Source organism: Piliocolobus tephrosceles, chromosome 6 (genome assembly GCF_002776525.5).
Source record: "Piliocolobus tephrosceles isolate RC106 chromosome 6, ASM277652v3, whole genome shotgun sequence".
In the NCBI taxonomy this organism is placed as follows: domain Eukaryota; kingdom Metazoa; phylum Chordata; class Mammalia; order Primates; family Cercopithecidae; genus Piliocolobus; species Piliocolobus tephrosceles.
Window position 1 is genome coordinate 5,544,987 of NC_045439.1, and position 144,179 is coordinate 5,689,165.

The 144,179-nt window shown below is 39.8% G+C and overlaps 1 protein-coding gene, 1 long non-coding RNA gene, 36 other non-coding genes and 7 pseudogenes across 38 annotated transcripts; 1 reads left to right on the forward strand and 44 right to left on the reverse strand.

Moving 5' to 3' along the window:
• Positions 1-25,255: 25,255 nt before the first annotated feature.
• Positions 25,256-25,328, reverse strand: LOC111538382. The gene has a single exon (XR_002730310.1). It is a non-coding gene; the product is annotated as a small nucleolar RNA SNORD113/SNORD114 family (small nucleolar RNA).
• A 4,154-nt stretch (positions 25,329-29,482) lies between these two features.
• On the reverse strand, positions 29,483-29,556 carry LOC111538381. The gene has a single exon (XR_002730309.1). It is a non-coding gene; the product is annotated as a small nucleolar RNA SNORD113/SNORD114 family (small nucleolar RNA).
• Positions 29,557-30,505: 949 nt separating this feature from the next.
• On the reverse strand, positions 30,506-30,580 carry LOC111538422. Its single transcript, XR_002730344.1, has one exon. It is a non-coding gene; the product is annotated as a small nucleolar RNA SNORD113/SNORD114 family (small nucleolar RNA).
• A 1,221-nt stretch (positions 30,581-31,801) lies between these two features.
• On the reverse strand, positions 31,802-31,873 carry LOC111538373. The gene has a single exon (XR_002730304.1). It is a non-coding gene; the product is annotated as a small nucleolar RNA SNORD113/SNORD114 family (small nucleolar RNA).
• Positions 31,874-33,407: 1,534 nt separating this feature from the next.
• LOC111538427 lies at positions 33,408-33,479 on the reverse strand. Its single transcript, XR_002730347.1, has one exon. It is a non-coding gene; the product is annotated as a small nucleolar RNA SNORD113/SNORD114 family (small nucleolar RNA).
• Positions 33,480-34,368: 889 nt separating this feature from the next.
• On the reverse strand, positions 34,369-34,440 carry LOC111538413. The gene has a single exon (XR_002730335.1). It is a non-coding gene; the product is annotated as a small nucleolar RNA SNORD113/SNORD114 family (small nucleolar RNA).
• A 903-nt stretch (positions 34,441-35,343) lies between these two features.
• Positions 35,344-35,414, reverse strand: LOC111538439 (annotated as a pseudogene).
• Positions 35,415-36,484: 1,070 nt separating this feature from the next.
• On the reverse strand, positions 36,485-36,556 carry LOC111538417. Its single transcript, XR_002730339.1, has one exon. It is a non-coding gene; the product is annotated as a small nucleolar RNA SNORD113/SNORD114 family (small nucleolar RNA).
• A 900-nt stretch (positions 36,557-37,456) lies between these two features.
• LOC111538420 lies at positions 37,457-37,528 on the reverse strand. Its single transcript, XR_002730342.1, has one exon. It is a non-coding gene; the product is annotated as a small nucleolar RNA SNORD113/SNORD114 family (small nucleolar RNA).
• A 1,509-nt stretch (positions 37,529-39,037) lies between these two features.
• On the reverse strand, positions 39,038-39,109 carry LOC111538415. Its single transcript, XR_002730337.1, has one exon. It is a non-coding gene; the product is annotated as a small nucleolar RNA SNORD113/SNORD114 family (small nucleolar RNA).
• Positions 39,110-39,989: 880 nt separating this feature from the next.
• Positions 39,990-40,061, reverse strand: LOC111538411. Its single transcript, XR_002730333.1, has one exon. It is a non-coding gene; the product is annotated as a small nucleolar RNA SNORD113/SNORD114 family (small nucleolar RNA).
• A 916-nt stretch (positions 40,062-40,977) lies between these two features.
• On the reverse strand, positions 40,978-41,049 carry LOC111538430. The gene has a single exon (XR_002730350.1). It is a non-coding gene; the product is annotated as a small nucleolar RNA SNORD113/SNORD114 family (small nucleolar RNA).
• Positions 41,050-41,983: 934 nt separating this feature from the next.
• LOC111538375 lies at positions 41,984-42,058 on the reverse strand. Its single transcript, XR_002730305.1, has one exon. It is a non-coding gene; the product is annotated as a small nucleolar RNA SNORD113/SNORD114 family (small nucleolar RNA).
• A 1,213-nt stretch (positions 42,059-43,271) lies between these two features.
• On the reverse strand, positions 43,272-43,360 carry LOC111538435 (annotated as a pseudogene).
• A 2,213-nt stretch (positions 43,361-45,573) lies between these two features.
• LOC111538428 lies at positions 45,574-45,648 on the reverse strand. Its single transcript, XR_002730348.1, has one exon. It is a non-coding gene; the product is annotated as a small nucleolar RNA SNORD113/SNORD114 family (small nucleolar RNA).
• Positions 45,649-46,219: 571 nt separating this feature from the next.
• On the reverse strand, positions 46,220-46,291 carry LOC111538412. The gene has a single exon (XR_002730334.1). It is a non-coding gene; the product is annotated as a small nucleolar RNA SNORD113/SNORD114 family (small nucleolar RNA).
• A 939-nt stretch (positions 46,292-47,230) lies between these two features.
• LOC111538418 lies at positions 47,231-47,305 on the reverse strand. Its single transcript, XR_002730340.1, has one exon. It is a non-coding gene; the product is annotated as a small nucleolar RNA SNORD113/SNORD114 family (small nucleolar RNA).
• Positions 47,306-48,452: 1,147 nt separating this feature from the next.
• LOC111538423 lies at positions 48,453-48,522 on the reverse strand (annotated as a pseudogene).
• An 852-nt stretch (positions 48,523-49,374) lies between these two features.
• On the reverse strand, positions 49,375-49,447 carry LOC111538416. The gene has a single exon (XR_002730338.1). It is a non-coding gene; the product is annotated as a small nucleolar RNA SNORD113/SNORD114 family (small nucleolar RNA).
• A 494-nt stretch (positions 49,448-49,941) lies between these two features.
• Positions 49,942-50,016, reverse strand: LOC111538429. Its single transcript, XR_002730349.1, has one exon. It is a non-coding gene; the product is annotated as a small nucleolar RNA SNORD113/SNORD114 family (small nucleolar RNA).
• Positions 50,017-52,197: 2,181 nt separating this feature from the next.
• On the reverse strand, positions 52,198-52,271 carry LOC111538421. The gene has a single exon (XR_002730343.1). It is a non-coding gene; the product is annotated as a small nucleolar RNA SNORD113/SNORD114 family (small nucleolar RNA).
• An 849-nt stretch (positions 52,272-53,120) lies between these two features.
• LOC111538419 lies at positions 53,121-53,195 on the reverse strand. The gene has a single exon (XR_002730341.1). It is a non-coding gene; the product is annotated as a small nucleolar RNA SNORD113/SNORD114 family (small nucleolar RNA).
• Positions 53,196-53,951: 756 nt separating this feature from the next.
• On the reverse strand, positions 53,952-54,032 carry LOC111538372 (annotated as a pseudogene).
• A 988-nt stretch (positions 54,033-55,020) lies between these two features.
• LOC111538424 lies at positions 55,021-55,092 on the reverse strand. The gene has a single exon (XR_002730345.1). It is a non-coding gene; the product is annotated as a small nucleolar RNA SNORD113/SNORD114 family (small nucleolar RNA).
• Positions 55,093-56,060: 968 nt separating this feature from the next.
• On the reverse strand, positions 56,061-56,132 carry LOC111538409. Its single transcript, XR_002730331.1, has one exon. It is a non-coding gene; the product is annotated as a small nucleolar RNA SNORD113/SNORD114 family (small nucleolar RNA).
• A 1,162-nt stretch (positions 56,133-57,294) lies between these two features.
• LOC111538374 lies at positions 57,295-57,389 on the reverse strand (annotated as a pseudogene).
• A 1,638-nt stretch (positions 57,390-59,027) lies between these two features.
• LOC111538437 lies at positions 59,028-59,104 on the reverse strand. The gene has a single exon (XR_002730356.1). It is a non-coding gene; the product is annotated as a small nucleolar RNA SNORD113/SNORD114 family (small nucleolar RNA).
• Positions 59,105-65,224: 6,120 nt separating this feature from the next.
• On the reverse strand, positions 65,225-65,298 carry LOC111538378. Its single transcript, XR_002730307.1, has one exon. It is a non-coding gene; the product is annotated as a small nucleolar RNA SNORD113/SNORD114 family (small nucleolar RNA).
• A 1,549-nt stretch (positions 65,299-66,847) lies between these two features.
• On the reverse strand, positions 66,848-66,914 carry LOC111538379 (annotated as a pseudogene).
• Positions 66,915-66,949: 35 nt separating this feature from the next.
• LOC113225001 lies at positions 66,950-69,205 on the reverse strand. Its single transcript, XR_003309612.1, has 3 exons — positions 69,123-69,205; positions 68,158-68,242; positions 66,950-67,269 (listed from the first exon to the last, which is right to left on the reverse strand). It is a non-coding gene; the product is annotated as an uncharacterized LOC113225001 (long non-coding RNA).
• LOC111538426 lies at positions 67,724-67,793 on the reverse strand (annotated as a pseudogene).
• On the reverse strand, positions 68,718-68,792 carry LOC111538433. Its single transcript, XR_002730353.1, has one exon. It is a non-coding gene; the product is annotated as a small nucleolar RNA SNORD113/SNORD114 family (small nucleolar RNA).
• A 446-nt stretch (positions 69,206-69,651) lies between the features above and the next one.
• On the reverse strand, positions 69,652-69,726 carry LOC111538408. Its single transcript, XR_002730330.1, has one exon. It is a non-coding gene; the product is annotated as a small nucleolar RNA SNORD113/SNORD114 family (small nucleolar RNA).
• Positions 69,727-70,577: 851 nt separating this feature from the next.
• Positions 70,578-70,652, reverse strand: LOC111538377. Its single transcript, XR_002730306.1, has one exon. It is a non-coding gene; the product is annotated as a small nucleolar RNA SNORD113/SNORD114 family (small nucleolar RNA).
• A 326-nt stretch (positions 70,653-70,978) lies between these two features.
• Positions 70,979-71,050, reverse strand: LOC111538410. Its single transcript, XR_002730332.1, has one exon. It is a non-coding gene; the product is annotated as a small nucleolar RNA SNORD113/SNORD114 family (small nucleolar RNA).
• Positions 71,051-75,147: 4,097 nt separating this feature from the next.
• Positions 75,148-75,219, reverse strand: LOC111538434. The gene has a single exon (XR_002730354.1). It is a non-coding gene; the product is annotated as a small nucleolar RNA SNORD113/SNORD114 family (small nucleolar RNA).
• Positions 75,220-77,619: 2,400 nt separating this feature from the next.
• On the reverse strand, positions 77,620-77,693 carry LOC111538432. The gene has a single exon (XR_002730352.1). It is a non-coding gene; the product is annotated as a small nucleolar RNA SNORD113/SNORD114 family (small nucleolar RNA).
• Positions 77,694-79,948: 2,255 nt separating this feature from the next.
• On the reverse strand, positions 79,949-80,024 carry LOC111538431. Its single transcript, XR_002730351.1, has one exon. It is a non-coding gene; the product is annotated as a small nucleolar RNA SNORD113/SNORD114 family (small nucleolar RNA).
• Positions 80,025-81,525: 1,501 nt separating this feature from the next.
• On the reverse strand, positions 81,526-81,600 carry LOC111538441. Its single transcript, XR_002730359.1, has one exon. It is a non-coding gene; the product is annotated as a small nucleolar RNA SNORD113/SNORD114 family (small nucleolar RNA).
• A 1,284-nt stretch (positions 81,601-82,884) lies between these two features.
• Positions 82,885-82,962, reverse strand: LOC111538440. Its single transcript, XR_002730358.1, has one exon. It is a non-coding gene; the product is annotated as a small nucleolar RNA SNORD113/SNORD114 family (small nucleolar RNA).
• A 1,619-nt stretch (positions 82,963-84,581) lies between these two features.
• On the reverse strand, positions 84,582-84,656 carry LOC111538438. Its single transcript, XR_002730357.1, has one exon. It is a non-coding gene; the product is annotated as a small nucleolar RNA SNORD113/SNORD114 family (small nucleolar RNA).
• A 6,764-nt stretch (positions 84,657-91,420) lies between these two features.
• On the reverse strand, positions 91,421-91,492 carry LOC111538371. Its single transcript, XR_002730303.1, has one exon. It is a non-coding gene; the product is annotated as a small nucleolar RNA SNORD113/SNORD114 family (small nucleolar RNA).
• Positions 91,493-100,767: 9,275 nt separating this feature from the next.
• On the reverse strand, positions 100,768-100,839 carry LOC111538380. Its single transcript, XR_002730308.1, has one exon. It is a non-coding gene; the product is annotated as a small nucleolar RNA SNORD113/SNORD114 family (small nucleolar RNA).
• A 25,991-nt stretch (positions 100,840-126,830) lies between these two features.
• Positions 126,831-126,907, reverse strand: LOC111538388. The gene has a single exon (XR_002730314.1). It is a non-coding gene; the product is annotated as a small nucleolar RNA SNORD112 (small nucleolar RNA).
• A 13,015-nt stretch (positions 126,908-139,922) lies between these two features.
• On the forward strand, positions 139,923-144,102 carry RTL1 (retrotransposon Gag like 1). The gene has a single exon (XM_023205364.1). The coding sequence runs from the start codon at positions 139,976-139,978 to the stop codon at positions 144,050-144,052; it is 4,077 nt and encodes a 1,358-aa protein (XP_023061132.1). The 5' UTR covers positions 139,923-139,975; the 3' UTR covers positions 144,053-144,102.
• Positions 144,103-144,179: the final 77 nt, after the last annotated feature.

Genomic DNA, 144,179 nt, shown 5'->3' on the forward strand with positions numbered 1-144,179 from the left:
GGCTGGGCTGGATACCAAGAAGCGGTTTACCGTCCCACATACATATTGAAAATGTATGTGGGACGGTAAACCATTTCTTCAAGTACCGCACGATGGTGGTTGTGGCTGGAAGAAGGCTCAAGTCCACGAAGTTGCCCGAGGGTGCCTCTTCTAGGCTGCATTGGAAGCTGAGAAGAAGCAGGTCGCGGAGTCTACCGAATAAGTGTTGCGTAGTCAACCACGTCATTGAACACCATGGAATGGCACTGATTCCGGAAAGAATCAAGGTCTCCTCCCCAGGGATGGAGCGATTTCCCGAGGCAGAACTTGATTTAAGAGGAGCGAGATTATGCCATTTTGCATCATGCAGAAAAACACATGCCATACAGAAAACCATCTCTTCAGGTATCATGGAGAAGTGGTGGTGGGTCCAATGGTTCCTCCCCGAAGACAGCGTTGTTTCCAGGAGCCTCGGGATGGATTTGATACTGAGGGTTAGTGGACCGTGTTACATACGTCACAGATAAAGCGTACGCTATACGGTCTACTATCTCTCCAAGTACCACACAGAGATGCCGAGGACAAAGGCTCAGGACACATCCAGAAACCCCTCCAAGGCCTTGAGCTGGGTGGAACCAGAAGGGAGGTTGAGCACAGCACATGCATCATGCGACAAGCACACACAGGCCAGGAGTCTCATCTTCATGGTCAGGGGTTGACATGGATGCTCGAAGCAGTGGCTCATCCCCGAAACTGACAACTCCTCCAGGAAGCCCTCCAAGGCTGAAAGTTCCACTGAGAAGAAGTGGATGATGATATGGATTTCATCACTCCATAAATACTGATTAAGTGCCCGCTATGTGCCAGACACACTGTGCTGGGTCTGAAGGAGTGGGTAGGTGGGAGGGAGGACATGCCACATGGCTAACAGAGCTGGCTGGGGGAGTGGGGAGAAAATCAGAAATACAAAATGGCCCATGTGCAACCAAAGAACATCCGTCTAGTTACACTGACCAGGCCAAGATAACAGTACTGGGCACCTGAGGCCCAGATCTTACCTATTAGTGAGCTCTAGTCTCGGGCATTTAAAAAAAAAAAAAAAAAAAAAAACAGTGCTGTAAGGCCATATCTGCCTCAATACCAAAGGCATTTCCAGGAGGTCCTCTTAGGTTGGATTAGATTCTGAGCACCAGGCCATCTTCATGAACAAAGCAGGAGTTGTTCTGGTCAACCACCTCCCTAAGGACAGAACCACTGTCTCATTCCCAGACTTGGCACTGCCTCCGGAAAACCCTCTGAGACTGAATGTAAGATTGATCAGAGGTGGACATTAGTATAAACAGAAAACTTCAACAACTCTTCAATGCCACACAGCGGAATGAAGGATGAACTGGTGGGTCCCCCTGAAGGTAGTACTGGCTCCACGAAGCCCTCCAAAGCTGGCAGGCTACTGGGAAGTGGCAGCCCATGTCACACAAATCCCTCCTTTCGCATAGGCCACATGGCAAACCATCTCTTCCAGAACCACGGCTGAGGCTGGAACCGGTGTCTTGGACCCAAGTTGCATCACTTCCAGAAAACTCCCCAGAGAGTGTATTTAGTGCCCAGAAGAGCCAGGCCTTGTTGCACAAGTCAGACATCAACCATGAACCACAGAAATTGCCGTGGAGCAGTGCTGAAGCTAAACCCAGTGTTCTCTTCCCTGAAGTTGGCAACACCTCCAGGAAGCCCTCCGAGGATGGATTGGATACTGAGAGTTAGTGGACCATGTTACATAGGTCAAAAATCATAACGCCTACGTTCCATAGTCTACCATCTCTTCAGGAACCACAGAATGGTGCTGACCCCAGAACCAGGGCCTTGCCCCTGAAGTTGGCGTCACTTCCAGAAAGCTTTCTGAGGCCTGATTTGGCATTGGAAGCAGGTACATGGTGAACATAAACAACCCCTCCTCCAATGTGGGGCAGTGGCATTGATGGGGAAAGGGATGCCTCTACCCTAAGTGGTAATTCCTCCAGGAAGGCCATGTCAACTCGGAAAGATTGCGACAAGGCAAAGTGTACAATATTGACCATGCTTTGGCCATCATGTGGTCAACTATCTCTTCATCAAGATAAAGGGCAGTGTTTTGTTCTGCACGGCAAACGGGACACTCTAAGGGCACAGTTCATCATATGAAAGGGGGTCCCTCAACCTCTAGGTAAGAACTTCCCAAGCTCACCCAAGTTCTGATGGTCCTCACCATGCTCTAGACCACCTTTGGAGACTCACAGCCCAGAGCTGAGTGGGCAGTGTGTTCCTCCACCTCCTCATCAACCTCTCCACCTCCTTCAGGAGGGTCTTCCTTAATTTTCTCCATCCCCTTTCATGGTACAACTATCCCATGTGAATGGGATGCAAAGCAATGCTTGGTGAGCCTCCAGGGAAAGGACAGGGCAGACCCCTCAGCAGCCCTGCAGGAGGGCACAGTTGTCCTCAAAAGTCCCGATCCCCAGTGTAGCCTGTGCCCTGCAACCCAGTTGTTGGAAGTCCTAACTCCTTAGGAAGTCATTCAAGGCACCATCCTCCCCTGTTCCCTCCATGCATGAGCTAGTCCAGTTTAAGAGATTACCCTCCACACCCCATGCATTGTCCACATGCCTTTGCTGGCACTACTCCTCCACCCACAGCCAATGTCTGCTTACATCTCTCTCAAGCCCAAGCAAATGGCAGTTCCTCCATGAGCCCCGACCCTGCCTCAGCCAACTCAGGCCTCTGCATCCCTGACCCTCCACAGCAACCTGCCTGCACCTATACTGCAGCCCACTCACATTTTCCATGTGGTCACTCATAGAAATAAACTTGTATTTACTGAACATCTGTGAGGTGCTGGAGCTAGACCAGTAAATAAGACACAGTCTCTGCCTTCCTGTAGCTTCCAGCATTGTGGGGGAAACTAACGTTAAAATAGTGATTGCAGAGAATTGGTTTCAAAATTTGAGGAGGCTAAAGTGTTGTGAAGGAGCTGATAGCATTTGACAAGAGGTTCTCACCCATCAGGGAAAACTTCTCAGAAGTTTAGATTCGAAGACGAAGGATGAGGAGACTAAGCTAATATGAGAGAGGACAAGAGTGGACACTGTAGGGTAAAAGCAGAGGACCAGATGGAGTATGGACCGGATGGAGCATGGGTCAGATGAACATGGTCAGGGTGGAGAGGGGACTGGATGGAGTATGAAGTGGATGGGGTAGTGGTCGAGATGGGACGTGGATTGGATGGAGCATGGTCTGTGTGGGGCATGGACCGGATGGAGCATGGACTGGCTGGGGTGTTGACTTGGGGCAGTGTGAACTACATGGGGTGTGGACTGGATGCAGTGCAGTCTGGATGGAGTAGTGGTCTGGATGGGATATGGACTTGATGGAGTAGTGGACTGGATGGGGTGTGGTCTGGATGGGGTGTGGCCTGGACTGAGCACAGATTGGATGGAGTAGTGGTCTGGATGGGTTGTGGACTGGATGAAGTACGTACTGGATGGAGGAGTGGTCTGGATGCAACATGGACTGGATGGAGGGGGTACTGGATGGAATAGTGGTCTGCATAGGGGGTGGACTGGCTGCAGTGAGGTCTGGATGCAGTGTGGACTGGATGGGATGTGGACTGGATGGGGTGTGGACCAGATGGGGTGTGTACTAGACAGGGTGTGGACTGGATGGGGTGTAGACAGGATGGATTGTGGACTGGATGAAGTAGTGGTCTGGATGGGGTGTCTACTGGATGGGGTGTGGACTGGATGGAGTGTGGTCTAGGTGGGATGTGGACTGGATGGAGCATGGACTGGATGGAGTAGGGGTCTGGATGGGTTGTATACTGGATGGGATGTGGACTGGATGAAGTGTGGTCTGGGTGGGATGGGGACTGGATGGAGTGAGGTCCGGATGGAGTAGTGGTCTGGATGAGTTGTGTACTGGATGGGGTGTGGTCTGGATGAGTTGTGTACTGGATGGGGTGTGGACTGGATGGGGTGTGGACTGGATGAAGTGTGGTCTGGGTGGGATGTGGACCGCATGGAGTGAGGTCTGGATGCAGTGTGGTCTAGATGGGGTGTGATCTGGATAGGATGGGTACTGGATGGGGTGTGGTCTAAATGGGGTGTGGTCTAGATGGGGTGTGGTCTGGATGAGGTGTGTACTGGATGAGGCGTGAACTGGATGGGGCATGGTCTGGATGGGACGTGGTCTGGATGGGGCGTGGTCTGGATGGGGCGCGGACTGGATGGGGCGTCGTCTGGATGAGTATCCATGTGAATTGAGCCCGGGGAGCCAGAAACGTGCCAGAAATGAGTCTGAGGAGCTGGGTGGGGCCAGATCACTCAGGACCTTAAAACAAAGGTAAAATTCCCAACTTCTCCTCAGGCTAAGGGGAAGCCATTATTAGCTGATAAAGGACATAGTGAGCTTCCTATTTTTACAAGATTTCCCTGGCTGATATGAAATCTCTGACTGGTGTTGCTGGGAGTAGGAGCAGGAAGAAAGGGTACAGGACCCCAAAGAGAGGAAGGTAGGAGTCATGGAGACAGGAAAGGGGCCATGTTTCCAAATATTTAGGAAGAAGAGCACAAGAGACTTGGCAACAGCCCAGATGTGGACAAGGCATGGTGGGCCATGAGAAAACATCAGATGTCCTTGCGGGTGTCTGGCCCGGGAGCTGGCTGAGAGTGGGACCACTCTCAGGGCTGGGGATCACTAGATGTGGACCAAGTGCTGGTGGGGCACACTTAGTTTTAAGTGTGCTGAGGTTGAAGTGCTACCAAGAAATCCTAGTGGAGATTCTGAGTTCGCAGTTGGTGGAGGCCCCTGATGATCTGTACCTAGCTCTCTGGGTGGAGTGGTAGGGCTGGGAGCCACAAAGAAGTGAGATACAGAGAACCCACCAAGCAGATGGCAGCTAGGTGAGGGGAGCTAAGGTGGATTCTTGAGGTCTGTAAACATAAAGGGACTAGAACACGAGAAGAGTCAAGCGGGGGCTCCAGTGTGGGGGGAACTCACTCAGGTCCTCCCTTGGTATGGGAACTCCTCTGGGGCAGGAAAGGGCTCAGCTTTCTGGCCTCAGCTTTGTACCCCTAGCTCCCAGCACAGGCCGTGCATGCCACAGCATGGTGAGGAAGGAAGGAGTACAAGAGAGAGACCCGAAAAGCATCCATGTCCTCCTGGAGAAAGTGGCCTGGGTCCCCACTAGCCTCTTGGGTATCTAGAGAAGTGAGTGGACCCACCTTCTCACCCAGCCTCCCAACACACCAAACTTGGGCCTGGAAGCTCCTGCTGACCACAGATGGCTGGCAACCCTTCTCATTCCCCAGACCCCAGTCATTGTTCCACTCCCTCACCCATCCATTCTTGCAAAGGTGCACAGACTCATCCACTCCTGCACACACTCTTCTCCCTGAAGAACCCACTCCTTCACAGAGTCATCCACTCCTCAGCTACGCATCCTCTCACTGGCTCCCCCAGGTACTCTCTTGGATACTCAACCACTGATGCATTTTCTAGCATTTGCCCTGTGCAGAGGCTGAGGCTGACTCAGTGCTCCTGCCTTCCAGGGGCTCACAGGCTGGATAAGGGAAAAACAGATACTCAACCCACACAACGCTGATCAGTGAATTCAGAAGTGCGTGAAGTAGTAGGATTTGAGGTCTACACGATCTCTGGTCCCGAAACAGTAAGCAGCCCCACCTGCTGCAGGGGAGAGGGCAGACCACAGAGGCAGAGAGAGGCCATTTGTGCCCCCCAAACCACAAGGCACAGGACCAGGGAGACGGTTAGTAGAGGAGGCAGGGATAAAACTCACCGACACCTTCCTTAGCGTTTGGGAGGGCATAACGGAAAGGAAAGGAAGCAGATGAACACGAAACTTAATTATTCCACACAGGGCAAAGTCAGAGAACACTATTTCATTTGTTACCATAGAGAAATAATAGATGTAAGTGTAGTTTTTCAAAAACTGAAATGTAAGCACCAACAGACATAGAAACTGGTTATGTACTTTCCAAATCACAGAGAAAATTAAAATTTAAAAAAAAAATGTAGTCTCTGTGATATAACAGAAGATAGCAGGGAAGAAAGGATGAAAAAAATAAAACAAGCATTAAGTACAATTTTTTTTTTAAAGCGAAAACATGACAATTAAGGGACCACACGTAAATGGATTACACGTTCTTTCCAAACAGAATGCTCAGTTTGGGTCAAAAGACTCTCTAACAGAAACTATATATTGTCTATTTGGGACACAATTTAAATAAATTAACTCAAGAAAATCCAAAGCCGAGGGATGGCAGAGATAAACAGGATGGCCTCAATTTCCATGCACTGGAATCCCAGGTAGCCCACACAATCATGCACTGACATCCCCCAAACCACGGAATGCAGTCAGCAGCTGACTGCCAGCAAGCAGTCAATGGCACCCCCAGTTTTGCACACATAGCCATTTTTTTTCAGTTTGCTTGTGCAATTATTTAAATATTTCTTTGCAGAGGCTTTCAAAGGGTATTCTCAGGGGCATTTGGGGTCCCCCATAGCATTTTAAGGAGGGTGCCCAGCACCAACAGCTTGGGGTCACTGCACAGCCACAAACAAGGCAGACCTGACTTGATCTATTTTACTTACTGGCCTTCTGGGTAATATTTGGTCTGAATAAAGGGTTTGGCTGCCTTTGAAAACCAGTATTTAATTACATTTTGCTCCATTGTTTTATAAATAAGTGGAAAATGGACAAAGTTGCTGATACCTGTGGTAAGAGTACAGGTCTTCTATATACTTAAGAAATTAGTATAAACATAGGCATTATTAGGCGGACCCAACATGGCCCATCTTTGGCCTCAATAATTGAATTTAAGGCAGTCGCCTGCGTGTTTGAAAAGAACAAAACTAAAGAATGTCCATGGAATGTTAGAGATTGCCTGGAAGATTGAGCTCTCGAGGAGCAAAATTCTTTGGAACATGCAAGTCTCCAGCTCAACTTTCAAACAACACTTTGCCTTCATTACAGGCTTCCAGAAACAATTACATGAGCAAGTGAGGCTACCTAGCTTAGGAACACAAATGAAAAGAAGACAGATGTGCTTCTGTGATTTCAGGTCATTAAACACCTCTCAGAGAGGGAAGGTATAATCCACAACAGTGACACAGCACTCATGAACATTTGCATTAGAAGTAAAATAGCACCCAAACAAGGAAAAAGAATAGAAACATCGTTTCCAAAACTCTTCCAGTCCTAAAAATGTCAAATAGGTAGGAAGTCAATGAATGATAAGCATACCCCAAATCTAGAAGCAACAACAAACTTAACAGAACATGAGAAAAACGGGAAAGAAGCCCGCCTCATCAACATTAGGTCACCATCCAAAAAGTTCCACCCAATGTAATGAAACAAACAAAAGCCAGATAAGGCCAGTAAACTCTTAGATTGAGATTCAAAATACGGTTGCTTATACATTACGTAATTCTTTGCTAAGAAAATCCAAATAAAGACTAAAAAGCTAATAAAACTAAATGTCTTTACATCAAAATCCATACCTTATAAACAAGGAGTACATCTTACTTTTAAATGCCCACAAAAAACATTTACAAAATCAATTATATTATGCAGAAAAAAGACATCAATAAATTCCCCCAAAGTAGAATTTGTGTCCACATTCTCAAGCCACAATAAAAGGTAACCACAATTGAATTAAAAGTATAAACAACTTACAACTTTAAAAAATTAGAAATTAATTTTTTAAAATCAGCTCTACTTTTGCACATTTAATTCAGGTAATTATTTCTTCTAATAACAAGAAGAAATAAGAAGGCTTATAACAAATATTTTAAGGTATTGAAGACTACATATTAAGCCATATGAAAATGTAGTCAAAATTGCAAACAGAAGCAAGTTCATACCATGAAATTTTTCATTATTAAAGAAGAATAACAATAGGGCATATATGGACAAACCCATAAAACAAAGAAAGCAGAAGAAAGAAATCAATAAAGACAGATATTATTTAATTTGAACACAGGCACACAAAAACAGTTGAACTGACAAGTTATCCCAAGAACAATTTCTTTGAAAAACCTCTAAAATAGATATTCTTCCAGGTCATCTAATAAAAAAGTGATAAAGTATGCATATACAAAATTAAGAATGACAGAAGTGATGTAATCATAGAAATACATTAAAATTCTAGTATAAAAATACTATAATCCTACATGAATAAATGTTTAAATCTCAGAAAAATCTATTATTTTCTAGGATAAATAATATCTAAAAACATTATTGAGCACTCATTATGTGCCAGAACCAGTGCAAGGTAACTACATCTCTTAATCCTCACACCGGTCCTATTAGGGCCCTTGGAGGCTTTCGTTTTAACCATTTAACAAATGAGGAAACTAAGAACTAGGGAGGTGACACAGTGTCCCCATCACATGGAAAATGAGAGAGCCAAAATCTTAAACTCAATTTGTCTGATTCCAGTGCCTGCACATTTAAACACTGAGCTATATTAGAAAAAGAAGCAAAAATTCTAAAGATGTAGAAAACCTGAAGAATCCAATAAATACAGAAGAAATAAGAGACGTTGACAAAGACTTATCCTAGGATAGTCACATAGGTGAGTTCTTTCAAGCTTTCCTGGACTAAATCATTCAAATAATGCATATATGGTACAGAACATAGAAAAAGATGGAATGTTCCCTAATTTATTTTACAAAGTCAGCATAACTTTGACACCCAAATTCAACAAAAAAATAGATTTGGAAAATTCTAAATGAAATATTAGCCTAGCAAATCTTGTAGTATATTAAAACAACAATACACCATAATCAAGTAGAATTCAATCCAAAAATGTTTCAAAGTTACGAAACAGTTTATTGTATCAACAGATCAACAGAGAAACACAACATGTTATCTACAGATATCAAAAAAACATTTCATAAAATTCTAACTCCAATCCTGATTTTAAAGTCTTATGTAAACTAGGTATAAATACTTCATTTATTTAAAAAAATCTCAACTAAAAAATGATTTGCAACCATACTTAAAAGTAAACCAGAAACAAGACAAGATTTCTGTTATCAATAATACAATGTTTTAGAAGATCTAGCCAAAGGAAAAGAAATAGATGAGATAAAATGACAGACAAAAATTGCATTATATATAGATATGAATCACTCTTTTTTTTTTTTTTTTTTTTTTTTTTTTGAGATGGAGTTTTGCTCTTGTCACCCAGACTGGAGTCCAGTGGCACGATCTCGGCTCACTGCAACCTCCGCCTCCCGAGTTCAAGCGATTCTCCTGCCTCAGCCTCCAGAGTAGCTGGGATTACAGGCACCTGCCACCACGCCCAGCTAATTTTTTTGTATTTTTGGTAGAGACGGGGTTTCGCCATGTTGGGCAGGCTGGTCTCAAACCCCTGACCTCAGGTGATCCACCTACCTCGGCCTCCCAAAGTGCTGGGATTACAGGCATGAGCCACCGTGCCCAGCCATGAATGACTCTTTACCTAGAAATTCCAAAACACTCAACTAGAAACTTGTAGAACAAATTAGAGAATTCAGTGAGATGAACAGTAACAATAAATATACAGACACTTCCCTACATACCAATAACAACCAGTTACAAAATATAAAGAAAGTGGATCAAATTCACAATAGAAGCCACACTTAATTCCCTGAAATAAAAGTAACAGATTGTGAATCTATCAAATTTGACAACTTATGAATATATATGTATACATAAAGCTGCAAAATATCATGCAAAGCCTGTTTCAAAAAATATTAACTCTCTTTAAATTAATTGACAGCTTTATAAAGTTCCACACAATATCCATAAAGAATGTTTTTAACTTTACAGTATCACTACAGTTCATCTGAAAGAATATACAAATAAGACTAACGGAGAAAATCTTGAAAAATAAGAATTAAGGAAGACTATTGCTACTGAGTAATAACACATTTTAATAATACAATAAAGTAAAATAAAGCAATGACAAACCAATGGATAATAGAAAACCAGAACAAGAACCCAAACTATAAAAGTATCTAGCATGTAGTAAATGTGGAAGTGGAACAATTAGTTATTTCTCACAATAATTAAGTTGATAAGTAAAGATTCAAATATAAAAGATGAAATCATGAAAGAACTAAAAAAAAAACTCAGTTCAGTTTGGGAAAGGACTTTCTGAGCCAAAAGAAAAATGCAAGTGAAGAAACTGTAAGGAAAAATTAATGATACATTTTTTGAACATAGTAATTTTTAAAATAAAAAATAATTTATGAACAAACTGGAATGGCAAATGAAAAAGTGGGGGATCCAGGTAATATGACAGAAAAAGAGTTACTATTCTTGTTAAAAAAAGGTCTTACAAAATCAAAATAAAAAATGAACATACCTATAGAGCAAAAAGGGTAAACGATTTCCAGGTCAAAGTGGTATAAACTGAATGAAGCTTGCCTACTCTGCGGGGAGAAAAAAGTTTCAAAAGACCTATTATTAATATTATCAGAGATATTAAAGAAGCAATTGCACTCATAAAACAAAAAATGCTATATAATATTCAGAATATAATTTAAAAACTAAAAATTAGAAATATGAAAGCAGAAATGAAAATAAGTTAAAACATGAAGATAGGGAAATCCTTCTTAGAAACAGAACATGAATAATAAAAGTTAAAAATCAAAGGAAAAATATGGAAATATTAGAAAACTAGTCAGGAGTTCCAACATACAAACAATAGTAATGCTAGGAAGAGAGGCTGGGCGTGGTGGCTCACGCCTGTAATCCCAGCACTTTGGGAGGCCAAGGCGAGTGGATCACTTGAGGTCAGGAGTTCAAGACCAGCCTGACCAACATGATGAAACCCCATCTCTACCATAAATACACATATTAGCCAGGCGTGGTGGCACACGCCTATAATCCTAGCTACTTGGGAGGCTGAGGCAGGAGAATTGCTTGAGCCTAGGAGGCAGAGGTTGCAGTGGACCAAGATCGTACCACTACACTCCTGGCTGGGCAAGAGAGTGAAACTCCATCAAAATAAATAAATAAATAAATAAATAAATAAATAAATAAATAAATAAATAAGGGGAGAAAAGAAAAGAAAGAAAAAAAAGAAGGAAATGCTAGGAAGAGAAAACAAATGTGAGGAAATGATCCAACCAGTTGTTCAAGACAAGTTTCTAGAACTGAAGGACAAGTGCCTTCGGGCTGAAAGAACCTGGAAAAATGGATAAACACAGATGTACATCAATACACAAACACATGACATTTTAAAACACTGGAAGACAACAAGAAAGTTCTACAAGTTCCAGAAAGGAAGAAAAAAAAAATCACATAGAAGGGATGAGGAATCACAAAGACATCTCACCAATAACACTGAAAGCCACAAGATAATGATTTGTTCTTTCAAAATCTGAGCCAAAATTAAAAAAAAAGGTTTCCAACTTTGAATTCTATACTCAGCCAATCTTTCAATGACAGTGTGGGCTAGACATTTTCCTTTTTAGATGTGAAAGAGCTCTAAAAATTTACCTTCCATTAAGCATTTCTACAGAAACTGCTAGAGGATGCACTCTAGCAAAACAAAGGAGTAAACCAAAAAGGATAATAACATGGAATCTACAAAAGTAGGCAATCTACAAAATCCAGGTAAGGAGAGAGGATCAAAGGAATCCTCAGAAGGAGAATGTGAAAGATATTCCAAAATGGTATCCAGAACCCTAAAGATCACCCGGTTCATAACAAAACTGGCCAGAAGGTTCTAGGAAGACATTTCTAGATAGGATAAAACACATTTTTTAAAAAATTAAAAATTATGTGTTTGAATATATTGAGAGGCTAGGGATAAATCAGCTAGGCTCACAAAAAAACTAACCAATCAAAGAGAAAAAAAATACAAGATAATTACTAACTCCAAGAGAAAAAACAGTCGTGAAGGAAAGGTAAATTGTAGTGCTAACGTTGCTCAGATTTCAGGAGTGCTTACACTCTCATAAAAAGGTGAACTCTGAATTTGGATCAAGCTCGAACTATGTACTAAATATATTGAGGATGGTGCACAGAAAGAAGGGAAGAGGGGGCGGTGAGGCCAAGGAGTCAAATCCTCATCTTCTACGGTTGTAAAGTCACGATAATGCCTAACCCTCAAAAAAGAAAAAGAAAATCAAGAAGTAGAAGAGAAAAACAACGTTACTTAGATATTCGGATGTAAATGTCAAGAGAATCAGTTAAAGGAGTTAAAAACTATTGCTTCTGTTAAGCAGAAAATTAGGGTGGAATTGGGAGAGTTGGAAGCCTGCTGCTCTACAACCATCCTGTAGAACTATCTGACTCTTAAAACGATGCATATGCATGACTATGACAAAAGTAAAAACTACATGAAAAATGAAAAAAAAAAAAACCTGAACTGGCAATTCAGATACAGATAACCAAAAGAGATAGGTGGAAATGTTTTTTATCACAGGTAATAAAAGAACTGCCAATGAAAAGAACGAAATACTGTGTTTTGACAAATTGGCAAAGGTGAACAACCTTGATAATTCCCAGAGAAACAGGTACTTTTCAAACTAATTCTGAGAATGTAAGTTGATACAAGCTTTAAGAGGGCAATTTGGCCATAAAACGCTCACACCTTTTGACACAGAATGATCTGCAGAAAGTGACAGTGAATAAACAAAGATGTCCTTCCCGATTTACGCAATTCAACTTCTAAATGGATCTAAATATTCAATAAAAGCAAACCAATTAATTACAATATAGCCATTTGCTAGAACCCTATGTAACCATTAAAAAGCACAAGATAAGAAATTGCTTAATGGCATGGGAAATGTTCAGGATATATAATTAGTGGAAATAAAAGACAGGATGGCAATGATAAACTCAATTAAGCACACACAGACACGTACACACCTAATTTATAGAAAAAAACAAAAGGCCGAGGCTGGCCACCAAAATGTTGGCAACGGTGATCTGTGAGTGGGGGAACCAGGGAGAGTCTTGCTCTTACACTTGTTCTTTTCAATATTTTTCAAGCTCTGTATAATAAACATGTATTTCTTTTTTAATGGGAAAAATATTTTTAAAAGTTATGTGCAATAAATGTCAACCATTAGCTTAGGTTATTTTATGGGGAAAATGTACATGACCCCTGCTTATTGCACTCTCCATTACGGTAATGAGTTAATAGAATGCAATTAGCTACATAATTTTTAAAAGAGCCTTCGGGCAGGGATGTGAAGGTTACCCTGAGCCCCATCTCAAGCTGGCATCTGGTCAGCTGCACAGTAACATGACTCCCACCTCTTAGATGGGACCAGAGATGAGGGATTTTCCTAGCCAGCCCTTCCCTCCACTCAGAGAAGCAGCTGTTAGAAATGACCCAGCCTCTGCTTGCTAACATTCTTGGTGAGAAACACATGCATTCCAGCCCCTCTCTGAGGCCATCGCAGGCACTCCAGCCTGTCACAAAGCCCATCTTTGATCGCCTATCATCTAGTCTGAGTTTGGCCCTTAGTCACAGGTACACAAGTATTTCCGAGTGTAACCAGGAAAAGCAGAGCTCACCCAGCAACGCACACGCTGAGCCCATCACGGTTGTCCTCTTCGAAGCCTGGCTCAGGCCACTGCACCTTCACAGGCTCTGGGCAGGACGACCTTCCGAGACAAGAGGGACAAGTCACACAACCTGCCCAATCACATGACTTATTAACAAGGCAGGGGGGCCTGCCCACATTCACTGAGAGGGTATTAACAAAGCAGGCGGACCTGCCCATATTCACTGAGAGGGTATTAACAAGGCAGGGGGACCTGCCACATTCACTGAGAGGGTACTTTGGGAATGGCAAGTTAGGTGAGAGCCGGCTCCTGCCTCCAGATACTGGGAAGTCAATGTGAAATGGACAACTACGGAACTGCACACGGGGAATGATGAATGGGGCACTTGAACAGGTCTGGAGAAGGGCTGGGGGTTTCAAGGAGATCTTGAGACTGACAGACATGATGGAGGTGTGAACTGAGGAATTACAAGTAAGGCTGGAGCAAGAGAGGAAAAGGAAAGGACACGGGGCCAATGGGATGGCGTGGCTTGATGCACCCTGGAGCCCACCGGGGGGTTTAAGTGGCGCCGGTTATGCATGCATGTCACCCACAGGATACAGCCAGAGATGAGGCAAGCAAGCAGAGGGCATCCAATGGAGCCAGACAGGGAGGATGAGGCCTGACCAGGCAGGGGCAACTGGAAGGAAGTGAGGAGGAGAGACATTCAGGGTGTCACATTGATGGGACTTGGTGATGGATTGCTCCTGGAGGGTGCAGGGGAGGAAGAAGATGCAGCAGACCTTGGTTTCAGCATTACTGAGGCCATTCACCGAGATAAAGGAACTTGGGGGAAGTGGGGTATAAAGGTTTGGCCAAGTAGAGCAATGCATTGAGGTTTAGACCAGTCAAGTTATTGCTATTGTTGTTATTACTATCATTGTCCTCAAACTCAGATATACACAGAATTGGACTGATTATAGTCTTTATTCTGACACCAGTCAACATGAGTCCATAAGTGGCTCTATTTTAGTATCTTCATTTAACTTTTTAAGGATTCAGTACCCATGGATAAGCCCAGCCTCCAACCCAGAATGAGAACAGTAACTATAACTTACACCCACCTGGGTCTTGTCCCTGTGCTGGGTCAATGTCCCGTACAGCCAGGTGGGTCTGGGGCTTCCCGCTGGCCCTTCCATCTGAGGCTCTGAGAGCCACTGGCTATGACCTGATCCTGGATTCAGGAGCTGTGCTTTGCACATTCACTGCCTTGCTCATATCAGTAGAGTTCCTTCCATACCAATCTTGGCCCAGGGACTGACTCAGCCAGGCTCTCCTTGCTGGGAAAGAAATGGGCTGGTATTAATAGCAGATGAGTACCCAACGGGGGCTGTCCCTGAGGTCTTGGACGCAGGAATTTGGAGGCAAGCGAGCGGGTACCAAAGGCAAGGCTCTAAGGTTGGGGGCAAGGCAGCTGAGAGTGGCCCCTGCACCCATGCCAAGGAAAGAAGATGGCATTCTGTTGGCTGGGCCAGGAGCAAGGCTCTCAGCTCTACAGCCCATATGTTCTGTGGATTTGGAAACATGCTGCTCGGAGTGACTGTCAGGAGCAGGAAAGGAGCTTTCCAGATGCTTTGCTGCGGGGCTTTATGAAAAATCACCAAATTGGTCAACTCGGCCAGGAAAGTTTGGTGAGCTCTTTCATCCTGCTGAGCAAACCGTGAACATGTGCCGCAGTGCTCTCGGGACGGAGGCCTTCTCGTGAAAGAGGCCCTGACCCAAGCGCACAGATGGGAGACAAGGCAACCAGCCTCTGCAGACAGAGCCGCTGCCAGCTTCTGCTTCAATCCCCTACCTGTGTGTCCCGGGTGCAGTGAGCAGTACTGGAGGCAGGTGTGGGGACGTGAGATGCACCCCAGACTTGGCGCAGGCCTAGGCTGTCTGCATTCATCTGGGCCTCAGTTTCCTTCTCTGTAAGGAAGGCCAGTGACACCCCCCTGCAGCACTGGCAGGCTTCAGCAAGGTGGCCAGTGTGGCAGCACAGACTCCACCCATGTCAGGAAAGCAGGGAGGGAGGGACAGCTCCCAGGGGGTCCTGCAGGGTTGGGCTGGGGAACTCAAAGGACCTCTGTCTCCCTTGTTTCCAGCTCACAAGGTTCGTTTTTTTTTTTTTCTTTCTTCTTTTTTTAGAGATAGGACTTTGCTCTATCACCCAGGCTGGAGTACAGTGGCACAAAGCCATACTAGAAGTCAGGCTAGAGGGGCATCCCGAGGGCCTCCTGAGTAGCTGGGACCACAGGCGTGCACCAACACACCCAGCTCATCTTATTTTTTTGTAGAGACGGGGTCTTGCTATGTTACCCAGGTTGGTCTCTTGGCCTCAAGCTATCCTCTCATATGGGTCTCCCAAAGCACTGGGATTACAGGCATGAGCCACCACACCTGGCCCTCACAAATCTCATTTCTTAAGGCTCAATTCCACTCCAGAAAACCAACTAGCAAGGCTTGAATTCCTGCTTACCTCAGCCTTTGTCACACACCCCACTCTGTGTCTTCTTCCTCACAATACAAATCCAAACCCAGGCCACACAGCCACAGTCTCCGAGAAAGGATGGCAAGGAGGAAGCCTGGGAGGAGAAGCCAGGAGACCTTTATTGCAGCAGCATGGGACCACAGGGCCCCGGGTGGCCCTTGGCACCCAACTCCATGGCTTTAGAGGGGTTGCTGCTACCTTTGGGACCCCTCCCCTCCAATATGGCTTCTCCAACTCTGATGAGCACCCACCAGCTGAGTAAACAGCTGGGCCAAGGAACGTGGCCCACAGTTCACTGGGGTATTAAATCTCTGGATTTGTGGCCTGCAGAGCAGTGGGGTTTTGCAGGGAGCAGGGGGTGAGGGGTGATGCAAAGGGAATGTATAGCACAGCTGCGTGCAAATGAGGGGGCCAGGGACCAGGGTCGCAGAGGAGGACAGGGGAACCCCGGGACACAGGGAGTCAGTTAAGCAGCCCTTTAGGAAGTCTGAACTCTGGCTTGGGTTCCCCAGAGAACCCCACAGGAGAGTCCATCAATAAATGAAGCCAGGAGCCCAGCAGCAATGGGGCGGGGGTGGGGGCGGGCAGCTGAAGGAAGGGAGGCCACAGAAGGGACACATGTACCCAGGATGGCCTTTGTCCCCTCTGGGTGGCTGCCAGCAGCCCCGGCTGGCAGGGGGCTGGCCGGGGTCACCAGCTGCTGCTGATACCAGAAACATCTGTCAGGGATGGGTTCAGACCCTGCTGCAGGAGCAGGGCTGTCTTATTTTTTTTAATACCCCGGGGCGGAGTCTCACTCTTGTTGCCCGGGCTGGAGTGCAATGGCGTGATCTCAGCTCACTGCAACCTCCAGCTACCGGGTTCAAATGATTCTCCTGCCTCAGCCTCCTGAGTAGCTGGGATTACAGGCACGTGCCACCATGCCCAGCTAATTTTATGTATTTTTAGTAGAGATGGGGTTTCACGATGTTGGTCAGGCTGGTCTCGAACTCCTGACTTCGTCATCCACCTGCCTCGGCCTCCCAAACTGCTGGGATTACAGGCATGAGCCACCCCGCCTGGCCCAGGGCTTTTGTTTTGTCATGTTGAAAAAAACACGTGCTGGTAGGAGAAGCCTCAGATCCAAGGACAAAGAAAATATCACCAAATAGCCCCAAAATTACAATGAGGATCAGGAGCCTGGAAGGACGGGGTAGAGGTGTGTGGGGATCAGAAGGGAAACATCTTTCCTCTCTCTAGCGGACAACGGGTGAGGGCAAGGGATTGGCACCCTCCTCCCTCTTCCCATTTCACAGATGGGAAACAACCTGAGTTGGGCTGTCACCGGCTCCGTCTAAAGGCTCCAGTGAAGGCAGGGAGGAAATGTCCCTCTTCCAGAAGGTCATCAGAGGACACTGAGGTCGCCTTCAGGCTGGAGAAGCAGGTGGAGAGAACATGTGAATGCCACAAGGCCAGCGTAGCTCACCCCACATGGAGGAGAGTGACTCCTTCCACGTGCAGGGGCTGCGGGGCCTTTGGGGTTTCACGGAATGCCTTCCTGTATGCAGAGGCAGATGCTCACCTCTGACCGGGAGTGAACCCCTGAGTTCTCCCAGCGCGGTCTCCAGCTGAAGGACCATGTACGTGCTCCATGGGGGCAGGGCCGCACACATGTGCTCGTCATCAGTGCATAGCCATGGCACACACCAAGAGTTTTACAGAATAAACAAATGCAATGCACTTCCCTTTTACAGCTGAGGGGCACGAAACTTAGATGGTTCCGGGAACTTAACCAAGAACAGAGACCAGTATCTTCCTGGCAGAGAAAAGACAAAAGAAATCAAAAGAAAATAAGACATCTCGAATCCTCCTGTCCCAGGGGTCAGTCCAGGTCTAGTGTCCACCCACTGAGGACAGCAGGGGCATAGGGACAGCCAGCTGTGAGGACACCAGCACTGAGAACCTGGCATCTGGGCACCCTAACCCTTTGTTTTCTGCCATCCCCCCAGCCCACTGCATCTGTGATCCTCGGTCACTGCTCTGCGTGGCAAGTGCCCAGACGCCGGCAGAGAGCACTGAACATTCAGTCAGAGCTGCCTGGGCCCTGATCATGGATGGGATGGGCCCCGGGTCTCAGTTTCCTTGTTTGCACAATGAGGAACTGACATCACCCACCCGGGACATTCCCCGGATGAAAGGGGAACTGCTGCCTCTGCCTGGCACACAATAGGCATGATATAATTTTCCTTTCATTCTCCCCAGTGTCAGGGTCCACCCAGTGCCTGCTCCCTGGGAGAAGGGTCAGCCCCCAGTCACGCCACCCTCTGAGCAGGACTGCACGATCGCTGGCCCTGGCCCTGAGTTCCCTCTCCTCCCAACCTGGGCCAAAGCTCCCATCCCACCTAGTGCCTGCACACTTGTCCCGTCCATTTCAGGATCAAATCAATCTCCCTTCTGGCTTTGGGAGGGTTGGAGCCTTCGGCCAAAGGCTCGAAAGAAGAGCTCAAGAGGATGGCCAAGCTCACTCAAGTTTCGTCAGAGAAGCAAAACCAGACCTCAGAATTCTGTCTCACAAACCATCAGCCTAGGTTTATTTTCAATCTTCCCTTCCCTTCTTTGAGAGGAGGCCCCCGCGACCCCCACAAGCCAGACTCAGCTCTGGCCAGTGGCCACAGGGTTTCAAATTTCGAAAGGGGCCTTTTGCAAAACATTCAGTTTCAAGCCCTAGTTCGATTGCCCACATCCTGTCCAAGCTTCCTAGGGGAGTGAGATTTATTTAAGAAAGGAATAAAATCCCCATGTCCATGCCATTGAGTGAAAACATGCTCCATCCCAGGCAATTTCAGGGATTAAGGTTACATATCTCTTAATGAGTCACAGGTGGAAGGCAAAGTGGAGTTGGCTGGAGAAGGAGGTGATATTCCGCCATGCCAGGGAACCCAGTTCTCCGCCAGGGATATAATTTGTGCCCCAGTATGACAGTACAACTATCCTTTTGTGCATCCACTCATTCCTTCTTTCAACTAACATTCTGAATGATCAGCCCCTCTGCCCTGGGTTCTGTACTGGACAGTGGGGGAGTCTGAGATGACCAGGACAGAGCACCTATACTCAGGGAGCTGAAGGTCTGGTTGTGGAAGCAGACACCTAAACAAATCATGACCAAGCAACAAATGTTATGAATGAAGGTCAAGTTCATGACCATGTAACAGTTCAGAGCGTGGGGCAACATAGCCCTCCGTGGGGAGGAAAGCAAAAGCAGTCTTGCATCTATGGAGCAGTGGGAGGGTAGCCACAGAGAGGGGTTCAGGGGCAAAGGCATAAAGACGCACACGCCTGGAGACCTGGGCAGGCTCTGCCAGGCAGCACACAAGGACAGGGGGCAAGTAGTGGCAGGCATGGCAGGAGGCCAAGGAGCTGGGGCTCCATCCTGGGGTCTATGGGTGTCATGAGCAGGCTTTCAGGAGCAGGGACTCTGGGGCATGCATTCTAGAAAGACTGCTCTAACTCCACCTCCTGGGAAGAGAACAGAGTGGAGGTGGGAGCAGAAAGACCAGACCAAGATGAGGGAAGCCTGGGTGGCATGGTGGTGCAGATGAGAAGAGGGACCTGTGGGCTCACTGGGGGTTCTACAGAGGAGGGATGGGTGCCTGGGTGGAGACTGAACAACAAAGGCAGAAGGAGGAGGCAGCAGGGATGATGCTTGGAACAGCGCATGCCCAGTGGCCCAGCTGCCTGCAGGATATCACTGTTTCTCAGGCAACCACTTTAAGAAACTCAGAACTGCAGTGGAGGAAAAAGAAAAGGTCAACCCATATTCCAGTCTACCTTTAGTTTGTCATTTGGTAAAATATCTGAGAGAAATACTTGGAAGTTGACAGGGAAGACTAAACCCTGACACTCAGCAGAGACTTTAACAGGTGAGGTGCTTGTGCAAAGGGCAGGGTTTGACGGCTCACAATCGCCCAGGTCATTATCAAGCAGAACTCAAGTTTAACAGCCAAGCATAAACCCCCAGGTCCAGTCATTCCTCTTTCCTCCTAGATGTCCAAACACCCCACAGACCTGAGCCCAGGGAGCCAAAGCCCCTGGCCATCTCTGACCATGGCTGGAGTCCTGTCCTTCTCTCAGGCTCTCCTCAAAGCCAAGGAGAGAAGCAAGGGGAACATCAGGACCAACCCAGCTGGCCGAGCAAATGACGGTCCCCAGAGCCATGGCTTCATAGCACTTAATCACGAGTGTAATTAAATTCTTTTGCCAGAAACATTTGCTTAAAATCTCTCACCCAAGACTTGGAGCTCTATAAGGGCAGAGGTGGTATCTGTCTTACTTCTTGTAAGATAGATTACTTACTTCTACCAACCAGCCTGTGGCACACAGAAAGAGCCCAATACCTTTTGTATAAATGAATGACTGGATGAACACCTAATTCACCTAACATTTCCTGATGTCTAGACCTTCTGTGGATTATAATGACATAAAAAGAACACCTGCCTCAAGAAGCTCATAGCCCTTTGGGATAAATTGGCAGCTCACAGCAGACCATGTGATGTGGGTTCTGGCGTGGGTATGGAGGAGTGAGGAAGAGCAGATGTGAACAGAGGACTGTGGGAAGGAAGCTAGGGGAGAGGGCGGGGGGCTGTGAAGATAGGAGAGGGGGTGACATGTGTGTCAGGCCCAGCACAGGCTGAGTAACCAGTGGGAGGGATGGGAAAACTAAATTAATTGCAAGTTGCTGAATGTTGAAAAGTTGTTTTGCCTCATTATTCAAGGAATTCAGTGGACAAGGGGGCAGTGACAACCTAACTCCTCTCTCCTAGACCAGCTTTCAGGCACCAAGCGAATCTCAGAGTCTAGCCCGAAGCCTTCCGTGCTGACGCTGCCACCCAACCCCAGCATTCAGATGTCACCCTGCCACCAACACAGCCTAAGCTCCTCTTTTAAGGGGCTGAAGCTTGCCCAGATGGAAAACGGCTGACCTAGAAGAGTCAGAATAGGGGTCCCCAATGCCCCGAATTAAGAAGGGGGAGTCTACCTGATGTGCTCTGAAGTAGGAAGCCCAAATCAAGTCCTCACGAAGGAGAGGGCAGTATTCACACCAGATGACCAAGAACCAATCGCCAAGTTCAAAGGAAGGACGTGAGAACAGCAGTGAGAGACGAAATCCAGGGTCAGGAGCCAGCCAAGATAAGAGAAGACAAGAAATGGTCAGTGTGAGGCATATAATGGGCCCTGAAAACCTATGTGTTGAATGAAGGAAGGGAGGGAAGGGTAGAGAGATGAAGGGTGGGTCTTGTGTATGTGTCCTACATAGAGCATGGATATTGCCAACTCATTTTTCTGGTTGACTGTTCCCTAGTAGAAGGGCATGCCATGCCATCTTGAAGGTCTGGACTGACCCAGAATACCATCCAGACTGGTATTCTTCCTAGAACTCAGTTGAACTCTCCAATCTTCTGGAAGAGGGGAATTTGAGTATCACATCCATCTGAGAGCTTTTAAATTAATGCATTTGAAATCATCAAAAATAGCTACGTTGGGTGGAGATGAAGAAAATTGGCATGTAACATTTCTGAAACATCTGTTTCCTCCCAGGTACCATGCTATGTATGTAACATGTATTAAATAATCTCCTGTAAAGCAGCACATCCACCCAGGCAGGAGACTGTTATTCTCATCTACCAGATAAAGGTCAAGGGGTACTTCAACCCAATGTCCCACAACTACAGCAAGGAGGAATGTGGTTTGCTTGGAAAGGCATGGAGTGGGCCCACTTGCTGAAGGCATAAAAACAAGACCGGGTTATTTCTGATCTCCTGTCTTGGCAGAGGCAAGGGCAGCTTTCGGGAAGACCTAGGGCTTCCATTCCACCATGCCAAGCCAGCATTGCCCAAGGATGGGCCAACGTCCAGGGCAGTTCGAACTGCCAGTATCCTGTCTCACTGTCTGGCACTGCACACAGGAAGCTGGACTCAAGGCAGACTCTGGACTTGCGTAGGAGGATGCCACAAACCATCTGACACACAGCACACTTCCCCAAAGAACAGCTCCCAGGCCATTCTCAGACGGCCCATCCTGGTTCCAAAAAAGCACGTGTATTTTTAGCTATCGTTCATTCATTCAGCAACAATTTACTGTGCTCTTCCGAGGCTCAGAGCTGGGCAGGCACCAGGGATAGAGAGAATAATTTGACCCAGTTCCTGGCTCCTGCGGCACATCAGTTTAGTGATCACATGTAAACAAACGCCCACGATAGTGTAGGGTGGGTGCTCTGATTATTTATGCTGTGGTGTGAAGCTGGGGCATGACTATTCTCTGTGGAACAGTCAGGGAAAGAGTCCCAGTGTGAGTTCATTCACTCACTGCCTTACGCTTCAATAAATGACTAATTCACTAATTTATTGACTCATTCACTTATTCACTTACTCATTCCCAGAGCTAATTTATTCCTTGATTACATACTCATTCACTGACTCATTTGCTCACTCACTAATTCACTGTTCTATTCATTAGCTGTAATATATCCATCATTTATCCATCCCTTTGTCTATCTATTCACTCATAATTTGTTTCATTCACTGACTTATCTACCCAGTTAATTTATTCAATTGTTTCCTCTTTCTTTGATTTATTCATTTGTAAACTCACTCATTCATAGATTAATTCATTCATTTGGTTCTTCATTGAGTCATTAACTCATTGATTGAGTCATACATTGACTCATCTATTCACTTATTTCCTTATTACTAATTAACTTTCATTTATCCGTTAATTCATAAATTCATTTAGGAATTCATGGACCCACTGATTTACTCATCCATTTACATGTTTGTCTTTCATTTCTTGACTCCTTGACCTATTAGTCTTCCATTCATTTGCTCATTGACTTAGTCTTTCATCATCCACTCATTCACTTTGTGACATTTCTACTTACACATGAACTCACCCACTCATTAACTCACCATGCATTTATCCACTTATCACTGACTCAGTCACTCATGGACCTATCATTGATCCATTCACTCATTCATGTACTCCTTCTCATTTTTATTACTTCATTTATTCATTCCTGTGTTTACTCGAAGACTCATTTGTTCATGTACTGTTTCACTCTTCCATTCTTTTATTCACCTTGTATTCACCTACTCATTCAACAGATGCTTATTGTGCGTGCTCTCCATGTAAGGCACAAGGGGCAGAGCAGTGAAGGAGAGGAGTGTGGTCCCCAGCTTTGCGGAGCTACAGACTAGTGAGTCTGTCACTGGCTCAGGAGTCATCTCTTCCACAACTCACCTGACACTAAGATTGAGCTGAAGGCATACCTTCTGTGCTTCTGGAAAGCCCATCTACCTGTCCTATCTTATCAAATTGTGGCATTTATAAGTGGGTCTCCCTCTAACCTCACAGAGAGCCCATCTACCTTCCCTATTCTATTGAATTGCTGCATTTATAAGTGGGTCTCTATCCAATCTCACAGAGCTACTTAATGAGTGGAACTAAATTCATATATAAATGCCACTCCTGACATGGGGTCTGACAAGAATTAGCATCAATACTTGTTCAGCTGAAATTAATACCTTAATATTAGTTATTTTAGTACTCTCTCCAATATCACCTGCCAGAAAATTTTAGAATATGGGGTACAGGGATTTCCTACTACCACCTCCAAATAAATCAATTCACTAGAATTTATAACTGAGATAGTGAAAAAAACTCAATATAAGTAGCATGCAAAAATGTCTAAAATATATCCGTAGTATATGCAGAATGGTACTATGTACTATTAAAATAAAGATATAAAAGATGAAGGTTTCGTTTCATAAAAGTCCATGGTGCAGAACTGAAATATTTATAATCTTTGTTTCAAAACACATTTTAACCACTGGTTCATGATTCGCCCTCTTCTAATTTACTTTTTTATATACTTATTTCCTTAATCATAATAATCAACTCCATGAACCCACCAAAATACAAAACAAGAACACTGAATGTTTTAACACCTGTTTCTGACCTCATTATACGCAGAGAAAACAGACTGACTCTTTTCTATTAAATGGATTTCAGAGAAGCAGAATTGTGTTGATCATAATTCTTGCTTCATGAAATGTTACCATTTGAATATTCTTCTATTTTCTATCATTGAACATTCTAGTGTTTTTGTTGTTCATTAATTTAGTCAGTTACTCATTTTCAAAAACAAAGTCAACAACAAAGAATCTATTTCCAAGAAAGAGGGGAGAAATTGACTATCATTTAAATCTTTCCATGACCTCCTCAAACAGTGGTAAAACAGTTAACCCAAGTTAAACAAATCCTTGTTTCATGATATAATCTCCCAACTGGTCATGAGTGGCCATTGTGATTTTACTAGCATAAACGCTTTGTACTTGTTTAACTATTTATTATTTTTAATAAAATAATAAAACTCAAGAGAACACAACTAACCCAAGAACAAGATCTTTGACTAAGGCTCGAATCTGCCTATAATCTCCTTAACCTAAGAGGTAGCAAACCAAACCTCTTTTTAAATGGATCTCGTTTTGCAAAATGACACTTGGCAGGATTCATTCTTATCATTGGTTCAGCCATGGTCTTCTTGGATTTTATGATTGCATAAAGTCATTTCTTCTTTTTAAATAATAAATAATCATCATCTCTAACAAAAGGCTAAACCAAGAATAAAAACTTAATCTGACTCGCCCTGTTCTACACTCTCCTTGGCCACATAGGTAACAGTCAAGATCTTCATCCTTTAAATAATTATTAAAACAGCCAAGTTACCTCTGTTCTGTGGGCTTACAAAGCAGATGTAGAAAATAATGAAATACCCTTATCATTGGTTCATACTTGGCACCCATTTATTTAGCTATACACATATTTGTTTGTTTAATTTTAACTTCTTTTGTCTTAATGAATCAAACATCTGGGAACCCACAACAAACTAGGAGCAGAACATTGACTATTAAATACTTCTATCTAGATGCTTCTTACCCAAAGTGGTGACAAATTTAATGGTTTTTTTTCTTGATGGACCAAGGTATTTCAGAACTGAATTAATTATATTCTTCATGAATATACTTGTGTGTTGATCCACACAAGTGGATCTGCTAATTGTGTAAAATCAGTATCTGTGAACCCTCTCAAGCTCCGGAACTAGATTCTCAAACTTGCCTGACATTATTCCCACAAAGGTTTACATATTAGTTCTTCTTTTTGCATTGGACCTCAGTTGTTCAAAAATGATTGATCATAATTTTTATTCAGATGCATTCCATTCACATCATTGGTCCAGACATGGCCCCTCTACATTTAATTTGAAACATTTTTAGATATCAAATGAACAATCTTGAACCACCATCCTACTCAACAACTAGAATACTGACTCCATAAATGAGTAACAGCCTTTATCAAGAGAAGATTATCAATAATCAGTGAGACAAACATACAATGTGACATTTAACTATTGAAAATGAATGGAAAAGCTAAGTTTTTTTTTCTTATACTTCACTTGTGCTAAATTGGATTAATTTCGGTCCATAACATATTCTCATCATAGGCCTATGCATGACCTTTTAAATTTTAATTATCTTTTTAAATGAGAGTAGAAATCATGAACTAACAACCCAACCCCAAGAACTTTATTACTTACATTGCATGACATTCTCCTTACTCCAAGGGATAAGGTAAAGTTCCTCATCATGGAAGAATAATTTAATCAGCTCTGGTCTATCCATCCTGTAGATGATATTACCAAATGAAAGAGGATATTACCAAATGAAAATACCTAGATTTAGGTTTCAATTTAGTGAACATGAAGTAACCATCGTAGAAATTGATCACAAACAATGATTTATGCCACATTCTTATCACTGGTTTGTGAATGGAGCGCCATCTTATTAATTAACATATTATCCATTTTAACAATATCAGGAATACCCTTAAATGAACCACCCAACATAAAAACGATGAGAGTTACATACATCTGACTCCATATTCCATACCTACAGAGCTAAAAATGTAGAGCTCCTCTTTTAAAAAAGACTTCTGTTGTGTAAAACAGTAGTCATTGTGAAACTCGATTTATAATACAATCTTACCATTGGTCCTTATGTAGCCTTCACTGATTATATTATGTGTTATTATTATCATACACTAAATACCCTAAATGAACCATCCAACAATGACAAGAACTTGGATCATTACTCACACTGACCCATGAAGGTCTTCATCATTACAGAATCATTGTAATGATCAGTGTGTTCATTCTATGGAATTGAAAGCAGATGGTGAAAAAAAGGAAAAATAAATATGTATTACTTTATACCTTTAAAAATTTATGCACAAAATACGCAGGAATATCCCTTACAAAAAGGGAGTGAAAATATCAAAAACTGATGCATGTTTCCCTCCTTGATTTGCTTAGCTATTTGTAATTAGGTATTGGTAAATTTGTGAAATTATTTATTTGCTTCTCTTAACAAAACAAACTTGAACTCACCATTCTCCCAGAGCAAGAACGTTGACTATTACTATTCTTTGTGTATATGATCCTTACCAAAAGAAGGAACATTCCTGATTTACTAATTTATTCATAAAATTCAGTGTTTCAGGATATTAAAAATATATAATTTCACAGATGTTCTGATTGGACTCATTCTAATTTTTGGTATGTAACACACTCTCATCCCTGTTCTTTTTTAATTCTGTATATAGATGTAGTCATTTATGCATTATTTTATAATACAATGAATACCTCTGAGTAAACACCCCACCCAAGGACAAGAACTTTGCACATTATTTGTATGGGCCTATAGTCTTCTTTCCCAGAGACTTACCAGCCAAGGTCTTCACCAACGATAATCCATTCTGGAGGGCTGAAAGCAAATGGTAAAAAGAATGAAACATCCTAAATTTTGACTGTGCTGTAGTATTCTAATAAATGAAAGGTAAGCAAGTTTAGATTAATTTTTATAATTGGGTCATGCTCTTTTTACAATTGGCCAGAAAGTCCCTCTTTTTTGTCACACTAATTCAATTATTAATTTTGCATTTGAAATAGATGCCTTTGCAATTGCAACAAAAGCAAAAATTGACATGTGGAATCTAATTAAACTAATGAGTTTCTGCACAGCAAAAGAAACTATCATCAGAGTGAACAGACAACCTACAGAATGGGAGAAAAAATTTGCAATCTATCCATCTGACAAAGGTCTAATATCCAGAATCTGCAAGGAACTTAAGCAAATTTACAAGAAAAAAACAAACGACCCCATTAAAAAGTGGGCGAAGAACATGAACAGTCACTTCGCAAAAGAAGACATACATGTAGCCAACAAACAAGAGAAAAAGCTCAACATCACTGATCATCAGAGAAATACACATCAAAACCACAGTGAGATACCACCTCATACCAGTCAGAATGGCTATTATTAAAAAGTCAAGAAAAAACAGACGCCGACGAAGTTAAAGAGAAATAAGAAAGCTTTTACACTGTTTGTGGGAATGTAAATTAGTTCAACCATTGTGGAAGACAGTGTGGTGATTCCTTAAAGATTTAGAAGCAGAAATACCATTTGACCCAGCAATTCCATTACTGGGTATATACCCAAAGGAATAGAAATCATTCCATTATAAAGATACATGCACATGTATGTTCACTGCAGCACTATTTGCAACAGCAAAGACATGAAATCAACCCAAATGGCCATCAATGATAGACTGGATAAGGAAAATGTGATACATATACACTATGGAATACTATGCAGCCATTAAAGGGATGAGAGCATGTGCTTTGCAGGGACATGGATGAAGCTGGAAGCCATTATCCTCAGCAAACTAATGCAGGAACAGAAAACCAAACACTGCACATTCTCACTTATAAGTGGGAGCTGAACAATGAGAACACATGGACACAAGAGGGGAACAACACACCCTAGCGCCTGTCAGGGGAGGGTGGGGAGAGCATCAGGAAAAATTGCTAATGCATGCCAGGCTTAATACCTAGGTGATGGGTTGATAGGTGCAGCAAACCACCGTGACACACGTTTACCCAAGTAACAAACATCCACATCCTGCACTTAAATAAATTAAATGGATGCCTTTAAATCCAACACCTGAATCAAGAATGAGAGTTCTCTACAAAACATGTCAGCTTCAATGCCTCCACCCATGCACTCAACAACCTAAATCTTTGGACCTCCCATATGCACAATTAGATTCATCTAAATACTTGTTTCAGAGCAATTTCATACCAATGAACAGTGCTTGATACCACTTCATTCATTCATTCACAAACCAATTTGGCCAATTATTCATTCTTTATAAAGAAACACAACAATATGTAAACTCTCAGAAACCCAGAACATGTCTGATAATGTGCATCTACGTATAGCCTCCTTATGCAAACACTTGTAAGAGCCAAAATATTTGCCTTAAGAAGAACACAATCTCTGGACCCAGTTACATCACAACCATTATTTCCAGATGTGTTTGCTACTGGCCCTTGCTTTATCCTTTTTAGCTAATTGATTATTATTAACATGCATTTGTTCATTATTAAGATAAAATCAGTATCCTTACATATGATCTAGATTATAGCATGGATCATCGTAGCACATGCATAGTTGATCATGACCAAAGTAATAACAGAAGATGTCACTTTGTAATGGAATTTAGTGAGCACAATAGCTCTTGTTGTGGAACAAATTCTTGTCACTGGCCCTCTTTAAAATTAGTTTTTTATTTATATAAACAACATCCCTATTTAGGGATAAGACAAACAACCAGGAAACCAAAGACAACTCAATATAAACATAGACAACTCATATATTTGTCTACATGTTTCTCATTGTGAGAGATTAAAAATCTGACACGATTCCCACTTCCTGCGCAATAGATCAGTACTGTGACATGCTTTATTACACATGTTTTATTTGGTCCAGATGTGGCCATGTTTGTGTTCACTTATTTCTTTTACTTGAGTTCTTCATGCATTAATTTACATGTAATAATATAATCATTATCCATGAGTTACAAAAGCATAAGAATAGGGTATAGGATAATTGATTTGGGGTTTTTTGTTTTTTGTTTTTTTGAGACAGGGTCTGACTCTGTTACCCAGGCTGGAGTTCAGTGGTGAAATCTCGGCTCACTGCAACCTCCACCTCTTGGGTTTAAGTGATTTTCCTGCCTCAGCCTCCCAGGTAGGTAGGATTACAGGCACTCACCACCACACCCAACTAATTTTTATATTTTTAGTAGAGATGGGGTTTCACCATGTTGATCCGGCTGGTCTCGAACTCCTAACCTTGTGCTCTGCCCACCTCGGCCTCCCAAAATGCTGGGATTACAGGTGTGAGCCACCTCACCCAGCCAATAACTGAATATTTCTAACTACTGTCTACAGGATCATTTCCAACTGAGCAATAGGCTAGATTTCTTTTATACTGGAGCTTAAACTTCCTGACTCCTGTTACTCATCATCCTTGACTCATACCCACGAGTCATCATCTCTGGACCAGGCCACAGACCATCAATCTTTTTCTTCATTTAGACTTTGTCTATTTCATTTATTTATTAATTTACTACTTTATAATAAAGAAATAGACATGAATCAGAAAAAAATACAACAAGAGCTGTGATAACCCTGTTGTCTATCTGAAGATCAGTTCCTACAGAAATTAGACCTGTTTCTTGAACTGACCTCATTGTTTCAAACATGCATTACTCAACATAATGTTTCGTATCAACCCCATGTTCATTTTGGGGCCATGGTTAGTCTTTTTTAATTATGTTTTCTACTTATTAATAATGCATTGACCACTCTTAAATGGCCCAAACTAAGACAAGAACTTTAACGATTACTAACCTTTGTCTGCAGGTTCCTTAAAACAGCCACAGAGCAAGTGCTCATGGCAGAATCAGTACAGGGAGTGACTGTTCTGAGGATTACAAGGAAGAGCAGAAGACAAAATGTGAGACTTTCTATCCATTCGTTTTTTTCATTCTACCTTCCATTTACTCTGTCAGATGGTATTTATTGATTTATGTTAATATTTGCTTATTGTCCCCTTAATAAAATAAATATTGAACTTACAATTGACCCAGTTGACCTGAGAATTGACCTAAAAAATCACATAGCCATTGATAACTAATAATCAGTGTTATTGCTCTATCAATGGCTCTATGATTGTTAGCCAGAGAGTTAAAACTGATGGCCCATTTATTATCCATTCCAAATTAATTAATAGTATTTCTTTCCTTGCCACATATGTTAACAATTAGAATATGCCTCTCTCTCTCTTCATGTTTAATCATTTAAATCTTTGTTTGATTCTTTCATTAATTCATTTATATTAATACAATCATAATCAATGAACTGTAAAATTAGAAGCAAATAGCCCTCGATATCACTAACATCTATCTAAAGGAATTTTTTCAACAGAGGAATAGATTAGATTTCTATTACATTGAACCTCAGAGTTCCAGGCACTTAGTATTCACCATCCATGACTCACACGCCACCAGCTGTCATCACCGGCTCAAGCTTGGACCTCATTTTCTTAATTCGTGTCTACGTGTTTTTATTGATTAATTTATCAGTTCACTAACAATAAAATAATTACCTTAGAGCCACAAAAACTTGAGAGTAAAATCCTTAAAGAGCTCTAATATCTGTCTCTGTCAATATTACTCACAGCAATACATCTCTTTCATTAATTAAATTCAATGTTTCATATATATGCATTAATCAACATAATGCTTTATATTAATCCTATTTTTACAAATGGGCCAAAGCTTACCTTCAATGATTATATTTAACACTTTTTAATAATACTACGAATATCTTTTTTAAAAAACACTGAAACCAAGAACGTTGACTATCGCTCACATTGTCTCCATACAGCATATAACACATAGATGCAATGATGGATCTTCCCATTAAGAAGAATGATAAAATCAGCCAGAGTGTGTTTATTTTGAGGAGTACAGAGCACAAGAGATGATCAGAAAAGATTAAGACATTATCTGCGTTACTCTTTGCATTCTATCTTCCACTGATTCAGTCATATAGATTATTTGGAATAACATCTATTTTATTTACTCTACACAGCCAGACAGTATCAGTCACGCCACTGACACAAAACATAAACATTCATTATTATTTATCACTGTCTATAACATCCCTAACTAAAGAAATAACAACCTCATACCACTTATTTCCTAATGGCATTGGTGTTTTCAATATATATCATAGGTTTTCTTCTCACTCTATTGCCCAGGTTGAAGTGCAGTGGTGTGATCTCAGCTCACCACCACCTCTGTCTTCTGGGTTCATGTGATTCTCCTGCCTCAGCCTCTCAAGTAGCTGGGATCACAGGCATATGCCACCACGCCCAGCTAATTTTGTATTTTTAGTAGAGATGGGGTTTTACCATGTTGCCCAGGCTGGTCTCAAACTCCCAACCTCAGGTGATCCACCCACTTTGGCCTCCCAAAGTGCTGGGATTACGGGTGTGAGCCACCGCGCCTGGCCGTATCGTAGCTTTTCTTGCCTCACAAATTGTTTTTATAGTTGGACAATGCTTAGTACCATCCAACATAATTTATTTGTATATTTGTTTAGTGGTTCCTTCATTGATCGAATTATAATAATAGATTGAAAACTCGTGCTCACAAACAGCAAAAACAAGACCCTTGCATATTCCTGACATCTGTCTATACGATCACTTCCAAAAGAGGGAAAAAACTATATTTCTTTTCTGATGGACCTCAGAGTTCCAGATAGGTATTCACTGACTGAGACCCACCCAATACCGGTAGTCACGATTGATCCAGGATTAGCTCTGATGCTCTTCATTCTTTGTTACTTTATTTATTACTTCATTAATTCACCACTAATAACTTTTAAACACTATCACTCACAAAACCCCAAGAGGAGCCTTGATATCTCTAATTTGTATATACAGTCAGCCTCACAGTAGCATATCTCCTCATTACTACCTTTCATAATAACACAGGACATGCTTTTCATACAAGCATCCCTTAGTGTAACATTCCATATCCATCCCATATTTATCCCTGAGCTACTCATGGCCTTATTGGATTATATTTCATATTTTTTGTTTATGCACTATAAACCTTTAAACAAAACACCCAAGATGGGATAAGAACTTTGACTATTACTCACCTTGGTCTCCAGCTGCTAGCACAGAGATAGCTCTTAACCAGTGAAAACCAGCTTCTGTGCTTCCATTCTGAGTACAGAGCAGAAGAGATGACAACAAAAATGAGACCTTCTCTCCATTAATCCTTGCTTTTCAAATATACCTCAAATTAATGAATGTGTAAACATTTATACTCATTTGCATGTTCATTAATTTGAGGTATATTTCATTTTTTTTTATGAATAACTGGCTGGATGTGGTGGCTCATGCCTGTAATCCCAGCATGTTGGGAGGCAAAGGCAGGTGGATCACTTGAGGTCAGATGTTCAAGACCAGCCTGAGCAACGTGGTGAAACCCCATCTCTACTAAAAATACGAAAACTAGCCAGGCGTGGTGGCGCATGCCTCCAATCCCAGCTATTAGGGAGGCTGAGGCACAAGAATTGCTTGAACCCATGAGGTGGAGGTTGCAGTGAGCTGAGATTGTGCCATTGCACTCTACCTAGGTGACAGAGACTCCATCTCAAAAAAATAAAAATAAATAAAATAAATAAATAACTTTGGACTTGTCCCTGACCCAGAACTTGAATATGGTCAATAACTTATACTGTCTATCTCATTCAAAGAGGTAACAGGTATGCAAGACTTATCTTTAGTTGTTACCAATTTCAGTACATATTAATAGTGTTTGTTGTCTTTCCACATATTTTTATAATTGGACAATGCTTAACCTTATTCATCTTTTTTTTGACACAGTATCTTGCTCTATTGCCCAAGCTGCAGTGACGTGATCTTGGCTCACTGCAACCTCCCAGGTTCAAATAGATTTTTGAATCCCGGGTTCAAGAGATCCATGTGTCTCAGCCACCCTAGTAGCTCAGATTAGAGGCACATGCCTGGCTAATTTTTGTATTTTTAGTAGAGATGGAGTTTCATCATGTTGGTCAGGCTGGTCTCGAACTCCTGTCCTCAAGAGATCTACCTGCGTTGGCCTCCCAAAGTGTTGAGATTACAGGTGTAAGCCACCACACCCAGCCCTTATTCATCTTTATTTATATATTTATTAATTGATTCTCTCATTGATCCAATTATAAATATAAAATAAAAATTCATAAACATGAAAACCAAACGCATGTACATTCTGTTTTTTGCCATCTGTCTGTAGGATCACTTGAAACAGGGAATAGACTAGGTATCTTTTGAGACGGACCTCAGAGTTCCAGACACATATTCATTGTATATGACTCATACGCCACCAGCAGTCTTCATCGATCCAGGACTGGCCCTTCTTTTCTCTGTTATTTTCTACATTGTCTGTTGATTAATTCATTACTTTACTAATAATAACTTTAAACCTTATGACTCACAGAACCCCAAAAAGATATCCCTAATCATTCTGACTTTAATATATGTTTCATGAATTATCCTGTTTTTTGTATGTGAATTATCAATATAATACTTCTTTGGACTCCAATATCCCTCACTAGATAAAATTCACCATCTTTGGCTATATTACATATTTATTTACAGTACATTGAGTCCTCTTACATAAACTACCCAAAGAAATACAAGAAATCTGGCTGTCACTCACATTTGTACACATGCTCCTTCCTAAGCATGGCGCACATAGAACACGTGACCATGAAGAAGTCCTCAAATCAGAATAAGTACGTCCATTCTAAGTACAGAGCAAAGAAGATAATAACAAAAGAGAGGCATTTTAACTATCAATCCTGGTTTTTCACCTATCACTAGTTAGTCATCTATGCTATCATTATTTGGAGTAAACTTATTTCATTTTCTCTTTAAAAAGTGAACAATTTCAAACTTACAATTAACCAAGAATTTGAACATTGTCTATAATTATCCTGTCTATATCACCATAGCCAAAGAGGTGAAAGACATGTACATTTACTTCTCTCCAGACTTCACTATTTTCAATACATATTAACAGTGTTTCTTGCCTCACCAAATATTTTTTACAACTGGACAATGATTAACCTTACTCATCTTTATTTATATATTTGTTTATTGGTTTTTATATTGGCCAATTATAAAAACAGAATTAAAACATGTAAACACAAAGACCAAAACCAAACTCATATTCCTGATGCCTGTCTAAAGGATTATATCAAACACAGAAAATGAGCTAGATTTCTTCTGTGATGGACCTCAGAGTTCTAGACACGTATTCATCGCATATGACTCATACGCCACCAGCAGTCATCATCGATCCAGGATTGTTCATCTCTTTCTCCATTCATTTCTACCTTGTTTATTGATTGATTTTGTTAATTCACTACTAGCAATTTTAAGTCTTAATGGTTCAAAAAAATCCCGAGAATAATTTTAATATTCCTAATTTGTATACTGAATCATTTCAACATTGATATACTCTTAATTAAATATCCTCAGGTTTTTATATATGCATTATCAATACAATGCTTCACATCATTTCCGTATCTTTCACTGGGATGCAGGTGGACATCTTTGATAATATCATACAATTTTTATAATACAATGAGTCCTCTTAAAAGGGCACCAGAAGGAAACCAAAAATGTTGACTATTACTCACATTAGTCTGCCTGAGCCTAACCGTGACGCAAGTGCCTCAGGTGGCCAGCGAAGAACTTTTCAAGGTGCACAATTCATCCATTCTGCAGAGCACAAAGCACAGAGGAGTTCAGAGCATACAATGGGACATTCTCATTCATGATTCATCTTCATCTAATGAGTCATTTAGGCAATCAAAATTTGAAGTGTATTTCATTTTCTCTTCAGAAAATTAGCAGTTTTGAACTTGCCACTGACCCATACCTTAAACATTATCTATAGTTTATATTGTCTACACTATCACTCGCCAAAGAGGCCACAGACATGCATCACTCATTTTTCCTTGGCTATCACTGTTTCAGTACATATTAACAGTGCTTGCTGCCTTGCCAAATATTTTTATAATTGGACAATACTTAACCTTATTCATGTTTATGTATTCAAATATTTGCTTATTGATTCTCTCACTAGTCCAATTATAAAATAAAATATAAATGCATAAAACACAAAGACCAAAAACAAACTGAGTCTATATTTCTGACATCTACCTACAGAATCATGTGAAACAGAAGAAACTGACTTTGTGATGGACCTCAAGAGTTCCAGACACGTATTCATCGTATGACTCACACGACACCAGTAGTCACCACTGAACCAGGATTCTTCCTATTTTTCTCTATTCATTTTTACTTTGTCTAATAATTAACTCATTAATTCACTGATAATAACTTTAAAATCTTTGGTTTTTAAAAGCCCAAGAGCTTTGGTATTCCTAATCCCTACTTGATATATATTTTCATTAATTGTTCTCCATTTTTCATATATGCTTTTTCAATATAGTACTTCATATCACTCCTATAACTGGGAAGGACTTGGCCATCTTTGATTATAGTCCTATAATATATTGGAATATATTATATATAGACTATAGTTCTAAAATATGTTGGAATATATTATATATGGATTATATTTCTATACTATATTGGAATATATTATATATAATATATTCCTATATCATATTCCTATAATGTATTATATCTTTTACAATGTATTATATCTTCTTATAATGTATTTTATAATACATTATATTATAGAAATATATATAATATATTCCTGCAATATATTTTTATAATATATTATACCGTTTTATAATACACTGAATCCTCTTAAACAAACCACTCAAACAAAGACAAGAGCTTTGACCATTACTTACATTGGTCTGTATGTTCCTTCCTAAGCATGGTGCAAACAGAGCACTTGACCTTGGAAGCATCTTTAAATCATCACAAGCATGTCCATTCTGATGAGTGCAGAGCAGAGAAAATAATAACAAACATGTGATTTTCTCATTGTTGATCTTTCCTTTTCACCTATCTTTAGTTAAACATTTAGGCAATCATTATTTGAAGTATGAACAACTTTGAACTTGCCACTAACCCAGAGCATGAAAACAGCATATTAATTTATACTATCTCTTCATTATTGGCCAAAAAGGTTAGGTATGTTAGATTTCTTTTTGGCTTTCATCAATTTAAATACATATTAAATACGCCGCACCACACATTTTTATAGTTGGACAATGCTTAGCTTATTTATTTTATTTATTCACATGTTTTATTCTTTCATTGAACCAATTATAAAATAAAACTCATAAACAAAAAAAAATTCATTCTATATTCTTGCCATCTGTCTAGAGTTACTTGAAACAGAGGAAGCTGACTTCTGTGATGGACCTCAGAGTTCCAGACACATATTCATCGTATGTGACTCATACTCCACCAGTGCTCATCATCGATCCAGGGTTGACCCTCTTTCTCTCCATTCATTTCTATGTTGTCTTTAGATTCATTCATTAATTCACTGGTAATAATTTTACACTCTGTGATTCACAAAACCCTAAGAACAGACTTGATATTCCTTATCTTTACACAGAATCATTCTAACATAGATACATCTGTTTCATTAATTCTTCTCCGTTTTTCATATATGCATTATCAATAAATATTTCAGATCCCTCTCATAAATACCACTGGGACATAGTTGACCATCGTTGACTATATAATACACTTTTTCATGATACATTGAGTCCTCTTTAGCAAACCACACAAACCGACACAGGAATTTTGACTATTACTAACATTGGTCTGCATGCACCTTCCCAAGCACGGTGTACAAACAGGGCACGTGATCATGGAGGAATCCTTAACATAGCACAAGTTGTTCATTCTGAGGAATACAGACCAGAGAAGAGAGTAACAAAATTAAGACATTTTCAATATTGATATTTGCTTTTCAGCTGTCATTATTTGGAGTATATTTAATTCATTTTCTGAAAATAAAATGAATAATTTTGAAACTGTCAGTGACCCAGAAGTTGAACATCACCTATATTTTATTCTGTCTATACTATCATTAGCCAAAGAAGCCACAGGAATGTATCATTTATTTCTCTGTGGATGTCATTGTTTCATATACATTAATCATGTTTCTTACCTTTTTTTGTCCGATTTTTATAATTGGACAATGCTTGAATTTATTCATCTTAATTTGCATTTGTTTATTGATTCTCATATGGATCAATTGTAAAAATAGAATCAAAACATGTAAACATGAATACCAAAAACATATACATTCTATACTCCTGACAGCTGTCTGTAAAATAATTTCAAACATACAGAATAGGCTAGATTTTGTTTGCAACGGACCTCAGAGTTCTAGACACGTATTCATCGCAAAAGACTCATACGCCACCAGTAGTCATCATCGATCCAGGACTGATCTTCTATTTTTGGATTCATTTCTGTCTTGTCTATTGACTAATTTGTTAATTCACTAATCATAATTTTAAGCCCTATGATTTACAAAACCACAAGAATAGCCATGATAATCCCAATATGTAGGAATATTTATTTCATTAATTATCTTCAGTTTCTCTTGTATGCATCTTCAATATAATCCTCACATCATGCCCATGTTTATTTAAATACAGTTGCTCATCTTTGAGTATAGTATACACCTTTTTATAATATATTGAACCCTCTGGAAGAAACCACCCAAAGCAAGCCGAGGACTTCCACTATTCCTTACCTAGGTCTCCAGGCTCCATCCTAAAAACGGTGCAAGTAGAGCACATGGCCTTGAAGGAATCCCTCAATCAGCAAAGTGCAATCATTCTAGGGCAGAGCAGAGAAGAGGATAACTTTTGTTATCCTCTATTTTGATATTATCCTATTATCTATCCTATCCTCTATTTTTATACTATCCTATTTTAAATATAAAAAATATATTTACTATCAAATATTAAATATATTTGATATTATCCTATTATCCTATTTTGATATTGTCACTACCGACCCTTTCTTATCATCTAACATTAGTCAGTCATTTCAGCAGTCAAGTCATTATTTGCAGTATATTCATTTTATCTAAAGAAATGCATAATTCTGAAATTGCCATTGACCCAGAAATTGAATGTTTTCTATAATTTGTACTGTCTATACTATCATTAGCCACAGAGGTCACCAGAAAATGCCATTTATATCTCTGTGGACTTCACTGTGTCAAAAGATATTAAGAGTGCTTCTGGCCAGATGCTGTGGTTCATGCCTGTAATCCCAACACTTTGGGAGGATGAGGTGGGCGGATCACTTGAGGTCAGGAGTTCAAGACAATCTGGTATTTTGATAATATCGATTCCTCTAAAACCATTCAAGCCAAGATAAGAATGTTGATTACTACTCACATTGGTCTGTAGGCTCCCAACCATGATAAAAACAGAGCACGTGACCATGGAGGAATTCTCAAATTATAACAAGTGCATCATTCTGAAAGGACAGAAAGCAGAAAAGATAAAAAAAACTCAACATTGATCCCGGATTTTTCACCTGTTATTAGTCATTTTGGCAATCATTATTTGGAGTATATTTGTTTTATTTATTTTTTCTTAATAAAATGAAAATCTTCAAAATTACCACTGACTGAGAATATGAACATTGTCTATAATTTATACTATCTGTATCATATACCATTCATTTCTTTTTAGACTTCACTGATTTTAATACATGTTAATAGCATTTCTAACCTTACCACAAATTTTTATAATTGGGCAGTGTTTCAATCATTTTATATTTACTATATATTTGTTTCCTGATTATCACATTGATCCAATTATAAAAATAGAAGAAAGGTACATAATCACATAGAAAAAACAAACATTCTATATTTTTAAAATCTGTCTATAACAACATTCGAAACAGAGAATAAGCCAGATTTTATTTGTGACGGACCTCAGAGTTCCAGATACGCATTCATCACGTATGACTCATACGCCACCGGTAGTCATCATCGATCCAGAATGTGTCCTATTTTTCCCTGTGCACTTTTACCTTGTCTAATGATTAATTCATTAATTCACTAATAATAATTTTAAAACCTTTGGTTCACAAACGCCTCAGAACAGCATTAATATTAATATTCTTTATCTGCATATAGAATCATTCTCACACTGATAAATGTTTCATTAATTACTCTCAGGTTTTCAAATACATATTGTTAATATAATGCTTCATATCACTTCTATTTCTATCACTGGGCTGCAGCTGGCCATTTTTGATTATAGTGCAGACTTTTTAATAATACATCAAGTCCTCCTAACTAAACCACCCAAACTAAGGCCAGAACTTGATTACTCGCATTGGTCTGCGTGCTCCCAATCAAGAGGCAGACACACCACGTCACCAGGGAGGAATCCTTCCATCAGCACAGGCCATCTATTCTGAGGAATACAGAGCAGAGACGGTAACAAAACTGAGACTTTCTCACTAATGATCCTTGCTTTTCACCTTGCCTTTAGTCTGTCCTTTCGGCATTCATTAGGTGGACTAATATTTATTTTATTTTCTCCTAAGAAAAAGAACAATTTGATCTTGCAAGTGAATGAGAATTTGAACATTATCTATAATTTATTCTGTCTATATTATTATAAGCCAAAGAGGTAACAGGTATGTACAATATCTCTTTGGACTTGACCAATTTCAATATACATTAATAGTATTTCCTGCCTCAACACGTATTTTTATAGTTGTACAATGCTCACCTATTTTATCTTTATTTATATGTTTATTGATTCTTGCATTAGAATGAAAATGAAACCAAAACAACTTCATTCTATATTCCTGACATCAGTCTATAGAATCACGTAAAACAGAGGGAATGGACTAGATATCTTTTGTGGCGGACCTCAGAGTTCCAGACACGTATTCATCACATATGACTCATACGCCACCGGTGGTCATCATTGATCCAGGATTGGCCCTCCTTTTCTCCATTCAGTTTTACATTGTCTGTTGGTTGCCTCATTAATTTACTAATAATAATTTCAAAGCCTATGATTCCAAAAACTCCAAGAACAGCCTTGATATTTCTGATCTGTATCCAGGATCATTCTAACATTGATATTATCTGTTTCATTAATTATCCTCAGTTTTTCATACATCCATTATCAATATAATACTTCATGTCACTGCCATGTCTACCATTGGGATAACATTAACCATCTTTGACTGTATTTCACACTTTTTAATAATACATTGATTACTCTTAAACAAACCACAATAAGGACTCTGACCATTACTCACATTGGTCTGCATGTTCCTTCCTAAGCACGGTGCAAACAGAGCATGTGACCCTAGAGGAATTCTCAAGACAGAACAACAATGTCCATGCTGAGTAGTACAGTGCAGAGAAGATGATAACAAATTTGAGACATTATCACCATGGATCCTTGCTTTTACATTTCTTTAGTCATTTAGGCTACCATTATTTAGAGTATAGAATATTTATTTCACTTTCTCTTCAGAAGATGAACAATTCTGAATTTGCCACTGACCCAGAATATAAACACTGTCTATAATTATCCTCTCTATATTATCATTAGCCAAAGAGGTGACAGACATGTAACATTTGTTTCTCTTTGAACTTCACTATTTCCAATACATATTAATAGTATTTCTTGTCTCACCATCTATTTTTATAATTGTACAACGCTTCACCCAATATATCTTTATTTTTATATTTGCTTATTGATTCTCACATTAACTCAATAATAAAAATAGAATGAAAATGTATAAGTACAAAGACCAAAAACAAACCCACTCTATGCTCGTGATACCCATCTAAAGGATTGTATCAAACATAGAAAATGGGCTAGATTTCTTTTGTGACACACCTCAGAGTTCCAGAGTCATATTCATTGTAGATGACTCATATGCCACCAGTAGTCATCAACAATCCACAGGATAGGTGCTCTTTCTCTCCACTCACTTCTGATTCCTTACTAATGATTTATTAATCCACTGACCATAAATTTTAAAATCGTGGTTCATGAAATCCCAATAAGAGCTTAGAGATTCCTAATCCCTACAATGAATCATTCTAATATGGATACAGCTGTTTCATTCACTATCCTCAGTTTTTCGTAGATGCATTATCAATATAACGCTTCACATGAGTCCCCTATTTATTGCTAGAATACCACTGGTCATCTTTGATTATAGTATACACTTTTTTAGTAATTCATTGAATATTTTGAAATAACCACGCAAACCAAGAGAAGAATTTTAATGATTACTCACATTGGTCTCTGTGCTACTAACAAATAGATGCAATCACAGAACAAAGATGCAACGAGGAATGTTTCAGTCGGCTCAAGTGCACTCATTCTGATGAAAACAAAGCAGAGTCGATATTTTAAAAAACAGACACCTCATCCTCTATAATTCTTGCTTTCTGAATTTCTTTTACTTGATCATTCAGGTACTTAATAATTTTCCATGAAGTATATATTTTTTCTCTTAACAAAAGGGACAACCTCGAAATTAGAGGAACTGGTTCAGAACAATAAAATTGATTCTTACTATTATTAGTGTTTATATGATTTTAAGCCAAAGAAAGAGGGAACATCTTCGATCCAATATTTTCTTAATGGATGTTAGTTTTCTCTATTTATATTAGTAATATTGATTGCCTCACTACACACTTTTATAGCTGAACAGTGCTGCACTCTCTTCAATTTTATCTATTTACTTATATTTGTGTAATGGTCCTATCATTAATTCCTTAATATTAATAAATCTAAATCTATGAATCTAAAAAAAACATGGTCCTTATATATCCCAAACATCTGTCTATAGGATTATTCCAAACAGAAAGAATAAATACGTTTTGTGTTGATGCTCAGAGTTCCACACACATATTACTCATCGTTTATGACTCCTGCACCACTATTTGTAATCATTGTTCTATGTGTACTCATCGGCCAACTTTTTCTTCATTCAATCTTACATTTGCAGACTGAATCACTAATTCACTGAAAATCAGTGAGTCAGAAAAACACAAAAATAAAATGCTAGAATAGTGCTAACAGCTAACAATACAACCATTTCCCATATACATTCCATCTTTTTCATTTAATGATGTCAGTATTAGGGATTAATCAACATCATATTTTACATTATACTTGTTATTAACTATTTGATTAATACTTTTTAATAATACCATGAATACTCACAAACAAATAAATGACACCAAGACAAGAACACTGACTGACTATATTCACATTGGTCTCTTTTTGAATGGAGTTAACATGAGAAACTTGATTGTTGCAGAGTGCTCAAATCAGCTAACTGCATCTACATGGAAGGGTGCTAGGTGGAGATGATGACAAAAAGATTGAGACATTCTGTCTGTTGATCTATAATTTCTTTCTTTCATTCACTTAGTCGTTTAGGTATTTATTAATTTATGGTAATATTTATTTATTTTTCTTCTTATGAACTTCAAACTTGTAATTGACTTGGGGCAATAACTGGCTATTACTTATCAGTAATTATTACTATTGTCTCTATCATCTTTAGTCAGAAATATTATACACCTGGTCCATTTATTATCCATTCCCATGTACATTAACAGTATTTTCCTTACTGCATATTTCAGCAAGAAACAAGGCTTTGTCCTTTTCATTTTTATTTGTTTTATTTTATTTGTACATTTATTTGTTTATTCTGCCGTTGCTACTTTTACAATATATATTTTTTTTTTTTTTTTTTTTTTTTGAGACGGAGTCTCGCTCTGTCGCCCAGGCTGGAGTGCAGTGGCCGGATCTCAGCTCACTGCAAGCTCCGCCTCCCGGGTTTACGCCATTCTCCTGCCTCAGCCTCCCGAGTAGCTGGGACTACAGGCGCCCACCACCTCGCCTGGCTAGGTTTTTTTGTATTTTTTTAGAAGAGACGGGGTTTCACCGTGTTAGCCAGGATGGTCTCGATCTCCTGACCTCGTGATCCACCCGTCTCGGCCTCCCAAAGTGCTGGGATTACAGGCTTGAGCCACCACGCCCGGCCACTTTTACAATATTTTTAAACCTCTGGCACACAAGACTAGTCACAAACTCCTTGTACATTTCAGGTATCCGTCTATTATATCACTTTAAACACGGGAATGGACGAGATTCTATTTGTGTTGGACCTCAAAGTTTCAGATACATACTATTCTTCATATACAATCAGCATATACAATCACCTAAGCCACCAGTTGCCATCAATGGTCCAGGATTGGCCTTCTTTCTCTTCATTCTTACCTACACTTGTTTATTGAGTAATTCATTAATAAAGACATACACATAAACCACAAAAAATAAGCTCCTCAATATCACTCACATTCATCTATACTATCATAAACAGCCTAAATCCCTTTCTTTAAATGAATTCAGTTTTTCACATAGCATTAATCAACCTAATACTGCATATCAATCTGAAATAAAACATTAGCATGATTGACGTTCTTTGAATCACTCAAACCAACGTAATTTTTACCATTGCTGATGCTGATCTCTATGCTCCTAACACATAGATACAAACACAGAGTTCGTGAGCATGGAAGAATATACAAATCAGAGCACAGGAGATGATTACATATTCTCTTTATTGAGCCACAGACGCCTCCGTCCCTTTATATAGTCATTCAGGCATTTATAAATTTATATCAATATTTATTTTTCTCTTAATAAATCAAACATGAAATACGCAAGTGAATCATCAAAAACTATTACTTCTCACTTTCAGTTATTACTGTTAGTCTAAGACAAAATACACTTGTTCCAATTTATATTAATACTATTTTTCCCTCCTGTATATTTTAACAATGAGCACGCTTTACCACCTTGATGTTTATTCATTATGTATTTGTTTATCTACTCTATCAGTGATTCCTTATAATTTTTAAGAATGCATGAACACAGCCAGGCATGGCGGCTTATGCCTGTAATCCCAGCGCTTTGGGAGGTTGAGGAGGGTGGGTCACGAGGTCAGGAATTCAAGCCAGCCTGGGCAAGATGGTGAAACCCATCTGTACTGAAAATACAAAAATTAGCCAGGCGTGGTTGCGGGTGCCTGTAATCCCAGCTACTGGAGAGGCAGAGGCAGAGAACTGCTTGAACCTGGGAGGCAGAGCTTGCAGTAAGCCGAGATCGCACTGCTGCACTGCAGCCTGAGCAACAGAGAGAGACTCCATCTCAAAAAAAAAGAATGCATGAACACAAAGATTCTTGTATGTCACTGACACCAACTTACTGGACCTTGTAAAGAGAGGAAATGAATGCATACTCCCAATGGTCTGTGTGCTCCTAACACACAGAACCAACCACAGTGCACATGCCATGGAAGAGTGCTTAAATCAGATGGAGTGGAGCCATTCTGAGGAGTATAAAAGAACAGATGATTTAAAAATTCAGACATTTCTCCAATGATCCTTGCCTTTCACCTTCATTTATCACTTAAATCATCATTATTTGGAATATATTTATTTCATATTCTCTTAAAACAAATGACTCTGAACTTGCCACTAACAAAAACACTTCTTATACCTTTGAGTCGTATACCACCAGTCATCATCATTGGTCCAGGAATGGCCCATCTTTTCTTCATTTGTTTCTACATTGTTTATTGATTAATTCAGTAATTTACTAATAATGTGTTTAAAGTGCTATAATGCACAAAACCTGAAAAAAGCCTTGATGTCCCTAATATGCGTATAGAATCATTCTCAGGTCAATGTACCTCCTTTACTAAATATCCTCAGTTTTCTTAAATTAATTAATTGAATGAATTCATCAATAGACTGCTCCATATCAATTTCACATTTGTCACTGGGCTGCAGTTGGCCTTCTTTAATATACTGTATAATTTTTAATACTGTAGTAACTATCCTTAAAAAAAGTACTCAAGCCAAGAACATTGACTATTACTTACAGTGGCCTCCAAGCTCCTAACACACAGATGCAACTGTACAGCCCGTGGGCATGAAGGGGTGCTTGAGACAACTCAAGTGAGCCCATTCTGAGGTGCACAAAGTAGGACTGTTGACTAAAAATTTGAGACCTTATGGCCATGGTTCCCTGCTTTGTGTCTACCGTTTAGCCGGTAATTAAGGCAAACATTCATTGGGAGGATATTACATTTTCTCTAAAAACAAACAACTTCAGATTTGCCACAGACTCAGAGCATGAGCATTGCCTATAATTTAAACTGTCTGTGTATCATTAGCCAAAGAGGTAAAAGTCACATACCATTAATTTCTCATTGAATTTCATGATTTCAACATATAGCAATAATACTTCTTGCCTTGCCACATATTTCTATATTTGGACAATGCCTCATCTATTTTATCTCGATTTACTTATATTTTTGTTCATTGATGCTTTCATTGATCCGATTATAATAATAGAATGAAAGCACATGGAAAAAAACATCACTTTTCTTTTGTGTTGGACCTCAGAGTTCCACACACATATCATTCATTATCCAAGACTCATATGCCGGCAAGTTTCATCATTGATCCAGGAAGGGCCCACTTTTACTCAGTTCGTTTCTAAGTTATTTATTGATTAATTTAATAATTATAATTTTAAAACTCTGATTCACAAAAATTCAAGAGATCTATATCCCTAACATGTACTTAAAATCATTCTCACTTCAATATCTCTTATCTTAATAATAATTGCAGTATTTCATGTACACACTAAAAAATATAATACCTCATGTTAATCCCATGCTTATTACTAAGCTACAGCTCACCTTCTTTGATTATATTTCACACTTTTTAATAATATAGTGACTGCCCATAAACAAACCATGCAAAACAAGACAAGAATTTTAGCTATTACTCACATTGTTCTCTAGGCTCCTAATCCAGACATGCAACCCAAAAAGCTTGTGACCAAGGAGGAATTCTCAAGTCAGCTTGAGTGGGTCCATTCTGAGAAATATAAATCAGAGAAAATGGCAAAAAAAAAAAAAAAAAAAAAGACATTCTCTGCATAGCATGAAGACCAAAACCAAGATCCTTGTATAGTCGCGACAACTGGCTACAGTGTCACTTCAACCAGAGTAAATGAATTGCATCCTTTCACATTGGATCTCAGAGTTCTAGACACGTATTCATCGTATATGACTCATACGCCACCAGTAGTCATCATTGATCTAGGATTGGCCCTTTTACTCTGTTGTCACCTATATTTGTTTATTGATTAATTCATTATATCATACAATTATAGTGTTATTATTCACAAAAACTCAAGAAGAGTCCTTATATCCCTAATTTCTATATAGAATTATTCTCACATCAACATAACAGTTTCATTAATTATCCTATTTGTAATACATGCATTAATGGATATAATGTTTCATACATCTCATATTTATACTGGTTTATAATTGCATTCATTATATTTCATGCTTTTTAATAATATAGTGAATAATCTTATGAGAAAAGAAATACTGAAACCAAGAAAAGAATGTCAGCCATTACTCACTTTAATCTCTGTGCTCTTAATATACAGAGGCAACCACAGAGCTCATCGCCATGGAAGAGTGCTTAAATCACCTGAGTGTGTTCATTCTAAGGGTATGAAGCAGAGCAAATGATAACAAAATTAAGACCTTATCTCCATTGATTCTTGATTCCTGCTTTCTGCATTTCATTTACTAGGTCATGTAGGTATTTATTATTTGTTCACTATGTGTGTGTGTGTGTGTATATGTATATATATTTATTTATCTTATGCAAAGGAATACTTCCATCACGGGACTAATCCAGAACAATAAAATCAACTCTTACCAATTTCTATATGATTCTTACCAAAAGTAGTAATATCTTTTATCCATTTATTTGTAAATGAATGTCAGTGCTTTAAATTTTGATTAATAACATTTCTTGCCTCCACACGTATGTTCATATTGGACAATGTTTGACCCTCTTGTTCATTATACATTAATTTACATTAGTTTAATGAATCTATCATTGATCCATTGATAATAATAAATATCAATCTATGGAATCAATACATGGATATTATCTATACATTCCTGACATTTCTCTGTAACTCAATTTCAACAGACAGAACAGACAGATTATGTGTTGTGTTGGACCTCAGAGTTTCAGACACATATTATTCATCGTCCATAACTCCAATGCCATCATTTGTCATCATTGGTCCATGATTGGGTCTCCAATCCTTCATATGCTCCTACATTTTTATCAATTAAATGATCATATTAATGACATTAATAAAAACAAATACATGGTTCAGACAAAGCCAACAACAAGGTCTTTGAGTATCTATAACATCTACAGAGTCACTTTCAACATAGACTAGATCTCTTTCATTTATTGACCTCAATGTTGCACATGATAAATTAAACAACATACTGTTTCAGGTCATACTCATCATAGAGCTGTGGTTAACTGTATATTAATTTAATACTTTTTAATTTTTTGATTGACAGATAAAATTGTATGTATTTATCATGCACAACATGATGTTCTGAAGTATATATACATTGTGGAATAAGTAAATCTATCTAACTGACATATGTATTACATCTCATAGTTATCATTTTGTGGTGAGAATACTTAACAGCTACCCTCTAGCATTTTTCAAGAATATGATGTATAACGTTAACTACAATCACCATGTTGTATAATATTTCTTTTGAGCATATCTCTCCTCTCTAGAATAATTTAATACATTTTATAATAATACCAAGAATATCCTCAAACAAATTGTTGAAACCAAGATAAGAACTTTGACTATAATTCACCTTGGTCTCTTTCCAAACACAGAGGCAACACAACAATCTTGATTCCAACAGAATGGTTGAAACAGCTTGCTGCATCCATTCTGAAGAGTAGAAAGCACAGAAAAACATTGAGATGTTCTCTCCGTTGATCCACGTTGTTTACCATTTGTTAGCACTGCCTTTTAGGCTTTTATTAATTTATGCTAATATTTATATATTTTTCATATAATAAACTTCAAAACTTGCAATTGAATGAGAGCAAGAACTATTACCTATTACAGTCTGTGTCATCCTTAGTTCAAGATATAATATCCTGATCAATTTATTACTCATTCCATTTCTAGTAATATTCATTTTCCTTACTATGAAGTTTAGTAATAAACAATGCTTCACCCTCTTCATCTCTATTAATTTATACATTTGTTTATTTATTCTGTCCTTGATTCATTTACAATAATATTTTTAAAATTCATGAACAAAAATATCAACAACAACATCCTCATAGATTCTAACATCTGTGCATAAGATCCCTTCGAAATGGGGAATGGATTAGATGCCATTTGTTTTGGACCTCAGAGTTCCAGACACATGGTATTCATTATGCATGACTCACACCAGTCGTCATCATTGGTCCAGGATCTCTTTGATTTCACACTAATACAAATTTATCCATTGATTAATTCATTAATAATAAATACACATCAGTCAGAAAACACAAGAATAGTATTCATAAAGATTCCTAACATTCATCTACAGATTCATTTCCACAGACTAAATCTCTTCATTACTGTCTTCCATGGTAATGATCTTCTTTGGTCCATATATTGACCAATCACTATAATACATCTATCAATCTGATAGTAAAATTGGCATGTTTGGGCCTCTTTGGTTATATTTAACACATTTTAATAACATAGAAAATATCTTTTTAAAAAAGCTACACCAACAAAGACAGGAACATTGACTATTACTCATATTGGCCTTCATACTCCAAAACGAGATGCAACCAACCTGCTGGTGAGCAGGGATGAGAGACTGAATCACCTCTAAAGCATCTATTCTGAGGAGTACAGAGCAAAACAGATGATTAAAAAATGAGAAAATCCTCCATTGATCCTTGCTTATCATCTTCCATTTAGTCATTAATTCAGGCAATCACTACTTGGAGTATATTTATTTCCTTTTCTCTTAAAATGAACAATTTTGAACTTGCCACTGACCCAGAACAAAAACATTACCTAATTAATACTGTCCATATCATCCTTTGCCAAAATAAACCATTATACACCATTTACTTCTCTTTGGATTTTGGTGTTTTCTACACATATTAACAAAATTCCTTGCCTCACTACAAATTTTTATAATTAGACAATGTTTCCCCCATTTTACCTTGATTCATTTATGTATTTGTTTACTGATTCTTTCATTGACCCAGTCATAATAATAACATAAGAAAGAATGAACAAAAAGACCCAATTTCTTTTGTGAAGGACCTCAGAGTTCCAGACATACAATTCATCATGTATGACTCATACACCACCAGTGGTCATCATCGATCCAGGATTGGGCCTCCTTTTCTCCATTCATTTCTATGTTGTCTGTTGACTTAATCATTAGTTCACTAACAATAAATCAAAACCCTATAATTCACAAAACCCCAAGAACAGCCTTGATATTCTTAATCTGTACATATTATCATCTCATCTCCATGTATCTCCTGCTTTAATTATCCTCAGCTTTTCACACATGTATTAATCAATATAATGCTTCATATTTGTCATTTGTAACAGCGGGCCTTATGTGACTATATTTCATACTTTTTAGTAATGCAGTGAATACCTTAAACCACCTAAACCACACCAAGAACTTTGACTATTACTCACATTGATCTCTAAGCTCTAACGCAGAGATGCAACCATAAGGCTGGTGGCCATGGAAGAATGCATAAATCACATCCAGATTATCACTCTGAGGAGTACAAAAAAAAAAGAAGATGATTTTTTTTAAATTAGATATTCCTCCACTGATCCTTGCTTATTGAGGTGTTTTGTATGTTGGACCTCAGAGTTCTACACACGTGTTATTCATCACCCAGCACTCATACGCCGGCAATTGTCATCATTGGTCCAGGAAGGCCCACTTTCTCTTCATTCTTTACAACATTGTTTATTGACTAATTCATAAATTCACTGATAATATTTTTAAAGCTGATGATTCACAAACCTCCAACAAAAGCATACCTATTTGTTAGGTATCCATCATTATTCACAAATCAGTATTTAAATTTTATTATTTATCCTCAGTTTTTCATATATGCATTAATCAGTATAATGATTCATGTTAATCCCAAATCATGATGTTTACGTTAGGCCTTTTGTGATTATATTTCACACTTTTTAAAATATAGTGAACATCCTTAAACAAACCACCCAAGCCATGACAAAAATTTTGACTCTTACTCACATTGGTCTCCAAGCTCTTAATAGAGATTCAATCATACAGTCATAACCATGGGAGAATTCTTAAATCAGCTCAGATGGGTCCAGTGTGAGAAATACAGGACAGAACAGATGATTTTAAAACGAAGGAGAACAGACATCTGAGACATTCTCTCCACTGATCCTTGCTTTTCACCTTCAGGCAGTCATTTCAGTAATCACACATTTCGAGTATTTTTTTCTCTTAAGAGAATGAACAAATTCAAAATCATCATCTATCCAGAACATGAACAGTGTCTGTAACTTATACCATCTACACCATTCTGGGCTAAGGAGGTAAAAGTCATGTAAAATTATTCCAAATTAGAGTTCAGTGTTTTCATAATATATTAGTAGTGTTTCTTTGCTCACTACATATTTTTAATTTGAACAATACTTCATTAATTTACTTATTCATTGGTTATTTCATTGATCCAATTATAATACTAGAATGAAAATATATGAACCCAAAGATCAAGCCCAAGATCCTTGGATATTCCCAACATGGGCCTAGAGGATGTGTTATATCAACAATATGGACTATATGTCTTTTGTGTAGGACCCATCAAAGTCCAGACATGTTTAACTCATTGTATATGGCTCACGCCATCATTGGTCTCAATTTTCATATATTGCTACTTTTGTTTTGAATAAATCATTAATCAATTTATAAGAGTAAAATAAGAACATGATTCACAAAAACCTATGAACATGATGCCAGACATACCAAGCGTCTGTCTACAGAATCCTTTCCACATTAGACAATGTTGCTTTCATTCATTCACCTCTATGTGGCACATTATTGATTAATAAACATACTGTTCTACATTATGTTAATCATTGGGCCATGGTTAACTTTATAATAATTTAAAATTTTTAATAATACTATGAATACCTTTAGTCAAGTACCCAAAGGAAGACCAAAATTTTGGCTGTTACTCATGTTAGTTTCTTTCCAAACACAACAGCAATACAGCTTTCCATCAAGCAGAATGCTTAAGCCCACTTGATGCATTCATTCTGATCCATCTTCATACAAAGCAGAGAAGATGATAAAAGATTGAGAATTTCTCTCCACTGACTGATATATTCCACTATTCGTTTGTGTCATCTTTTTGGTTTTTAAAAATTTGTGGGGCCAGGCACAGTGGCTCACGCCTATAATTCCAGCACTTTGGGAGGCTGAGGTGGGTGGATCACCTGAGGTCAGGAGCTCAAGATCAGCCTGGCCAACATGGTGAAATCCCATCTGTACTAAAAATACAAAAATTAGCCAGGCATGGTGGCGGGCGCCTGTAATCCCAGCTACTTGGGAGTCTGAGACAGGGGAATCACTTGAACCTAGCAGGCTGAGGGTGCAGCAAGCCAAAATTGTGCCACTGCAGACCAACCTGGATGACAAGAGCCAAACTCTGTCTCAAAGTAATAATAATAATAATAATAATAATAATAATAATAATTTATAGAAATATTTGCTTATTTTTCTCTCAATAAAATGAACTTCAAATGTGTAACTGACTGAGAGTAATAACTATTATTCATCACAGTTGATGCCATCTTTAGTCCAAGACATAATAAATTCCATCCATATATTATCCATTCTAACTTACACCAATAATCCATTTTCTTTATTACATATTTTAGCAATAAACAATGCTTCACTCTCTTCATTTCTATTCGTTTATACATTCATTGATTTATCCTGCCCTTGATTCTTTTAAAATAGTATCTTTTAAATACTAACACAAAAATCCTGAAAAAGATCCTTGCATATCCTGATACCTGTCCATTGGATCCCTTCACAAAGGATGAATGGACTAGATCCCATTTGTGTTGGACCTCAGAGTTCTAGAAACATGGTATTCATGTGCATGATTCATACGCCACCAGTGGTCATCACTGGTCCAGATCAGCCCTCTTTCTCTATTCCCATCTAAATTTGTTTACTGATTAATGTATTAACAAAGAAATACACAGAAATCTGAAAAGAAAACTAAGAATTAGATTCTGAATATCCCTAACATCCATCTATATAATCCTTTCCACAGAGACCAAATTTCTTTAACTGAGCTATTGCATAAATGCATTACTCAGTATAATGTTTCATATCAATCTGATATTTAACATAGACAGACTTCCTTTATTTGATTATATTTAAAACTCTAACATAATGCAGCAAATACCATTCTAAAAACTGTTGGATTTTGGTATAACAACATTAATTACTACTCACATTGGTCTCCATGCTCCTAACACACAGAGGCAACCACAGAGATCATGACCATAGAAGAGTGCTTGAATCAACTCAAGTGCTTTCATTCTGAGGATCACAGAGCAGAGCAGATGATTTTAAAAGGTTGTAACATTCTTTCCACTGGTCCTTCAATTCCTCTTTTCAGGTATTCAGTCATACATAATTAGTAATTTGTAATAATGTTTATTTTTCTCCTATGTAGGCTAACAATGTTAATCTTGCCATTGACCCAGAAAATGAACACAGATATTTACCTATTACTGTCTACATCATACTTAGCCAAAGATTTAACAATCATGTACCATTTATTTCTCTTTGAAGTTCAGAGTTTCCAGTATATATTAATATTATTTCTTGCCACATCATCTATTTTTATAATTGGACAATGCTTCACACGAGTCATCTTTATTTAGTTATATATTCGTTCATTGATTCTTTTATTGATCCAATTATAATAATAGAGTGAAAATACATGAGCAGGAAAAACTGGCTTTCTTTTGTGTTGGACCTCAGAGTTCCAGACATGTATTATTCATCATCCAAGACTCATACGCCGGTATTTATCATCATTGGTCCAGGAAGGGCCCACTTTCTCTTCATTCAGTTAGATATTATTTGTTGATTAATTCAGTAATTCATGTGTAATAATTGTAAAAATTTATGGTTCCCATAATTCGTCTATAATTGATATTCATTATATATATATATATATACATTATCTGACTTTTTAAAATTTTCAATAACACAGTAAATATCCTTAAACCACCCAAACAACACAAGAACATGGCTATTACTCACACTGGAATCTTTCATAAAATAACAGCAACACAAGTCTTGATCAGGGCTAAATTCATAATCAGCTCAGTGCATCCATTCTGAAGAGTGCAAAGCAGAGAAGACAATCAAAATATTGAGACATTCTTTCCATCAATCCATACATTTCACCATTCATTTACATTGTCACTTTGGCTTTTATTAATTAATGGTAATAGTTACTAATAAAATAGACTTCAAGGCTGCAACTAATTGAAAGTAATAACTATAACCTATCACAATCTATGTTATTTTTGGTCCAAGACATAATACCTTTCATCCATGCCTATATTGTCCATTCCAATTTAAATTAAAATCCATTTTTCTTAATACATATTTTAGTAATAAACAATGCTTCACCTCATCTTCTTCATTTACACACTGATTTATTCATCCTGCCCTTGATTCTTTTACAATGATATTTTTTAAATTCATGAGCACAAAGATCATGAAGAAGATCCTTGTATATCCTGTATCCTGACATCTGTTTATAAGGGGGAATGGACAAGATCCCATTGTATTGGACCTCAGAGTTCCCGACACATGAAATTCACTGTCACTGAGCGTGACTCACACACCACCAGTCGCCATCACTGCTCCAGGATCAGCCTTCTTTCTCTATTACCATCTCAATTTGTTTGTTGACTAATTCACTATCAAGGAAATACACATAAGTCTTCAAAAAGAGAATAAGATTCCTGCATATTCCTAGCATTCATTCATATAATCATTTCCACAAAGACCATATTTCTTTCATTAACTGAGCTCAATGTTTCACATATGCATTAATTAACCTAAAGTTTTTAATCCAATTTTTAAATATTGCATATTTCACCCTCTTTTATTGTGTTTAATACTTTTTAATAATATAGCAAATAACATTTTTAAATGGTCAAAACAAGAAGGAGCATTGACTATTACTCACACTGGTCTTCATGCTCCTAATAGAGATGCAGCTGTAGAGTTTGTAACCATGGAATCAGCTGGCAAACATTCATCCTGAGGCCACAATGCAGAGCACATCACAAACAGATTAAACAGTCCTCCTTGATTTGTGTTTATCATCTTCCCTTTAGGAAGATATTTGAGAAATCATTATCTGAAGGATACTTATTTCATTTTCTCTTAAGAAAATGAACATCTTGTGCAACTTTCCTTGACCCTGAGGTTGACCATTATCTATAAATACTATCTGTATCATCCTTAGTCAAAGAAGTTACCGTAGTGTAACATTTATTTCTCTTGGGACTTCAATGCTTTAATATAATATTTTAATATGTTATTATATTTAATATATGTTAAATATTGCATTTATTATGCATTAACTAATATTAGATATTTATTTAATATATTAAAGCTTTAATATAATGCCTTAATATAATAATAATAGTACATCTTGCCTCACCACTTATTTTATAATTGGACACTACTTCATCCCCTTCATATATGTACATGTATATGTATAAATTAATTCATTGATCCAATTATAATAATACAATGAAGTGAACAAACCCAAAGACCAAAAGCAAACACATTGCATATTCATAGGATCATCTGAATCAGAAGGAATGGGCCAGATTTCTTTTGTGATGGACCTCAGAGTTCCAGATATGTATTCATCATATATAACTCATACACTACCAGTAGTCATCACTGACTCAGGGTTGATCTTTTTTTGCTATTCATTTCTACCTTGTCTATTGATTAAGTCATTTATTCATTAATAATACTTTCAAGGCCCATGATTCACAAAACTCAGTAACACTCTTGATATTCCACATCAGTATACAGAATCACTCAAACAGTGGTGTGTTTCATTAACTATCCTGTTTTATATATATGCATCATCAATATAATACTTCATGTCACTCCTGTGTCACTGGAATAACATTGGCCATCTTTGACTGTATTTCACGCTTTTAAATAATACGTTGATTACTCTTAAACAAACCACCCAAACCAATGTAAGGACTTTGACTATTATTCACATTGGTCTGCACGCTCCTTCCTAAGCATGGTGCAAACAGAATATGTGACCTTGGAGGCATCCTCAAATTAGAACAAGGACATCCATTCTGATGAGTACAGAGAAGAGAAAATGATAACAAATTTGAGACATTGTCACCATTGATTCTTGCTTTTCACCTATAATTAGTCATTCATGCAATCATTATTTCAATTTCATATTAATTTCATTTTCTGTTAAGAAAATTTCATTTCATTAATTGTAGTAATTTCATTTTCTGTTAAGAAAATTAACAAATTCAAACTTGCTACTGGCCAAGAATTTGAACACTGTCTATAATTATACCGGCTATATCATCATTGGCCAAAGAGGTGACAGGCATGTCCCATTTATTTCTCTTTGGACTCCATGTTTTCAATACATATGAAATGTTTCTTGCCTCACTACAGATTTTAATAATTGGGCAATGATTAACGTTATTCATCTTTTTATATAATATATGGAAATTATATATATATACACATAGGTTCTCACATTGAGCAACTATAAAAATACAATGAAAATAAGTAAAAACAAAGACCAAAAACAAATAAATTCTATATCACTGACATCTATATACACAGGATTATTTCAAACTACAGAAGGAGCTCAATTTCTTTTGTGATGGACCTCAGAGTTCCAGACACGTATTCATCATGTAAGACTCATACGCCACCAGCAGTCATCATCGATCCAGGACTGATCATCTCTTTTTCCACTCATTTCTATCTTGTCTACTGACTGACTTGTTAACTCACTAGTAAGTCCCTATGATTCAAAAAAAAAAAAAAAAAAAAAAGAATAACCTGGATATTCCATATATGTATGTAGAATCATTATAACATTGATATAATTGTCCTCATTTTTTCATCTATGCATTATCAATATAATACTTTATATAACTCTCATATCTATCTTTGGGATAGCATTGGCCATCTTTGTATTATAAACTTTTTTTTGTTGTTGTTGTTGAGACGGAGTCTCACTCTGCTGCCCAGGCTGGAGTGCAATGATGCAATCTCAGCTCACCGCAACCTTCTCCTCCTGGGTTCAAGTGATTCTCCTCCCTCAGCCTCCTGAGTAGCTGGAATTACAGGCCACCATACCCAGCTGATTTTTGTATTTTTAGTAGAGGCGGGGTTTCACCATGTTGGCCAAGCTGATCTCAAACTCCTGACCTCAGGTGATTCACCTGCCTCGGCTTCCCAAAGTGCTTGGATTACAGGTGTGAGCCACCATGCTCAGCCTATTACAAACTTTTTTATAACACATGACATACTCTTCAACAAACCACCAAGACAAGAACTTTGATCACTAATCACATGGGTCCGCATGCTCGTTCCTAAGCATGGTGCAAACAGAGGACCATGGAAGAATTCTTAAAACAGTAAAATTTGGTTCATTCTGAGGAGTACAGAGCAGAGAAGATAATAACAAATTTGAGACATTATCACCATTGATCTTTGCCTTTCACCTTTCATTTAGTTGGTCATTTAGGCAGTAATTATCTGGAGTATATTTATTTCATTTTCTCTTAAGAAAATGAACAATTTTGAACTTGCCACTAACCAAAAAATTGATCATTGTCTATAATTATACTATCTATGTCATCATTGGCCAAAGAGGTGACAGACATGTGCCATTTATTTCTCTTTGGACTTCACTGTTTTCAATACATATTAATAATATATCCTGCCATATCTGAACAATGCTTCATCCACTTTATTTATATATTTGTTTATTGATTCTCACATTGATCCAATTATAAAAATAGAATGAAATTATCACAAAGAAAATCATTTCTGAAACATTTATGTAGCATCATTTGAAAGAGAGAAAGGGCCACGTATCTTCCCCAACAGACCTCAGAGTTTCAAACACGTATTCACTGTGTAAGACTCATATGCCACATAAGATTCATACGCCACTAGTGGTCATCACATCATCGATCCAGGACTCGTTCTCTTTTTCTCCACTCACTTCCACATTATCCATTGATTAGTTAATTCGTTCACCAATAATTTTAAAGCCCTATATTCACAAAACCCAAGGAGACCCTTGATATTTCTAGTCCGTATATAAAGTCATCTTACGTCATCGTATCTCCTTTATTATCTTCAGTTTTTCATATATCCATTAATTTCTATAGTGCTTTATATCAATTTTGTCACTGCACAACAATTGGTCTTCTTTGATCATATTTCACTCTTTTCAATAATACAGTGAGTGAATAATACCCTTAAGCAAACAACCCACACCAAAACGCAAACTTTGATTATTACTCACATTGGTCTCCATGCTCCTAATGCCCCGTGGCAACCTTAGGGCTTGTGACCATGGAAGCATGCTTAAATCAGTGTAAGAGCATCCATTCTAGGATTACAAAGCAGAACATGTGATAAAAAAAATTAAGACCTTATCTGCATTTATCCCTCCTTTCCAAATTTCATTTACTTATTTATTAATTTTTCATTATATATTTGTATTCTTTCTCTCTGTCTCAACAACAGGAACAATGTCAAACTTGCAACCAACCCAGAAAATAAAATTTGATTGATACAGAAAGACTCAATGTTTTATATACATCAAAGAACATAATTTACATCAATCCCAGCTTCATTACTGGGGTGCATTTGGCTCTGTTTGATTATATTTCAAATGCCATTATATAATGAATACCCTTGAGATAAACCACGCAAACCGAGACATAAAATGTGATTGTTACTCACATTGGTCTCCATGCTCCTACTGCAGACAGCTTCCACCTTGAGGAATATAAAGGAGAACCAGTGATTAAAAAATTGAGACATTATCTCCATTGACAATGGCTTTCCAACTTTCATTTATTTAGTCACATAAATATTTACTAATTGATGTTATTATTTGTCTCTTCTTCTAAAAATAGGACAGGATGGTACTTGCCATTGATGCAGAACAATAACATTGACTGTTACTTCTCACTGTCTATACCAGTGGTCCCCAACGTTTTGGGCACCCAGGATGGGTTTTGTAGAAGACAAACTTCCCATGGACCAGGGCAGGGAGGGGTTATTTCCAGATGAAACTGTTCTACCTCAGATCATAGGAATTAGATTCTCATAAGTAGCATGTGACCTAGATCCCTGGCATGCACCGTTCACAACAGGTTCTGCTCCTATGAGAATCTAATGCCACTACTGATCTGACCAGAGGTGGAGCTCAGGTGGTAACGCTTGCTTGCCTGCCACTCACCTCCTGCTGTGTGGCCTGGTTCCTAACACCCCAGGCACTGGTACTGGTCTGCAGGCCTGAGGTCAGGGACCCTTGGTCTATATGATACTGTACCAAAGAGGTGACACTTATTTACTTATGGACCTTAGGACTTTCAAATTATATTAATAGTATTTCAGTCCTCACCTCATATTTCATAATTGGACAATGTTTCACCATCTTCATCTTCATGCAGTTGTATAAACTTTGTCATTAATTGTTTTGTAACAATACTATCAAAATTCATAAACTACAAAAGTCCAAGAACATACCTTCATGCATAACTAATCATTCTACAGGACTACATCCATCAAAAATAACAGACTAGATCTCTGTCTAGGTACTAACCTCAGAGTTTCAGGCACGTATTTATTCATCGTCTGTGACTAAATATGCCACCAGCCATCACCACTGGTTCAGGATTTGACATATTTTTCCTCATCCATTTCTATATTTGTTGATTTATTAGTTCTTCAATAGAATAATTACAATAATATAAATGTATATGAATCATAAATTCCATAGAACAATATTTTAAAATATCTATAACAATTGTCTACAGAGTAAATTCACTCAGTATCTATAACCTTCATTAATTAATTTGTGTTGTACATATCCATTAATGAACATGCATTTCACATCAATGCCATAGTACACCAAAGTCAACTTCTTTGACTAACTTTAACATGTTTTGTAAATAGTACAGTGAATATTTTTAAACAAACCACTCATAATAAGAGAAGTGCTTTGACTCTTACATTGGTTTCTATGCTCCTAACACAGAGTTCATGACCACAGTAGAATGTGCTAGGAGCTTTCATTTCATTCTGAGAATCAGCTAGGAGCTTTCATTCTGAGAAATATAAGCAATGCAAATAATAGAAACCTGAGATATTCTTTCCACTGATACATGCCTTCCCCATTTCATTACCTCAGTCATTTAGGTATTTATTATTTTATGGCATAATTTATTTTTTCCCTCTGCAGTAAGTAAGCACTTGAACTCGTCACTGACTCAAAGCAAGAACCCTGATTACTATATATCACTACCTTGCCTACTTATCCTTAGCCCAAAATGTAACCCCTTTCATGCATTAAGGGGTTACATTTTGGGGTAAAGATATCATTATTTAACAAACTCCAGTGGTTCTACATATATTAACAATAATTCTTGCCTCACCCCATATTTTCGTAGTTAGATACACTTCATTCTATTCATTTTTATACATTGACATATTTGTTTATTCTTTCACTTATTGAATAACAACAAAATCAAAATCCATGAAGCACCAAGGACTGAGAACCTGATTCCTGAATAACACTGAAATCTATCTGTAGACATTCCTATAGACATAAACACTTAAATCCCTCTTTGTAGTGGACCACTGTAGGTCACAGATATTTTGGTCATAAAACACATTTCAGAATATATTCCACTCGCATTATTGGTCCTTCCTTGGCCTTTTCTCACATAATTTGTATATTCTTTCTATATATAACATGAATCAACCACCAGAACTAAAACACTGACAAGTGCTTCTAGTTCCTATGTGTCCCTTCTTCATAACTTACATTTTTATCACTTGAGGAATGCTTAGGGGAAACCTGCAGTAGAATTCTAAACTGTTAGAACAATTTGTGATAGGGACTTGATCTTTTTTAGAAACCATCCTAAATAACACTAAATCAAATTAATCCTAAATTTTGGTTCTTCATCGTTAGTATAGGCTTGTCCTTGTTTGACTTTATTCATGTATGTAGTCATTTACTCATTTTAAAGATGTACAATGAACACCCATGAAAATCCACTCAACAGACAAAGACTGTGCCAATTCCATTGATTGCTAATCTCCTAAAATGTAGCAGTATCCTAGAAAGCCTGGTCTTTTCAGAATGCTTAAATCACCTAAGGTGCATCCATTTTGTACAATATAACAATGATATTACATAAAGTAGACATTTTCTCCATTGAGCCATGTTGTTCCCCTTTCATTTACTTAGACTTTTAAATATTAATTGGGCAGGGGCGCAGCGGCTCATGCCTGTAATTCCAGCATTTTGGGAGGCCAAGGTGGGCAGATCACTTGAGGTCAGGAGTTCAAGACCAACCTGGCCAACATGGTGAAACCCCGTCTTTACTAAAAATACAAAAATTAGCCAGACATAGTGGCACACGCCTGTAATCACAGCTACTCGGGAGGCAGAGGCATGAGAATTTCTTGAACCTAGGAGGCAGAGGTTGCAGTGAGCTGAGATCATGTCACTGTACTCCGGCCTGGGCAACAAACAGAGTGAAACTCCATCTCAAATATAAATAAATAAATAAACAAACAAATAAATAAATATTAATTGCTTAATTAATTAATTACCTTCTCTTTCTCAATAAAATAAACAAACTGGAAATTACCACTGACATAGAGCAAAGACATTAACTATTTCATGCATTTTTCTCAGTGATTCTGAAAATACTTCTCAAGAGGCAGCATCAACATGACTTGGGAAACTACTGGAACCTATAGAAAGTAAGTTATTAGAAATCTGGATTCTCAGAACCCACACCAAACTTACTGAATCAGAAATCCTGGGAATGCAACTGGCCTTCTGTGTTTTTACAAACCCTCCAGGTCACTTCAATGCTCACATCTGAGAACCACTACTCTATATTACCCTACCCTAGACAGGTGACACCCTTGATGTACTGGTTTCTTAATGCATTGCAGTGTTTCAGAATTATATAACCAAAAATCCTGTCTGATAGCATTTTTCGTAATTAATCCAGCTTTATCCTCTTCATCTTTAATTATTCTTATGTGTGTCTGTATGTTTTGCTGATTCTTTCATTTATTTCCTTCGAATAATGCAAGAAATTCCCAGGATCTACCAAAACCCCATAATTAGATACTTGAAAATTACTGAAATCTACTATAGACTTATTCTCACAGATGTAATGCCCAAGTGTTCAATCTATGACCCAGTGTCCCCCTCATAGAAAACTTGTTTATATAGGCAGACACCCTGGAGGCTCTTGTCTGTGTCCAGTTTATTCCTACCAAGACAGGCACTCTCTGGGACAGACCCAACCTGGAAATAAGTTAGGTCTGGGTGTGTTGGTCAGGTGAGACACAGAAGAAACAACTTAACAAATCACATGAAATAACAGGAGCAGTGTACTCCTCACAAGTCCCAGAGAACAGACGGCAGCATGCCTGGCAGGGCCAGTGGGAAGGGAGGACATTCATTAAATAGATTTCAAACTTCTTAATAACACAGTGAGGAAGCAAACCACTTGAACCGTAACAAGAACTTTAACAGCTAATTACATTGTTTTTTGGTTTTTTGTTTGTTTGTTTTTGAGATGGAGTTTCACTCTTGTTGCCCAGGCTGGAGTGCAATGGCACAATCTCAGCTCACCGCAACCTCTGCCTCTCGGGTCTAAGAGGTTCTCCTGCCTCAGCCTCCTGAGTGGCTGGGATTACGGGCATGTGCCACCACATCCAGCTAATTTTATAATTTTAGTAGAGACGGGGTTTCTCCATGTTGGTCAGGCTGGTCTTGAACTCCCAGCTTCAGGTGATCCACCCACCTGATCCTCCCAAAATGCTAGGATTACAGGCATGAGCCACCACGCCTGGCCACATTGGTCTTTACTCTCCTGACAAAGTTAATAAAGACAATCACAATCATGGTGTCCTTTCTGTGGAATATAGGACAGGTGTGAAAACTACGAGACAATCACTCCACTGACCTCATGCCATCCTCGTTTCATTTTCTAAGACACTGACATATGGATTAGCTAATATAATAATTACTTTCTTACTTTCAACTAAGCAAAAAACCTAGACTATCACTAATCAAATTCAAGAACCTTGACTATTATGTACATATTCCTAAATCATCCTTCAGATACTCTGTTTATTTTTTAATAAATACTAGTTTTCAGAATTACCTTAACAAATTTTTTCCATCATAATCTATTTGGACAATTAGTCCAGTTCTGTCCTTTTCCTCTTTATTCATTTATTTATGTGTTTATTGATATTACCATTGATGCATTATAATCAACCCAACAAAACCCCAGAAATCAGTTCTTGGATTATTACTGAAATATGTCTGCAGACAAATTCCTGTAGATTCAATATACCAAATCTCCTTTTAAAATAAATTGCAGGAGTGCAGAAATGAATTTAATCATAAAACTGATCAATCAATCTATTCATATCACTGATTGGTGCTTGGCCTTTTCTTCATTTAATGTGTACATACTTTTAAGATGGAACAATGAACAACCATCAATTCACCACCGCATTCAACATCTAAAACCCTGATAATGACTTACGAAAACACAACTGCCTAAATTGTAAGCCTTGGATCTAACCCATAGATTGTTATCTATCAAGGAATGTTGCATAAACAGGAGTAAAACCTAAAATGGAATAATATATAGCCATGAAAAGAGAATGGAAAACACGGATCTCTTTTTAAATTGTGCTCCATTATACTAAAATGGATTAAGTTATAATCCCTGCTTCAAAACACATCCTCATAAGTAGTCCATGCATAGCTTCCTCTCATTTCCTTACCTATGTTTTGATTTATGTATTTATATAATGTTTTCAATTTACTAAAAGAGAAAACAAAAACAAGTATAAACTAAAAGCTCCAGAAATAAAGACAATGAGTATTCACATATGCGTATATGCAGGTTACTGACTTGGGTCACAAGCTTTGTCTATTTTTATTAATGGATCATAACATTTGAGACATGTCATAATAATTCTTCTTCCAGTAAATACACTCAAAATGAGACCACACTTAGACATATTTATCTATATGAATTTACATGATGTTTTTGCATACTGATCCACTGAAAATAAAATTAGTATGTGTTAACAATCCACTAAAGCCCCTAAACAAGTTTCTTGAACAGTCTTAATATCTGTCAGTGGGTTCATTTCCAAGAGAGGTAATAAACAATGTAATAGACTAGGTCTTTTTTTGTAATGAACTATAAAAATGTTGTGAAATATAATAATTTTATACATTTGTCCAGATTTGATTTCAGTTATGTCATTGGTTCATGCCTGAACCTTTTTGTTTAAATTATATATTCTATGAAGATGTAACAGTAAACCGGAAGAATAATCCACTTGACCCTACTACGATAATGACAAGTATTTACTTCACATATGCTCTTCCTCAGGGGGCTAACAGACTAGGCTGTCTAGCAATATAGGAACGTTTGTGTAAACTATGAAAAATGCTAAAATGGGATATCAAAAATGTCCCATTTTTAGTTTATCCCATAAAATGACTAAAATGACATCAATCTTTATCTTTTCAAAATTGTCCACAGTTGTACTGAATTAGATTAATTATAATCCTTAGTTTATAACAGATTCTCACCTTTTGTCTCCTTTGATTTTATTTAGGTATGTGGCCATTTATCTACCTTCTCTAGTACTATGAATATCAATGAACAGGCAAACTACCCAATCAAAAACAAGAATGTCAACTATGACTTATGTAAGAACACGCTCCTTGTCCGCTGTGGAACAGTCAATACCACCGTCGCTACAGGATGATCAATCACCCATGAACATCAACCCTGAAAAGTACAAAGTAAATGTTAAAGGTATGAAACAACAAGATTCAGGCTGTGTCTGAATAAATATGAAATGGGAAGCGTTGGGTTCATCTCAAACATTGGTTCGTGACACTCCCTATCCTTAGATTAGATTCACAATCCTTTTATTTATTGAATTATTTCAGTTATTAATTTTACATCAAATAGTGAACATTCTTGAATCCATCACCTGCATTAAGAAAAACATCTGACTATGGGACATATTGGCCCCAGTGCCTCCACTCACACTTATAATCATCTTGGTATTCTCTGCAAGTTAGCTTCGACTTACAGAATCAGCTTCTTCTCATTCCTGGCTTTATAACACATTCTCATGAGTGGTCAGTTCTTGACCTTTTTATCTATTAACTCATTCATTATTAGTATAAATGAGTTTATAATTCAGGAACAAATGAATTAATTTTTCCAACCATCTATTCTTTTTCAAGAAAATGAGTAATATTTTCATTTTCAGAAATCTAGAACAGAAATGCCTAGCCGATCTTTTTTTTTTTTTTTTTTTTTTTGAGACGGAGTCTTGCTCTGTCACCCAGGCTAGAGTGCAGTGGTGCGATCTCCACTCACTGCAAGCTCCCGGGTTCACGCCAGTCTCCTGCCTCAGCCTCCCAAGAAGCTGGGACTACAGGTGCCCGCCACCACACCCGGCTAGTTATTTTTTTTTTGTACTTTTAGTAGAGACGGGGTTTCACCGCCTTTGCCAGGATGGTCTCGATCTCCTGACCTCATGATCCGCCCACCTCAGCCTCCCAAAGTGCTGGGATTACAGGCGTGAGCCACCGCACCCGGCCTAGCCAATCTTAATAAAACTAGTTAAATCCAAAAATTTGTTTCTAAATCAGAGCAATTTTATAGGGGACATACTTAGTCTATACTAGGGAGCAGACTAGTTTTCATGTTGGACCTCAAAGATCCAGACACAGGTATTTATTGTTCATAATTCATACATCACCAAACTTCATCTTTCGTCCAGACTTGGAGCTCTTTTTCTTCATTCATGTCTTCATTTATTGATAGATGAATTCATCAACTCACTAATAAAAATAAGTAAACACCAAAGAGTCAGAAGAACTCAAGAGCAAGATTCTTGAATATCTAATATCTGTCTACAAATTATATCCCATAGACACTAGATATATTTTATTAATTTAATGCAGTGTTTCACATAGATTAATCAACATAATGCATTACATCAATTCCATTCTTAAGATATTAACTGATTATATGTCAAAGTGTATAATAATACAGTGATAGCTCTTAAAAAAACACTCAAACCAAGACAAGAATATTGACTCATACTCACATTGGTCTTCAGGAACCTACACAGAGGCAACCATACGTCTTGTGACTATGAGAGAATTCTTAAATCAGCACCAGTGCATCCCATCTAAGAAGTACAAAGCAAAGCAGGTGATTTTAAAAACTAAGACCTCTTTGTCAATTTTGCTTTTCATATTTTATTCCAAACCAGTAGGTTAGTTATTTATTAACTTTTCATAACATATATGTTCATTCTGAACAAAACAAACAACCTCAAATGGACTGATCCAAGCAATAAAATTGACTCCTACTTCCCAGCATCTATATGATCACTAATCAAAAAGAGGTAACACCCTTGGGTCCATTTTGTTCTGAGATGGAGTTTTGCTCTCGTTGCCCAGGCTGGAGTGCAAAGGTGCAATCTCGGCTCACTGCAACCTCCACCTCCTGAGTTCCTGACTTCAAGTGATTCTCCTGCCTCAGCCTCCCGAGTAGCTGGGATTACAGGCGTGCACCACCACATCCGGTTAATTTTTTTTATTTTTAGTAGAGACAGGATTTCACCATATTGGGAGCTAGTGTTTCATTTTATGTTGATAGTATATCTTGAATCATCACATGGTTGAAGTCCATCACACCATCTTCATATTTGTCAAATTATACATTTAATACTTTCATCATGGATCAATTTTAAATAATAATAATATGTAAATCCATGAATCCAAAATAAAAGAAGTAGATTCTTACATATTCTTAACATCAATCTATCATTTCAAACATTGATTGTCATCTGCAAATGACCCTGGGAAATAGATCAGATTTTGTTTTCTGCAAACCTTTAGGTTCCAGACACATATTATTCATCACCCATGACTTCTAAACCATCAATCATTTGTTCAGGTTTACATGTCTTTTTCCTCATACTACTTTATATTTGCTTATTGATTAATTCTCAATTCATCAAACATAATAAAATAATTATCTGTGAATCAAAAAATCTCAAAGAAAAGAGATTCTTATATCCCTAACATCTATCTATGGAATCACATCACTCATGTCATATATGATGAATATATGTCTGGAACTCTGAGGTCCAAGAAGTTAACCTCTACTTGTATTTTTATCTGTTTATATTTGTTTAATGGTTCTATCAGTCATATATTAGTAATAATAAACCTAAATCTATGACCCCAAGATAAGAAAATGATCTTTATATGTTTCTGACATTGTCTACAGGATCATTTCCAACAGAAGCAAAAACCTAGATTATTTTCTTCTCATATTCATCATCCATGACTTTTATGCCACCAGTTGTCAACATTAATCCATAGCTGGGTCTCTCTTTCATCATTCATTTCTAAATATTTATTGAATAAATCATTTGTTCTTTGATAATAAAGTGAATACACGATTTCAAAAACCCAAGAACAAGATATCTGAAGAATCCTTACATTTGTCTACAGGATCATTTCCCACAGAGACTATATCTCTTTGATTAATTAACCTCAATGTTGCACATTGTCATTGAACCAATTAACTTTTTATTATATTAAATAATTTTTAATAATACCAGGAATACTATTAAACAACCTAAACCAAGACAGGAACCATTACTCACATTGGCCTAATACAGAGGCAATATAGCCTTGATCACAGAGAAATGATCAGCTCACTGCATCCATTCTGAAAACTGCAAAGCAGAGTAGATGATTAAAAAATTGAATATTCTTTCCATCAATCTATATTTTTCACCATTCATTTACATAGTCATTTGAGTATTTATGTTTTCTTAATACAACAAATGTGAAACTTGCAACTAACTCAGAGCACTAACCATTACTTATTGCTGTCTATATGATCCTTAGTCAAAGATGTATTACACTTGGTCCATTAATTATCCATCCATTGCAATTTATATTAGTATTATTGTTCTTTACTATACATTTCAACATTAAGCAATACTCCACCTTCATCTGTATTAATTTATACATGTTTGTTTATTTTTCATTGCTATTTTAATAATATAATATTTTTATAATTCATAAACATAAAGAAAAAGAACAAGGTTCTTGTATTTCCCTGACATCCGTCTACAGGAGTTTTTCAAACAGAGGGACTAGGCTAGATACTGCTTGTGATGGACCTCAGAGTTCCAGATACATATTCATTGTGTGACTCATAGGCCACCAGTGGTCATCATTAGTCCAGCCAGAATTGGCCCTGTTTCTCTCTTTTTATTTATAAGTAGTTTCCTAATGATTCATTAATTCACTAACAATAACATAAATACCTCTGGATCACCAAGTTTTAAGGACAAGATCCTTAAGTATCCCTAATATCTGTCTATATAATCATTTGCTTCAATTAGTATATTAATACTTCCTTCATCAGTCACGTTCATTAACGTAACATCTGTTAATCTACACAATATTTCATGTCAAGTCCATATGTATCCTTGGGACATATGGCTGGCCTTCCTTCATTACATTAATATATAATACTTTTAAAATAATACACTGAATATCCTAAACAAATAAGCAAAAGCAAAAAATAATTTTACTATTAACTTACATAGGCCCATGTGCACCTCTACAGAGAGACAGACATGGGGCTCCAGATCAAGGCCAGATGTTCTGCCAGCCCAGATGTGTCCATTCTGGGAAGTGCAAAGCAGAGAAGATGGCAGGATTGAAATATTTTTCATGGATTCATTCATTCGACCCTTCTCTTAGTCATTCAGGTATCTATTAATTGTGGTAATACTTATCAATTTTCTTTTAAAAAAATGAACAATAACACACTTGTTCTGACACAAAATAAGAAACTTGACTATACTGCCTTTGTTATCCTTAGTCAAAAAACAACACTTGAATTTTTTGTTTTTTTAATGGTATTCAGATTTTTCAGTAGGTTTTAATGATTTCTGTTGTCTCACCATTTACATTGAGTGGACATGCTTCACATTCCCCATCTTTACTTTTTTATATGTGTACATTGATTATTACATCAATGAATTTATTTTAAAGAAGAATCAAAATTCACAAAAACAATTCAAGAAGATGGTCCTTTTGTATTTCCAAAACCTAACTACAGGATCACTTCAAAAGCAATAGACTATATTTCCTCCTCTATTGAACCTCAGAGTTCTAGACACACATTATTCAGCATCCTTGACTTCTGCATCACCAGTTTTCATCATTGGCTCAGGCCTAGGACTCTTTAGCTTAATTCTCATCTACATGTATTTATGCATTAAATCACTAATATTAATTTTATAACCCATGTAAATATAATATCCAAAGAGTAAGAGTATAGAATATTCTAGAACTTTCTATACAATCTGTCAGTTTGATATATCTTATATGAATTATCCTCAACGTGTCATAACTGAGCTAGTAAATATACTGTTTCAACTAACCTCATATTTATCATTGGCTGAGGTTGGTCTTTTGGATGATTTTTTACACTTTCATGATATTATGCATACCCTTTAAAAAGTCTCCTAGAGAAAGACATGAAATTTAACTATTACTCACACTGATCTCTATGCTCCTAACCAACAGTAGCAACCATGAAGCTCATGACCATGAATGCTTAGGTCAGCTCAAGTGCATCCATTCTGCAGAATACAAAGAGCAGGTAACTAAAAAAATTTCAAAACTTATCTCCATTGATCCTTTCCACATTTCCATTATTCAGTTATTTTGATATTGATTATTTTTTCAGAATGGAAATGTTTTCTCTCATAACAAAAGGAAAAATAACAAATGAGACCGAACCAGAAAATGAAACTGACTCTTCTTATTAGAGTCTAGATGAACCTTAGCCAAAGAGGTGACATTCATGATCCATTTCTTTAAAGGGCATCAGTGTTTAAAATTTTTAATGATAATATTTCTTACATCATCATGTATATTCATAATTGAACAATGATTCACTCTCTATTTACTAATTCTTGTTTAATTGTTCTATCATTTATCTATTGATGATAAATCTAAATCTATTAATCCAAAGTAAGAATATGATCTTTCCACATTTCTGGTATCTATCCAATTATGTTTTCTGTTGGACCTCAGAGTTTCAGACACACAGTATTCATCGTCCATGACTCAAACGCCACCAGTAGTCATCATTGGTCCATGTTTGGGTCCCTTTTCTTCATTCATTTCTACATTTGTTTGAATAAATCATTAATTCATTAATAATAACTAAATAAACATGTGATTTACAAAGCCCAAGACAAGATCCTTGAAAATCCCTAACATTAGTCTATGGAATCATTTCCCACACAGATTATACGTCTTTCATTAATTGACCTCAATGTACATTGACAGTTAATCAAAATAATATTTTGTATCATATCTATAAGTGGGTCATTTAGCTATTTAAATATGCTTAACACTTTTTAAATTTACTTTAACACTAACACCCTGAAACATATGGCATAGAGCAAAGTAAGAACTTTGTTACTCACACTGGTCTCTTTCCTAAGAAGGACATTTAATCTTGATCATAGAAGAATGCTTAAGTCAGCTCAGTGCATCCATTCTGAAGAGTGCAAGGCAGAGAAGATGAAAATATTGAGACATCCTCTCTATTGGTCCATATTTTCCACTGTTCATTTACAGTTATTTCTGTATTTATTAATTTTTCTCTTAATACAACAAATGTTAAACTTGCAACTGATTCAGAGGAATAACTATTACTTATCACTGACTATAGGATCTTTAGTGAAAGATGTGATATGCTGATCTACTTATCGATTTCAATTTATATTGGTATTATTTGTTCTTATACATTTTAACATCAAACAGTCATTTATGTCTCATCTTTATTTATACATGTTTATTGACTCTACCGTTGCTACTTTAATTAGAATATTTTTTAGAATTAATAAACATAAAGACAAGAATAGGCCATAGTGTTCTCCTGATATCTGTCTATAGGAGCATCTAAACAGAGGGGATAGAATGGACTAGATTCCTTTTGGTTTGCACCTCAGAGTTTCAGACATCTATTATTCATCACGCAAGATGCATACACTGGCAGTTGTTACTATTGGTCCAGGAAGGACCACTTTCTCCTCATTCGTATATGCCATCCTCCAGCAAGCAGTAATACCTCTGACTCACTCATTCTTAATAGAAAGAAGACATCAGTGTTTTTAATATATATGGATAGTATTTCTTATTTCACCATATATTTCCGTAATTGGACAATGCCTCACTCTTTTTATCTTAATGCAGTTAAAATATATTTGCTTATTGATTCATTGATCCAATAATAAAAATAGAGGGAAAATGCATGAACAAGAAGACCAAGAACAACATCCTCAAATATTCCTAATGTCTATCCTTAGGATCAGAAGGTGAAGACCAGATTTTTTATTATATTGGACCTCAGACTTCCAGACCTGTATTCATCGTCCATGACTCATACGCCACCAGTCATCATCATTGGTCCAAGATTGACTCTATCTTTCTTCATGTCTATTTACATTTGTTTTTTGATTAATTAATCAATTCATTAACAGTGCTGTAATAATAAAATAAATAGCTATGAAGAGGGAAATCTTAAAAATAAATTAATACTTAAGTAGTGAATAATAAAAATGCTTGACCTTATTTGATTATATTTTAGACTTCTTAAGAATACAGAGAATACCCTTAAAACAAAGCAAGAATTTTGACTACTACTCACAAGAGTCTTCCTGTGACACACAGAGGTAACCGTACAGTTCACGGTCATAGCACAGTGCTTAAATCAGATGGGGCTGTTCATTCTGAGGAGTACAAAGCAGACCAGATGATAAACGTCGATAACTTGTCCTCATTCACTTTTGTATTACCCTTTCATTTTCACAATAGTTTAGGTATTTATTAATCTGTGATAATATTTGTATATTTTTCTTTTAATAAAATTAACCTTGAACTTGAACTCATCCAGAACAATAATATTGACTATTTCTTATATGCAGTGTCTTAAGACCCTTAGACAAAGAAATATCATGTTTGGTACATATATTTCTTGAGACTTCAGTGTTTTCCATTTATATTAGTAGTTTTTCTTGCTTAATTACATTTATTCATAGTTGAACAATGCTTCAGTCTCCTTTTTTACTTGTTTATATGCATGTTTATTGGTTCCGTCATTGATCCCTTTATAATAATAAAATCAAAATTTACTAACAAAATCCTTGATATTAGACTTAAGAACTTAAGACAATTACTAACAGCAGCCTATGTCCTCCCTACTCACATGGGTAGCCATCAAAAACCTTCATCAGTGGAAAATGATTGGATCAGCCATCATGCCTCCATTCTGTGAAGTACAAACCAGATGTTAGAAAGAATGAACCACTGTGATTTTTCTTTCTGTTTATGGATGTTGTCTGTTACCGGATTAATTGAAACTCTTGATAGGTAACAGAGTTTTATCACTAGCTTATTATTGGCCTATTACTAGCTCAAAGTTAAGTTTTAATAAACTAATAAGTACAATAAACCTCATTCCTAAATACGAGAAAAGGAACTATATAATGAATAGTTGTCTCTATGCCTCTCTGAAATAGATAACAATAATTTAAGTTTACTTTTAAATGAACTGCATTTAAATGAAATTAATCTAAATGATTGTTTCATGGCACAGCTTCATCAATGGTCTACAGTATCCCTTGTTTAGGTATACATCAGTTTGTATACATCTGTATCTATGTATTTGTGTCTGTACTTCTTTATGGATTAATTAATCATCATTCACATTTCTAAAGAAAGTGTACAGGTTAAGAAAACCAACAACTAAGAACTAAAATATAATGTTTGCCTCTGTCTACATGTAAAATACCCTAAGTGGACAGAGCCTTGAAATTCTTTCTATATCTGAACAGCAGTTAAATAAAAAGGAACCCAGGCTTCTTAACAGTCAATGTTTGGCCCTCTAGTTTAGTTACTGGGTTAATCTTTCACTTATTTATTTAACAGCTTTTTTCTTTTAAATAAAATGAAAAACTATGAAATCACTCTATAACCTGAACAAGAAAATTGACTATTACAAAAATTGCCTATATTCTCCTCATCCAAAGGGATAACATGCTTCATCAAGCCCTAGTGAAATTCAGTGTTTCAGAAATATTTTTTGAAACAGCTAATTCACGCTGGGCTTAATACCTAGGTGATGGGTTGATAGGTGCAGCAAACCACCGTGGCACCCATTTACCTAGGTAACAAACCTGCACACCCTGCACATGTACCCCAGAACTTAAAATAAAATTAAAATGTAAAAAAGAAACCAAAAATTATTGTTTCATTCTATATGCCCATAGTAGATTCTTTTCTTTTTTCATTCTACATTAGGGCATTAATTCAATCATCATACACTTATAGTAATATAATCAATATCCATCAAAACCTTAAAACTTAAACACCGTGAGTACTGCCACGTTGTCTGTGGGCTCATTTTCCACAAGATGAATAGACTGTCCCTCTTGGAAATGGACATTACTACTGTATATTTGAACTAATCTTAATCCTTGGTTCAACCCAACAAAACTCACCATTGGTCCATATTTAGTATTCTTCATCATCATTCATTTATACATTATCTCATGTTTCATTGATTTACTAACAGTGTAATCAATTCCTATGAATCCCAAAAACCCAGTAACAAGAAATCAGACAACCATGACATCTCTTCATAGGTCATTTCTCACAGAGGAAGGAAGATAGATCCCTTTGTGTGATAGATTCAGTTTTTCAGATTAGCAGATTAATGACCATATCTGCTTCATATTAATCCCATACTCTTAATTGATCAAGGCTTGATCATCTTTCATTGACCTTGTCCATATTTTAAGGATGTGACGATAAAGAACTATGAACCTACCATTTTACTCCACGCTGACAATATCCTCCATCTTGGAATATGACTAAGCTGTCTTTATAGAGGGAAGTTAAAAATCAACTGTGACTCAAATAAAATTGAATAATTAATTTTTACATTAATTAACTCAATAATAAACTATTAAAATGAATAAGATAGTATTGCTTTTTCCTCCTTAACTGACCACAGATGTGAATGATTCACATATAAACTTTATTCATTTTATTTGTGTACGTAGTCCTTTATTCCTTTCCAGTAAGAGTTAACTCTCTTAACAACCACTAAAGCAAAAGCAATCACTTTGTTACTTACATAGGTTTCTACACTCATTACTCAAACAGACAACAACCATGATCTTCCTCGCTGGAGAATAATTGAATCATTGCACATTCATTCTGTGGAGTACAAGGTGAATATAAAAGTAGGTAGATGAGAGAGAGAAAAAAATGGATCAGCCTAGATTTAGATTTTTTTAAATTCAGTTCAGGTTGACAATTATTGATTAGAAATAAACCCTGGTACTTGTCATATGTTTAAAAGATGAATAACATATCCATTGATTCAATGATTAATTGACTTAGGTATGAAATTTAACTACTATAAGTAACACCAGGCAAAAGAATAATAACTGTGACTTTTAAACATGTCTGTCTGTTTATCTGCCTTCTACCCAATCAGGAAAGAGTTAAATCTCCTTGGTGCATGAATCTTGCTAGAAAGAATTAAATTAATCTGAATCCTGGATTCGAATATGTTCTGAACAACTTTGCATGCATGCATACATACATGAAGTTAAATAGTTACACATGGAGTCATTTGTCTATTCTGTGTCTTAAGGAAATTGCACCAACAAGACTGAAAGGGAAATGCTATCCAAATATATAAATACATTCACCATTCCAAAAACGCAAGAGCCTACCTCAATTTTGTTTATGGAAATAACGACAATACTGGAGAGCCATTGTATGGAACTGTATTAATTACTCTTTTTGTTCCACAATACCCGGCCCTCACTGGTCCACGATTTGGCCTTATTTTAAATAATTGGTTGGGACATTAATTTGTTCCTTTTTACATTTATAATAAAATCATTATATCTGTGACTTCACAGAAACTGGACAATATCAATGCCTGTCCAAATGCTCATTAGACAGAAAATTCAGATCAGTTTCTTTGTTTTCATAAATTAAACTGAGGAACTGAATTTAAATAGTGAAGATTATTAGAATTCATTATAACTGATCATTTGACATATTCTCAAGATAGATCCATGTGTAAACCCTCTCTCAATTAGGTAGTGATTTAAGCAATAATTTAATATTTTGCCCTCTTCTTTAAAAAAAACCAAAAAATGAATACCCTAAACCAGAACAACATGGACTCTAACATCCATTTATCTAAATGCTCCTTACCCAAAGGGTCAGTTTTGATTAATTGATTTTACTGGGACTTAGTGCTTCAGAAATGTATTAGTAATGATTCTTATTATTTTATATACTCTCATATTTGGAACAGGAATAACCATTTTGTTTTCATTTATACAGCACTTTTCTTGATTTATCCATGTACTTGTTTACTAAAAATAATACAGTCCATACTCAGAAGCACAATAACTAAATCCTGATTATTGTTAGCTTCTGGAATAAGCTCATTTTCCATAGACTGAAAAGCACTCTTTTTGTAATGGACCTCAGAGTTACAGGGTTTAATCAAAATCCAAGATTCAGACACCCCAGGGTACTCATCATTGATCCAGGATAAGCAATCTTTTCCTTCATTTATACCTTTGCTTATTGATCCATTCATTGATTCAGTAGCAGTAACAAAGGCAATACTCATTGTTATTTTAGCATCTAAGAACGATATCCTTGAATATAACCAAGATCTGTTTACAGACTCTTTTTGCATAGACTAGCCCTTTTCCCAGTAGACTAGATCTCCTTTCGTAGTGGCCCACAGTGAAGCAAGTAGAGATCATGAACATCCTTGCTTCCTAGCCATCTCATTCCACTTATCTTCCACCTTTCCATGCATTCCTCCCTCATTAAGGAGCTGTCTAACAGGACTTTGCATATAATGTAAATGCACTGTAACTGCATTCTCCAATTCAGTCACCAATAGCCACATACAGCTACTGAGCACTAGAAATGTGGCTAATGCAACCGAGAAATTACATTTAAAAGTGCATGTACCTTTAATTATTTTAAATATAAGTAGCCGCAAGTAAATAGAGGAAACGACATTGAACTGTGCAGCCGTAGATTTTGTTACTGAATAAATCTTAAATTAAATGCAGTATAAATAAGATGATTAATCAGAAGTAAAAAATGAATAAAATGTCTTTCTTCTTATTTTTAATCAAAATTGTGCTTAATTGGACTAACCATAATCTAAGTTTTGTAACACATTCATATTATTGATCTACATATGCCTTGACTTTAAGTAGTTCAGTGAACATTAATGAAAAATTAACCCCTAATTGACAAGCTTTTTGACTGTTATTTACTTAAGTCTTTAGCTTCCTTACCCGTAAAGGTAACAGCCAAGATCTTCATCAGCAGAGACTGATTAAATCAGCCATGGTCTTTATTCTGTGGAGTCGAATACAAATTTTCAAAAGAATGAACAGTACAGATTTAGATTGACTTAAAAGACATTAGTTGTGTGATATTAAATTAATCATAAAGTTGACTCAAATCCCATTTTTATCACTGACCCAAGAACTACACTTATGTTTATTTCTTGATTTAACTATTAACTTTAAATAATACAATAAACACTGTTAAATTCATCACCCAAAACAAAAACCAGGACTACTGCCCACATCTGTCTATAGACACCTACCCACAAAGGCAACCGCTTAGATCATCTTTTTTATTTAATGGACTCAATGTGTGTAGAAATGAATGAATTTAAATTCATGATTCATGGCATATTTTCACCAATGGTAAATGCTTTACCCTACTTACATATTAATTCAATCATTTATTGCTTCTATTTGTTCATTTATGTTATGACGCATGGAATATTTTATTATACATTCACAAATACACACACAGACACACACACACTGCAGTAAACTCATGAAGAACCCAGAACACAAATGCTTTTCATGTTCAATGTCTATATTCCCACACCTAACCAGGAAGAGAGCATCAGTAGTATAGACAAAGATTAACTTTCATTTTCATTTCTCACTCAGTTGTGTTATGCCCTCTTTTAAAAAATTAACTGTGACAAGGACATATTCTATTCACATATAACAATTCAATATATGGGAATTTACTTACATTATGGAAGAAGCTTGAATAATATTATGACTCCATATGTCCATTATGCTATCCACAGAGATTTAGAAACTAGATGCTTTTTTAAGTTTTTAATAAAACTTAGTACAGAGTTGGATTCATAATAACTTTTCATAAGGAATATTCTTAAGTTGAAATATGCTCATTTATTTCCAATTAAATAACGTTTCACCTATTATTTACTTACTTATTCATTTTGAGACGGAGTCTCGCTCTGTCACCCAGGCTGGAGTGCAGTGGCCCGATCTCGGCTCACTGCAAGCTCCGCCTGCCAGGTTCACACCATTCTCCTGCCTCAGATTCCCAAGTACCTGGGACTACAGGTGCCCGCCAACACACCTGGCTAATTTTTTGTATTTTTAGTAGAGATGGGGCTTCACCACGTTAACCAGAATGGTCTCGATCTCCTGACCTCGTGATCCTCCCTCCTCCACCTCCCAAAGTGCTGGGATTAAAGGTGTGAGTCACCGTGCCCAGCAATTTTCCCTTCTCTAAATAAAACCAATCAGTAAACAACCATAAATATCAAACAATTATTTTGTGTCTTGCATATATCTGTTCACATACTCCTTCCAAAACAAGGCAACAGCCTCTATCAATATATATCACTGGAATTCAGTGCTATAGAAGCATATAATACTAATCCATTCATCATTACATACTCTCATAATTGGTCAATGCCAAGCTCTCCTTATATTTACTCATTTATGCAAAATTTATGCATTGATTTGCTTATAAAATGGAATCTATACCAAAAAACTGTGAACACCCACGATCAAGATACCTGAATATTCTGAACTTGTTAAGCTCATTTCCCCAGAGGGAAAAATTGGGGCCTCTTTTTTAAATGGACCTCAGAGTTACAGATGGCTTTAATCAAAATTTTTGATTCAGACACCCTCCAATCTCATCACTGGTCCAGGCTTGGCACTCTTTTTCTTCATTCACGTATACCTTCATTTTCCCATGAATCAAAAATTCTAAGAACAAGACCCTGGATATCACTACAATATATCTCTAGGTTCAATTCCCACAAAGCTGTCAGACTAGATCTCAGTGCCACACGTGGAATAATCAATAAATGTTGATTCATATCAGTACTATCAATATGAATGGCCAATGACTGGGCTATGTTCATTTAATTTGCGTAATTTTAAAGGTGATATAATGAACAATGAAAATCCACAATGGTATCCCCCACTAGAACAAACAGCATGTTTCACCTTACTAGAGCTTCTCCTGAACAGTTAACAGCCTGAATCTCTTCCAGTATGGAAATGCTTAAATCAAGTATTGTGCAGAAATACTATGAAATATGAAACATTTCTGAAAATTAAATTCCTTCTACCTTTTTAAAAAGTAAGTCTCTATTGTGCTGAAATGGGTCAGTCCTACTCCTTGGCCTACAACGCATTCTTATTATTGGTTGTTACTTGATGTTTTTATTTTTGTGTATATGGCCTTTTGTTCCTTTCTTCGATAATCACACATGAACCAACCGCATAACCCACCAACAGAAACTCCATTACTAACATTGCTTCTTACCACAGAAGAAATTGTCATGCTCTTCACCTTGGAGAAATGACCAAATCCCAATCTCATCTAGTCTTTCTGGAGGAAAAGGCAGATTTTTATAAGAATAAGAAGTGTACATTTTTAAATCCATTTTTAAGTAGAAGTTAGTTCTCCATTACTAGATGGATCACAAACATTGGTTTGTGTCAAATTTTAATCATCAACCCAACAGTAGTTCTTTTTCATGTACTAACTTAATTCTTAGCATGAAATAATATTACGAACATTTTCAAATCTACCACCCAGCACAAGAAGAGCAATTTTCAATATCTGCCTAGGTATTCCTAGCATAAAGGGAAGACACATTTTTAATGAGGAAAACTTTTGCACTATAAGATGAATTTAAATTGTTGTTTTATAACATAATCTGACCAATGGGCCACAGTTATTTTAATTCAAGCCATTTACTGATTCGTTTATTTACTCATCTATTTAATAACTCAAAAAATAATTTAATTATCTACTCTCTTTTCTAAAGAACACTCAAAATGGTGAAGTCACCTGCTACCTAAAATTAAATACTATTACCTGCAACTGTTCCTATTAGCCCTGTATGTGCTGTTGGAACGTTCTTCAGTGACACGAATGTTCTCTATTGGCGATTCTGAAATGGTGGTCACTTGCGACCTGTGGCTTGGGGTGTGGCTAGTGCCATTAAGGAACTGAATTTTTATTTTTTAATTAATTTCCATTTAAATGTTAATAGCAAAATATGTCTAGAGAGTGGGTCTTTACAACCCTTCCAAAGGAAGGAGGGTCCTGGATCTTTTTTGTTTAAGTGGACTTCAAGAGGATAGACAAGATTAATCACATCCCTTCACACATTACATATGCTTCTCACTAGTCGGTGATCTACCCTCTTTTAAATGAGGGATGGAGATATAAAATGATTCTTTTACTCATAATAATAATGCCACTATTCATGAATTCAAAGGACACTGGACAAAAGCCCTTTGTGACACTAGCATCTATTTATTCACTTATTACTCATAAAAGTCATGAAAATGCATTTGCATTTTTTTTAAAATAATAATGAGCAAACTTAAGAGGATTTTTGGTTATTATATTCAAATTTTCAATGTTCATCCTTAGACTTTCTCCACACTTCACAACCTAATAATTAGTATTTTAATGTCTATTATTAATTGTATCAAATTATTGTTCATTATAAAAATTTAAGTTAATGTATTTAGCATGATTTATAACATTGTTATTATTGAATATAAATATTAATTTTATTGGCTAATATTTATTATATTAAGTATTATTCAACCAAATACATCATTTAAGTATATGTTTTATCCTTTTCTAAATCAAACAAGACATGCAACCAGAAACTTGCCATTAACTAGGAACATTGAATCCATACCTATCTATATGCTCTTGAAGGAGGAGCAGACTTATTTTATTTAAACTCAAAACATCATTAGCTCCTTTCATGATTGAACGCGATGTAGCCTTCCTTGTCTTTATTTGTATTTTTCTTTATTCATTCATTGATTTACTTATAATACAATCCATACCCATTAACCAAAAAGTACCAAGAACACATTCCTTGAATATGTCTAACTTTCTCTCGAAGCACATTTCCCATAGATAGAATGGACCTCAGAGATACAGACGGGTATAATCAGAATATATGATTCAGATGCCCCACGCATACTCATCATTGATCCAGACTTGGTATTCTGTGCTTTCATTCAAATATACTGTTCTTGATTTATGCATTGGTTCACTAATAGTAAAATCACTATCCATGAATTAGAGGGTAAAAAGATCCTTGAAGATGTAACTATGTCTGTAAGATTCATATTCCACAGAACAAGAGGACTGGCTCTCTCTGTAATGAGCCTGAGTGTTGCAAAGGTGAATTAATTCATTTCCACAAATTGCACCACGTCAATTCCTCATTAGCCATTAGTCCATGGTTGGGCTTATTTCATTTAACATTCATATTTTTAAGACAGTACCATGGTTATATCATGGTATAACTACCAAGTTATACCACAGTTAGGGGCAAGATTTTCCATTTTCTTATGTTCTTCCCTCAATTAGTTAACAGTCAATAACAATCACAATGGGGAAGTGTTTAAATCCACTATGGTACAAAAACAGCATATTAAGGCATTCTGAAAATGACAGAAATACCTTTCAACTTTTTGTCCTAATGAATTTGGTTGTGCTGAAATGGATTAATCACAATTCTTAATTCATAACACATTTCTACCATTGGTCCATGCATAACCACCTTTGACTCATTTACGTATGTAGCCATTTATTCCTTTGAAATAATTCAATGAATAAACATGATCAAGTTTCCCAAGCAAGAACATAAAGTTTGATTTTTACTTACATTGATCTCTTCTCTCCTGATTCACAGAGATAAAGGCAAGATCTTCACTAGAAGACTATAATTAAATCAGGTAGAGTGTGTTCATTCTGCAGTATAAAACACAAATTTTAAAAAGAATCAAATACTATATGTTTAGCTCTTTAAAATGAATCAGAGTTGTGTAGTAAACAATCATAAACCTTGTTTTGTACCCTATTCTGAACACTTGAGAAGAGAGAGCACTGCTTTCTATTTATTAACTTACATAAATTGTTTTTGTCAAGATGAAATATCTCCACTATGAAATTTTTTGTTTTAGATAATATAATAAACACTGTGAATCTAGTACCAAACTTATTTGTTTGCTTAAGTAAAATTCCATAAAAGATTGAATTAATCATGAGTGTGGTTGTATATAGATCTTATCATCGTTCCATGCTCTCCCTCTCTCAATTACAGTTACTCAGTCAACTATTTATTTATGTAAATGTATTTCCTTTTCCTTAATAAAATGATCAATCAGCAACCTGCCTCAACACAGAACAAAAACATTCAGTCTTGTGCACAGATGACCATATGCTCCTTACCAAATTGATAAGAGTCTTAACTACTAATTTATTGGGACTAAGAATCTCAAAATTGTTTCAATAATAATCCATGTTGTATTACATGCCTTAAGAGACAAGTGCATGCATACTTTTCTTATTCTCATTCATTGATAAAATTCTATATTCATGGGCTAAGTTTATTATAATAATGTAATTCATACCCTCAAACCACAAAAGGCCCATGAACAAGGTCATATAGACTCATTTCCCATAAAGAATAAAGAGGTGTCTCTTTGTAATGGACCTCAGAGTTGCAGATGGGTTTAATCAAAATTGTTGTTTCAGAAACCCCATGACATTCATCACTGGTCCATAATGTGCATTTTTTTCATGTATTGATTAACCTATTGACTCACAAATAATGATGCAATCAAAAATCCCCAAAACAAGATCATTAAATTTTAGGCTCTTGGCCCATAGAGCTACAGACTACATTTCTTAGGCAATGACACTTAAAGATGCACATGTGAATTGCTCAACGCCCCTGCATGCTCTCAATTCACATTCAGCACTCAATCTGATAAAGCCCACTTCTATTTAATTTGTATATATGTCAAAGATGGTCCGATAAAAAACAATGAAATCACTATATTCCATATTCTTATGGGCTGCCCCAAAACAGATGTCAGCCAGGATCTCTACCCATAAGTGAATGTGTAAAATAACCATGGCATAAAATAAAGAATAATGCTGAGCTGCTCTGAGAATAAGTTAACTTTTGTCTTCTTTTATAATCACTTCAGTTGTGACAATAAACATAATTAACGGTTCATTACACATTCCCATCATTGGTCTATTTGGGGTGTTTTATTTCCTTCATGTATGTAGACATTGATTCCTTTGAAATCCTTTAGCTAACACCCAAGAACAAACCATTCAAAGAAAGAACATGAAATAAGGCACTTACTTATATTTGTCTCTATGCTCCTTACTCAGGATAACAATTCTTTCTTAAATTATTAAATCAGCTGGCCTATGGCCACTCTGGAGAGAAAAAGGCAGATTTAGAATAGATATAGGGTTTTTTCAATGGATGCTAGACAAGCAGAACTAGATAACAATAAACATTGGCTCAAAAATGCAATGTTTTTCAGGCCAGTAATGAACTTTTACTTTTAAATAGTATAATAGACACTATTGAGTTCATCACCTAGCCCAAGAATAAGATCTATAATGATTATAAATATTTGTCTATATAAAAATCTGTTAAGTAGATATCATTTAATGGATTTCTGGCTGATGCAAACACTTTCCCTTTTGTTAATTAAAAAAAGCAAACTATAAAAATCAAAAAATTGTCTCAACTGTAGATACAATATATTCCATATAATAGGATTTTACCTCAGATTAATAATTATACTTGCTTTATTGCCAGTGTTAATATTTATAATACTTTTTCATTGTACTCAAAGAATAGTTCCTTAAGTAGGCCTGTTAATCTCTCATGTACACATTCCTCTATTTATGCCTTGACTTCGCTTAAAATAATACATTCCATACCTTTGAACTACAAAACCTCAGGAACAAGTTTTACTGAATTTTCCTAACTTCTACTAGGAAATTTCTACAGAGAATATTGGCTGGTTTTCATTCAATAACAGATCTCAGAGTTACACAGAGGGCTTAATCAAAAGTGTTGATTCAGACACCTCCACCAATACTCATCATTGATCCAGGCTAGGCATTCTATTTCTTCATTCATTTATACCTTCTTGAACTGACTCAGTCATTCATGGTTTCAGGAATAATAATTATACGATCAATATTCCTTAATGACACAAAACTGAGAACAAAAGGCTTTAACAGAACCAAGATCTGTTTATTACTCCCATTCACGCAGAACAAATAGACTAGATCATATTTCGTGATGAACCTCAAGTTTACGCATATTCATCAGCGACTCTGCTGCATTTAAATCTCATACTTGTGATTGGCGTCTACCAGCTTCTCTTCCACTTGGTTTGTCTACTCATTAATGTGGGGGCAAACCATGGACCTACCATGTGAGCCTACAATTGAGCAAATTAATACATAATATCTTCCAAGGTACCTCTACCTCAAAAAGTCAACAACCTAAATGTTTGTCAGTGAAGGAATATGTTAAGCAACTATAGCAGAAACATTAAATGGGAATTGAAATTACTCTGGCAATATATGAAATGCTCTTCATTTATTTAACAATGGTCTTCAGTTGGGTTGGGTTGAATGAATCATAAATTTTTGTTGATGACACATTACAATCATAAGTCCATGGCTGGCATTCCTTAATTTCATGTGTTATTTAACCATTTATTTTATCAAAATAATGTAGTGTGTTCCCATGAATGAATACCCTCCAAGCCCAAAACATCAATTTGATGTTTACTTACATCAGTCATTCTGTTCCTTAGTCCACCAAATAACAATAATGGTCTTCATGATTAGAGAATAATAAAACCAGCTACATGGTTTTCATTCTATAGAGAAAAATAAAGCCTTGTTTCAAAAACATTTTAAAAGGCTCTTTTTAAAAGCCTCTTTTTAAAAACATTTTTCTAAGAAACTACATTACTACAACTTGGAAAGGCCCATATATGTATTCCAAAAACAATGAAAGAGCCTAGAGTTTTTCTTAGAATGTCTGTCATGAAAAAAGAACATGAATCAGCATTCTCATATCATAACATTTGTTCCTAATTGGTCCACGGTTTGCTGACTCTAAAATACAAACAGAGACACCTCCCTTCTCATATACAAAAGACATCAGTATCGGTGCTCTCACAGCACTGGACAAGAACACTGAAGAATATTTACATTTGTCTAGAGTCATTGCCCTCAGGAAGAACAGACTATGTTTCTTTTTTTATTTGTTTAATAAAAATCCATTAAAATTAGATTAATGCATTCATCATTGGTCTCTGTTTGGTCTCAATTAAGTGGTTATTTAACCAACTATTTATATGATTAGAGATGTTTCATTTTCTTAACAAAACAGACAGCAACCCACCACCAACACAGAACAAAAACTCTGACTCTTGCATACAAATGACCATATGCTCCTTATCAGAATGGCAGAAGCCTTGGGTATTAATTTATTGGGAGTCTCAGACAAGTTTTAATAATAATCCATTTTTCATTACATTCACTGATAATAAGTACATGACTTATGCTTTTTGTTTTACTCATTGATAAATTTTTAATTCATGGGCTGATTTTATAACAAAAATGCAATCCATCCCCAAGAACCACAAAGTCCAAGGACAAGGTACCATAAGCTCCCTTCCCAAAAAAGGAATAATTACGTGTCTCTTTGTAATGGACCTCAGAGTTGCATATGGGTTTAATCAAAAATCCTGTTTCAGATACCCCATGGTACTCATCATTGGTCCAAGCACGTTTTTCTTCCTTTATATCATTCATTTATTATTCATTGGTTCATGAATAATAATATAACCACAAAACTCTAGGAATAAGATCTCCCCATTAGTGGCTCTCTCCCTAAAGACTAGGTCTCCTTTTACAATGGACCTCAGAGAACGCGTGTGATTAATTGACATCCATGCTTCATACCAAATCCACATTCACCATTATTTCTTCCGTAGTCTTAGTCAATTTGCCCATGTTTTAAAGATAGTGCAATGAAAAGTGATAAAACCACCATCTTCCAACACTGACAATGTCTTCCATATTCTCTCAGGCTGCCACACAAAGAGTTATCAGCCAGGACCATACCAATATGGAAAAGATTAAATCATTTGTGGTAGCAAATAAGATACAATGTTCAATAACTGTGAATATAAATGGTCTAACTACTATAATTTGTCACTTCAGTTGTGCCAAATTATATTAAACATATTTTCAGAACACGTTTCCATCACTGGTCCATTCCTGGTGATTTTAATTTCTGTTATAGATATTAATTCCTTTGAAATACCACTAAACACTCCTGAACAAAGCATCCAAATCAAGGACATGAACTTGAGGTGGTAACTTACATTAGTATCTATATTCTTTACCCCACGGATCTAACTGCCAAGATTTTGTTTCTTAGAAAATGAATGTCATCTATCCTGTGGTTGTTACATGGAAGAAAAGTAGACTTATCCTAGAAGAACAAGAAGAAATAAAAGGCATCTTTATAGGAAAAGAAGAAGTGAGAGGGTCTCTATTTGCTGGTGACATTAGAAAATCCAAACTACCTCACAAAAAACAGTTAGAACTGACTTCTGTAAAATTGCAGGACAGAAAATCAACAAAAAAAAATTCAGTAATGACTCTATATGCTAATAGGTAATTAACTTAAAAGGAAATGAAGAAAATAAGTCCATTTACAATAGCACCAAAAATATTGTCTAAATTTAACCAAGATGGTGAAAGACCTGTATATTGAAAACTATAAAACACTAGTGAAAGAAATTGAAGAAAACACAAATAAATGGAAAGATACCCTGTGTTCATGGGTTGAAAGAACTAAGATTGTTAAAATGTCTATGCTACCTAAACCCATCTACAGGTTAAATTCAATTCATATTAAAATTTGAATGTCATTTTTCATAGAAATAGGGGGAAAATCCTTAAATCCATATAGAATCACAAAAGACACTGAATAGCCACATACAAAAAATCTTGAGCAAAAAGAACAAAGCTGGAGGTATTACAATCCCTCACTTCAAAATATATTATAAAGTGATTATAATCAAAACAGTATAATACTGACATAAAAACAGATACATCACCCAATGGAGCAGAATTAAAAGTTCATAAATAAACTCACACATTTACAATCAATTGATTTTAGATAAAGGTGCCAAGAGCACACAATGGGAAAAAGACACTATCTTCAATAAATGGTGTTGGGAAAACTGGTTATCAACATGCAGAATGAAATTAGATCCTTATCTCACCCAATATACAAAAATCAACTCAAAATGGATTAAAAACTTCAACATAAAATCTGAAACTATAAAACTACTAGAGGAAAAGTTCCACAACATTGGTCTAGACAATGATTTTTTTAATATGACCCCAAAAACACAGACAACAAAAGTAAAAATAGACAAGTAGAATGTCATCAAATTAAAAACCAAATTAAAATTGTTTCCAGCAAAGGAAACAATTAACAGAATGAAGAGACAACTTCCAAGTCAGGAAAAAAAATGTGCAAACCATACATCTCGTAGGCATTAATATGCAAAATATATAAGGAACACAAACAATTCAATAGCAAGAAAACCCAATTTAAAAATAGACACAGGATTTGGACAGATATTTTCCCAAAGAAGACACACTAATGGCCAACAGATATATAAAAAAATTATCAGTCACTCTAATCACTAGGGAAACACAAATTAAAATCACAATGGGATACCATCTCTTATCTTTTAGAATGGCTTTCATCAAAAAAAAATGAAAGGTAACAAATGATGGCAAGGATGCAGAGAAAAGGGAACTCTTCTATATTGTTGGTAGGAATGTAGTTTAGTATAGCCATTGTGGAAAAAGTTATGGAGGTTCCTCAAAAATAAAAATAGAACTACCATATGATCCAGAAACCCTACCCAAAGAAACTGAAACCAATATGTCAAGGGGATATCTGCATTCTTTTTTTTTTTTTTTTTTTTTTTTTTTGAGACAGAGTCTCACTCTGTCACCCAGGCTGGAGTGCAGTGGCCAGATCTCAGCTCACTGCAAGCTCCGCCTCCCGGGTTTAAGCCATTCTCCTGCCTCAGCCTCCCAAGTAGCTGGGACTACAGGCGCCTGCCACCTCGCCCGGCTAGTTTTTTGTATTTTTTAGTAGAGACGGGGTTTCACCGTGTTAGCCAGGATGGTCTCGATCTGCTGACCTCGTGTTCCGCCCGTCTCGGCCTCCCAAAGTGCTGGGATTACAGGCTTGAGCCACCGCGCCCGGCCCATATCTGCATTCTTATGTTTATTGCACCATTATTCACGATAGGCAAGATATGGAACCAACTTAAGGTCCACCAAGGGATGAATGAACAAAGAAATTGTGGAATATACACACAATGGAATACTATCCATCCTTTTGAAAGAAGAAAATTATGTCATTTGTGACAGTGTGGATGAACATGGAGGATATTACGCTGAGTGAAATAAGCCAGGCACACAAAGACAAATGCCACATATTCTCTGAGTTGAACTCACAGAAGTAGTGAGTAGGATGATGGTTAACGGAGGATGGGGTGAGAGTAAGGGAGGGAATGGGGAGTTGTTGATCACAGAGTACAAAGTCTTAGATAGACAGGAGGAATAAGTTTGACATCTACTGCAAAGCAGGATGACTACAGTCAATGAAACTGTGCTGGGTATTTCAAAGTAAGTGAGTAAATTTCAAATGTCTCACAATAAAAATGATAGGTAAACAATAAAAATGGTGGATATGTTAACTAGCTTGATTCAATCATTTCACATTGTACACCTATATCAAAACATCCCATTGTACCCCACAGATGTATACAATTATATTTTTACATTTAAAATAATATTAATATTAAATTTTAAAAAGAAAAGAAAATCTAAAATTATTAATCTAAGTCTCCACCTTAGAAAAAAGAGCAAATTAAATCTGAAGTAAGCAGAAGGAGGAAATAACAAAAACTAGAGCAGAAATCATTGAGACTAAAAAGAGAAAATCAGTAGAGAACAACCATCAATAACCAAAAAAAAATGGGTTCTTTAGAAAGTTCAACAAAATCAAAAAGCCTCTAGACAGCTAAGAAAAAAAAGAAAAGTCACAAATTGCTAATATTAGAAAGAAAGGACATCACTACAGACCCCATGGACATTAAGTGGATAATAAGGGAATAATATAAGCAACTCTATGCCCACAAATTTGATGACATTAAAGAAATGCACCAATTCCTTGAAAGATACAACCTGCCAAAACTCACACAAGAAAAACTACTTGAATAGGCCTATATCAATTAAAACAAATTTAATCAACAGTTAACTCTCCAAAACAGAAAACACCAGACATGGTTGGATTTATGGATTAATTCTTCCAAACACTTAAGAAGAAATTATGCCAATTCTGTACTCTCTTTCAGAAGATAAACTACTTCCTAACTCATTCCCAAAGGCCAGCATTACCCAAATACCAAAACCATTAAAAAATATTCAAAGAAAAGAAAAACTACAGGCCAATATCTCTCATGAACATACCTGTTAAAATTCTCAAAAAATAGTAACATCACAACCAAGTAGAATTTGTCACAGATATGCAAGCTTGGCTCAACATTTCAAAATCAGTTAATTAATCCATTACATCAACAGACAAAGGGGAAAATATCACAAGATCATATCAATAAATATATAAAAGCATTTGACAAAATTCAACACTCATTCATGATTAAAAAATAAGGCCAGGCATGGTGGCTTACGCCTATAATCTCAATACTCTGGGAGACCAAGATGGGCGGATCACTTGAGGCCAGGAGTTTGAGACCAGTCTGGCCAACATGACAAATCCCTGTCTCTACTAAAAATACAAAAATCGGTTGGGCATGGTGGCACATGCCTGTAATCCCAGCTACTCAGGAGGCTTGTACATGTACCTTCTGCTTAATTTTGCTGTGAACACAAAATTACTCTAAAAAATATAAAGTCTCTGGCCTGGGGTGGTGGCTCACCCCTGTAATCCCAACACTTTGGGAGGCCCAGGTGGACAGATTTTCTGAGCTCAGGAGTTCAAGATGGTGAAAACCCATCTCTACTAAAATACAAAAAATTAGCCAGGCATGGCAGCATGTCCCTGTAATCCCAGCTACTCAAGAGGCTGAGGCAGAACGGCTTGAATCCAGGAGGCAGAGGTTGCAGTGAGCCGAGATTGCACCACTGCACTCCAGCCTGGGCAACCTGACCTCAGGTGATCCGCACACCTCAGTCTCCCAAAATGCTGAGATTACAGGTGTGAGCCACAGTGCCCGGCCTAATTTGTCTGTATTTTAAATATGGCACAATAAATGACCACAAGCACACCATCTTACCCCACAATAGGAACACTGACAATATAAACCATTGTCTATGTGCTGCCCTTAAACATTCAACAGATTGGCCGGGCGAGGTGGCTCATGCCTGCAATCTCAGTACTTTGGGAGGCCAAGTCAGGCATATCATGAGGTCAAGAGATTGAGACCATCCTGGCCAACATGGTGAAACCCTGTCTCCACTAAAAATACAAACATCAGCTGAGCATGTTGGCGCGTGTCTGTAGTCCCAGCTACTTGGGAGGCTGAGACAGGAGAATCGCTTGAACCTGGGAGGCAGAGATTGCAGTGATCCCCAGCTTGGTGACAGAGAGAGACTCCATATCAAAAAAAAAATATATATATATATATATATATATATACACATACAACAGAAATGTAGTTTAGCTGGGGTGCAAAAATAAAATGGAATAATCCTCAACTCTAAAAGTCATTTAAAAACTCCCTTATTTTCTTTAACGTTCTCAACTGTGTTGAATGGAAATAGAATTTTGTTTTTGTTTACAATCATTTCTATCACTGGGCAATGCACAGAGCTTTTTTTTTTTTTTTTTTTTTTTTTTGAGATGGAGTCTCTGTCGCCCAGGCTGGAGTGCAGGGGTGCCATATCTCGGCACAGAGCTTTTTTACTTTATTTAAAAATGTGCCCATTTATTTCTCTAAAATAATAAAAAGCATGAACAACTCCCCACAAATCAAGAAGATAAAAATTAACTTAAATCCATTCCTACACTTTTTACCCACAGAAGTAAGAGCCATAATTTTCACCACTGAAAAATAATTAAATCAGGTATGGTGCATCTATTGTGTAAAGTAAGAGCAGATTTAAGAAAGAACAGCCTACATGCATTTAAATCTTTCAAGGGACATTTGTAGGACTGTACAAGATTAATTATAAACTCTCATTCACACGACATTTTAATCAGTGGCCAAAGAACGGCCTGGAATATTATTTACTGAAATATCTGGCACCCAACACAAGAATAAAAGCTATTATAAGTATCCATCTATGTGTTTTCTACCCAGATGGTAAAAGTCTAGAACTTTAGTCCCAATAATGGATCTCATTTATACAATACAGAATTAGGTAAATTTAAACACTTTTTTAAGGTAAAATTTCGCCAAAATAATCCATGCTAGACTCTACTTTATGTATCTCTTTATTCATTTTTCATTTTACTTATTCATTTAGTAAGCATTCATGAACAATTATTTGTTTTTTCAGAGAAAACACAGTATGATCAGCCCATCAACAACCCAGAATTGTAATACAATTAAATGCAACTATACACATGAACCTGACCCCGTATGGGAAGAGCCTAGTTTTAGGTCTTTTGTTTTGCTTTTTCTTTACCCAAACATTAGTAAGATACTACAGGATAAATAATTCACACTTTTTTAACACATGCTCCTCTTCAGTCCATGTTGTACCTCAGTGGTTCTCAACTGGGGACAATGTTGCCCCCCACAGATGAAATTTGCCAAAGTCTGAAGAAATGTTTGGTTGTCACACTGGGAGGAGGGTCAATATTGGCATCTACTGAGTAGAAGCCAATGAAGTTACTACACATCCTACAATATACAAGACAATCCTGCACCATAGAGAATTACCCAAAATGTCCATACAGCCAAAGTCAAGAAACACTGCTTTACATTCCTCAAATAACTGAATACATTCACTCCTGTGTATACATTCACTCATGATATCATCAATATCTGTGAACATACAGACTGCATCAGAAATATGAATGGCATTAACACCTGTCCATTTGCTCATTACTCCCAGACTAGATCATATTTTCTTGTGTTCATTAAGAAACAGCACCATCTAAATAATGCAGGACAAACAACATTGATTTCTACTCCTTACCCAAATAAGTATCAGATTTAATCAATTTATGTTGAAACTGAGTGCTTCAGAAGTGTGTTAATAATAATAAATACATTATACATTCTCATAATTAGGCCACATATGGCTCTACTTGCCTTCCTTTATTTACATATTTGTTTCATTTTTCATTTACTTAATCTTTTCTAGTAATACAATCCACACCTATGAACCTCAACCGCCTAAGAACAAAATCCCAAATAATTCTAACTTCTACTACGATATCATTTACCATATAGGTGTTAACTAGGTCTCCTCTTGTAATGGACCTCAGAGTTACAGGGTTTAATCAAAATCATCGATTCAGACACCCCAGAATACTCATCATTGGTCTAGGCCTAGCATTCCTTTTTTATTCATTCATTCATACTTTTGTTTATTGTTTCACTCATTGAGTCACGAACAACAAAGCCGATAGACACACACACACAAAAAAAAAAGCCAATAGAACAAGATCCTTGAATGTTACTGAGATCTATAAACTTATTTTCCATAGAAGTGATACTGCATTTTTTTAGAATGGATCCAAGCATTATACAAATAATGAACTACACTTCTTTGCTTCATACCAATCTCACATTAATATTTCATCCAGACTTTCTTGTATTTAATTTGTCCATATTTTAAAGATAGTACATGAGGTAGCCAGCCTCCAAAATGGCTCCCAAAGCCCATGTCTCCTGGTACGCATAGCCTTGTGTAGCTTCTTTCCATATTAAATCCTGACCGCCTGTGTTACCAATAGAATACTGTGGAAATGATGGTGTATGACTTCTGGAGCCAGATTATAAAATACTTTGAGAGTTCCACATTTCTCTGTCTTAGATTGATTGCTCTAGGGGACATCAACTGCCATGTTGTGAGGATACTCAAGCAGTCCTGAGGAAGAGTCCATCTGTGATGAAACTGTGGCTTCCCACAATCAGCACCAACTTTCCAGCCATGTAATTGAAGCAGACTCTCTAACAACAGTCAAGCTTTCAGATGACTGCAACTCCATCTGACATCTTGCCTGCAACTTCACAAGAGACCCTAAGCCAAAACTGCCCCCAGTAAGCCTCACCTGGATTCCTGCCACATAGAAACCGTGAGAAATAACAAATGTTGTTGTTGTTTTAATCCATTAAATTGTTCAGTAATTCATTACACAGTAAAACATAATAATACAATAGAATAAACAACTGTGGAACCACCATCTTAACTCAGAATGAGGACACTGACACTATCTTCCTCTTCCTATCTGCTTCGCCCTAGAGGAGTGAATAGACTTGATCTTTAACATTAAAGAAATGTGTGTAAATCAGCCACAGCACAAAATAAAATACAATATTAAAAACCTCTGAAAAATAAAAGCCCTCCATCATTTGTAATGGACCTAAGTTGGCCTGAATAAAGACTAATCATAAACTTTGGTTCACTTCCATTATTGATTTTTGCATGGTATGCTTTTCATATATGTATATATTTAGCCGTTTATTCTTCTAACATAATTTAGTGATGAACAAGCCACCTAAACCCAGGACATGAATTGTGACTATTATCTGCAACAGTCTCTGAGCTCCTTAACCACAGAGGCGAAACACCCATATCTTTATTGTTAGTGAATAATTAGGTGTGGCATGTTCATTGTGTGAAGGAAAATACACATTTTAAAAAAAATGAAACAGCAAAGACTTAACTTCTTTTAGAAATTCTTTTAGATTAATCATAAACCTTGGTTCCTAACACATTCTCATTATTGAGTCAGAATAACCATACCTTTTGGATTTATTGTTTAATTTTTAATACAATGAACCCTTAAATCCATCCAACACAAGAGTAATAAATGTAACCATTACAACTATCCGTTTGTATACTCCCTAACCACATAAACACCCAAACCTCATTAATCTTTTTTAAGGGACCGTATTTGAGCATTGCTGAGAGTGTGCCATGAAGCAGTGATCCAAGATTTACCTTAATTTAAGCATTTACTGACTCACTTGTGTTCTTTCTTTTATTTAATTACCCCAAAAATGATTTGATGATGTATTCATCTTTTTTTAAAAAAAGAATAAAACCAAACAGTAATCCAGAAGTGGAATACCATTTCATGCAACTGTTGACATGCACTTTGTCCAAAGTGGGATCCATGTAGATTTCTTTTTTTTTTAATTTGTAAAAATGGGTTAATCGTTATCTTTGTTTGATGACACATTGATCAATCCTCCATATTCTTTTAAATAATTGAAACACAAACTCATTTGTTCATTCCCTTTTTACAATACATCAAAATGAATAAAATCCAAGAAACTGGACAAGAACACTGACTAATATCTGTTTGTATGCTCACTTGCCCAAAAATACAAATGGCTAGATCATTATTATTTTTTTAAATAACGTTCAGTGAACAGAATTGGATTAATAATACCTACGATCATATTCTCAATATTAGTCTATACCTTGCCTTCTCTCAATTAGGCAATTATTGGAAAAATTACTTTTAATGTAAATGATTTGTTTGTTTTCTAAATAAAACTGACAACCCAACATCAGTCCAGAATTACAACAGGGACTCTCGTGAAATTAGATATGTCTTTTATGGAAAATTGTAAGGGAAACTTAATCTATGTTATGAAACTCACTGCTTCAGAAAATAACAACAATTAGTAATAATCCTTGTTTCATTACAGACTTGCATAATTAGCCCATCATTAATTTCTGCATCTTTATTCTTGCACTGGTTCACTTCTCATACCATTCATGGCATGAAAAACTGAGAATCAGATCTTTGGCTATTCCTAACTTTTGCTGTAAGCCTCTTTCCCACAGAAGAAATAACTAGTTTCTTTTTTCTAATAAACCTCTGAGAATCAAAATCTTTGATTCCTACAGCTCAGAATACTAATGATTGGCGATACTTGACATACTTTATGCATCGTTTATTTCTTTATTCATTGATTCATTAATAATAGTATAATCAATTCTCATGAATCAAAAAGCTCAAAAACAACATCTGTGACTACTAATAATTGTATATATGTCCATTGAGCACAGAGCTAATAGATGAGGTCACTTTTTGCAACATATATGTGTGTGTGTATTTGCATACATATATATATACACACACACATATATGCACTTTTTGCACATATAAATTAATCAACATCCTTGTTTCATGTCAGTTCCATGCTACTCACTGGTCCACGGTTGGCCCTTTTTCAAGTGCCAAAGATGATGTAATAAATTACCAAGGAATCATAATCTTGCTGCACAACTAGAACACTGACAATATTGTCCATCTTCCTATATGCTCCTCCTTCAAGGAATTAATAGCCTAAATCTTTATCAATGGAGAGGTACTTAACTGAATCACAGTGCAAAAATAAAACAGAATTTGAATCGTCTCTGAAAATGAATGAAACACCCTGTATCTTTTTTATTGAATTTTACTAGTACTGAATCAGATTAATCACAAATCCCAATTCTGAACATATTCTCATCACTGGTCCATATTGGTGTTACCTAGTTTTATTTATTAATATATCCAGTTATTATTTTAATAAATTCAGGCAACACCCATAAACCAACCTCCCAATCCAAGAACAGTAAACACTAATTGTTACTTACATAAATCTCTTCTCTCCTTACCCGCAGAGGTAAAAGCCAAGATCTTTAGCATTAGAGAATGATTAGACCAGTTCTTCACCATAATGTGCTCATTTGGTGAAGTAAAATACATACATATTTATATACATAAATACTATAAGAGAAAGAAAGACCCTACAGTTAGACTTTTTAATGGAAATTTGTTTGGCAGTATTAGATTAATCATAAACTTGGGTCATCTCATCATTGCCCAAAAATGGCACTCCTTATTTATTGACTTGTGTAGTTTGGGCTTTTAAATAATACAATGAATATCAACATGAGAATAGGAGCCATATCTATCACAAATATCTGTCTACATACTCCCTATCCATAAATTTAACAGATAGGTGATCATTTTTGGTGGATCTCACTTATGTAAAATTAGATAAACATAAACCTTCATTTTATGGCATATTCTCATCAATGACACAGAATCTTTCTGATTTATATGTCTAGTGATTTGCTTATTTATTCATATATGCAATTATGCATGGAATAAATTACGTATCTGTTTTTCTAAAGAATTACTCCATGGAAATTTCAATGTGTGCTTTACCCAAAGCAGGGGCAACCTGGAGCTCTATTTATCTGGACAACATTAGAGTATAACTGGAGTAATCATTATCTTTGGTTCACAACACATGTTCCTCATTGGCCCATGCTTGGCCTTCTCTTAAGTAATTGATTTAGATATGAACAACCTCCTATATTCCCATAGAACAATATATCAATAACAATGGACTCCAAGATGAAAGATACAAACTGTCAATATCTGTCTACATGTTCATAGCCCATAGCTACAGTCAACAAAATCCTCCCCTTTTAATTTTCTTAAAAATAAAACTCACTAAATAATGTTGGATTAATTATAACCCTGGTCATATGACACATTCTCAATATTGGTTCATGTTTGCCTCTATCTCAATAAAATATAGTAAACCCACCAGCATCCCAGAACTGAAATACTCTATGATCTCTCTCTATGAACTTAACCCAAGTAAACCCAAGTTAGAAGCGCCTAGATCCCACTTTCTCCATATGGACATCGGTAGGGTAGAACGGGATTAGTCATAAGCTTTACTCCACATCACATGCTCCACACTGTCCAGAGTTGACCCTTGAGATATAATTATATTCATTCAACTTAAAAAACAATATATAATTACCAGAGATCCTAGATTCTATACTTGAACACAAAACAACCCACATGCTCATTACCTATAGAAATAACTGACTCTATCCCTTGCCATTTTTTGTTGTTTTTTATAAAATTCAGTAGATACAATTAGATGGATCGTAACTGGTGTCATGTAACACATCCTCAAATTGGCACATATTTGCTACTTTTCTGTTACAGTCATGTAATATTTTGTTTATGTAAATATTTTCCCTTCTTAATAAACTGACAACCAGCTACCTCTTACCAATCCAGAATGCCAACATGGACACTTAGATGCATCTGTCTATGTGTTTCTGTGTGTCTAGAGCTCCTATGTACTCCAAACGACAGCTTTTGCCTAGGTATTATATCGAAATTCAGTATTCTACAAATATATTACTAGTAATACTTGCTTCATGACATGCTGTCATAAATGGTCCACATATGATAGTCTTTATCTTCACTTACACATTTCTTTGTTAATGTATTCATTGATTCACTTACAATCCCTACCTAAGCACTCACTGAAGCCTAAGAATCTGAACTTCTACTCTGAACTCCACTCCCTTACAGAGAAGAGCAAGGTCTCTTTCTAATGGACTTCAGAGTTTAGGGTTTAATCAAAATTAATGATTCATATGCCCCAGAACTATTCATCACTCACTTTTTTCTCATGTATTTACTTATACACTGTTTATTGATTATGCATATTATTTCATTAATGGTTTCACCCACAAAATAATTTAATACCCATGAATCACAAAAACCCAAGAACAAGACCTCTGAGTTGCAGAATGCTATCTCCAGGCTCATTTCCCACAGAGCTGGTAGACAAGATCTCTTTTTAATTGGGCCTCAGACTGTGCCTATAATTAACCAATAACCTTGCTTCCTACCCATCCCGTGTGCCACTGCTCTTTGCTCAATCATCTTTCACTTAATTTATTCATAACTTAACAGCAGTACAGTGGACAGTCTATCATCTCATTCCACAACTGGAACACTGGCAATTCGTTCCATATTTGTAGGTGCTCCCTTCCCAACAATGTAAAAGCCTAGATCTTTATCAATAGAGAAACCTTCTTAAAATATGGTGCACAATAGAGGAGAATATTAAGCAACCATGAAAATGAATACACCCCCCTCCAATTATGTTTGTAAGAGATTCCAGTTGTACCAAAATAAATTCATCTTTGTAAGGGACTTCAGCTGTACTGAAATGAATTCATCTTAACCTATGGTTCATTACATATTCCCAATATTGGTCTATGCATGACATTGTTTAATTGGTTTTGATTTTGTTATTTTATTTTTAACTGACAGATAAAATTATGTGTATTTATAGTGTACGACATGATGTTTTGAAGTATATATACATTGTTGGTTGACTATCTCTAGCTAATTAATATAAACATTACCTCTCATAGTTGTCATTTTTGTGGTGAGAACACTTCACATCCACTCTCTCAGCGTTTTTTAATTCTATTTATGTTTGAGGTAGCCATTCATTCTTTGAATTAATTCGACGGACAACATGAATAGCCCCCTTCAAAGCAAGAACAAGAACTCTGTTACTCACATGTGCTTCTCTGTTTCTTATCCACATAAGTGACAGACATGATCTCCATCCCTGGATAACAAATAAGTCAGATCTGGCATATGGAATGTGGAGTGAAAAGCAGATTTTTAGAAAATTCAAGAAGCAGAACAGATTTAGATTTTTTAAGGTACTTAAGTCCTGTTGTACCAAATTTATATATTAAAAAAAAAAACTGCAGTTTTTGTCAAATTCCCATCATTAGCCTAAGAATGGCTCTGGTTTTATTTATTGACTTGTTTAATTACTAATTTAGGCACTATAGGGAAAACTCCTGAACCTACATCCTAAGAAAATAAAAAAAACTATGCATGTTCCAAATTCTATCACTTAAGCCCCACCCACATAGGTAAGAACCAAGGTGATCTTTTTTATAGGTCTTCCTTGATTAGAATTGGATAAATTTATGTTCCCATTTCTTAACACATTTTCACCAATGGTCTGTGTTTGAGCCTAACTTATGAATCTATTCATTTATTTGTTTATTTTTTATTCACTCATGGAATAGTTTGTTAATATTTTTATTTTCTTCAAAGAAAATGCAAAATGGCCTAAAATATTATTGCAAATAACTGATTCTATGCGCTTTATCAACAGTGTGCAGAACCCATACCCCTTTTATTTATACAGACATTTTTAATGATAAATTAACCTTATTCATCTATGTTTGTCCTCTTTTAAATAATTGCTTTCCTGCAATCAGTAGGACTGCTGTACTCCAACAACAACCAAGCTAAAAATCTAATCAAAAACTCAATCCCTTGTATGGCAACTGCAACAAGAACAAAAAAGTACTTAGGAATATACTAAACCAAAGGGGTGAAAGATCTCTACAAGGAAAACTACAAAACACTGCTGAAAGAAATCATAGATGACACAAACAAATGAAAACACATCCCACGATCATGGATGGATACAATCAATATTGTGAAAATGGCCATGCTACTGAAAGGAATCTACAGATTCAATGCAATTACCATTAAAATACCATCATTATTCTTCACAGAACTAGAAAAAATAATCCTAAAATTCATATGGAAGTGAAAAAGAGCCCACATAGCCAAAGTAATACTAACAAATCTGGAGGCATTTCATTGCCCAACTTCAAACTATACTACAAAGCTATAGTCACCAAAACAGCATGATACTCGTATAAAAATAGGCACGTAGACCAATGGAAAAGGAGAGAGAATCCAGAAATAAAACCAAATACTTACAGCCAACTGATCTTCAACAAAGCAAACAAAAACATAAAGTGGGAAAAAGCATACCCTACTCAACAAATGCTGCTGGGATAATTGGCCAGCCGCATGTAGAAGAATAAAACTGGATCATCATCTCTCACACCTTAAACAAAAGCCAACTCAAAATGGATCAAAGACTTAAAATCTAAAACCTGAAACCATAAAAACTCTGCAATATAACATTGGCAAAACTCTTCTAGATATTGGCCTAGGCAAAGAGTTTTGACCAACAACACAAAAACAAATGCAACAAAAACAAAAATAAATAGATGGGACCTAATGAAATTAAGAAGCTTCTCGACAGCAAAAGAAATAATCAGCAGAGTAAACAGACACCCCTCAGAGTGGGAGAAAATACTTGCAAACTACGATCTGACAAAGGACTAATAGTCAGAAACTACAAGGAACCCAAACAAATCACTAAAAAAACAAAAATAATCTATCAAAAAGTGGACAAAGGACATGAATCGACAATTTCCAAAAGAAGCTATCCAAATGGCCAACATATGAAAAAATGCTCAGCATCACTAACTGCCAGGGAAAATACAAATTAAAACCACAATAGGATGCCACCTTACTCCTGCAAGAATGGCCATAATTAAAAAATCAAAAGTTAATCAATGTTGGCATGGATGTGGTAAAAAGGGAACACTTTTACACTGCTGGTGGGAGGGCAAACTAGTACAACCACTAAGGAAAACAGTATGGTGATTCCTTAAAGAATTAAAAGTAGAACTACCATTTAACCCAGCAATCCTACTACTGGGTATCTACCCAGAGGAAAAGAAGTCATTATATGAAAAAGACACTTGTACATGCATGTTTATAGCAACACAATTCACAATTACAAAGATGAAACCAGCCTACATGCCTATCAACCTGCGAGTGGATAAGGAAAAATTCCACAAACTGTGGAATACTATTCAGTCATAAAAAGGAACAAAATAATGGCATTCGCAGCAACCTGGATGGAGCTGAAGACCATTATTCTCGGTGAATTAACTTAGGAATAAAACCAAACATCATATGTTCTTACTTGTAAGTGCGAGCTAAGCTATGAGGATGCAAAGGCATAATAATGACATAATGAACTTTGGGGACTCAAGGGGAAGGCTGGTAGGGGATGAGGAATAAAAGACTACACATTGGGTACAGTGTACACTGCTCAGGTGACAGATGCACCATCACCACTAAAGAACTTACCCATGTAATCAAAAATGACCTATTCCCCCAAAACTATTGAAATAAAAATAGAAAATTTTTAAAAATTGCACAGTGGTTAATATATAGTAAACAATTATTGTTAGCTATATTACTAACAGTTTTATTATTTTTTATTATTTTATTATTATAGTTTTATTTTGTTATTGCTATGAGGGAAGTATTGTTCTTGATGCTACAGTTAATAAAAAAAATTCTGCCAATAAAAAATACATAAGCAAATAAATAAATAATCCCTTCCTTCATATACTTAGAATAATAACATCAAAATTTGTTAACCTACTACCCTGAACAAGAGCTCTAAATAACACTAACATCTGTCCATAAGCTCAACAGTTGGTGCCTGCTTGACCTTTCAATTAGGTAGCTCTGTAAGCAATTATTTATGTTCCCTTCTTTTCCCTTTTCATATTAAAATACAGAACAAAATTAACAGCTGGCAACCCAGAAACATACATCTGCCCATATGTTCCTAACCAATATGGTAACAGCCTTGAACTGTTTATTTACTAGAACTCAGCTTCTCAGAAATATTTAATAATAATTTACATCTCATTACATACTCTCATAATTGGTGCATATCCAGCCCTCTTTGGCTGAATTCATTGGTGTGTGTCTTTATTTACTCATGCACTGATTTACTAGTAATAGTAGGATTCATATCAGATCTGCAAAATCCTAAGCACGAGATGCTTATATTCCTCACTGCAGCTACAAGCTCATGTCCCACTGAGGCAGTAAACTAGGTTTGTTTTTACAATGAACCTCAGAGTCATATAGTTTAATCAAAATCCTTGATTCAAGCACCCCAGAGTACTTATCATTGGTTTAGTTTTGAGACTTTTTATTTATTTATACAGTTGTTTATTGATTTAGTTCATTAATTGACTAAAAATTACTTAATCAATATTCATGAATCACAACAAAGCAAGAATAAGATATGTAAATGTTATAACTGATATATGTAGGCTAATTTCTCCAAGAGCTAATCCACCAAATCTCTTTCTACAGAGGATCTCACTGTTACATGTATGGACCAACCAAACTCCTTATGCAGTCTCACACTCAACGTGGCCCAGGCAGGACCTTCTTTCTCTAGCCTTCCCTCAACTATTTTCAAATTTTAAACATTTGACAAAGAACATAAAGGAACATAATGTTTTACTTCACTGACAACATTTTTTTCTGTCCTTGTGTTTTCTCTGCCAATAGCTTAGAAACCTAAATCTTTATCAATGGCAGAATGTGTAAATTAAGAGTAGTGAAAAAGTGAAATACTAAACAATTGTAAACTGAATGAAGTATCTTCTTCCATCCGTTTTTTAGCGGAACCGACTTGTTCAGAATCATATCGATGTTAAATTTTGTTTCACCAATGCTCATTCTTTTTTTAAGTTTTATTTTATTCTTAAAACAAAAAAAAATTTTATTTAGTTGACAAATCCTTTTTGACCCTCTTTATGTATTCATCTATTTGCTTATTTACTGTTTAATTTGTAATAGGCTAATTTAATCTTATATCTATCTTTTGAAAGAAAATTAACAAGGATAAATCTACCAGCATCCAAAACTGAATATAACATGAACCCATCTGTGGACATTAAGCAGTTAGGAGTTCAGACATTACATCGTTTATATGGAAATCAGCAGTATAGAAATGACTTTATCCTAATACTTGCTTCATAATTTATGACCACCACTGGTCTGTCCTTTGTCTTCTTTTAACTTATTGTGACATAAACTTCTTCATTCATTCCCTTACAATCTCTAGCTGAGAATCCAAAGAAACTGTTCAAAAACTCTGAATAAAACTAACATCTGTCAATCTGCCCATTACCCACAGAGATAATCAACTAGATCTTCATTCTCATTGTCATTCAATGAACTCAATGAATAGAACTGGATTAATATTAATTCTTATCACCTGACACATTCTCAACACTGGTTGTCTTCCATTTTCTTATTTCCGTAAAAATCTCTACCTTAGAAATAAGAGCAACCATCCATCCCTGTGCTTGTGTGTATTTTATTGACTTCAATGCTTCAAAAACATAATAATAATCCATTGGTTCATGCTTGACTTTCTTTTTTTATTCATTTACACATTTGTTTAATAAGTTCACCTGTAATCCCAGCACTTTGGGAGGCCTAGGCGGGCAGATCATTTGAGGTCAGAAGTTCGAGACCAGCTTGACCTACATAATGAAACCCCGTCTCTACTAAAATACAAAAATTAGCCAGGCATGGTGGTAGGCACCTGTAATCCCAGCTACTCGGGAGGCTGAGGCAGGAAAATTTTCTGAACCCAGGAGGTGGAGGTTGCAGTGAGGCAAGATCGCACCATTGCACTCCAGCCTGGGCGACAGAGTAAGACTCCCTTTCCAAAAAAAAAAAAAAAAAGTTATTTTATACATTTGTTCAATTTGTTTAATTATTTACTCATCAATTCACTTAAACAATACTAATGTAATCAATACCATGAGCCATAAAAGGGTTAAGATCAAGACACTGCTACAGGCCCATCTATGAAGGTAAGAGACTGGGTATCTCTTACAGTGGATTTCAGTGGTACCTACATAGATTAATCCTGCCCTCACTCAGCACTTGCATGCTTAATCCTCTTCCATTTAGTCAGCTACTTAATCAGGTATTTGTTGTTAGTAATTATCTTTGAAACAAAAAAAACTGAAGACTAGCAAGACACCACCAACAAAATAAAACAGCATGGATTATTACATGATCTTTTCATATCTTCCTTACCTAAATAAACTAACCATCCTTACCTAAAAGAATTAATCATTAAACCATAGCCATTATTTTTACGGGTTTTGGTGCTTAATAAAAACTATTTATAATAGGCCAGACACAGTGGTTCATGCACTTTGAGAGGTCAAGGAGGGTGGATCGCTTGAGCCCAGGAGTTTGAGATCAGCCTAGGCAATACGGTGAAACCTCATCTCTACAAAAACTACAAAAAAATTAGCCAGGCGTGGTGGCATGCGCCTGTGGTCCCAGCTACTAGGGAAGCTGAGGCAGGAGGATGGCTTAAGCCTAAAGGTCGAGGCTATGGTGAGTTGTGACTGTGCCACTGCACTCCAGCCTGGGTGACAGAGTGAGACTCTGCCTCAAAAAAAAAAAAAAAAAAAAAAAAAGGAAAATAATCCTTGTTTCAGCAGTATACACTTTAATGTTTAGCATGTGCTGTTTCCATTTTTTTCTCATTCATTTATTCACTTATTAGTGATTTGTCACTGATTAGCCAATAATAATACAATCAGTACCCATGGATTAGAAAAACATAAAATTGAATATTCCTCTCATTGGATTATAGCAGTGCTGAGCAATAAAAAATTTAATGCCACCTACACAAATACTTGTAAATATTCTAGAAGCTACAGTATTTAAAAAGTAAAAAGATGGGGAGGGGGGAGGGGGGAGGGATTGCATTGGGAGTTATACCTGATGTAAATGACGAGTTGATGGGTGCTGACGAGTTGATGGGTGCAGCACACCAACATGGCACAAGTATACATATGTAACAAACCTGCACGTTATGCACATGTACCCTAGAACTTAAAGTATAATAATAAAAAAAAAAAGTAAAAAGAAACAGGTGAAATCAACTGTAATTGTGTATTTTATTTAGCCCAGTATCTAAAATACTATCTTTTAATCGATATAAATAATTCTAGAAATATTTTACCTTTTTCATATTGAGGCTTCTAAACTCGGTATGTATTTTTCCATGTAGATCATAAGTCAATTAGACTAGTCACATTCCAAGTACACAGTAGTTCCCGTGGCTAGCAGTGATGGTATTAGACAGTGCATGTCTTTAATTTCCCACAGAAATAATACACTAGATATCTTCCTATAATACATCTAAGTATGACACACATGGATCAATGGACCAATCAACATTCTTCATACATAGCAATGCCACAATCACCACTGGCCCATCCTTAGCCCTCTTTCTTTTAATTTGTCTATATATCAAAGATGACACAATGAGCTACCATAAATCCACCATCTTCTTGCCCAGTAGAATACTGATAATTACTTTCAATGTGCTACCCACTTAAGCAGTTAATGGCATAGGTCTATATCAACGGAGGAGGACTGTTTAAATCAACAGTGATGTAAAATGTATACGAATATTAAACTGCCAGCAGCACAAATAAAATAGCCTGACTGTATTCTTAATGGAAGTGGTGTTGAGTTGGATTAATCATGAACACTGATTCATATAACATTCTCATCATTGGCACATGCGTGTTCTGTGGTATTTTAATATGTGGAGCTATTTACTTCTTTTAAGTAATACAGTCAACATCTGTGAGCAAATTATCCAAACCAAGAACAAGGAGCCTGACTGTCCCGTCATCAGCCTCCATGCTCCTTGCCCACAGAGAAAGCAGCCCGGCCCTCATCATTACAGAATAGCTGATCACCTGCGGTGCACTCACTCTGTAGAAGAGAAAGCAAGCATGAAACGGTGTGAAAGAGACTAGATTTAAACTTTAAAAAGAAATATTAAAATTGCAAAATACTGGATTAACCATAACCCTTGGCTTGTGCCACATTCCCAACATTGGTCCATGGCTTGTCCTCTTTCTCACCACTGACCCACAATTAACACTTCCTTCTTAATTGACTTAATCAATTGATTATTTTAATTATTAACTTAATAAACACCATTGAGTTAATCATCTAAAATAAAAATGAGAATGATGACCATTACAAACCCTGTCTATGTGTCCCCTCTTACATGAGTGACAAGCCCAGGCAGGGAGAGCCCACATTATCTGCCCAGCAGGACTAGAGTTGCCGTGGGGTGGCACTGCTCAGTGCCTCCTATTCTTTTTGTAAGTGGGAGGGGTTCTTGTGGCCTTCATGTCTATAGAATATTTACCATACAGGAGACAGATAAGCTATTTATTTAAGGTCTTTGAGTTTTAAAAATCTATTCACTTACTGATTTTTATAATATAATCAAGGAAAACACCACGAATCTACCATCAAAACCAAGAAAAACAGTAGTATATTATAGAGATAGATATATAATTAATAGATAGATAGATAATGTTTTAATCCTTAACCCTAACTGGAGAAACAGAAACCTTTATATAATGGACTTAATCTGTTCAGAAATGTATGGATATAATATCTGGTTCATGACACACTTTATTTTATTTATTTATTTATTTTTTGAGACAGAGTCTCGTTCTGTTGCCCAAGCTGGAGTGCAGTGGCACAATCTCAGCTCACTGCAAGCTCCACCTCCCAGGTTCATGCCATTCTCCTGCCTCAGTCTCCTGAGTAGCTGGGACTACAGGTGCCCGCCACCATGCCTGGCTAATTTTTTTGTTGTTGTTGTTGTTTTGTATTTTTAGTAGAGACGGAGTATCACCGTGTTAGCCAGGATGGTCTCGATCTCCTGACCTCGTGATCCACCCACCTCGGCCTCCCAAAGTGCTAGAATTACAGGCACAAGCCACCACACCCGACCCATGACACACGTTCATCACTGGTCCATGCTCAGGCTTCTTTATGTATAATGACAATGAGTTGCATCCATCTACATATTCCTCACTAACAAATGTAACACGAGATCTTTTATTTATGGACTACACTTGTGGTGACTTATGGTCTATGTCACATTGTGATCCTTGCCACATGTAATGGAATCTCTAGTGTTTATTAATCATTTTTGAAGTAAATAATTTCATATGATGAATATCCACAAAGCCACTATTCAACACACTATGACTTTGACAATATATTTTTGATCCTTTACCACCAAGATACATAGACCTTCAACATTAGAGAAATGTTCACAGAAACTATGGGGTACACATTCATGTAACGCTCAGTAGCCATAAAATAAATGAATAAGCCTATGTTGTTTTTTCATGAATGAAAGACATTTTTTGCCAGTGAGTCTCAATTGTACAGAACCGGATTAATCATATTTGTTTCAAGAAACATTCCCATCACTGGTTAATATGGTTTGGCTATGTGTCCCCACCCACATCTCATCTTGAATTGTACTCCCATAAATCCCACATGTTGTGGGAGGGACCTGGTGGGAGATAATTTGAATCATGGGGGCAGTTCCCCCATACTGCTCTCATGGTAATGAATAAGTCACACGAGATCTGATGGCTTTATCAGGGGTTTCTACTTGTGCATCTTCCTCATTTTCTTTTCCCACCACCATGTAAGAAGTGCCTTTCACCTCCCGCCGTGATTCTGAGGCCTCCCCAGCCATGTGGAACTGTAAGTCCAATTAAACTTCTTTTACTTCCCAGTCTCGGGTATGTCTTTATCAGCAGCATGAAAACAGAATACAGTAAATTGGTACCAGGAGTGGGGTTTGTTGCTGAAAAGATACCCAAAAATGTGTGAGTGATTTTGGAATTGGGTAACAGTTCCAAAAGTCGGAAGTTGGAACAGTTTAGAGGGCTCAGAAGAAGATAGGAAAATGTGGGAAAGTTTGGAACCTCCTAGAGACTTGTTGAATGGCTCTGACAAAAATGCTGATAGTGATATGAACAATAAGGTCCAGGCTGAGGTGGTCTCAGATGGAGATGAGGAATTATCTCCTAATATGTCAGTCTAATGCCTAAGTATCCTTGTGCAAACTGGAGCAAAGATGATTCTTGTTATGTTTTAGCAAAGAGGCTGGCAGCATTTTGCCCCTGCCCTAGAGATTTTTCAGAGAGATGATTTATAGTATCTGGTGGAAAAAATTTCTAAGCAGCAAAGCATTCAAAAGGGGGCTTGGGTGCTATTAAAAGCATTCCATTTTAAAAGAGAAACAGCATAAAAGTTCAGAAAATTTGCAGCCTGGCAATGTAGTAGAAATGAAAAACCCTTTTTCTGAGGAGAAATTCAATCTGGTTGCAGATATTTGCAAAAGTAATAAGGAGCTGAATGCTAATCCCCTAGACAATGGAGAAAATGTCTCCAGGGCATGTCACAGGTCTTCACGGCAGCCCCTCCCATAACAGACCCAGAAGCCTAGGAGGAAAAAAATGGCTTTGTGGGCCAGGCCCACAGTTTCCACACTGTGTGCAGCATAGGGACTTGGTACCCTGAATCTCAGCCACTCCAGCCATTGCTAAAAGGGACCAAGACTCGGCCCATGGTTTCAAAGGGTGCAAGCCCTAAACCTTGGCAGCTTCCACATGGTGTTGAGCCTGAGGATGCACAGAAAGGTTTTGGGAACCTCTGCCTAGATTTCAGAAGATGTATGGAAACACCTGGATGCCCAGGCAGAAGTTTGCTGCAGGGGTGGGGCCCTCATGGAGAACCTCTGCTAGGGCAGCACGGAAGGGAAATGTGGGGTTGACGGCCCCCCACAGTGTCTCTACAGGGGCACCACCTAGTGGAGCTGTGAGAAAGGGGCCACCGTCCTCCAGACCCCAAAATGGTAGAACCACCAGCTTGCACCATGTGCCTGGAAAAGCCGCACTCAATGCCAGCCTGTGAAAGCAGCCAGCAGGGAGGCTATACCCTACAAAGCCACAGTGAGGGAGCTGCCCAAGACCATGGGAACCCACCTCTCACATCAGCGTGACCTGTGTGAGACCTGGAATCAAGGGAGATCATTTTGGAGCTTTAAAATTTGACTGCCCCACTGGATTTTGGACTTGCATGGACCCTGTAACCACTTTGTTTTGGCCAATTTCTCCCATTTGGAATGGCTGTATTTACCCAATATCTGCACCCCCATTGTATCTAGGAAATAAAGAGTTTGCTTTTGATTTTACAGACTCATAGGCAGAAGGGACTTGCCTTATCTCAGATGAGACTTTGGACTGTGGACTTTTGGATGCCGAAATGAGTTAAGACTTTGGGGGACTGTTAGGAAGGCATGATTGGTTTTGAAATGTGAGGAGATGAGATTGGAGGGGCAATGGGCAGAATGATATGGTTTAGCTCTGTGTCCCCACCAAAATCTCATCTTGATTGTACTCCCGTAATTCCCACATGTTGTGGGAGGGACCTGGTGGGAGATCATTTGAATCATGGGTGCTGTTTCCCCCATACTGTTCTTGTGGTAGTGAATAAGTCTCACAAGATCTGTTGGTTTTATCAGGGGTATCCACTTTTTCATCTTTCTCATTTTCTCCTGCCTCTACCATGTAAGAAGCGCCTTTCACCTCCTGCCATGATTCTGAGGGCTCCCAGCCATGTGGAACTGTAAGTCCAATTAAATCTCTTTTTCTTCCCAGTCTTGAGTATGTCCTTATCAGCAGTGTGAAAACAGACTAATACACTGCCTCATAACTAACTCTCTTTTATTTAACTTTTGTATTTATATATTCATATTTAATATTCAAAAAACTGCCATGAACCAACCACCTAACACAACTGACTAATGTAGTAGCTTTAAAATTTGACTGCCCCACTGGATATCAGACTTGCATGGGCCAGTAGCCACATGTGACTATTTAAATTTAAATTAATAAAAATTAAGTATTATTAAAAATTCAGTTACTCATGAACACCAGCCACATTTCAAGGACTCAATAATCACATGGGACTAGTAGCTACCATATTGTACACAACAGATTACAGAACATTTCCATCACTGCAGAAAGTTCTATATGGGACGGGCATGGTGGCTCGCACCTGTAATCCCAGCACTTTGGGAGCCGAGGCTGGGCCTAGGAGTTCAAGACCAGCCTGGACAACATGGGGAAACCCTGTCTCTACAAAAAATACAAAAATTAGCTGGGTGTGGTGGTGCACACCTGTAGTCCTAGCTACCCAGGAGGCTGGGGTGGGAGGATCACCTGAGCCTAGGGAGGTCTAGCCTGGGTAACAGAGTGAGACCTGTCTCAAGGCAAAAAAAAAAAAAAAAAAAGAAAGTTCCATTGGACAATACTAGAAAATACACTTAGGTTATATTCTAGAACTCTTTCTAATGAACCTAATTGGATTAATCATGATCTCTGCTTCATGAAACATCATCACTGGTTTATGCTGATACTTTTTTATCTGATTTGATTATTTCTAAAGAAGTTGTAATGAGCAACCATAAATCCTATCTCTTACTCCACTAATAGAATACTGACATCATCTTTCATCTCTTTATGTGCTCCTTGGTCAGAGTAAACAGCCCAGATTTCTATTTATGGGCAAACGTGTAAATAAACTATGTACTTGTACAAAATGAAATACAAAACAGCTGGTAAAGGAAGTTAAATGAGGTAAGTTATTTGTATGGCAGTCAGAATTTAATTAACTATAATCCTTTCATTCTTGGACCATTCTCATCGCCAGTCCATGTTTTGGCCTTTTGTTTATTTTACACACTTATGTAATTATTTATTTATTTTTAGTACTAAAATCAACATCCAACATGCCACCATGCAAAAACAAGAATATTAACTATCTCTTCAACCAATGCACTTTTAAAGGGGTCTTGGATGAACTGAATTGGAATAATCATAATTCTAGGATAATGAGTGTTGTACTTTCCTCTAACATGGTCTTGAGATGTGTCTCAAGAGAGTGAATATAAATTCTAGCTCTGCCTGATGGGGATCCAGGAGGGGTGGTCATGGGTGTTTACAGTGTGTCTTTTACGGGATACGCCTTTATCCCAGCAGACAGTCTAATGTCTAAGTATCCTATCCGTTACCAGGTGTCCCTCTCACAGGAAACTTATTCACACTGACAGTCCCCCTGTGGTTCTTGTCTGACCTATGTCCAATCTATTCCTACCAAGGTAGCTACTCTCTAGGAGATCCCTGACCAGGAAAGAAGTTCGATAGAAGTGTGTTGGTCAGGTGAGACACAGAGGAAGCAACTCAACAAACCACTTGAAATGAAACAACAGAAGCAGTTTATTACTTACAGATCCTGCATGCCTCACAGGACCAGCGGGAAGGGAAAAGCCTGTATTGCAGGCTATGGCATTTCCCAAGCAGGTTTCCTGCAGAGAGTTCTCACTGGTGCATTTAGAGCAAGCCAGTATAATTGTGTGGTCCATATAGGCTGTGGGGTCAGTGTATCTAGCTGTTCCTTAGGAAGGTAGTATCCTGGAGGTGGCTGTACAAGGCAGTTATCTGGATCTATCACATTAAGAACTGGGAGGAGGTGGAGAACTACAAACTGTGTCAAGGGTGACTAAGCCTGCTTCTGGAATGAGAAAGTTAAACTTAGGTTCGAAATGGATGCTGAAGCTACATACAATAAAAAGAAATTACGACAATGAGATATGATCACCTTTGTCCCATGTTTGCTCTCTCTTGTTTTATTCATGTGTTTGTTCATTCATTCATTTACTTATTGATGAACACCCTTGAACAACTCTCCAGCCAAGACTTAAGAACATCAACTATTAATTACATTTTCTTTAAGTACCTTATCTACCCAAGTAAGAGTCAAAATTCTCATAAATGATGCATGACTACATAAACTACGATTTGTCCATTCTGTGCAACAAACAGCAACTATTAGAAAATTAAACACCCTGGGTCATTTTTAATGGCCTTTACTTGTGTAGAACTTAATTAATAAGCCTCACTTTACATGAAATATTATCCTCATTATCTATGCTTGGCCCTTTTAAATTTTATTTATCACTTTAAACAAAAATCATGAAAGAACAATGATGAATCCTAGTCAACAAACAGAAAACGGCCAATACCTTACCTCCCTATGTGACCCTCTGCCACCGACTTAACATCCCAAACTTCTTCAATAGGGAAGTGTTGATGCAAAAGTGTAGTGCATAAATTAATAGTGGAATGCTATTGAAATGAATGAAACAGCATAAATATTTGTGTTTTGATGTCTCTCCAATTTGCAGAACTGTGCAATCATAAATCTTAGATCATGATATATTGTCTTCATTAGTCATGCTTGACTCTCTTTGATCTTGTTTATACATGCATCCATTTATGTTTAATTACCCCATAAACATATATAAACCTACCCCCATCCTGAAAACACAAAAAATAAACATAATACATATTACATATGTGATATATATAGGATACATGTATAAACATATGATATATGTGATATATATGTAGGATATGTGTGTGTGTATGTGTGTGCGTGTGTGCGCTTTTTTCTTTGCTCATTTGCTACAGAGAACAGCCCAGTAATATTGTGTTTTAATTTGGTGACAGTTATGCTAAATGAAATTAATCACCCTTGGTTCATGACATTCTCATCATGCCCGTCATCTTTGACTTTATTTATGTGTTGATTCACGTTTAATAATGTAATAAACCATCAACCAACCACCCAACTTCAAAACAACAACACTAAACATTACTCACATTGGTTGGTTCATGGCTCATTTCCCACAGAGGTCACAATCAAGATCTTCATCGACAAAGTGTCTTTAATATCACTCTGGAGCCTCCATTCTGTGGAACACAAGGCAGATATTAAAAAGGATGAAAAAAACTAGATTTTTTTAATGGCCGTCAGGTGAGAAGCACAGTATTAATCCTAATCTTTAGTTCATGACAGTTTCACCACTGGCCCAAGCACAGCTCTCCTTGTATTCAATTATTCATTTATTAATTTGTATTATTACAATGAGTATGTATTAATTTGCCACTCTAATCAAAAACAAGAATCATGGCTATCACAAACATAGGTCCCTATGCATCTTACCCAAGAAGGAGCCAACTCAGATATTCTTCCTAACAGACGTAGATGATGCAGACTGGGAGTAACAATCATATTTGACTCCTACTCACCCTTTTCAACGTTTTCACTTATTTTTTTAAACACAGTAAACACAGATGAACCCACCACTGATCCAGAACAAAAATATTGATTAGTACATCCAAATACTTCTTATCCACTGAGGTAAAAGTCTTGTTTTATTTTAAATAGTCCATAATTGTACGTAAGTGGATGAATCTTAATCTTTGGGTCATAAAACATTGTCTTTGTGGTCGATTCTTGACATTCTTTCATTTCATCATTTTTGTACTCAATGAATTCATTTTTAACTATGCAGCCACCACACTTGAAGTCACCATTTAGCCCAAGACCAGTGATTATTCTGTATACCTGTTGATATACTGCCTACTGTCAACCTCAACAGCATAGAACCTGGCTTTTGTTTTGGAATAACCTCACAGAAGCAGAGACTAGAAAGGTGGTTACTAGGGGTCAGGCGTGAGAGGAATCTGGAGATCTTAGAGAATGCAAACTTTCAGTTAGGAGTAAGTTCTGGTGACCCAATGCAGAGTACGGTGACTACAGTTAATAATAAGGTACTGCATGCTTGAAATTTGCTAAAAGAGTAGACCTTAAGTGTTTTCACTGCACACACAGTAAAAGGGAACTATATGAGATGACAGATATGTTAATTTGCTTGATTATGGTAATCATTTCACAATATATATGTATATCAAAATGTCACACTGTACAACTTAAATACATACAATACAAATACATATAGTATTTATTTGTTAATGATATATTTATGAAGCTGGGGAGTGAGGAACACATTGCCATCATTGGTACATGCTTGGCTGTCTCTAGTTTTATTTGCACATTCATTCATTTGTAACTGTTCAATCAACACCCGTGAAGCCGGCTTTTATTTGTCTACACTCACCTTCTCTGGCAGAGAAACCCCAGTGTGCCCATTCTATGGAAAATAAAGCTGGTTAAAAAAAAGAAAATAGCCTACGAGGCCTTTTTTGTTTGTTAATATCAGGTTACCAGACCTGGATTAGTCATAATCCTTTGCCTAAAACACATTCTCAAAATTGTTCCATCCGAGGCCTTTATTACCTTATTTCTTTATTCCTTGATTATTTTTAAAACAAAATTAATAGCCACAAACTGCTCTGATCTCTTTTTTTAATGCCCCTCAGTTGTGGAGAATTAATCACCATCCCTGGTTTACAACCCACTCCCATCCTTCCTGCTGGCATGCCTCTCTCTTATTGTATTGATTGTTAAAACCACCCATGACAATTACCACTGGTGGTCCCCACCTCCATCCCTCCCCCTCTCATGCCCCTGCCTCCCTCTACCTTAAACAACCACTCCCAAACATCCTGGATACAATCCCTTTCCAGATATATATATATCTGTATTCTTAAATATTTCCCATGGGTCAGTGTCTTGCAGGAGTTTTCAATGAAGGCTAAAAAGAAGGATCAAGGGAGAGTGTGAAATATACAAGCTTGAGTTCAGAGCACACTCACGGCTGCGGGGTTGGTAAAAGCCCGCAAACCCAGATCGCTGAGTCATCTGCACTTGTGCTCACTTCATGAGCCAGTGGGCCCAATGGGTACAGCACATATGCTCACACCTCAGTACCCACCTCCCAAATCCAGCCTCAACGCCAGACTAGCTGGGTGACATCAGGAAAACGAGCTAACGTCTCCGTGCCTGTTTCCCCATCAGCAAGATAGTCGCAGCACTAGTCCCCAAGCAAAGTTATGTTATTATTTTCACGCCAATGGCAACCAGGTTAAAAACAAAACAAAAAATCCCTCCACCCCACGTCTGAGCCCCTCCCTCACCCAAATCTTGGCTCCCTCTGCAGCAGCGCCCGAGCTCTGGTGTTAGACAGACAGACAGACCAGGTTCCACCCCAGCAGGCACTCGTGAGCTGTGTAACTGCAGAGACGTGACCTGGCTTCTCTGTCTTGTGCCCCGACTTGTACGATTTGTAGAATGAGGAACGCAGCGCCCTCGTGGGTCCAACCGGAGGGTGACCTGAACTATCGCCCATCCCTCAAGGAGCCTGCCTTGCACACCTGCGCACAGCCCGCCCTTTCCCCGTCCCATGACGCTCACCTGACTGGTTAAACAGTCCCCAGTTTGATCAAAGAAATGAATTAGCTCAATACTCAGATCAAGTCAAGGGTTTGGGACTCGGGCAGGGAATTGTTGGGGGTCTGTTCTTTTTTGGACACGGCATCAGAGCTTAAACAAGTACCCTGAAAAACAGAAATCCAACTAAGGGATGCGCTTTGGAAAATGAAAATTCATTTTGTGAAATCGGACTGCCCTTAGAGAAGTCTATGCCGTGAGATTCTTCATGCTCAAACTTGATTCCAAGAAACCAAAAGAGGCTTCACTATGGGCCTTAGCAATGATACACAGCCAGTTTCCTTCCTATCCCCGCAGCCTGTCCTGGGTGTGCACCATCTGGCACAACTGGCCTCAGAGCAACTCAGGGACCTGAAAATAATTCTATATATTATATAGAGTTACGGTGTATGTGTATAATGTCATACACACATCAATCTGTCCATTGCAGGACTTTCATAAGAGAGTCGTGGGAAGACCACTAGTGTGGCGCCCTGCTCCTGCCTTCTTCATACTGTGGGGCCTTGGGGAAAACCTGGCCCTCCCTGAGCCTCAGGTGGCGATCATCCCACCAGCCTTTCCTCCCTTCCAAGTGGTGTGAAAATGAAAAGCATAACATTTTAAGTGCAAGTTCCCTCCAAGCAGCAGGGATCATTAATATTGTACCTCCTGTACCCAGCACGCAGTGTTCACAGCATGCCTCAGCATACATTATCTCGTTTGATTCTCACAACAGGCCTGTGAATTAGACATAATAATCATAATTAGCCAATATTTATTGAATGCATACCTTGTACCAAGCACCACGCTGCCTACTTTGCATACATTGACACTCCTCTGGAGTGGATACGTTTCAATAGTATCTCATCAATTTTTCCCCCAAAATTTTTGAGCATGCACTTTGTACCGGTGCTGGGTCTAAGTGCTGGGGATACAGTAGTAAGCAAAACGGCCAGATCCCCATCCCATGAGAATTACATCCCTGTAGGTGGAGATAGGAACAGAAAATCATCAGAAAACGTAAGCCTAATGCATGGAATAAAAGGCGGTGATAAGAACTAGGGAAGAAAATAAAGCAGGACAGAACAGCAGGACACGAGGGAGGAAGCCTCACGGAGATGATGATATTTGAGCGAAGCATTACTAGTCCTATTTTATACCTAAGGAAACTAAGACTCAGAGAAGTTAGATGACTTATAAGTGGTCACACAGCAAGGAGATGCTGAGCCGGGAGGCGAACGCAGGCAGTGTCGCTCCGGAGTCAGCTTTCTCACTTCTTCCCGATGCCTCATTTTGGCAGCAATGACCCACCGCCAGCCGCCAATGTGAGTGTGAGAATAAATCACGTTGTGGGGTGGGGGGGGGTGGTGGCGGTGCAAAGGTTTTTCTGACCTCCCACACAGGCAGCCCCAGAAGCAGAGGTTATCCCCAGGATGTACCATTAGACCTGGATGAATAAATAAACTGTCCATCTTGGAGGAGCTGCAGGGGCAACAGTTCTTACAGGACTTCACAGAATCTGAAGCCAGGCAATGCTAGGATCACAGCTTAGACTCGACACAGTCCAGCAAGTCAGCACCAATGCTAGACCCGTCTCCTGCCACCTGGTTGTTAGAGCGTCCGCGTGCACCCCGCCAGAGGCACCCCCTGTGCAGCCACATGCCACCTAGGCTCAAGTTACAGATGTGCTGCCCCAGGAATGGAAGGAGGCTTCCCAGTCCTCATGCCCCACATGGTAAGAGACTCAGAATTTTTCTAACTGGCCACCTCCAAAAGAGCAAGTCAAGAAACATTTCTGAAGTGACTATTTCTCCCCCAAAAAACAGGTAGGGAAAGAAGTTTAATGAAATCATACATGAGAACTGGGGAACCTTGCTCACTACTGCTAGAAACCATGAAGTTTAATGAATTTTAACCTCAGAAACTTCGATTCAGAGGACTGTAATTATTTATTTTGCCTTTTACCTACTCAGCTTCATCCCAGCTCCCATGCAACCCGTGTAAGCCCCCACACCACAAGGAAATTTCTTCACGGGCATCTCACCTCTCTTAGGGCTTCATCTTTCCTTAGATGGATCATGCCCATTTGCTGCGTAGAACTCTTCTATCACTAGCACTTGTAGTTTTAAATTAGTATTTTTGTTTCTATTTCACTGATTCATTCTCCAAAGACAAGCACACAGGCCTCTCTGAGCACCTGTTCGGCTATTGGTAAAATGTGGAGGAAGATTCTTACCTGCCTGTCATCAAATGACACCTCAATAACAACACTTGTAACTACTGTAGTTTTCATTGTAAGTAAATATTTATTGAATGCTCATCATCTGGAAAGCATTCCTTTTTTGTTTGTTTGTTTTTTTTTTTTTTTGGAGACAGGGTTTCCCTCTGTCACCCAGGCTAAAGTGCAGTGGCACAATCATGGTTCACTGCAGCCTTGACCTCCCAGGGCAAAGCAATCTTCCCATCTCAGCCTCCCAGGTAACTAGGACCACAGATTTGCACCACTACACCCAGATAATTTTTAAATATTTTGTAGAGATTGGGGTCTCCCTATGTTTCTCAGGCTGGTCTCAAACTTCTGGACTCAACGGATCCTCCCACCTCAGCCTCCCAAAGTGCTGGGATTACAGGCACAAGCCACCATGCCCAGCCTGGAATGCTCTCTTTTAAGGAATTTATATGTTTGCCTCATTTCATCCTCAAGTACTCATTAGTAAGGTACTATTGGTATTAGTAAGGTACTATTGGTAGAACTGAAGAAAATGGGGCACGGAAATTAAATACCTTGCCCAAACTCATGAAAGTAGTCAATGGCAAAGCTGAGATTGAAACCTGAGCACCTAGAATGTGTGAAGCAGGGCCTAGCCCATAAGCAGGTTCTCAAAACCTATCTGCTAATATTAACCCAGGTCTGCAGCGAGGCTTACTGACTCACCATTCAGCCCTCCATCTAGTCCCCTCCCTCCTTGCCTTGCAATGGAGTCATTTTTACATCTGCTACCATTAGCATTCAGTCAGAATATGAGATGCCAGGAATCTAATTTGACTTGATTAATTGTACTGTAGGATGCCAGTGATATGTGTGGCCCTTGCTTGTGTGATCATTACAAATAGAATACACTAGAGATATTACTTGGGAAACAAGCTTGGATTTGATTGGATGAGAAGTTCAGCTCACTGACAGACCAAGAGAGTGAGTCCAACATAAGACAACCCCAAGGCAGATTTCTTCAGACACGGTCACAGAGAGAAAAGGAGATAAACAGGTTGAGGGGATGAGTTTGGAAGGAAAGAAGACTCGAGTTCAAATCCTGGGTCTGCATTTCCTCCCTGTGTGATTTTGGGTAAGTCACTCACCACTCCTAAACTTCGGTTTCCTTTTCGCTTAATTGAGAATGGAAATTGCTATTGTGGAGGGTGGCTGTGATGATTTAGAGGAGATAAAATTATGCCAAGTGCCAGTGAAGGGCTGAGTATGCGGTTGGGGCTTAGGGCTTAGTCATCCAGAAGAGCCAGTGGAAAGGCGGATGCCTGCTATTCCTCAGTGCTGCGTGAAAGCAGCAGAGACAGAGAGTTGCCACTGAGCAGCTCCAGCACCACAGCTGGGACTTGGTCCCTGTAAGCTGGCGTCCCACCTGTTGTCCCAGAGCCTCCTGAGCCAGTCAGTGCGCTCAGAAGCAGAACAAGAAGGCAGGAGCTTCACCAGCGAGCTCCATTCAGAGGGAACCTCTCTTCAAAGATCAAGTAAGCCTTTGATCTTGGTGAGAAATTGACTATTCTCTCTCATTCCTCTCTCCTTCCACCACCTGTGCTTCAACTCACTCATCCATATAACCAGCATTCATCAGATAGCCAGTCATCTCTCCGTCTAAGCATGCATCTTGATGCAGGCATCCATCCCTCCCTCAGACCTGACATCCATCCTTCCACCTTTCCATTTTGCAGAGGAATCACACAGACCTGAGTTGGAATCCTGGGTCTTGCTTCCTAGCCGACCTTGGGCAAGTCACTAACCTCTCAAAGTCCTCTAATCTGTAAAATAAAGGGAAATCAGATGTCGCCGGGGTGAGGATTTAAAGAGAGTATAGACATACCAGTGTCTGACCTCAGCAAAGTCATTAAATGTTCATTCCTTCTGCTCCTGCAATCTGGTTGGGATTTATGCAAGGAAAAAAACCACTGCATCTTCTGCATGACATGTCGAGAAGTGCTTTTTAGAAATTATCTGAGATGTTTTAGTGGTGTGCATGCCCCAGCGCTACCCCCAGGGCTGGGCAGTGGCCAAAGCGGTTTGGGGTGGTGGTCCCCCCTGGACTCACAGTAGAGAGTGCCATCTAGTGGATAGGCACCTGCCGGGGTCCCCCGTTGGTCCCGGGTCACAACAGCTGAGGTCAGGCAGCTGAATGGCGAGCCAGGAGGGCCAAGCGAACCCAGTCCCCATACTGTAGGCTGCCCTTTTTGGGATGTGGTGTATGTGCTGTTTTAACCACTCAGGGGACCTGGACTGCCAGGAGCCTTTTGTTTTATGGATGATAGCCAGCTACGTTTTGCCTACCCTTGCCCAACTTCCCTTTAAAGATTTCTGGGAAAAAGAATCATTCTCGCAGCTACTGTTTGCTGAGTGTCTCTGACATATTAGACATGAGGCTGGGGGCTTCAGGGGTTAATGCTCTAACCCTCTCAATGACCCAAGGAGAGATCCAGAACTTGCTCCATTTTCAGTGAGAACACTGAGATTTGCTGAGGTTGAGTTTCTCATTTAAGGTCCAGGCAGATATTCAACCCCTAAATTTGTAGCCATACTTACCTTCTAGAGCCCCAGATCCTCTTGAAAGGGCAGGAGATAGTTTGAACACTGACTTGACCAAGTCAACTGTAAAAGAAATTTATGAGTCAATCAAGAATATCTGAATGCTGCGTAGATGTTGGATGATATTAAGGAAATGTTATTAATTTTTAACTGTAAAAATGGTATTGTGGTTATATTTTTAAGAAAGAAAAGCTTATTTAGAGATACAAACTAAAAAATGCTCAGAGGAAACAATATGGTGTCTGAAATTTGCTTTGAAATAGTCCAGGGGTAGGGGCTGGGGAGTGGGGGTAGAGGCACAGTTTAGGGGTTAGACAAAATAAGAGGGGCCAGGGTTTGATGGCATCCATTTCCGGGTGAGGGCAATATGAAAATTGAGTAAACTGTAAAAATACGTACTATTTTCTCTAATTTTATGTTGTTTGAAATGTCCCATAATAAACGGATTTTTAAATCAACAAGTGAAAATACAGTGCAGGAAATGAAGGGCTGGGTGTGGAGGGTGCCATTTAAAAGAACAGAGGGGCCTGGGGTATGAGAGAAATCTTTCAGGGTCGCAGGGAACTGATTCGCAGGGGGCAAACGCCTCAAAGTGAAAAGGGAGCTAGAGGGGCTGTATCCAGAGGGAAGAGAACCATTCCACGTTGGGTGGACCGAGGACGATGTACCAGGGTGCAGAGTGCTACAGAACAAGACACCCACCAGCTGCCCAGAGACCTGCCTGCACCCTCCAGCGCTCCTCTCCCCCACTCTCCCTCCCAGCCCCTGCCTCCCCAAGTCCTCCAGCTCTCTCCCTGACCCCCAGGCCCTTCCCTGACTGGAAAAGGGCCTAAGGGTACCACTCTTTAAGGCAGAGCGGCCACCTGATGAGCCCTTCCCTGGGACTCCGGTCCCAGCTTGGTTACTGGGACAACGCTGTCTCCCATTAGACATACTTTGAAGGAAGACCCTGGAGCGGCGGGCTCAGTCATGCTGGGTAGGATTCAGCTGTCTAGCTTTCAAATGCCTTTTTCTTTTTTTTTTTTTTTTTTCTTTCTTCTTTTTTTTGGGGGGGGGAGCTTTTTTATTTCTTTTGGAAAGATAAGAGTTGATGCTTTTACCCTAAAACTGTGTGCCAAGCCGCTCTGGCTATCCTCAGCCCCACTCTTCCCCGTATCTCTGTAGTCCTCCTTTCCGTCCTTCATAGGCTGCAAGCTGACTGGCGCCCGACCCCAGGTCCACACCCACCTTCCTCTACCCCCTGGTCCACCCACCACGCCCGGCCTCCTCCCCTACTCCTCTCTTTCTGGCCCCGCTGCAGAGTCTCGGGCCCCTCGGCTTCCTGGGCGCCTGGCCACCACGCAGCGCCTGGAAGTGCTCCCTCCCTCATCTCTCATTCCCCACTTTGGAAAGCCGGGCACCGGACAGGACAGCTCCCGGGACAGCTCCCGCAGCCTGCTGCATTGCAGCGCAGCCGTCTGTGAGGGAGGGGCGCAACCTGCAGCCCCCGCCCCCCGGCCCCGGCCACCCCCGCCCAGCAGCCCCCAGCCCCGGCACTGCCGGCCGGCTCCCCGGCCGCACGCATCTGTCGCAGCTAAAAGCGCCGCTGCCAGAGCAAAAGCGCCAGTTCCTCTTCACTGTCCCCCTCCTCACTTTTCGGGCTCAAAAATGTGGCCCAGGCAGCCCCCTTGTGGCACGTGGGGGCGCCACAGACTCTTGGCTGGTGTCTGAAGAATTCAGACTGATTCCACCGCACCGTGAGTTGGCACAAATCTTCGGTGGCCCAACTCCTACCCGATGCAGAACTCTGTTCAGCGGCCTCTCTGAGTGGGGGGCACCTCTCCCCTCCCCTCTGCCTGTCGTCCACACCTCTCCCTTCTCCCTCCAGGAAGGAACCGAAGGAACTCTCCTGTTGAATATTGCTCTGACAAGCAGACAGGTGTCTGGCAACCGTGATTGTGGTGGTAGGGGAAGAGGGGGGCCAGGAAGGTGGTGGGAATGGGGGTTTTTCTCGAAATGATGTTTGGTTTCCATCTCTTATCTCACAGATGGGAAACCGAGGTGCGGGGAGGGCCATAGTCCCTGTCTGTGTCAGAGTCAAGGCTGGAGATCCTCCTGCAAGTCCAGCCTGGGGTATTTTCCTGAGGTGCTGGGGCGCCCTTAAGACGTGCCCCCTCTTCCCCCTCCCACTTGTCCAGCCCCAATCCCTCCAGATCTGGTTCTCCCCGTCCGGAAGCCCTGGAGGGCCCCTGGATGTTCTCCGTCCTCTCTAACTCACTGTCCACACAAACAAGCCCAGCCCCCTCTGTCTCTATCTGCAATCTACTTGCAGACAGGCAGGGCCCTCTCCACATCAGGTTAATAATGCCATTTTCATAAGCCTCTGCCCATAGGTGCTACCACCTAATTTTGAATCTGCCCTTCAAACGGATTGGGCCACAGAGGAGCTGGGATCTCAAGCACCGCTGGGAGGTGCTTATAACTAATCAATCCGTCCCCTGCCCACCCACACCCCCCCAGCACTCGGCACAGCCTCGCTGAGCAGCCTTCAGCAGCAGGGTGTGGTGGGGAGCCTCAGATAGTCTGGGGTTCCATCCTGGCCCAGCCTCACACCAGCTGAGAGACGGTGAGTACAGGACTTTGCCTTTCTGTGCCTCAGTTTCCTCATCAATCTAATGGGGCTCATGAGACCGGTGTGCAGGGTTATTGCCCGGATGAGTTCTTTGCAGACAGCCCAGTTCGGGACTTGGCTCCAAGATGGGGCTCCATAAATCTCCATGCCTGCATCCCCTCTTGATCACCTCGATTTCCAGTGACTTATTCCCTGTTTGTTTCCCCCACCAGACCGACTGAGCTTCGAGGACAGGAAGCCACCGGCATCACTTCATTCCCAGCCTCACGCTTGGGACTGGGCCCGGGGAAGGTAGGTACACTGCGGTGGCTTGGAGAATGAGTGCATGGATGGATGTCTATCCCATAGTATATGGGATGCCTGGACCCCGCTGGGTTTCTCCTGCCCAGATCCTTCCCTGTCTAAGCTGGCCCTTCAAGGAAGCCACCGGGAAAAATGTTCCTTTATGCCTTCATGCTTTACCCCTCGTGCTGTTATATACAATGCAAATTCTCGGTCTATTAAATGCAGATGTGGGCTCTGCATGTCATTTCTGCTGCCTGCTGTATCTACTGTGAGTTCCGCAGGCCAGGGGCTGCCTCCGGCTGACTTGATTTGTGCGATTAAGCCAGCAGAGGGGACTCTGCCAGGAGAGGTTCCCGTTTGTATTGGGAGCGGGGTCTTGAAAGGCCAGGCTGTTTTCTCTCTTGCGACACTTGTTACATACCTCTCTCCCTCCCTGGGTCCCACCGTCTACTCCACAAGCTTTTATGAAGTGTCTGATGTGTGCAAGCCTACACTTATCTCATTTAGTCCTCACTTCAAGCCGGTGACGGAGAAACTCCCATCTCCATTTCACAGGGGAAAAGCTGAGACTCTGAAAAGTAAAGGGAATTGTCTCACAGCTAGAGAGCAGGGAGTCAAGCCGGTCTGTCTGGCTCGGGAGCCCCCAGCCCTGCCGCAGCTGCCTACTGCTGCTGCTGCTACTGCAGGGCTGACCAGGGCTGGCCGGGAGGCCAGCAGCTCCTGCAGAAAAGGCAGGGGGCTGCATAGAGAGCGTTCTCCCTGGCAACTGGAAAAGGGGCCATAGAAAACCCGAGAGGGCTTAGAAGCCACTGAACAGATAGACACGGAGCAGCTGGCCCCAGGAGGGGAGCACCACGCCCTCCCCTGGGCTTTTAGCAGAACAGCAGGGCAAAGGGCTTTGTCCCAGGTCTAAAGGAGCAGAGACAGAGGTGTTAGGACAGGTGTAGAGGCCCCCAAACCTGTTCCCACCATTGGTGGGGGTTTTGCCATTCAGCACAGAAAGGAGATGACTGAAAAGAGAGGGAGCCTGCAGCCTGCAGAGATCGGAGGGCAGAGGGGGCAAGGAGGCTGCCGCACAGCCGAGGAGGCAGATGCAAAAGACAGGGAAGGGCTCCGCAAAGCAGCTCTGTGTGCAAGCCCTGAGCAGGCTGCTTGGGGAGAGAGGGAGCTCCCTGTTACAGGAGGCATCCGAGGGGAGAGAAGCAGGCCAGTGCTTGGCTGAGGAGGCTGCAGCATGGTTTCCTGCCCGGGCTGGTGGCCCACATGTTTAGGCCTTTGACAAGCTCCTAGAGCATCAACTCCTCCTGAGCAGGCGAGCAGGCAAGTGAGCGAGGCAGCCAGAGGGGACCAGGCAGGGGTCAGTGTGAGACCATTTGGCCTCTCCCAAGTAGCTTGCCCTGGGCTAAATGGCAAAGGCACAGAGATGGTTGGCGGGGTGCCTCTGTCCCAATAAGGCAATGAGGAAGAGGAGCAGAGAATGGGGGTGAGTGCCTGGGGCTGGTGGGGAGAAGTGGGGACTGTCCTGCAGCCAACTCCCCTCTTGAGGGCCAGAACACCTAGAGTGGCCAAGCACCTGCTCTGGCTCCTGGGCCCACAGAGGCTGGCCTGTGTCCTCTCTGGGGCAACAGGCTGGCAGAGTGAGTGGAAGGAGCAAGGGGGTCTGGCAGGTTGAGGGGCCCTTATCTGGAGGCTGCGCAGCAACCACAGATGCAGCCAGCTGCCAGCCTGTGACTTAGATGATCTGGGGACTCATGAAAGCTCCTCACACAGTAACCGGGCTAGGGGGCCTGCCTGCTGATGAATGCAGCCCACACTGGAGTCAGGAGCTGTCTCTCCTGGCCCATTCACAGGGGTTCAGTTCCCAGGAACTGTGGGTAGACACAGCCTTTATTAGGGGACCTCTGCTAGATAAGCCTCTGTTTTGCAGTTTCTAAAGGAGTTTTCTTGCCTTTGTTCCCAGTGCAGGCACTCAGCATGTGCGTGTGTGTGCACATGTGTGTGCGTGTGCGTGTGTGCATATGGGGGATGACTGTGAGACCAGCCAGGGCTCCTTGTCTGTGAAATGCCCAAGGTCCTCAGGGGCAGAGATGCACTTCCATGGGGCAGAAAAATTTCAAGGAGGACAGAGTCATTCAATAATGCAGCCCGTCCTCCCTGCCGCCTCATTGTCCTGCTCCTGACAACCCAATCTGTCAGCCCTGGGGTTGCCACAGCTGCTCCGACCCGCCGTGGGGGGGCAGCATCGTGTTGCAGGTGGAGCACGCAGGCTGGTTTCCCTTCCTGGCTAGCAGACAGACAGACTGCCCTGGCAGCTCAGTTAGGCACTGCAAACCCTTCGGGAAAAACTGTTTGTTTCTCGGAGCCTCTGTTTTTGTTGGTTTTTGTTGGTGCTGTTGTTTTAACCTATTAAAGGGTTGATTTGAAGCTGCAGGTGTGAAAATGTTTGGGAGAGTGACGTTTACGTGTGTGACATAAATGGGGGAGGGGGCACAATGCAGGGTGCAGAACAAGAGGCACCCACATGGGAAATTCTGTGAAGAGGGATTTCTGGTTCAGGATAGCTGGCGGTACAGAAAGGGTTCTGGAGGGCTTTGGTGTAGATGTAAAAAGTTACCAACCCAAATCCCTATTTCGAGGCAGAAGTCACAGGGTAGCAAGCCCTTTAGCCCCTGCGGGACACAGACAGGACACTCCCCTATACTCCTTTTTGCTCTAGCTCCCTTGCACTGTGCTTGAGGAAGTTAGGAAATGGGTTTCTGGCATGAAGCACAGGGTTAAATTGCAGAGACCTGGACAGCTCTACATACGGCCGCAGAGAAACAGCCCCAGTGTCAGACATGTGGCCGACCAGGCTCACGCTCCAGAGTAAACAAATCAAAAATTTCGGAGAGTGGAGCCTTTGTTCACAGTGGCCGAGGAGGTTCCCTTTTGTGTAAAAGGCAACGTGCAAGTCATACTTCCACTAGGTAAGGCTGTACCAACACACAAAAAGCTCATTTAGCCTGAGCCCAGCCCAGGGAGAATTTTCTGTGAAATTTAGGAGAAGTCAGGTTTGGCCAGAAGTTTTTCCAGGAATTAAGAACCTCTGGAGACTGTAACCACTGTTCCTTCCGAGCGACCCTTGCCAAAGTCTATAAAATATGAGCCTCGAGAAATCTGCCGAAGGAGAAGTCTGACTTTTTATATGTTATTTACATAAAAATAAACTCTCACCAAACTTTTCGGGAAAGCCCGATTAAAAGTGGTAGGGCAGCCCCTTCCCTGGCCCCCAGGTGTTCAAGAAAGCACACCTTTCCCTGGGAAGGTGTCTGGGAGGGGCGCGAGTGTCAGCTTTTATTTCCCCCTCACGCTCTCTCTGGCGTTTTTGTTTTCCTCTGTTGGGTCTCCCTGCCCTGAAAGGGAGCGGCTGCCTGTCTCAGGGAGGGGGTTAAGCATTTCGTGGCAGGGTAAGATGGGGAGAGCTACCGAGTTTTGCCGGGTACTGCGTGTTGGCTACTGTGCTGGATGATTTATTTGCGTTATTTCCTCATTGAGATCTCAATAGCCCTGTGTGAGAGAGATTATGAGTCTTTTTTTTTTTTTTTTAATATCAGAAACCAAGGCACAGAAACACTTGGGGATTTGCCAAGGACACGCAACTCGAGTCTATTCTGTAGCTGGGTCTGTGCTCGGGGTGGCTGGCTTCCTGCAATGCCTCCTTCTCCCCTCCCCTGGGAGAGAAAAAAAGGGACCAAAAGCCCAGAACACTGCCAGTGGCTCCTATTACTCCTGACAAGCTCCCCTGGGGGATGCTGCCTTGGCCTCATAGCCCTTCTCCCTCAAAGCCTGTGCTTTTTCTAGAATATGACTCTGTCCCAAAGGTCCAAGCACTCACTCTCAGCCCTGTCCTTCCCCAGAGCCCCTCATCGTTACTCCTGTCATCATGTGTCCTCCTCCTGTTCTGGGACCAGACCCGTTTACCTCTGGCAAGAAGGAGCCATAATGGCAATCAGCCATTTCCAAGCTGTAACCATATCCCAAACCTCATCCCCAGAACTCACAACACTGAGACGCTACTCCTGCACCGTGGACCCCATGACCCTGGGTTCTGGGGCCCTGCACAAGGCAGGCATCAAGGGAACTTGCTATAGCGCAGGCTGGGGCAGTTGGGGGTGCCAGCCTGAGCCCCACCCAGACGGGTGTTTGCAGCTTTACAACACTGCAGACTTACCCAGCGCCACAGGGCAGATGACACGATCCTCTGACACTGCCCATCTGCCCATCGGTGCAAGAAAGAATTCGAGGTGGTTTTCACTGAGGCAAAGTCAGATCCAGGCAACATTGGGGGAGCCCAGGGCTTCTAGAAAGGGACAAAGGAAGGGGAGTGACTAACCGTTGGCTAGCTTTATCAATTCTAGAAAAATGCCAAACTTTCCCTTTAACTGGGAAAAAATGTCAATGAGGCATCCCAATCCCAGGGCCAGGATTTTTGAACACAGTATTTTGGGGGGCACATCTAACTTTGGGCTCCCCAGCAGGGATATTTCAAGTCTGCTCTTTAAGGCCGGAGAGAAGCTGGCTGAAAAGGCATGGCCAGGCGAAGCGTAAGAAGCAGGGAGCCCGCTGAGGAACAGGTAGCCCCGTGGGGATGAGGCGCGCCTAGCAGGGAAACGGCAGTGGGGAGGGGCTGAGGCTGGCGAGTTCCAAGCCAGACCCTAAAGGGTCTTCCATGCCAGGATAAGGCCTTATTTTTTGGACCCCATCCCGGAAGCTCCAGGAAGTCAGATGGAGGCTTTAAAGCAAGACAGTAACAAGGTCAAAACGCCATGTTAGAAAGATCACTCAGTGAAAATAAACTTTTGCAAACAATTTAACCCACCACTCCATCTCTAAGAAGCTGGGGAAAAGGAACAGTCAAGGATGTGTTTACAGATTTAGCTGCAAGAATGCTCACTGCAGTGTCGTTGGTAACAAAAAAAAGGCAAACAGCTTAGATCTCCTTTATCGGGCATCAGTTGAGCAGAATCTATTAATTAAAACCTCAATTTGTGAGGCTTCCTCACTGATCTGCGTAAGGACCATTTTTATTTTATGTATTCTTTTTTAAAAGCTAATTTAATGAACACCTATGAATCTGTGACCCACCCTGACGGCTAGGACTGTGACCAAAGCTTCTATCTGCACATTCTCCTCCCCCAGAGCACTTTCAGCTGAGATTTTCAACAGCAGAAAAGAGTGTAATCAACAATGGTGCATACATACCATGGAATATTAAACAGCTCTTAAAAGGAATGAACCAGCCGAGACCTATTGTCTTCTAATGGACCTCAGTATTTTGTGCAGAACTGGATTAATCATGATCTTTTGTTCATAAACACTGTCTCATCATTGGTCCAGAAAGGCCGCCTTTTATTTTGCTAATTTATGCACTCATATATTCATTTATACTAATGTCATAAACACTCGTGAGCCCACTCCCCAAACCCATATCTCAGCAATTACTTACACCTGCCGCCACAATTCACCCCCACCAGGGTAAAGGACCTGAGGCTTTCATGCCAGCAGCAAGGTGGTTAAATAAACTCTGGTGTGTACAGCTCACAGGATACTGAGGTGTTGTTATAAGGAATAGTGTTGATCTTTATTATCTCTAAGCAGACTCTTGAAGGAAGAAACACGAGCTGCTGTGAGAGGAAATGTACACTATGATATAGTTTATGTAAAAAATAAAGTCATAGATTTTAGAGGTATATTTATCAACATATGCAAATGCACAGAAAAAATATCTGGAACCAGATGCCTGAAACTGAGAAGAGCAGTTAATTTGCTGGGGGGTGGTGGGGAGGGATGGACGGAGGCATTAAAGATGGCTTCATCTGCAGTCGTTGATTTTTACTAATGCATGTATTAATTATCAATCTATTTCTTGCATAATTAGAATAAACATTTTGGGGGGGATTTAATTTGTTTGTTCGCTTGTGGGTTGTTTTTGTTTTTGTTTCTGTTTTACAAATACAAAGCAAAGGGCATGATTGCTGACAGATTGGGAGTGGGTACATATGCCCAGAGCAAGTTCTGCAGACACAGGGGATTTATTTTATCGCAAATGTCTTTTTTTAAAAAATATCTATATGCTCTCACTGGAGTCCCAAGCCTCCAAGCAGCCTGTCACTGACATGGGGCCAGCAGGTGTGTGCCCAAGGCTGTGATTTCACCACCCACCGTCCCAAATCCCTGCCAAGCTGCCCAGCACCCACGGGGGAGCGCTTTACTTTTTGGTCTTTAAGAGGACCCGAAAGCCAATGCCCTCGCCGGTGTTCTTGGAGATTAGCCCAGTGGAATGAGACCTCAGGGGAATGTGACACGAGATAGGGCCAGGCGGTGGGGACACGGACCTCTAGAGAGCTGCAGCCCGGCGGCTGACATTCATAGCCGAGCAGGCTTGCTGGTAAGAAGCTGGGGCCTCACCGCGCCCCTTGACAGCTTGATTCCTGTGCAAAACACACGCATGTTTCCTCCCGACTCTAACCTAGAGGGACTGTGGCTAAACGGCACTGGCATTTCTAACTGTCAGCTGCAGAACGGGAAGGAACCTTGCCCACCCTAGCCCACCCCCACATCCAGGGGAGGCACCCCGACTCCCATCAGAAGCCCCTCTGTCCCCAGCTCCTGCTTACACACTAAGCTCCTGCTTACACACTAAGCTTCAGGCCCCTTGCAGCCATCACAGGCTCTCAGAATCCTCAAACAGGCACAGGTTTACACGTGCGACAAGGATGTGACAAGCATACTCCCATCTACATAGAAAGGCACTGAGGCTGCCACACCAAGAAGACAAAACTAAGCCCACTTTACACCCAGTCAGTTGACACCCTCGTCCTGCTCAGTCTCCATCCGCACAGATCAGTAATTGGTTAATCGGTTAAATGTCTCCCCTCTCGCTGAGCTAATGCAGACAGAGGCCTTTGAGAACTTCTTTCCCCTCTGCCAGGCAGAGACCTATTTTCAACCATTACTTTGTGCAGAAGAAATCTGAGACAGGTTAAGCAGCCTTTCCTGCATGTAAGGCTCCACTATTTATTATCAACCTTTCCTGCATGTAAGGCTCCACTATTTATTACCTAGCATTTTATTTTAGACTGGGTTTGGTTCCTGTGAAAACCTTGAGGTGATTGCCATAGTTTTGCAAATATAATTTTTTTTTTTTTTTTTTTTTTTGAGACGGAGTCTTGCTCTGTCACCCAGGCTGGAATGCAATGGTGTGATCTCGGCTCACTGCAACTTCTGCCTCCCGGGTTCAAGCTATTCTCATGCCTCAGTCTCCTGAGTAGCTGGAACTATAGGCATGCGCCACCACGCCCAGCTAATTTTTTGTATTTTTGTAGAGACGGGGTCTCACCATGTTGGCCAGGCTAGTCTCAAACTCCTGGCCTCAGGTGGTCCACTCGCCTCGGCCTCCCAAAGTCCTGGGATTATAAGCGTGAGCCACCACACCCAGCAAATATGAAATATTTTTATGGTAAATAAAAATGCAGTGCCCAGACTGAGGTTACCTGCATCCAACCTGCAGGCTGGGGTAGCCCCAATTAGAGACATTCCACTCCTCTCAAAGTCCACATAAACCCAGCCAATGCCAATGAAAGATATGCCATTGCCTCAAGAAAATGCCCTCTGCAACCTCACGTCGCCCTTCCCCTCCACCCCAACCCGGCTCCCCACATCTTCCCTTTGGATTCCAAAAAATGAGAAGGGCTTGCAAAAGGGCCATTTGGGGGCAGATCCACCTAAAATAGGTGCCTTTTCTACATGTGTTGAGCATCTACTATGTGCCAAGCATTTTCTGTTTTATTTCCTTTAAGGTATCGATCAAGGCAACTCTTGAAAGTTGCATCCCCATCCTATGTAAGACGGGGAAGATGATTTATAGCCACACGTCCACAGTCATCCATCTCCCCTAAGCAGAGCTTTCCCTATCTGACCCCCACAGTCATCCATCTCCCCTAAGCAGACCCTGGCCTCTCTGACCTCCAGGTAGACCTCCTGAGCCCCATCCCAGATGCCCCCATGCACATCTGTATATCATGGTGATAAACTTTAACACCACCCTTGGTTTCACATAGCAGACAAACAAGAGTAACAGGGTTATTGGGTTTTTGGATAATATACTGTGTTAAGGTTATATGACCCTGACTCCTCTCAGACCCTATCTCCCAATAGGGACTATCGGGTGGAACAGAGAAGAGCGCACATACCTGGCAGGGCACCAAGCGAGTCTGGAAGGCTGGTCTTCTTCAAAGTCAGAATAACAGGACCCCTCACCCCTCCAAGCCAGGTGCCATTCTGGGGGCAGCAGGACTGGGCCATGCCCTGGCCTCAGAAACCCCCGGACCCACTGCCCACTGGGGGCAGTGAGCCTCAGCTGCAGAATGAAGGGCTTGAGTTAGTTCCATTCTAAAGAATCTACAAATTTGCAAATTGTTGAAATTTACACATTAGGACAAGCAATATAGTTTTTCAGACCTTTTGATTTGGTCCTGGGCCAGGCATCTGCTCCCTTCCCAGGAGAAAGCAGCCATCTCCCCTTCACACCACCTGGGAGGGCGAGAAGAGAAACTGGTCACTCGTTGGCATGGCCAAATGGCATCTTGCCTCTCTGAGCCATTGTCCCAGGCCTCACCTGCTGCCAGCAGCCCTACTATGTTCCGAGGGAAGGACGGGACAAAGGAATCACCAGTGCAGATTAATATGAGGGAGCAGGACAAAAACCCCATGGGGTCACAGTGTATGGGGACCCAAGGTGGAAAGGATGACCAGCCTGGGGCGCAGCCACTTAGAATGGCGCATGCAGGTGGTGGGGTCAGGAGGAAGGAGTTGCAGCTCCAGAAGCTAAATTAAGGTTTACTCAGAATCCAACAGAGGCCGGGGTCCAGACTCAAATACACATTTTTTTTCTTTTTTTTTTTTCTTTTTTTTTTTTTTTTTTGGTTTTTGTTTTTGAGACGGAGTTTGACTCTGTTGCCCAGACTGGAGCCCAGTGGCATGAGCTCGGCTCACTGCAGCCTCCATCTCTCAGATTCCAGTAATTCTCCTACCTCAGCCTCCCAATTAGCTGGGATTACAGGCGCATGCCACCACGCCCAGCTAATTTTTGTATTTTTAGTAGAAACAAGGTTTCACCATGTCAGCCAGGCTGGTCTCGAACTCCTGACCTCAAATGATTTGCCTGCCTCGGCCACCCAAGGTGCTGTATTACAAGTGTGAGCCACCCCACCCAGCCAGACTCACATAAACTTTTCTATCCATTTGCTAGAGAGCAAAATGGGCATCCACCAAGGGCAGGAGGCTTCCAGGAGCTGAAGAGCAAGGCTGCAGGGCCATGGCCAGTGAGGATGCCAGTGAGGCTGACGCTCTGACTGGACTTAGTCCTTGCCCAGTCCAGGTTATTAAAGTTAGCATGGGCCCGGGTGGGTGGATGTATGTCCCAGGGCCTCGGATTCCTCTTCTGAAAAATGGGGATTATAAAAGGAAGGCCCTCACAGCTTCTTAGAAGGATTGAAAGAGTGAAAATCTGTAAAATGCTGAAAGCAGCGCTTGGCATATAGTAAGCACTCAAGAAGCATCACGGAGGCCCCCAATGTAGCCACATGGAAAAAAGAAGCTCACAATAGAAAGGCATACAGGCAGAGCAGGCGGGAAGACTGTGTGTGTGCACTGTGGTTGCTACTGTAGAAAATGTATGCATATCAAAAAGACTGGACTTTCATAATTAAAGAAACAAATGTATTCAATAACTTTTTAGTGAGCAGCAAGGATCAAGTGGCACAGGACGGGAGGAGATCCACTTGAACGCTTGCAGCCCACATCAAGGTAAGATGTGGGGCAGAGGTCCCATGTCGACCTCCCCCAGGGATCGGGTGGGTGGGCAGGGGAGGTGGGGCAGTGAATGGGATGGGCTGGCACTCAGGACAAGGGTTAAAGGGTTCATTTGTCTGTAAGCAAAAAACATAACATGGTGGTGAGTACTCAAGGCCTCTATTCAAATACTTGAGCAGCTATAATTAGCAGGTCCTGGGCCAGCTGTCCTGTCCCTCCTCCAACACCAAATAAGCTAGAATGAGTTGGGAATGACAGCAAGCACCTTTAGGGGAGATGGAGGCAGACAGTGAGACCCCCACTCTTGTGGTCTGGATGCCCCCCAGGCCACGAGGCTGGCAGTATCAACACCATGGAATGAAGATGGCATATCTGGCCCTGAAGGTCCTGACAGGTCCCCAAATGGCAACTGCCAAACCCACTCTGGGCACCTGCTCCTGCCCTCACCGTCTACCAGGGGAGAAAGGAGAAACCTGGCTTTAAACCCTGCCTCTGTCTCTCTGGGGCCTTGTGCCAGCACCTCACCCTCCGAATCTCAGTTTAACTCTGTAAGACAGCGGCACATCCCCCAACTCGTTAGGAGCAAAGTCAGTTTTAGGGGTGAGTGGCTAGAATCATGCCTGACACAGAGCAGGTACTCAGAGACTCATTAGAATGTATCTAACCGTCCCTTTCTGGGTCACATTCCGTCTTCCGCACGTACCCCTCACCAACTCCAGTCATCACCCTGCCCCTCCCGGGGAAGGTCTTGTGCCCTGGGTCCATGCACCATTGTCGCTGATAATTACGGCTCCAGAGCAGCCGCTTCACCCCGCTGGACTCCAGTTTACTCACTCTCCAAGCAGGGCATCGTCCCTTGTGGGGTTAATGGGAAAATTAAACTTGACACCATGCATGAAATGCTGTCCAAATCTTCACCGTTCCGATTACAGTGGGTGTTCTGGAAGTAATAATTGTAAGAATTCTAATGACAGTAGCTATCTCTGACTTGTCCATAGCATTTACAGTTTACAAAGAGCTTCACACACCCGTCTTCCTGGGAAGGAGGTGCTCCTACTTTTCTGCAAGTTGAGAAACTGAGGTTCTGCCAGGTTAGCCAGCCTCTCGTCTGCCTCCTGCCCTCATTCTAGTTCCACCAGGCCCCGAGGTGGGGCCCTCCCTGTTTGCCTTGAAGTCTTCACCTTCCTACTCTAAGAACAGCCACACTCTTAGGCCTGCAGCCACCTGGGCTCCTCCATGCAGGGAGAGTAGACAGAACCTGCTCTCTACTCTCACCCAGAGTAGAGAGACAAGCAGGTTCCACTCTTACACCCCTCCCAGCCCAGGCTGGAAAATCAAGACAAGCCATTAGAAGAGACCACATGGTCTGTGCTTCCAGCCATTGCTCAGATCTGGCAACCTCTGTTTAAATGAAACAATATGATGACCCCAATTTATAGGAGCAGCTGGTGGAACTAAGGCAGCGATGGGTGTCCCTGAGCTCCACCTGTTGGGCCAGCCACCTCCGCTCATTACTGTTTCCCAGGGCCCCCCACAGGCACCTCTCAGGAACCCCAGAGCTACAGGAGCACATCGAGAAGACCACTGCTCAAACCCTCCCTGCAGACATGGGGAAACTGAGGACCTGGGAGAGGAAGGTCACGTTGACAGTCAGTGCCCATCTAGGCTAGGAGGCTGGTGCAGGCCTGTCCCTGCCCACTTGCCTTGAAAGGCAAGATCAGCCTCAGGAGCAGCTGATTGGCCCCGCTGATTTAGGCAAGACAAGGACAAGCTCACCCGTTACCCCTCGCACAGCCCCTCCCGCAGGCGGCACACGCCCCTTCCCAGGGTTATTCTGGGCAGACTGATCCAGCTGCCCCCTGGAGCTGCCAGTCAAGCGTGGAGGGGGCAGGGACACCGCAGCAGGAGTGCTGCTGGGCCCGGGCACTGCCTGTCACCTCAGTGGCTTAGCAAGGTGAGGGGCTGGGGGTCCCCTACAGAAGACCCCTAGCCTGCTGGGTGGTTTGGGATTTAGACACACCCTGGGGACAGCCTAGTTCTACTGTAACTCCCTGTTCCTCCTTCCAAAGACTCAGTTTCCCCATCACTACGATGAAGTCTGAGGCCCATGGGGCCTGGCATTCAAGGACCTTGGTCCAGACCATAGGGGAAGGGAGGGAATGTCCGAGACTGGGCTGCCCTGGGCCGAGATGCCAGCAGCCTCCCACCCTGTAAGGCTCAAGTCGTCTGTAGCCAGAGTTAGGGCTGCGCAAAACTGAAGGGTCCCGGGGAAGGACTCCAATGTAAGCTATGCCAGGCCAGCAGCCCCGGCAGACTCCACAGTCCACTGGGACCCCCGGGACCCAACCCAAGCTCCTCATGAGGCCCTCAGAAGCTCCCAGGAATCTCACCAGCCTCCTCACCCACTCCCACCGAACGAGCCATCCTTGCCGCTTGTTCATACCAGGGAAATCAGGAAGGCTTCCAAGCCTTAAGCTGCCATGGACACATTTTAACCTTGACATGAGTTCAAGAAAATAATAATCATCATCAATAAATAATAACAAACCCTCCCAGGATCCTTGCATGCTCACCCTCACTATGACACCACGCCTTCCATCCACAGGAAGCCAGAGCAGGCCAGGCAGCAGAGGGAGCTGCTGGGGGTATTCATTTTGAGGCCACTTCACCCCCAAGACCCAGTAGCTATGATCCTCAAACCCAAGGAGCTCTGAGCACCACCTACACAGAGGCCAAGATGGACAAGGATCTTCACCTGACACCCATCCTGGCCATCCAGCGAGCCAGTGGCCCCAGGTGTGACTGGGCTAATTTCTGGAGGCTAGGAGAGGGGGCATGGCCAGCATTCCAGAGAACCCACATCTCCCTTACTCCCCTTTCCGTCCTCATAGCCTCCCTGCTCCTCACCAGCTTCACCTTCCTCCTCAGCCCCCCAGCCTCCCACCCTCCTCCCCGTCCTCACCTCTCCCCTAATTCCTCCACCCCGGCCCCCCGCCCCAGGCTCAACTCTGCTCCTAAATATCCTCTCATCTCCTCTTCCAAGCTCTATTTTTAAAATCAGATTTCCTTTACTGTACAGGCGAGCTGACAGAGAGAGGTATTTGCTGAGGGATTTGTCCCCCCCATGGCCCCCCCACACCCAACCCTTCATAGACACACGTTGGCAGCCCTGACCCAATGGGCCACTGGCTCAGAGGCAAGCAAGGAGCTGACCCGACCGAGGCTCTGGGCACTGAAGGTGGTGAGGCTGGGGCGTCTGTCTCTGAGTGTTGGGGGGGAAGAGGGTCCCACTCGAAGACCTCAAAGGCAATTCTGACCCCAAACCAGGTGCATTATATGCTGGGCTTCTTTTTTTTTTTTTTTTTTTATAAGGTGGGAATTTTCAAATCAATAGATATTTCTTAAAGAAATTGTCATGAGATTTGAGAACAACACGTATTGAGCCACATTTGAAGGACTGAGAATATGATTTCTGCAAAGCCCAGAGAAGAGGTAGGGCCCAGGCTTTGGCAGGCCGGCTGGTAGGCAGTTGAAACCAGATGGGAATCCCAGAGTGCCCATCTAAAGCCGGAATTTGGAGGCCCGACAGGCCCTGACAATGCCCAAAGCCCTCTCAGAGAGGCAGATGCTCAGCAGGTGTGGAGGGAATCCCCTCGCCCTGCTTCCAAGGCCCCTCACTCACCTCCAGGGGAGTATTCGTCTCCAGGACATGAGTCACATCTCCTTCCTAGTGATGACCTGCAAGGTGGGTCTGCCTCCATTTCCCTCCATCGGGTATCAAGCACCATGCCTAGCCCAGAAAAAGAATCAGGACATGCTGCTGTATGAATTAATTAATTATGGGCAGAGGGACTTGGTTAAGAAAAAAACAAAGAAACGAAACATTTGGGGACAATAAAATCGAAATGCATTTGGAGGTTGGAGAATGGGAAACTCAGTCTTGTCAGAGAGAAGCATGAGGAACAGGAAATGGAAGCTGGAAAGTGTAGATGGTGAAAAGGTCTGGTTTCATGCAAAAAGAACTTCAGCTTTATAGTTTAAGTAAAGAAGAGCAATCTAAAGATTTTCAACATAAGAAATACTTGGTCCAATTTTCATTTCATGCTCAGGCATTTAGATTTTATGTTGAGGACATGAAATCTGACAGGTTTGAAGCTAGGAGTGCCATGATTAAAAGTGGGTGCCTTGCTAAGATAGTGAGGCTTTTTGTCGTGATGAAAACACGTTAAGATTTTAAGCAAGAGTTTCATAATTTGAGTTTCCTGGGAAGAAATCTGGACTTTGTTTTAAGGGATGACAGGATCAAAGTTTTATATCATGCTAAGGAGTCTGGATTTTTGCCAAAGGGTTTTAAGAAATGTGATGATGAGATTCTTGCTTGTGGGAGATAAGTATGCAGAAAAACATGATAAAATATATTTTACGGGTAACTGCTTTGGGATTCACATTACAAGTAACAAGGAAACACTGGAAATTGTAAAAGAAAAGTAACGGCCACCAATTTAACAATCATGTGCAAACATTTTGACTTTCAGTCTTGGGGGAGTGCCAATTTCAACCCACACAGCTTGCCTAGGAGGTGTGATTAATGTTGACACCGAAATTGAAAGATTTTAATCAGAGAAGTTAAATGATCAATATTGCGAATATGAAAAGAAATTTGGAATTTATTTTGAGGCTCCAACGTGATTAGATTTTTGCACACGCCTAGGAATTTGATTTAGCCAATAAATCTTTCTAACAGAGTGGCCTGGTGAGTTTTTTATGTTTGATAAATAGTATGCAGTGAATTACAAAATAAAATTCACATTTTATGCCAAGAATTTTGACTTCCATTTACAATTAAGAGGAGTTATAAGATCAAATTTTATATATTATCCTAGGAAGTGTGAATTTTATTTTAAGGGATGACATGATCAAATTTTTATATCATGTTAATAATTTTGGATTTAATCCAATAAAGGGCTGAAAGCAGTAACAGGATGAGATTTGGGGTTTTTTAACAGACCATCCTGAGAGAAATTACATGGTAAAATGTTGCATTTTGCGTTAAGTAGTTGGGACTTTATGTTACAGGCAATGAAGAAACTTCGAGAAGTTTTAAGTTGAGAAGTTACATGCTCAAACAAGTGCATTTTGGCACAGCTAAGAGACAAGATCTCCGTGATAAAGATGATAGGATCAGATTTTGCTCATATGCTAAGGAGATGTGATTTTACATGAGAGTTGAAAGCATTCAAGTGTTGTATTTGGAAGGGGTGGGGGATGAGCTCATTGAGCTCATTGTTGAAATCTTATGCAGAGGCGTTTGGATGTCAGCCAGTAAAGAGTTTTAAGGAGTAAATTGATGAGAGTTTTGTCTCCAGAGGAATTGGATTGTAAACATATTTTAAGTTAAGGTGTCTGGATTTGATGAACCAGATAATGAATAAGCATGGGAACACTCCTAAGCAGAGGCGTCCCCGAGGCACGAGAGCACCCAGGCTGGACTCCATGCTGAGGAGACAGGTCATTTATAGACAGAGCATGTTTTTATAAAAAGAAGTTATATGATTAAATTTACATAGCATGCTAAGAAGTTTGGGCACTATTTTGAGGGATGACAGGATTACATTTTTATGCCATGCTAAGGAATTTGGACTTCAGTCATTAATTTTTTTTTTTTTTTTTTTTGAGAGGGAGTCTCCCTCTGTTGCCCAGGCCAGAGTGCAGTGGCACAATCTCGGCTGACTGCAACCTCCCAGGTTCAAGCGATTCTCCCACCTCAGCCTCCAAGTAGCTAGGATTACAGGCATGAGCTACTATTCCCAGCTAATTTTTGTATTTTTAGTAGAGACGGGATTTTACCATGTTGGCCAGGCTGGCCTTGAACCCCTGACCTCAAGTGATCCACCTGCCTTGGCCTCCCAAAGTGCTGGGATTACAGCTGTGAGCCACCACACGTGGCCCATTAAGAGATTTTTAAGGCAGTAACATGGCAGAAATTTTGTCTTGAGTAGTCAGAGAAATTTTATAGTAAAATGTATTGTTCTATGCTAAAAATAATTAGACCTTATCTCATAGGTGATTAAGAGATAGAATAAAGCTTTAAGCAGAAGTTATAGGAGCAAATTCGTGTATCTTGCAAGGGAGTGTGACCTTTTTATTTTGAGGAATGACATGATCAGAATTTTATATCATGTGAAGAGGTTTAGAATTAAGCCAATAAAGGGTTTTAGGAGTGACCTGATGAGATTTGGGGGTTCGTATTGATCAGTTAGCAAGTAAATTACATAGTGAAAATTTTTATTTTATGCTAAGTGGTTGAAACTTTACAGGCAATAAAAATGAATTTTTGTATGTGTTAAATAGAGAAATTATGAGATGACCTTTATTCATCTTGCTAACAGTTTAAACTTTGATGTTAAGAAGTATTAAGATTTTTCTAACATGCCAAGGATATTAGATTTTGAGCTGAAGGCAGGAACATTGAAGGATTTAATCATTCACATGGTCGAATTTGTAAATATGTTAAGGAGTGAAGACTTTATATTAAGAGAGTGCATAATCTAGTTTTTAAATCATCTTGCTAAGAAATTTAAATTTTCACCAATAAAGAGTTTTAAGTGAGAGACATGCTGAGATTTTCATTCCTGATAGATGAGTCTGCAGATGAATTACTTAGTTACATTTTGTATTTCAATTAGAATTTTATATTAGAGGTTTGGAATTTTACAGTAATAATGCATACCTCAGAGGACTTTTATGGAGAGGAAATGAGTTACGTTATGCAATGTGCTGTATATATGTTGCTGCAGTGATGATGATGATGATCCTTATAATTCTTATACCATGCTAATTTGTATACTGTGCTTTTAAAAAATGTCATCTCTACCTTGAGGACTGACAAAATAAGAATCTTATATTAAGGCCCTTCCATTTTAGCCAGAGAATAGTTTTGGTGAGTTTACATGTCAGATATGTTTATGCTAGAAGGTTTGGATTTAATGTTGCAGACAGTAAATAAACAGTGGAAGGCTTTAATCAGAGAGACCGCATGATCAAATTTAAGTGTCATGCTAACAAGGGTGTACTTAATTTTGAGAAACAGCAGATCTGAATTTTGTATCCTGTTGGAAAGCTTGGATTTTAGCCAATGAATTTCATGTAAGGGGGAACGCATGGTTTTTTTTACAGATGGGTCCAATGGCTTAGAAGAAAACTGAGAAGTAACAAACGGTGTTAAACGTATAAAGAGCAGTAACTTTACGGCTAATCTATCAGATAATCAAAGCTCAATTTGCTTTGCCCCAGCAGAGAAGAAATATGCAAATAACCCCAACCAAGACATTTTCTTTCAATTCTGTCTCAGCCCACTGAAATCACCCAACACTAGATTTCCAAAAATCCACTCTGGGACCGTCAGATTCCAAAGATGTCACACGCTCCCCCCTACCCCCACATTCAATGTCCCAACTCTGCCAGATACATGTCTCTGTTGGGAGGGCCCAATCAGCAACAGAGAGAAAAAGATATTTGCTAGAATGAGGAGACCAGCCCTATTGGAGTGAAGAAGGGGACCTGGAAGGATAAGACTGGGGAGGCGTGCAGACATGCTTGCATTGGTGAAATTGAGGCCAGATGTGTGAAGTTCCAGAAGCCTCACAAAGAGGTCAGTCCTGGGAGAGTGGAGATTGTAGGAAGAGAAGGAGATTATTTGAAGATCTCCTCAACAGCTCAGAGCTCAGGAGAACGTAGCATTGGAAGGAGACCAAATCAAGAAAGAGAAATTGGCTGCAAGTCTGAGTTGGAATCAAGTAACAAATATGCAATTATCTAGCACATAGTAGGTATGTTATAAACTTTATGGGAAAAAAAAGAACCCAGACCTATACACACCCCCTGAAATTTCTATTTTGAACATGGGGAAGGAAATAAGAGCTATTTTGGGCTGCTGACCCAACTGATGGGACAATGACCAAGTGCCCATTTTCTCCTCTTTCACTGTGCTGGTGAAACAGTAGGCATCTTTGCTAGAGATTCCCACCCCACAACCAAGGCAGCTGGGCTTGCTCCAGAGCCATGAGCCTGCCAGGGGTGGCTTTGGATGGTGCTGAGATATGACCTCTGTAATTCTCAGGTGACCAAAGCAGGAAAAGAGGATTGACCAGGTGCATGTGCCAGGGTGAAATGGAGCAGCCTGTGCACACTGCCAGGTGTCCACCTGCCACAGTGGCTGCTCCCAGCCAGTCACTCCACAGAGTTTATGGGCTCACATCTATGGAAGAAATGGACAGGACAGGCAGACTGAATAAGCCTGGAAGACAGGTCAGGGGTTGACAGATCTTCCCTCCCTTGGGGAGCCCCAAGTGACCAGCCAAGGAGGCTGGCTTGGATAGAAGGCTTTCCCCCATTTCTCTCTGCTCTGATTAGTTGGGCATCTGATTTGTCCTTGAGACGCTGACACTGCCACCTCATGAGATCCTAAACTACTGCCTTTATCCCCCATTTCCCCTCCACCACCAGGTTCTGATCTCCACAGTCCCAGCTACTGACTGGACGCCATCACAACCTTACCAATCTTCAGAATACACTCCTTTCCATCCGACGAAATGATAGAACCCTCTGAAGACTCATTTGAGACGATGATGGAGCATAAGAATCCATCATCAAAACAAATGGAGTCCTCCGAGGGCTCATCCAACACCACCGAGGCGACATCGGGCAGTGGAGTGCGGGGAGAGGCAGGGCCAGCCAGCAGCCCAGCCCAGGAAAAGAAGGAGCCACCCAGTGGCCTACTCGAGGAAATGGAAGAGCTGCCCACTGATCTACTCCAAGACATGGAGGAGCCATCCAGTGGCCCACGTAAGGAAATAGAGGATCCACCCAATGACCTACTCCAAGACATGGAGGAGTCATGCAACGGTTCACACCAGGCAATGGGGGATCCACTCAGTGGAGCATCTGATAGGATGAAAGAAGCGTCAGTCAACCCATCGGGAGCCCAAGAAGAGCAAGAGGCTCACACTGACCTGAAGGAATCAGGAAGGGAGGAGACTCCTCAAGAAGAGCAAAACCAGACCGAGCACTCAACCGCAGAACTTATGGCCATGGTGAGGTCCATCATCTCGCTGTACTTCCGAATGCAAGACCTCAAAGAGCAACAGAGAGTAGCAGAAGAGATCTTGATCAAAGGGATCAATGCAGGCCAACTGCCCGCCCCAAAGCACTTCTCTGGCGATCGCAGAGAATTTCACGAGTTTATCGTACTCTGCCAACTGACCTTACAGAGCTACCCAAGAATGTTCTGTAACGACCGTCTGCGAGTTGGCTATGTCATCAACCACCTCTCCGGCTTGGCATTAGAATGGGCCAAAGCTCTACTGCAGGAAAACAGCCCCCTGATGGGAGACTTCCCAGCCTTCCTGGAGGCCATGTCAGAAGTGTTTGAGTACCGCCAGACACTGCGTGTGGCAGAAGAGGCCATGTTCACGATCAGGCAGGGCAGCCGCTCTGCCACCGAGTACATCGATGAGTTCCAGAGCCTGGTGCCCATCTTGGGCTGGCCAGATGAAGTCCTGCAGGCCCACCTGTGCCAGGGGCTCAACGAGGAGATCAGGCACTATCTATTCCGGGTCCCTCAGCCGGATTCCCTAGACAGTCTGATTGTGCTCATCCTGCAAATAGAAGAGAAGCTGGCAGAGAGAAGAGCCATGCTCAGGCTGCCCCCCGAGGCCCGCCCCCGGAACCTGACCTGGATCGACTCACCTGCTCCAGAGAGGTGGATGGTCAGCAGCTGGCTGCCCAGCGAAGTCCATCCGGGCATCAACCGCGCCCATCTCTTCCTGCTGCTCATGGTGAGAGTAAACCCCTACCACAGTGTCGCGGTTCAGGCCCTGGTGGATTCAGGAGCTGACGGCAACTTCATGGATGAGAAGTTCGCCCAGGAGCACTACGTGGAGCTTTACGAGAAGCCTTACCCACAGCCAGTCCAATCCGTGGACGGCTCACTGATTGGCAACGAGCCTGTCTGGCTCTACACGGAGCCCCTGGTGTGCATCCACCAGAACCACCAGGAGTCCATCGAATTTGACATCGTACCTTCACCGAACTTCTCCGTGGTCCTAGGCATCCGCTGGCTCCGAGTCCATGCCCCTGAAGTCGACTGGATCAAAGGCCGCTGCACCTTCCACTCTCCCTACTGCCTGAAGAACTGCTTTCGCCCGCCCCCACCATGCATTGCCCTAGAGAGGCACAGCATGAGCCTGCTACCCGGACTGCCGCACCCATACTCAGACCTGGCCGACGTGTTTAACCCGAAGGAAGCAGATGATGAGACTTCCGACCAGCCAAGCTCAGACGGATCCGATGATCTTTCTGAATCAGAGCCCTCTGAGCTTCAGCAGGCTGGAGACAGTGATCACAGCGAGACCTTTTACGAGTGTCCCTCCACCGCGCCTTGGGAACCTGTGGGTGCCAGGATGCAAGAAAGAGCCAGGCTACAGGAGGAATACTGGGACCTGCAGGACATGCTGACCAGCAGACAGGACTACATACAGATGATTCCGGAACTGTTTGACCAGTTACACGGAGCCGCGTGGTTCACAAAACTGGAGCTGCGTGGGACCATTGTGGAGGAAAGCGTGAACGTGCACCGCACCGAAGATGTGTGGAAAGCAGCGTTTGGTTTGGAGCTTCAAGAGATGAAGAGCTACCAGCCGTTCGCGCTCTCCCCAGACCCTATCATACCTCAGAACGTGATTCACTTCATCCTAAAGGACATGCTAGGGTTCCTTGTGCTTTCTTATGGCCAGGAAGTCCTGATCTACTCAATGAGTCAGGAGGAGCACCTCCACCACGTCCGCCAAGTCCTGGTCCGCTTCCGCCATCACAACGTCTACTGCTCCCTGGACAAGAGCCAGTTCCACCGCCAAACCGTGGAATTCCTGGGCTTCGTCGTCACCCCCAAAGGGGTGAAACTGAACAAGAACGTCATGACCATCATAACAGGGTACCCTACCCCTGGCTCCAGGCTATCTCTGAGAAACTTCATCGAATTCGTCTTCCCCTACCGCCACTTCGTGGAGCGCTTCAGCATCATCGCAGAGCCCCTGGTGCGGCAGCTGCTGAGCTCCGACCAGTTCTACTGGGGAGTCGAGGAGCAGGAGGCCTTCGAGTGCCTCAAGAGGGCTTTCCGCAAGGCGCCCCTCCTCCACCACCCCAAGCCCCAGAACCCATTCTACTTGGAAACCGGGGTCACCAGCACGGCCCTGCACGCCTCCCTGATCCAAATTGACGACCAAACCGGCAAGAGAGCCTACTGTGCTTTCTACTCGCGCAACATCTCCCCTATCGAGGTTGAGTACTCTCAAGTGGAGATGAAGATTCTTCCAATACGGGCTGCCTTCACGGTGTGGTGCCGCTACCTGGAGAACACCGAGGAGCCCATCATGATCCTTCTCAACACAGAGGATCTAGCCTCTCTGAATAATGACAGGCTCACCGTACTTCTCCCCGGCCATTGGGTCTTCTTCTTCTCCCATTTCAACTTTGAAGTCACGGAGCTGCCAGAACAAGATGGTGGCCGAGCGCTGCCACCTGTGAGAAACCGCCGGTGGAGAGCCTTCCAGAGGAACACCGCGGCCAGGCAAACCCTGCTCCTTGCCTCAAGGGGATTCCCCAGGGATCCAGCCACAGAATCCGGGGAAGAAGAGAATGAAGACCAGGATGAGTCCAATGAACAGACCCTACAGCAAGAGTTGCTGGCCACAATACCCATCGACCAAATCCTCAACAGCTTCCTCGCCCACTTCAGCATGGCCCAGATCAGGGCCGTCATTCTGCACTTCTTCCGAGGCCTCCTGTACTGGAAGAACACCCTAGCCCTGGCAGCCATCCTCGTGCTACTGCGGGTGAGGCAGTGCCTCTCCGTGCTGCCGGCACCCGCCATGCAGGTAGCTCGGCCCCAGCCCCAGCGCTCCCTACGACTCATCCTGGATTCGTCCCTCATCGCAGGCAGTAGCATCACGACAGCCATCACCCAGCTGCTCACCCAGATGCCCGCTCTCGCGGGCGCAAACACCATCCCAGCCCGGGAGCTGGCCGAGTTATTCCTGGGTCCTGGCCGCTGGCAGCGAAACGCTCTGCACGCCCAGACCCACCGAGGCCTGCAGTTCACCCCTGGGTTCTGGATGACGCTGTGTGAGTTCTTCGGTGTCAGAGTCACCCCCTGGGAGGGCCGCCTCCCTGCCCTGCGTGAGAACCGCTACCTGGAGCTGCACGTCGTTGGTGATGAGGATGTCGTCTTGCGAGAAGCCCTGCAAGACGACCTGCAACGTTACCGTCAGTGTGGCCTGCATGACGGCCTGCAAGACACCTCGCAGGACAAGCAGGACAACGACGTGCAGGAGGCCTCGCCCAGCCACACAGGAGCCTCCCACCCACCCCGCCCACGCCACCTCATGGATCCCCAGGTCCTGGAATTCCTCAGTAGCCGCCTGCTCCACATCCGCGGTGCGGACGGCCAGCTGCACCTGCTCAGCCGGGAGCAGGCGGTCGGGGCCCTGAGCCAGTTCCTGACCCTGATCTACAGGCAGGCCCTGCCCGTCCCCGCCTTGGGGAGCCAACCCAGGGAGGAGGCAAGGCTGGAAGAGCTGCCTGACGAGGACGAAGATGCTGACCTCGACTGAAGACGCCTCCCCATCTCTAGCAAAGAGTCCCCTCTATTTCTCGCCCCAATGCCTCCTGATGTCCCCTGGCCTCCCTGTGCCTCAGCCTGCTTCGCTTCCCTTCCTGCCACTCCTGACCCAAGAGGAA

Coding starts and splice junctions, on each gene's coding strand:
- RTL1 (XM_023205364.1), top strand. CDS start 139,976: ATGATAGAACCCTCTGAAGACTCATTTGAGACGATGATGGAGCATAAG.